We start from the raw sequence: 144,179 nt of genomic DNA, 5'->3' as shown, positions 1-144,179 counted from the left end.
AGTATAATCCAATCATACCAATTTGTAAGGGAGAGCACATGCACTTTAGCACTGGTTAGCAATGAAAAAGTGCTCAGAGTCAAAACGTCAGCCAACAAAGGTCAGAAAAATAAGGAGGCAAAAAGCAAAAAGTCTGGGGAATGACCCTGTAAAAGGGCAAGGTCCAACACCTTGCCTATCCTGGCATCTCCTGGACTCTGCCAGGTCCACTCTATGTCCCTATCATTATTATCAGAAGTGATGCTTGGAGAAGATGGTGGAATACTATGCTTCCTTTTCCTTGCTAGAGATTCGGGAGCCAATGATTCTAAAACAGGAAGTTCTTGCTTGGCAGGAAGCTCAGCCTCCTTTTCTGCCCCAACTTAATAAAGATCTACTATTGTTGGCTGTGGATGCTGTCTACTTTGCTTTGTTTCGTGAAACGATTGGGTAGTACTTTGAGAAAGGGACAAATCCGATTCAGAGTCCCTGCTCGTAGGTGTCACCAAGATTGCAGTGGCTGCATCATCGATAGACATGGTCTTTACTTTGGGTTGGGGTGGTGCTGTGGGTGAAGGAGTGCTGCTCTTAAGTTTCTCCCCAGAGGCCTGTGTGGCAGGCACACATCTTTAAAAAAAAAAGTTGCGGTTGGCACGCCCTGATGGAAGCTGTTCTTCTCACTGACCACTTTCTTGGAAGCAACTTTCTTTGGCCCATCTTAAAGCTCTCATTTGGCAGTGCCACTAAGCTGTACAAGCAGAAGAAATTGGGGGACTGACTGACTGTCACTATAGGCCTTGTGTTTGGCAGTACTACAGGTGATGTCTCTTCTTCTCTTGTGAACCTAAAAGCAAACAAGCAAGAAAAACATTTAGTGAAATGTGGCATTGTTGCAGTTTGAATTAGTACAAAGGCACTATAAGTGCAGTTGATTACTTAGGAAATAAAAAATCAACCACTTAAAAGTCAAACCACACGACCATACCATAAATGTCCATCTATTCTAAAGGAGACACCTGTGCCAGCCAGGAAAGTGCATGGGTAAATGGAGCAATATTTAACTAAATTAAAGTTAGTGTGTATCTAGGCAGGCAATGTGGTCCGGGGGAATTAGACAAATCATTTAAACATGAATGATGCTGAGGTGTCTGCAGTGCATTGCAGGCAAAGGGTCAATAAGGAAATGTAATAAAACCAACAAAAACTGAATGCTGTTGTGCGGTTGTGCACCTATAGTGGATGAATGGATGGATCAAGGCAAATGCAAAAAATACATAAATACATCAAAAAATAAAAAATTTAAATGTCTAAAACAAAAATTACAAAAATAAAATTAAAATAATGAAATAAAATAAAAAAATAAAAAAAGGATAAATAATTGTTGATGTTTGTATAGGAGAATGAAAAGAAACCTACTATGAGTCAAAGAGGTGCAAAATAAAAAATGAAAAAAAAAATCATATTCAAAATATACATGTGCTATAATAATCCTTAAGAATATTATTAAACTGATATCATATCCATCCATCCAAGCCTATGGCAAAGGCACACTATCTGGATGCACAAAGTGGCCACCAGTCACATGGTCAAAAAACAACAGCGACCAAGGAGGCATGGTGAACAAATAACACATGTAAATCTATGGCAAAAGCACACTGCCTGGATGCACAAAATGGCTGCCAGCCACATGGTCAAACAATAATAGCGAGCAAGAAGGCATAGGGAACAAAGAACACATGCAAGCATATGGCAAAGGCACACTGGCTGGATGCACAAATTGGGTGCCAGTCACATGGTCAAACAGCAGCTGTCAGGAATCCCCAAGATGCCTCCTGCGTTATCTGTCAGCCTCCCAGGGATTACGGTTAAATTACATCTCTGTTCTTGGTTAAACCTTCATGTTTCTAAGTAAACATAATGTGCTTTGTAACACAATTGGTTTTATCAATGCTTGTTTTACCAATGCTTGTTTGCTAATGTGAGCAGGTGTAGACATGTGCTTCTTAATGGGTGTGGTGTAGATATGTGCTTCTAATTCGGTGTGGTGACTCATCCACATGTGGAAACTCATCTGCTTTCCTGAATGGCTATAAATAGCAGAGTGAAGCATGCCTCCCTGCTTGCCTTTGTTTTGCTTCCTGATCTCATTATCTGATTTGGCAGTCCAGCCCCTGCTGTCATCCTCGTATTCAGGACTTTTGAGGCAATTATTTTCTTCATTCCTGTACCAGCTGACACCAGGCATTCCTCCAGCACTCCAGAAAGACTGCAGCTAAGTGACTAGTATTCTCCAGGGAGTTTGTACTTTGAGCGCCACGTTTTCCTAGAACAGATGGTGTATTTCAGACCTCGTATTTTGGCAGAGTGCTTATCTTGAAGAGACAAATGCATTTCTGAACATTCTACTTTATTATTGTAGTTACTGGCCTACATGTGCTTCAGGAAATCTGCTTGAGCTCAAGTACTACAAAAAATGACAGTGCAATTTTAAAAGAGCATTTACGTGACTTTTCTTTATCTAATAGCATAACTCTTGGATTTAAATTGTGTCATTCATGCCTGTGTTTCAGGTTAGAGGAATTTGCTTTTGAAGAGTTTTTCACACACACAATGAACCAAACCAAACTGTGCCAACATAACTATTTAAACCCAGAGTGGACACTTGTATTTCTTGGATTGTTTTTGTTCCTTTAAGTTTAACCGTATGCATGCAGGATATTTATATGTGATATAATTATTGTTTGTTTTTCTTGTGCATGATAAGTGCAACCACAGTTCTAATTGTAGTGTGCAACAGTGAATCTCTGTGAAGCCAGCCCTAGTGTTGCAGTGCTTAATTGTTATGGTACCCAGTTTGGGTTTTTGGTAATGCAGTGTTAGTAATTTTGGCAATAGTTATTATTATCCAAGAAAAGTGCTGGAGCATCCCGGTCTTCTTCTACCACTCCTGTGCCCATATCAGAAAGAGTGATTCAGTTTCAAGGCAGTTGAGTGCACTAACTCTACTATCACTCTGTCAACAACCTGCCCCCCGAAGATACAGGGTGCCTGGCTGGACTGACAAGACGTGGCAGTGTTTTGTCTCTTTCTCTTCCACTTCTCCTTTCCTTTTGGGACACCTGCTGGGGTTTCTATGTACACCAGGAAGTGCCGAGAGGTGTTCCAGGAGGTCGGGGCATACCATCGCCCCTGCAGACATTCTGCTTTTCAGGTGAGTGGCCCCGTCTCAACAGCAGCAAGCAAGGAGGCATGGGGAACAAAAACACATACAAGTCTATTGCGAAGGCACACTGGCTGGACGCAAAAAAATGGCTGCCAGCCACATGGTGAAACAAGAACGGCGAGGAAGGAGGCATAGGGAACAAAGAACACATAAAAGCCTGTGGCAAAAACACACTGGCTAGATGGACAAACCCTCTGCCAGCTACATGGTCAAACAACAACTAGGAGTAATGAGGTATGGGCTAACAGCAGCAAGCAAGGAGGCCTGGGGAACAAAAAAACACATGAAGGTCTATGGCGAGGGCCCACTTGCTGGATGCACAAAATGACTGCTGTCAACATGGTCATACAACAGCGAGCAAGGAGGCGTGGAGAACAAAGAACACATACAATCATATGGCAATGACACACTGGCTGGATGCAAAAAATGGCCACCAGCCACATGGTCGAACAGCAGCATTGAGCAAGGAGGCATGTCGAACAAAGACCACATGCAAGCCTATGACGAAAGCACACTGGCTTGATGCACAAAATGGCCGTCAGCCACATGGTCAAACAACAACAGCAAGCAAGGAAGCATGGAAAACAAAGAACACATGCAAGCCTCTCACAAAGGTACACTGGCTGGATGTATAAAATGGCCACCAGCCACATAGTCAAACAATGATCCTCAACCATATTGTTAAACTGATATCACATCAATCAATGCAAGCCTATGGCAAAAGCACACTGGCTGGCTACACAAAATGGCAACCGGTCACATAGTCAAACAACAAGCAAGGCAACATGGGCAACAAAGAAGAAGAACACATTGAGGCGTATATCTCAAAAGCACACTGGCTTGCTGCACAAAATGGCTGCTGGCCGCATGGTCAATCAACAACAGTGGAAAAGGAGGCATGGGGAACAAAGAACACATTTAGGCCTATTGATACAAACTACACAAAATGGCCAATGGCCACATGACATGGAGAACAAAGACAAATGGTGGCTGATGACACACACACATACACACACAACATACACAGTCTTAAACACACACACACACACACTGACCAGAAAAAAGAGGCATGGTGGTAACACTGAAGAAAGCACTACCATTAATTCTGCAATGCAAAATACGGATAGTAACAGAGATATAAATATTTCACATGGCATCAAATATAGCCCCACAGTTACACTTTTGCGGAAAAAAATAAACCACAAACAATAGCCAACATTTTTAATGTCGTCCAATGTAATCCAATGCCATCCCTGCCCTAAATGAAGTTTTAAAAACATATGCCACAGAAACATTTATTTTGTGCACTGACGACTAGAACTGGGACTACTGACTAGATGACCCATTTGAAGTCTAGGCCACATAGTATAATAAATGAATATTGCAAATGTGACAAATATGGAGAAAAGGTACTGAGCTGTGCACATTTTTCCTTTACAAAAGATGAAAAATGAAATGCAAAAAAGGACCAGACCACAACGAAATTTAAAAATCAAATAAAAGTATAAAGAAATAGTGGTGGATGCCCTATCGAACAAACAACACCCTTGTACAATACTTTTTTTACTTACTTGTGCGATATCACAAAAACAACGTAGCTGATTATGAGTTTGGAGGTCTGACTGCAAGACTGCTGTAGTGGCACCAGCCAAAAGACTGTCATGTTGGTGGTCATACAGACCGCCCTATTACAGGTTACCCAGCCAAGCTTGCCAAAAGCCAGCCAAAATCCCGACTTTGCCAGGACCCTAGAGGGTAGGAAAGAGGTGGTCCGATCACTGAGACCACCAGCCTACCAACCAACCACCGAACCCATAACAACTCAAAAATCTTCATTGCGGTCCTGCCATGCCAATCTTCCAATGGCAGTAATAACCGCAGCAGTCCCCAGAGTAATACAATACACCACATTAGATTGATTTAAAACCAACACAGCTGATTCACATACACACACTTGACACACCCACCAGCTACACTATAAAACACATCCCTTCACAAATCACAATCCTTTGCCTTAACAATACAGAACACAACAAAAGTATTGCAAGCAATAGGACAGGCACCACTCCACCTCACATAAGCCACACATCCCACAATCACACTGCATCCCCAAACACATATTTGTACATCATCACTCACTTCACTGCATGCGGCCCACTCATCACACAGCGCCTATAAATTATTATTTTTTTCCCATTCCCTCACTTTTTTTTACACCACCATGTCACCACAAAAACACCCACGATTTACCAATAGGAGTTAAGGGTCATGGTAGATGAAATCATTAGACTAGAGCACATATATTTGGAGTCATGTCGAGCAGACTACAATCGCTCGAAAAATAGAAATGTGGCAACGAATAGTCAATAGAGCAGATGTTGTAGGCATCTGCCCGCACACAAGGGACACATCAGGAAGAGGTGGAATGACCTCAGGGGGAAGGTCTGTTCCATGGCTGTCAGGTACCAGCTGGGGATGCACAAGACTGGCAGTGGTTCCCCACTTCCTCCCCCACAGTTCACATCATGTAAGGAGAAGGTCTTGGCCATCCTGCATCCTGAGGGCTTGACACGAATACCTGGGGGAGTGGAGTCGTTAAGTCACAACTACAAAATGTGTCCCCCACATGTATTGTCGTAAATGCCCACTGTTCACCTTTACCCACCAACAATGTCACCCCAATCAAAGTCCAGTGTCCACCTGTCCATAGACCTCTGTCTAGCCTCTAACATTTTAATGAGGCCCACCTGGGTGGATACCATACCAGTAAACCGGATGTACCTCAGGGATTGACAACACTACAACCCCGAGCAGGCACAGTGCTGCTATCACCAGTACCCTTTGAAAAAAATCCCACCTTTAACCACTCCACATTGGAGTGTACCAACCTAAGAGGCATTTAAATGGATACTGAGTGGGTAGGACAGGCCTTGTCAGCAATGCTAACGCCAGAAGGCACTGGGAATGTCACTCCGCTCAGCCACAACTGTGTACTTACCTACTATGACCCTTCTCCCTCTACTCAGATACTGAACTGTACTCATCTGAGGTAATACAATCTGTATACTGTGTGGAGAGGACAGGTAACAACAGCAATGCTAAGGCCAGAAGGCAATGGGAATGACACTCTACTCAGCCACAGCTGCATACTCATCTACCATGACCCTTCTCCCTCCACTCAGCTACTGAACTTTACTCACCTGTGGGGATCTCATCTGTATACTGTGTGGGGAGGACAGGACATGACAGCAATGCTAAGGCCAGAAGGCACCGTTTACCCAAACCAAAATACCTGTCCATTGTGCATCTGTACTAACATCCTCCCACATCCACTCACAATACAAATGTATGGACCTGAGAGGATGACTTATGTATGCTGTTTGTGGTAGCTGGTGTAACATTACTTGAAAGCCCAGAGGACCAGTTGTTGAAATTCCAATCACGAGGCCAGTGTCCACAGTGATATTGTGTTGCTGTCAGTCAATTCACTATTGAAACTTACCTACCTGGGAGAGACCAACTTACTACTTACTGGTCATGGTATACTCTGTTATGTGCTTAATCAACTAGATTAATCTTGAATAGAGAAGCCAAGAAGAAAATAGCGCGGAAAATAAGGACAGCCCAACCTGCATGCAAAATCGATGACAGACAAACAAAGGTACCAAGATGCCTCATCTAAATGCATGAGGTAGAATACAAATACACAATGCACTGACCACTTGTTGACAAGTAACATGTTCAACTACATGGTCCTGGGTCTTCAAGCATGACAGTCTACTAGGTCCCATGATGACCTAAGCCACATCATGCCCAGCCACTGATTCCACTGCACTTCTGGAATAATAGGAGTCCATGAACAGTTACCCAAGAACCAAGATACTCACACAACCTGTAGCAAGGTGACTTGAAATAGAATTTATCATTACCTCAAATGTCAGGTCCAAACAGTTGATAGCAGGTATGCCTCTCACATAAAGAGAGAAATGCAAAGCCAACGTGTATTTGCCATGAAACAAATGTCACTGTAAACTGTTGGAGGTACATGTCACAATACAACCTGTAACATCCTGTCCAGCACTTCAACAGGTCTATCTGCGGTTGAGAACATGGAGATTCCTTCAGAGACTGTCGCTCCCCCCTGGATGAATTTCTCAGTGAGGATGCAACTCCTGAACGTGTGGACATTGAGGAGGGCACAGGCCCATCTGGGGAACCTGGTCGGACGACACCAGTCAGCCTCACCATAACCACGTCCCCTCCTCCCAGCCCTGTTGCTTCAACATCCCAGGCAACCATTCACCACCAAGACTGTGTCCCTAGGACCATTCTACCATTGTATGCTCTCCAGTTCAGGTACCTGAGTCTCATCTGGACAACTCAGACAATGATGGACCTGGGCCCAGTGGTATGACGCAAACTGTGTCGGTGGTGCAGGCACTTGGGGGTAGGGTGCGTAGGAGGGATGGAGTGGGCCACTGGCATGAGGCTGCTGGGGATAGGGATGGTCAGAACACCATCACCAAAGTCTAGGAAGCATACCAACACTCCCAAGGCCTGATGGGCCAGGTACTTATCGAAGTCAGGGAGATCAGGCAGCTGCAGAGGGATTATTACCTTGAAATCTTACAAAAGTGGGAGGCAACCAATGCCACCTTGGCCTCCCTAACAGGGGTGCTGAGGAACATCAACACCACCTTGAGCAGTTATAGGGGACAACAACACACCCCTTCAACTGGCCACCTAACATCAGCCCCTTCAATGTCTGGGGCAGCCAATGGAAGGGAGGCCCTGCCAGGGGAAGAACCTACCTCAGACACCCCAAGTGTTGGAAAATGGGTTATTGGTAAGGGCAGGTAGGTACCTACACTTAGCAATAGGCCACTAACCTCCACTTAGGTCCAGTTAGGTCTCAGTAAATTAAACCCAGCTCAACCCTCGGTAGCTTGGCAATGAGCGACAAGGCTTAACTTGGGAGACAGAGTGTAAAGCATTCAAATATCACAAAACAGTAATTAAATAAAACAAAGGAAACAGTTTAAAAATCCAAAACCAATTTATAGAAATAGATTATATTTTTATCTTTAAAATGACACATAAATGAATAAAATCTGATAAGGGGAACCAGAGGTATGAATTTCTAAAACATTATTGTTTTTTTAGCGCCTAGAAATAAAAAGCGCAAATCGGGTCATCTGGTCGCACCTCGACCGGGGCAAAGTCAAAGTTTAAGGCAGACCGCGATTGAGCCCGGCTTGGCTACAGGCCGCGGGAGGCCTTGGTCAAAAGTTTACCTTCGGTCTTAGTCATTTTTCTGAAGATTTTCTGCAGCAGGACGAACCTGCCAGTCCAATCCGATCTCCTGGAACTCTTCTCTGGATACGTGTCACGGGAGCCCTCGGTGGAGACTTTTACACTCGGATGTAGTCATTTTTTCGAGGTGAAAAGTGACCGGGGCAAACCTGGATCTTGATCCGACGTCCTTGGAGCCCTCCTCGGATACGCTGGCTGGATGGCCCCGGTCAACTTTCTACGTTCGGACTTAGGCCCTCATTACAACATTGGTGGTAAAAGCTGCTCACCACCGCGTAGAAGACCGCCAACACACCGCCGCAGCTGTGGAAATCCGCCACAGCTATTATGACTCACAGCTCGGAATCTGCCAAACTTCAGACACCCACACAAGTCCGCCACACCAAAGGTCAGTGATAAACTGGCGAAAACAAAACCTCCACCGTCACGCCAACAGAAATATGCCCACACTATCACAACACACGAATCCACGCAGCGGTCTTTCAACCGCGGTATTCCATTGGCGGTACACACCGCTGTGCTCAAAATACACACACATTTACAAAACACAGCCACATTGGACAATTTGAAACACACACACCTGATACACATACACACACCACTCCCACACACCCATTACAATATAAAACACACAGCCACATCACCCACAAACCCCTACGACCACAATTACTGAGAGAAGGCCAGAGAGAGACACCACAAACAACTACCAAGCATCCACAGGCACACAATACCATCACCCACAGAACTTCCACGCACCTCACACAACACACCACTAAATATCACCCCATTTATCACTCCACACACCACTCCACACATCACTCACACCACCCAATGGCACGGCAAAGACACTGCAGGTTCTCTGAGGAGGAGCTCAGGGTCATGGTGGAGGAAATCGTCCGGGTAGAGCCACAGCTATTCGGATCACAGGTGCAGCACACCTCCATAACTAGGAAGATGGAGCTGTGGCGCAGAATAGTGGACAAGGTGAACGCAATGGGACAGCGCCCAAGAAATCGGGATGACATCAGGAAGAGGTGGAACGACCTACGGGGGAAGGTGCGTTCCGTGGTCTCAAGACACCACCTTGTGGTTCAGCGGACTGGCGGCAGACCCCCACCTCCTCCCCCACAACTAACAACATGGGAGGAGCAGGTCTTGGTGATTCTGCATCCTGAGGGCCTCGCAGGAGTAGATGGAGGAATGGACTCTGGTAAGTCAAACCCTAACTATTACATCCCCCACCCTACCTGCATGCCAACACATATCCCCACCCCCACCCTCACCCCATCACTCCAACTCCTCACAAATATCCCAACATCACAAACCACCCATCCCAACACCAAGCCCTGCATGCAACAACAAAGCATGGACACCCATCACCAAAGCATGGCCACTGCACATACCCATACACCCCCCTAAACCACCATCACACAAGGTCCCACACAGGAATGCAAACACTGGGGTACACGGTCACCCACCTATTGCACACCATGGCACACACAGATGTAATAAACATCCTTTTATACCCCTGCAGGACCCCTACCCAACGTCACCGGACAGGAGGGTCCACACATGTCCACACCACCAACAGAAGAGGCCCACAGTGATGACAGCAGCTCTGTCCAACTGGATCTAGATGATCAGCCTGGCCCATCGGGGACCTAGGGACAGTCGGTTCCCCTCACACAGTCACAGGCCACTGCAGATCTTCCACCCTCTGGAAACACCAGCACAGCACCCACCCAGCGGGCCCATACCTCTGTCCCCAGGACACGTCAATCAGCAGTGTGTCCACCACTATAGGGAACCCAGGATAACCCACCACCCCAACAAAAACAGGGACCTGGGGGCAGTGGTAGTGGGCACATGGTCCAGGGGACGGAGGCCTAGGAGCACAGGGGAACTGGGAGGGCTGCTGTGTGACAGGGGGAGGACAGGCCCAGGGAACCCACTCTCCACAAGGCCCTCTCCAACATCATGGGAGCCTACCACCACTCCTAGGAGACGATGGCAACGGTACTGGCCAAGTTTCACGATACCCAGCGCCTGCAGGAGGAACAGTATTTGGGCTTCAGGGAGGAACTCAGAGCCATCAATTCCACCCTGGGCACCATCGTAGGGGTGCTGAAGGAAGTACTCAACATCAGGAGGGACACTGTTGCACAACAAGGGGCCCCTGACACTAGCCTGGACGATGAACTGCCCAACACCTTCGCCGGCGCTGGTGGACAGGAGGCACCACCACAGGACCACCACACCAGCACCCCACCCCCTGCAGAGGGAGAACCACCCCGCAAGCGGTCCCTGAGATCCAGGACAAAGACAGAAAATGATGCCAAGATTCCCGCCAAGAAATGAGACCACCCTGAATGTCATCTGTCTGTCCCACTTTGTCACCCTGTCCATCCTCAAACTGCCCCAGCTCCACTTCCTATGCCCATTTGGGCAATGCACCTGTGAGACTAATAGACTGGTCTCTGCCATGGACATTCCTCCACCATCACCCCTCACCATTTTACAGCCCCCTCCAATATTGAGCACTTAAATAAACACCCTTGAAGCACAAAACAATCTGGAGTCAGCCTGTGATTTTGAAATAGTGTATTAGCAATTACAGTGTCAAAATGCTCTTTCATATGTAATGTCAACATACCTATGTCACACAGCTCTAGTCCATGAGGAAACAAAGCAGATGTCACACAGTGGGACCCACATCTGTGAAATCGTAAGGGAAAGTGACAACTCAGTGACCATACACTGGGTGAAAGCGACAGACAGTAGAGAGGTAGCAGTGTTAAAGTACATGTAGTAGGCAGGTTTGCATTCTTACCTGTGTCTCACTGGAAATATTGCAGGATCACCGAGTTCCTGTTGTCTATGTCCTCTTCTTCTGCTTCCTCGTCTTCAATGTCCACAGGCTCCACAGCTGCAACAACACCGCCATCTGGACCATCCTCCTGCAGAAAAGGCACCTGTCGTCGCAAAGCTAAGTTGTGAAGCATACAGCAGGCCACGATGATCTGGCACACCTTCTTTGGTGAGTAGAATAGGGATCCACCTGTCATATGGAGGCACCTGAACCTGGCCTTCAGGATGCCGAAGGTCCGCTCTATTATCTGCCGAGTTCGCCCATGGGCCTCATTGTAGCGTTCCTCTGCCCTTGTCCTGGGATTCCTCACTGGGGTCAGTAGTCATGACAGGTTGGGGTAAACAGAGTCACCTGCAAATGGCGAGGGACAACTGTTAGACATGCACTAACCTGTAGGGATATCCCCAGACCCAGACAACCATTCCCACAGACTTGCTTCCAGGTGCTCACCTAATAGCCACACACAGTGCCTCTGGAGTTGACCTATCACATAAGGGATGCTGCTATTCCGCAGGATGTAAGCGTCATGCACTGAGCCAGGAAACTTGGCATTAACATGGGAGATGTACTGGTCTGCCAAACACACCATCTGCACATTCATGAAATGATAACTCTTCCGGTTTCTGTACACCTGTTCACTCCTGCGGGGGGTACCAAAGCCACATGGGTCCCATCAATGGCACCTATGAAGTTGGGGATATGTCCCAGGGCATAGAAGTCTCCTTTCACTGTAGGCAAATCCTCCACCTGAGGGAAAACGATGTAGCTCCGCATGTGTTTCAGCATGGCAGACAACACTCTGGACAACACATTGGAAAACATAGGCTGGGACATCCCTGTTGCTATGGCCACTGTTGTTTGAAATGACCCACTTGCAAGGAAATGGAGTACTGACAGCACCTGCACTTGAGGGGGGATTCCTGTGGGATGGCGGATAGCTGACATCAGGTCTGGCTCCAGCTGGGCACACAGCTCCAGGATTGTGGCATGGTCAAGCCTGTAGGTGATGATCACATGTCTTTTCTCCATTGTCGACCGGTCCACCAGCGGTCTGTACACCGGAGGATGCTGCCATCTTCTCACATGTCCCAGCGGACGGTGCCTATGAAGGAAAACAGAGAGCATAGAGTCAACCAACTCAGAGGTACGTACCCACAGCTTACACAGAACACTAATCATAATCCGATATTTGGCCTGTATGAGTGGTGAGGCAAGGCCTAGGTATGTGTGATGCAGTTAAAAATTAAGCCATGTGGGCCCCTGAAATGGAGGCTGCCTGACCTGTAAATTGGGACAATGGGATGTGAGGTAACTGCGCTGGTGTTGGACACCGTCGCGGTAGGCGGTCGAAGACCGCGGCGCAATGCTGTATTGGTTCACATTGGACCCTATGGGTGCCAGGAGCCAATGACGATGTACGCCGGCGGTGACGGTACGCACTGCCGCGGACGTGACTGCCATTTTCTATCTGTTCAATCACTCAATACCTGATCTTCGACAGGAGAGGACCTACACTGCAAGTGCTGCTGTGACCTCGTCTGGAAGAGACAATGGCTCGTGCGTCTGGGGAAAGGGCCCTTGCCTTCACATCGGAGGAGTTGGAGAAACTCGTGGATGGGGTCCTCCCCCAGTACACGCTACTCTACGGTCCTACGGACAAATAGGTAAATACACTGGGAGCATGCTGTATGGGCTATGCCTGTGTGGAGTGGGGTGGATGAAAGATGGGGGGGGAGATTGAGGCGTGCATGAAACGACGGTGACTGCATGTGCATCATGGCAAGGGTAGGGATGGGGGCCAATGACTGTGACGGTGCATTTGGTAATAACTTTTCTTTTCCCCCTGTACAATTCATGTAGGTCAGCGCCCACCAGAAAAAAGATATTTGGCGTGCCATTGCCAAGGACGTCCAGACCCTGGGGGTCTACCACAGACGGAGCACCCACTGCCTTAAGAGATGGGAGGACATTCGCCGCTGGAGCAAGAAGATGGCGGAGGCCCAGCTGGGGATGGCCTCCCAACGTGGGAGTGGTGCCCGTCGCACCATGACTCCCCTGATGTTCAGGATCCTGGCGGTGGCGTACCCGAAGTTGGATGGGCGCTGGCGCTAGAGGGCATTACAGCAGCCACAAGGGGGTGAGTACACTCTCATTCTGCTGATTCTGCGCGCAGTGGGGGTGTCTGGGTGGGAGAGGTGGGCTTTTGTGGTTTCCCTAGGCCGGGGCGAGTGTGCTAGTTAGGTCCCCTTGTTCTGGCAGACCCTGTGGCACACCAAACCCATCTGTGTACAGTGCCGAGTACACCTAGTCAGGCTCCTGTGTCATCCATGTGTGAAGATGTCGTCCATAACCTTGTAGGCCATGTCCCAGGGATTGAACAGTGGAGGCGAAGTCTGCGGCGTAGTGCAGGGGGCTTCTGTGTCTGTCGTGTCCGCCAACGGTAGCGGTAATGCATGCACTCAACATGTCTTTCTTCTGTGTTCCCCCCCTTTTTTATGGTCTCCCTGTTCTTGTGTGCATTAGCATCATCGGGCGGAGGAGCAGTGGCACCTGAGCAGGAGGGAGCTGCATCCCACATGGCCCTGGAGGGCGACACTACGGACTCGGAGTTCACCAGTGGGACGGAGGGCAAGGGGAGCTCCACGCGGGGACAGGAGCTGACACCAGTGACACAGACTCGTGCTCTGATGGGAGCTCCCTTGTGGTGGTGGCAACATCTGTGCCCCCCCCGCATCTACAGGTACAGCCGCCACCCCCCCTACCAGCACCGCCCTCCCAGCAGCCCCTCAGCCTTTGCCCAGTGCTCGCTCACCCAGGAGGGTGGCGATCACCTTCGCCCCAGGCACCTAAGGCCCTCTCCCATCACCCCTGCTGCCCTCAGTGAGGAGGCCATTGGCCTCCTTAGGTCCCTCACTATTGGGCAGTCTACCATTTTGAATGCCATCCAGGGTGTAGAAAGGCAGTTGCAACAAACAAATGCATTCCTGGAGGGCATTCATTCTGGTCAGGCGGCCCTTCAGCGAGCTTTTCAGACTCTGGCCTCAGCACTGATGGCAGCCATTGTCACTGTCTCTAGCCTCCCCCCTCCAACTTCCTCCACCCAGACCCAATCCCCTCTACCTCAGCCTATCCCAACCACACCTTCAGACCAGCATGCACACACGTCAACACACAAGGGAAGCTCTGGCAAACATAAGCACCACACATCCCACAGTCACTCACGCAAGCATCACACACATGCAGAAACACCAACATCCACTGCCTCCACTGTGTCCCCCTCCTCCTCGTCTCCCTCCTCCCTCCCTGTCTCGTCTACACTCACACGTACATGCACTACTTCTACAGCCACTATTTCCATCACCAGCACACCCACCACCACACCCCGCTCACGTGCAGTCACCACCCCTGCTGCCATTCACACGTCCCTTGTGTCCTCTCCCAGTGTGTCTGTGATGCCCCCTCCCAAGATACCGCCGGGCCAGACAGGACCGCCAGCACCAGCCCCGCTGGGCCATGAAGGACCAACATCACCAGCCCCGCTGTGCCAGACAGGACCGCCAGCACCAGCCCCGCTGGGCCAGACAGGACCGCCAGCAGCTGAGTCACTGCAAAGGACCCCGCCGCAACAAGCACCGCTGAACAGGGCACCGCCGCCACAAGCACCGCTGAACAGGGCACCACCGCCACAAGCACTGCTGAACAGGGCACCGCCGCCACAAGCACCGCTGAACAGGGCACCGCCGCCACAAGCACCGCTGAACAGGGCACCGCCGCCACAACCACCGCTGAACAGGGCACCGCCGCCACTAGCACCGCTGAACAGGGCACCGCCGCCACTAGCACCGCTGAACAGGGCACCACCGCCACAAGCACCACTGAACAGGGCACCGCCACAATAAGCACCACTGAACAGGGCACTGCCGCCACAAGCACCGCTGAACAGGGCACCACCGCCACAAGCACCGCTGAACAGGACACCGCCGCCACTAGCACCGCTGAACAGGGCACCGCCGCCACTAGCACCGCTGGCCCATGAGCGCCAAGGGCACTGACGCTACTGAGTCCGTCACGAGCAGGATGAAGCACTCTGGGCACCAAGCCCCCTACAGAACCAGTGGATATTGCCATCTACTACCTCTGTCCTTGGCAGGATGAAGCACTCTGGGCACAAAGCCCCCACCAGAACCAGTGGAGTATCACATCCACTACCTCTGTCCTTGGCAGGATGAAGCACTCTGGGCACAAAGCCCCCTCCAGAACCAGTGGAGATTCACATCCACTACCTCGATCCTTGGCAGTATGAAGCACTCTGTGCACAAAGCCCCCTCCAGAACCAGTGGATATTGCCATCCACTACCTCTGTCCTTGGCAGGATGAAGCACTCTGGGCACCAAGCCCCGTCAAGAACCAGTGGAGTATCACATCCACTACCTCTGTCCTTGGCAGGATGAAGCACTCTGGGCACCAAGCCCCCTCCAGAACCAAAGGAGTATCACATCCACTACCTCTGTCCTTGGCAGGATGAAGCACTCTGGGCACCAAGCCCCCTCCATAACCAGTGGAGACTGTTATCCACTTGAGAGACTGTGGCATTGCACTCCCCAGGATGGAACAGTGAGCAAACCACCCACTTGTGAGTCTTGAGAGACTGTGGCTTTGCACTCACCAGGATGGAACAGTGGGCAACCCACCCACTGTAGAGACTTGAGAGACTGTGGCTTTGCACTCCCCAGGATGGAACAGTGGGCAAACCACCCACTGTAGAGACTTGAGAGACTGTGGCTTTGCACTCCCCAGGATGGAACAGTGGGCAAACCACCCACTTGTGAGACTTGAGAGACTGTGGCTTTGCACTCCCCAGGATGGAACAGTGGGCAACCCACCCACTGTAGAGACTTGAGAGACTGTGGCTTTGCATTCCCCAGGATGGAACAGTGGGTAACCCACCCACTGTAGAGACTTGAGAGACTGTGGCTTTGCACTCCCCAGGATAAAGCAGTGGGCAAACCACCCACTTGTGAGACTTGAGAGACTGTGGCTTTGCACTCCCCAGGATGGTACATTGGGCAAACCACCCACTGTAGAGACTTGAGAGACTGTGGCTTTGCACTCCCCAGGATGGAACAGTGGGCAACCCACCCACTGTAGAGACTTGAGAGACTGTGGCTTCGTACTCTCCAGGATGGAACAGTGGGCAACCCACCCACTGTAGAGACTTGAGAGACTGTGGCTTTGCACTCCCCAGGATAAAGCAGTGGGCAAACCACCCACTTGTGATACTTGAGAGACTGTGGCTTTGCACTCCCCAGGATGGAACAGTGGGCATGTGGCCCCTGCGTGGATTTGGCATCGTGCACTCAACCAGCTGAGGTGCTCCCCCTTTCCCTTCCCCCTGAGGTGCCTGTTTTATTGCTATCTGATGCTCCTGCAGTGTTCTCTCCGTCATGTTCGGGGATTGAGTGTGGGCCTCGCCCATACCGTGTGGGCCCAGTGTTCCACAGACTTCAATGGAGCACTACCTGGACTACTATTCTTGGTGTATATTTTGTTTATAGTGTATATATATATTTTTGCATCCTGGATTTTAATATATTACAATGGTTACACTCATTTCCTTTTGTCCCCCCTCCTCCTCACTGTCTATTTTTTCCTCGTTGTCCTTTTTTCCTCATTTTCCCCGCTGCTGCATCCCCTGCGGCTCCTCACAACTCCCCCTCCTCCTCACCGTGTCTTTTTTCCTCGTTGTCCTTTTTTCCTCATTTTTCCCCGCCGCTGCGTCCCCTGCGGCCCCACCCCCCCAGCCCTCTCATTCGTCAAGCTGTCCCTCCTCCCAGCTGCCACTCCCACCCTCCCCTACTCTTATGGCAGCCACGGCACGGTAGCAGGGAGCAACCTTTGACCCAGCTTCTGCAGGCAGGTCGCTCCCCGCTCCGCCATCCGCACCACCTCCACTTCCTTTTTCCTACTCCATTTTCCTGCCGCTGCGTCCCCTGCGTCCCCTCCCGCCTCCCCCCTCCTCACTGTCTCTTTTTTCCTCGTTGTCCTTTTTCCTTGTTTTCCAAGCCGCTGCGTCCCCTGCGGCCCCTCTCCCCTCCTCCTCACCGTCTCTTTTTTCCTCATTGTCCTTTTTTCCTTGTTTTCCCTGCCGCTGCGTCCCCTGCGGCCCCACCCCCCCAGCCCTCTCATTCGTCAAGCCCTCCCTCCTCCCAGCTGCCACTCCCATCCTCCCCTACTCTTATGGCACCCACGGCGCGACCGCGCCACTGGTGCTCCAAAGGCGCACCAAAGCCAAGCCCGTCTGTGCCCGTCCGCGCCAACACCGCGCAAAGCGCCAGTCCCTCTGGCCCTCTCAGACACACCTACTCCCCCCTCACCCTCCACTCTCTCAACCCAGGCCCCCGCCCCACATGCACTCCATCGAGCCCCACACACACTCATGGCCCCTTCACCTGCCACACCTGTCACTTCTCCTGCTCCTCATCCATCACACCACACACCAACCATAGCGACCCCACCTTCAACACACACAACACCCCAATGCAAGACTCACCCGCCCTGCCCCCACCTACCAAAACCACCGCACACCAGCCCACAACCAGAACACACCCCGCAACAACACCCTCACGCACCACACCAACGCCACCCACCACAACCACCTCAACTGCCTGCTCCTCAACACCCGCTCCCTTCAAAAACATGCCACAGAACTCTGGGACCTCATCACATCACACTCACCTGACATCGCCTTCCTCACGGAAACCTGGACCAAGCCCTCTTCAGAAACTGACATAGCCATTGCCACTCCCAAGGGATACAACCTCCAACGCAAAGACCGCCTCAACAAGCCAGGTGCTGGCATCACCATCCTACACAGAGACACCATCAAAGTCACCACCAGCTCCCAAGACACTATCGACAACACTGGACACATGCACTTCCTAATCCACATTAAAAGCAACTCCACCCTCACAGGTACACTTATCTACAGACCACCAGGACCACGCCCTGCCTTCTGCGACACCATTACCGACAGCATCAGCTTGCACGCCCTCACCTCCACAGACTACATCCTCCTCGGTGATTTCAACTTTCACTTAGAAAACTACAAGACCACAACACTACCTCCCTCATAGACAACCTCACCAACCTCGGACTCAAACGACTGGTCACCGCACCCACCCACTCAGCAGGACACACGCTCGACGCAATTTTCACCGCAAGCCAACACATAGCCTACACCCACACCACCAAACTCCTCTGGACTGACCACCACTGCGTCCACATCTCCTTCACCAAACCCCCCACACACTACCAACAACACACCACACCCTACCACATGTGGGACAAGATCCCCACAGAACGACTAAACTCCCAACTGGCCCCTAACCCCCCCATGCCAACGACCCCAACACAGGAGCACACAACCTCTCCAAATGGATCACTACCTGCGCAGACACACTAGCCCCCCTCAGAAAACACATCGCCACCCGCAACATCAAGAACGCCCCATGGTTCACCCCTGAACTCCAAGACTCCAAGCACAAATGCCGCCAAGCTAAGAAAATATGGCGACCAGAACCTTCCACAACCAACTTCTCCACCCTCAAAACCACCATCCACACCCATCGCCAACTCATACGCACCGTCAAAAGAGATCACTACAAGACACGCCTCGACAACAACTCTCAAAACAGCAAAGAACTCTTCTCCATCATCAATGAACTTGCCAAACCCAAAGCCAGCAACATAGACCCTGCACACACACAGCCCCTATGTGACGCCCTTTCCAACCACTTCCTCCACAAAATCCTGGACATCCACAACAGCTTCATACCACACACGCCCACCACACACACCGCTCACTCACCCAACCCAACCCCCACTCATGACCCCCCCACCACAGTCTCCACCTGGACCCCCACCACATACGAAGAAACTGAAAAAACCATGAACTCCATCCACTCCGGTTCCCCCTCCAACCCCTGCCCACATCGCATATACAACAAAGCAAGCCCAACCATCGCCCCCATACTCTACAACATAATCAACTCCTCTTTCTACTCCGCCACCTACTCAGACCCCTGGAAGCACACGGAAATCACTGCTCTCCTAAAAAAAAAAAAAAGGCGACCCGGAGATCCTCTCCAACTACCGCCCCATCTCCCTCCTCCCTTTCCCTGCCAAGGTTGCAGAGAAATTAGTCAATGCCCACCTATCCCACTTCCTCAAAGCAAACAACACTCTGGACCCCTCACAATCTGGGTTCCGAAAGAACCACAGCACGGAAACCGCCCTCATCGCATGCACTGATGACATCAGGACCAAAGTCGACAAAGGCGAGACCGTCGCACTCATCCTCCTAGACCTCTCCGCAGCCTTTGACACCGTCTGCCACCACACACTCCGCACGCGCCTCCACAACATAGGAATTTGCCACAAAGCCTTAGACTGGCTCACCTCCTTCTTCACCGACAGGACCCAAGGAGTCCGCCTTCCACCCTTCCACTCCAACACTGCCAAGATCACCTGCAGAGTCCCCCAAGTGTCCTCCCTCAGCCCCACACTCTTCAACATCTACATGACCCCCCTAGCCAACATCCTCCGAGCACACGGAATCACTATCCTCTTCTATGCAGATGACACCCAACTCATCCTCTCCCTCAACCGCAACCCCACCACCGCCAAAACCAACCTGCACGCTGCTCTCCTCAACACCGCCACCTGGATGACCACTAACCACCTCAAGCTAAACTCAAACAAAACCGAGATCATCATCTCCAGCCCCAACAAAACCACATGGGATGACTCCTGGTGGACCACCGCCATAGGCCCCGCACCCACCCCCGCAAACCACGCACGCAACCTCTGCATAATCCTAGACCCCTCCCTCTACATGACACAGCAAATCAATGCTCTAACCTCCTCCTGCTTCCACACACTTCGCACTCTAAAAAAATCCTTCAAATGGATTCCCCCAGAAACCAGGAAGACAGTCACCCATGCACTCATCAGCAGCAGACTGGACTATGGTAACGCCCTCTACGCCGGCACCACACTCAAACTCAAACGCAAACTCCAGGGAATCCAGAACACAGCTGCACGCCTCGTCCTTGGCCTCCCCTGCCACGAACAAATCTCACCACACCTCAAATCCCTTCACTGGCTCCCCATAGACAAGAGAATCACATTCAAGATCCTCATCCATGCACACAAATCCCTCCACAACACCGTCCCAACCTACCTCAACGAAAGAGTGAACTTCCACACTCCCACACGCAACCTCCGATCATCCGACCATGCCCTAGCCACAGTCTCCCGCATCCAACGCACCACCACAGGAGGCAGGTCCTTCTCCTACCTCGCCCCCAAAACCTGGAACTCCCTCCCAACCGACCTTTGCAAAACCAAAGACCTCCTGGTCTTCAGAAAGAACCTCAAGACATGGTTGTTCGATCGATGACCCTCCCTGCCTACTCCCTCTTGACTTCCCCCCCACCAGCGCCTTGATACCCTCCCAGGTGAGTAGCGCGCTCTACAATTTTTTTTGATTGATTGATTGATTGATTCTCTTTGCATTCTTCCGGAGGGGTTGGGGGGTGTAACTGTAATGTATCAATATGTATTAGTGTGTGTGTTGTTGTGGGTGAGGGTGGGCGGGGGTGTTGCGTATTGCGTGTGTGTGTCCCTGTTTTTTCCCTCCCCCCCCCCCTGTGTCGTAGGTGCAGTACTCACCGTAGTTTTCGCCACCGGCGTTCGTGCTCCTGGTAGAGGAGCAAGAAGATAAGGGCTGGCAGGATCTGGAGCTCGGGTTCCATGGCGTCCTGATTCCTCGTGGGGTGTGTAGAGGTGAGCGTTTTCCCTTCGAAGTCCTGTTTCCGCTGTGTTTTTGTTTGCGGTGAATCTGCCCCAGAAAAGGTGGCAGCTTGGTAGGTTGTGATACTGTGGGCGGTACATTGTCCTCCGTCTGTCTGTTGGTGGTGACCGCCGCGCTGTTTGTTTGTACCGCCGTGGCGGTCGGAGTGTTAAACTGGCTGTCTTTGTTGGCGGTTTCCGCCACAGTCGTGATTCCATTATTTTTTTTCGCCGGCTTGTTTGCGGTTTTACCGCCGCTTTAACACCGACCGCCAGGGTTGTAATGACCCCCTTAGTCTCTTTTTCGGAGATTTTCTTCACCATGATGAACCTGCAAATCAGGCCTGGTTGCAATTGAGGCAAGCCGGCTAGAGTTGCGACGGCGGGTCAGTCCCTCTATGGAGCTTTCTTTCAAAAGTTCTCCAAACTTCTCCAAACTTCTGGATCTTCTTCCAGATGTTCCTTTAAGGTTCTTTTGGGGTCCACAGCTCACCCCAACGTTCCTGAAGCTCTGAGATGCTCCTTGGGGGTGTGGACTACAACTCCCAGAATGCACCTGGCACAAACTCTTTTTTGGCCACTGGACAGTGGTCAGCTGGTTGGTTTCTTCAGGAGTTGGTGCAGGGAACTCTGGTTAGTAATTTTTCACCTGTAGCAAACAGGGGGTCCCTCCTTGAACCAGTTGAAGCCAGGCAAAGTCTTTCTTGTGGTGAAGCCCAAGTGTGCAGCTGGCGCAGTCCTTCAAAGTGCAGGGTCCAGGTGCAGGCAGGGCAGTCTTTCTTCTTCTGTAGTTCTTCCCGGTAGGGATCTGGTAGGGAACTGAAGGGTGGATGCAGGTCTGCCAGTTGTATCCCTGCTCCTGGGTGAAAAACAGGGGGGTCCTGGTTCTCCAATCAGGTGTAGGGTCCTTCCCCCTGTGATGACAACTTCCTGGGAAGTGTGGCAAAAATCAATCCCAGGGAGCAACATTCCTAAAAAATCTATAATGGCTGAAAGTGATTTTGGGGAGGTTACATCTGGCTGAGCCCACCCACTGGTGTGGCTAAACATCCTAAACACACCCCTCTCCTAATCTAATCAAGGGGACACCTAATTGTCTGGGTTTGCAGGATGTGGGGGTGTTGATGGGTTGCTCCAATTGTCCTTCTCTGCCTTTTAAGACCAGTTTGGCAGCCCTCCCCCTTCCTGCCTCACCATCTGAGATCTCCTCCCACAGGCACATCTCTTTGTGTGAAGCCAGGCACATCTCTTTGAGTGAAGCCAGGCCACTTCACACCTCATCAATGCAGCCTGGCCAGGCTGCCAGAGGCTGGCCAATCAGAGCACAGCAGAAAAAATACTGCAGGGCTGAAGTTGGCAACTTTTCAGGTAAAATTTAAAACTCTTTACCTGAACAAGTTATATTAAACCCCACAACTGGAAGTTGTGGGATTTATTATAACAATTAATTTGATACCAAACTTCCGGTATCTGTTACTTAAGGGGACTTTTAAAATTAAAATAAAGTCTCCCCATTCTAGCCTATGGAGGCATTTCACTACAATGAGGGAAAAACAAATGTGGCTGTTTTTACCTCACCAGGGCTTATACAACTATTTTTATAAGGTCCCTGCTTATAGGTACATGGCACCCAGCTCTAGGGGCACATAGGGCACACCTTAGGGGTGACTTATATTTAAAAATAAGGTTGTTAAAGACTTTAGAACTACTTTTAATTCCAAAGTCGAATTTGCATATAACTTTAATTTAAAAGCAGCCAGCAAGGCAGGCCTGCCTTTAAAATGACACTGGGCACCTCAGCAGTGCACCTATGGGTGCATTACCTGTGCTGGGGTCCCTAAACCTACATGCCCTTCCAAATACTAGGAACTTATAGGTAGGTTGACTTAGCCAATTATAATTAGCCTAATTTGCATACTGATTTTATATAGAGCACAGGCCCTGGGACTGTTTAGCAGTACCCAGGGCACCATTAGAGTCAGGAAAACACCAGCAAAAAGTGGAAAATGGGGGCAAAAAGTTAGGGGGCCTCTGCAATCAGCCCTGTTCTCTGACACCATGCCTCTGTAGCTGAAGAGACCCCTGCAAGCAGGGACATCCACCCAAGAATCCTGGAGGTGCCGATGCCAAGGCCTCAATCACTGCCAAGGAGCAACCTCTGTCTGATGGAACTTCATTGTGTGCCATGCATTCACTCTGTTTTCCAGGATAGTAGGACACTGAACTTTGGACTTCAAATGTTGTGGCAGCTACTCTGATAACGACATCCACCATAACTGGTCCCTTCACTGTTTGTTTTTCTCATTACTTTGCACCTTTAACTTAAGAACACCTGTAAATAAACACAATGAGCACTCTAACTATGTCCAGTAGTGTTTTTGGGAATGTTTTTGGGATGTGTAATTTGAAAAGCATGTTATGTTAATGAGGTACATGTGTGAATGTCAATGTAAAGAGGGTCAGATCACAGGCTGGGTCAGGCTGAGTATAAATACTAACACAAAAACACAAGTGGTCTGTCATCCAAAAATGATGTATTGGCACTGTACAGCCAATAGGCTTCAAATATGTCTGGACTGGCAAGAATTACTAAACATTGATTTACTTGTGCAGATCTCCCAAAGTACGGTCCACCTGACCATAGAAAAAAGGGCTATGTCAGACTCTGTATCAAAGGAAAAGCAAACAGATAGGTAAATATTGTCCCTAGCTTGACCCTTATTCCATACTAAAAACCATGTCTATCCAACTTGACAAACCCCATGAAACTGAGAGAGGACAGTATAACGATCCCTAGTCTGAGGCACATCCTATTACAATGATTAGGCATCCACCACCAGGCCACCCACCTATGTCAGAGACACCTACATGCAGCATATACACCATACCTGCAGCCTCCACCCCAACAGACACCTTCCCACCCACCACAGCATCCCCCCAGCACCTCCACCCACCTCAGACCCAAACACATAAATGCCCTCACTCACCCACCCAACACCCACCACACACAATCACACCTCCCAGAAACATGCACCCAAGACAATGGCCCTGACTGGTCATACAACCACTCCCTCAACCGCCAAATCCATTCCCCCTTCTGATGACCATTCCTGTGTGTCTAAATTTTTTTTCCCACCCCTGTACCATCCTCAAGCATTCAGTTACCCTCCCCAAGGCATCCCTTCCATCTCCAAGTTCTCCTCTGCCCCACCCACAGACACCCATGCCCCTCCCCTGCCAAATAATGACTAAACAAGCCTTGGACTTGTTTAGTCATTATTTATTGTTTCTAAAAATAAACACAACCTGTTGTTGGGGTTTGTGTTACACCTTTGTCCTGCATTTCCTTGCCTAGGTTTCTAATGATCCTGGCTGACATTGTTTGTGTGTGCAATTGTGTGTTTGTGCTGCTTGCTGCTCCATGTCATGTTTTTTGTAGTCTGTGAGTTTGTGTGCAGTGCTGTTGTCTCCCCAGGGTAGGGTGTGTGTTGTGTGATGGGTATGTGTATGTAGATTGAATGTTGGTTAATGGCATTGTGTTATGTTTGTAGTGGTATGTGTTTTTTATGTTGTGTGATGTGGGCATATATGGCGTATGACTTGTTCCCCTGATGTGGGTATTGTGTATATGTGCTGTGTGTGTGTTCTTAATTTTTGTCAGTGCAAACCTGGAGTGTGTGGAGTTGTGGTAGTTTGCTTTGTATTTGAGCACATTTAGGTGTGTATTTCTGGCAGCTGGTTGGTGTAGGGGTATGTCCCCATGGACTGTGAATTGTGTGTGCTTTGTTGCCTTGCCCCATTATAAGGGTGTACTTGGCAATTATTATTATTAGTATAAGTTGTCCCTGAGATCCAATTGTTGCCATTTCTTGGGTGCATGTTGTTTGGGAGCTTGCCCAACATGATATGTGCCCCAATGCAGTCTCCTTCCATGTATGGTCCAGTTGGTCCCATTGCAGCTGTGCAGGTGCTGTTGTGGTGGTTCGCTTTGTGTTTTTTGTGTGTTTGTCTCTAAGTGTATTGTGCATGGCATAGTTGATGCATTGTGCTATGCATGTGTGTGTCGATTGCTGTGTTCTTTAATGTTGGTGTTGTGTGTGTGCCATGGTAGATGGGTGAATATGTGTGCTGTCCCTGACCAGTGTTGTGTGTGACTGTGTGGAATGTATTTGCATATGTGCATTAGTTGTGTTGTTGTTGCTGTATGTGTGTATGTTGTGTGCCATTTGGTACCCATGATCAAGAGTAATGTAGCTGTGCGTATATGTGTATTATTGTCATGCAGTGTGTGTGTGTGTGCTGGCTGAAGTGTGCGTGTTGTGAATGTGCGGTGTCCATATTGAAGTATGTGACTGTGTGTGTGTTATGAATGATAGTTGAAGGCGGTGGCCTTTACATCCATCCCTGAGGATTTGTTTGCTAGCTGTACAAGTTTGATATGTATGAAACAAATACAGGTAGGGGTGTGTACTTACATTTGTTGTAGTCCATGTCGGCGTTGATTTTGTTGTCTTTCGGTGAGCAGGAGCAGTGGCATGATGTTGAGGTATGGCTCCATGGTGACTCCGGGCGAGTATTGCAGTGTGCAGGTGAGTGTCTCCCTTTGTACTGTCCATTTCCACCTGGTGCACCAAGGCGGTCACATTGGTGGTTTGCAACCTCGTTATAGGTCCAGTGGAAACATGGTCTCCGCCGGCCTGTTTATTGCTCCAGAAGACCGTGGTGATGTGTGCTGCCTGGTGGTGGTGGTGGACCGCTGGTGGTCTCCTATTTCCTATGCCACCAATCTCATAATGTAGCAGTCAGCTCAGCCAGACTGTTGGCGGTTGGACCGCCAACGCCAACATGGCGGTCACCGGACCACCAAACTTGTAATGAGACTCAAAGTCCCTAAATCTTAAGGTATATATACAGCAGACAAAGAGATGGATCCTTCCACCTTGAAATCCTAGTGAAAAGTGATCAGTAGATGGACAAAGCACTGGGAAGAGCTTGCCGGTCAGAAAAAATGTTTAAAAGGGCTACTTGAAATAAAAAACAACTTGAACAGTCGGTTGCAGAAGAAAATCCACTCAAAAACCCTTTTTAAGTATATGTAGCTGCTAAAGGAGTAGAAAATCGACTTTGCACTCACGAGTGGCACTATATTAGTGCAGTAGCAGCCAGAAGCTGCGGAGTGGGCACAAAATCTTATGTGAGCTCACTAGAGGTTTGAGAATATTGTGGCCTTCACAAGCATGCACCGAAAACAAATGTAACATGTTTGAACTGAAAAAAAAATCTGCTTTGTGTCCGATGGTGGAATTCAGTCTGTGCTATTTCATGTAGCACGAAGTGACCTAATTCTGAAGACTTTGCAAGCGGAGCAGAACCACTCTCAACTTCTCATGGCAAACCCATATCACATCACACCTAAAGGAGCTCCACTTGCTCCCCATACACAAACAAGCACAATTCAAACTCCTCACCCACACTTTAAAGGCACTATATAACTCTGCCCAGCATATGAAATCTGTTTTCACAACTCCGCTCATCAAGACTCCTTCTTGCACACATCCAACACATACAGAAAATCAGATCCGGCAGTCGAGCATTCTCCTACATTGCTCCTGAAGCAAGAAACTTCCTGCCGCTATACAGAAGAGCATCCACCTCACTTCTTGAATACCGCATGTTGAATTCTGGCTTTTTGAGTATTTTCACTAGGCCATAGGATTTTCTATACAGAGCAACCTGATACCCTCTGCAAATCTGCTTACTTAACAATAAGAACTGTTGGATGACAGAGGGGAGTGGCTAGAAAGTGGGAAAAACTTACTACTAAAAGGGAGGGTTAAGTGAGGAGCAAGATGGTTAAGGAAGTTTTAGGGAGAGATTTAGTGACGGACTTGCACCGATCCACAAAAGAGTAAGTCCTACTCTGTTCACAAATTGTCCTTCTAAAGCTAGTCAAAAAGGACCCAAAACAGTTGTATATGCACTCCTGCTCAGAGTTACAGTAGCTCCAATACCACACAAGGCCAACAACTAGTAATGCAAAACCCTCCCATATGAAACAGTGAAGTTATGGACTTAAAACAAAATCCCAATAGGAAATAATATTAACATGAATTAACTTATTTAAACTGTTTAAAAATGTATTTACATGTTATGTATTGTTAAAAACAATCTGAAAATTAAATAATTAATAATTGATTTTAAAAAGTGTTATGAACGTTTTAAATATAAAAATGTGTGTAATAGTAACATGTATTAAAAATAGACTATTGTAATTAATGCTTTGCATCTCTTTTAATAACTTTAATTACATAATAAAATATTATATTTTTACATTATGTGTGAAATTTTTTGATTAAAGCTTCAAAAACATACATGAATATCTCTAAGTTTAATATACAACAAATAATTTATATTTTTACTTTCAAATTACGTTACTAATATACTGTAACATAAATTAATTACCATTACTATTTAACAGAAAATATATTTTTTCTAAATTTTTAAAACCTTGATTCAAATTTTAAACTTTACATTAGTGAGCTCGTCACCCCAGTGGCTGGGATCTCAACCTATGAGTGAAAAGTTACAAAAAGTAACATTATACTCAATAATTAGACTGTACCTCCTGAATTCAGAGATTGAGAAATGTAAGTCTACACATTAGACTACGTTTGTATTCACAAACGGTGAACAGCCTACAGTAGTTGAAGGAAAGTAGTCTCTTTCTAGCATGGTTACCCCCACTTTTGGCCTGTTTGTGAGTGTATGTCAGTGTGTTTTTACTGTGTCACTGGGATCCTGCTAGCCAGGACCCCAGTTCCCATAGATAAAAACCTATATGTCAGTGTGTTTTGCCTGTCTCACTGGGATCATGCTAGCCAGGACCCCAGTGCTCATAGTCTGTGGCCTAATGTGTATGGCTGTGTAGTGCCTAACTGTGTCACTGAGGCTCTGCTAATCAGTGCTTATGCTCTTTCTGCTTGCAAATTTGTCACTGTAGACCAGTGACTTCATTTACCAATTTCAATTGGCACACTGGACCCCCCTTATAAGACCCTAGCATATGGTACCTGGGTACCCAGGGCATTGGGGTTCCAGGAGACCCATATGGGCTGCAGCATTTCTTTTGCCACCCAGAGGGAGTTCAGACAAACCCTTACACAGGACTGCCATTGCAGCCTGCGTGAAATAGTGCAAACACTATTTCACAGCCATTTTCACTGCACTTAATGAACTTATAAGTCACCTATATGTCTAACCTTCACTTGCTGAAGGTTAGGTGCAAAGTTACTAAGTGTGAGGGGACCCTTGTACTAGCAAAGGTGTCCCCACATAGTTTAGGGCCATTTCCTCGGACTTTGTGAGTGCAGGGATGCCATTTCGTGCGTGCACTACATATAGGTCAATACCTATATGTAGCTTCACAATGGTAACTCCGAATATGGCCATGTAACATGTCTAAAATCATGGAATTGTCCCCCCATTCCTAATCTGGTATTGGGGAGCCAATTCCATGCATCCAGGGGGCTCCACCATGGACCCCCAGTACTGCCAAACCAGCTCTCTGAGGCTTGCACTACAGCTACAGGTGCTACCACCTCACAGATAGGGTTCCGCCCTCCTGGGGTCTGGGAAGCTCAGTCCCAGGAAGGCAGAACAAAGCATTTCCTCTGAGAGCAGGGTGTTACACCCTCTCCCTTTAGAAATAGGTGTTACAGGCTGGGGAGGGGTAGCCTCCCCCAGCCTCTGGAAATGCTTTGAAGGGCACTGATGGTGCCCTCCTTGCATAAACCAGTCTTCACCAGTTCAGGGATCCCTTCTCCCCTGCTCTGGTGGGAAACTGGACAAAGGAAAGGGGAGTGACCACTCCCCTGTTCATCACCACCCCAGGGGTGGTGCCCAGAGCTCCTCCAGTGTGTCCCAGACTTCAGCCATCTTGCTTTGAAATGTGTGGGGGCACTCTGGAGGGCTCTGAGTGGCCAGTGCCAGCAGGTGACGTCAGGGACCCCTCCTGATAGGTCCATACCTGATAAGGTAGCCAATCCCCCTCTCAGGGCTATTTAGGGTCTCTCCTGTGGGTTCTCTTTAGATTCTGCATGCAAGTTTCCTTCAGGAATCCTCTGCAACAACTTCAGCATCCTCTGACCGTGGATCATCTGCAGCCTGCTCCAAGAAACGCTGTAACTGCAACAAAGTGTCTACAAGAGACACTTTTCTTCAGCAACCTCAGCCCCAAATCAGCAACTGCAACAGTTTCCATGGTGTGCCCGCTCTGGGGACTCCCTGTCTTCATCCTGCACCAGAAGAACCGAAGAACTCTCCCGTGGAGTGATGGAATCACCCCCCTCCTCCAAGCAGTCACCTTCCAAGGCGACAACCGGTACGCTGGTACTCCTCTCACGGCAACAAGCATGTTCCTAAGGACACCGAGGGCGGACATCATCGACATAGACTGTCCTGAGGTCCTGCTGACGCAAATTAGAGGAGGTAAGACATTGTCTTCCCCAAGAACGATGGTACCCCTGTGTTTTGTGTCTTCTTCACCTCCTGAGGCCTCTGTCCACTCTCTGCAAAATTCCTTCATGCACAGCCTTGCCCAGGTCCCCAGCACTCTACTCTGCGACGCTCAACTTGCTGAGTTGTTCTCCGGTGGTGTGGGACCTTCTTTTGTTGTGCTGCATCAACTGCATTTTGCACCTCCTTTGAACCCAGATCCTGCAGCTTCTGGGGGTGATGGCTGGCATCCTGAGGGCTCTACAAAGTGTTGAGAACCCCGTCATCCTCCTCACACAGAGTTGAGGCCCCAGGTCCCTCCTGGGTCCATCCAGCGCCATTTTGATGAAAAATGCACTTTTGCCTTCCTTCGCAGGTCTTCAGGTCCAATAATCCAGCAGTTGTTCTCTGCAGACTTGGTTGGCTTCTGAAAAATCCCAAAAACGAGGTGTAGTGTGTCCTAAGGAAACTTGCAGTACTTTACTACTGCTTTTCTGGGCTCTGGGGTGTGGTCATTTACTTACCTTTACTGTATTCTTACTCTCCCAGCGATTCTGCACACTTTACACTTGTCTAGGGGGGAATTCGTGATTCACATTCTACTTTTTTAGTATATGGTTTGTGTTGCCCTGTAGCCGGAAGTCCGTTGACGCCGGTCCAAGTACGGCTATAGGGGCCGAATTGACATACCCCCGGGGCACTCGAGAGAGCCTCGGGGACGTGACGTCAGATGTAGGGGGCGTCGCGGGAGAAAAAGAAAGGAACGACGGACTCGCCTGCGGAGAGAGTCGAGAGACGGAGGAGACTGGAGGAACGCCACGGAGAGAAAGTAGGAGCCGAGAGCCGAAGAGTGCCGGAACGAAGTCCAACGCGAAAGGAGAACCGCGATAGAAGGAAAAAAAAAACAGGGCGCCTCCCGCCCCTGCCAAAGTGAAGTCGGGAGACCACGGAACAGCCGGCCACGTCCCCGGAGGGGCGTGGCCCCTACAGGTATGTTCGTACCAAAACTGGGAATTCTTGCCAAAGTGGTTAAGGGGGACACGGGCAATAAAAGGGAATACAGGGAGGATAGAGGGAAGGTCCTGCCAGGAAGGGGAAACCCTGTGATACGAGGACAGCCACATTAACTCCCTCCCCCCCTTAACCTCACAGGAAAGCCCAAAGGAGAGAGAGAAGAGAAAGAAACTCACGAAAAGGGAGAAAACCTAGGAACCTCACTTGAAGGTGACACTCACCAATTGAATGAAGGTTATCCCACCACAACCCCACATATACCTATCCTCTCACCCCTATTAACCCTCTATAGACCTTACTTTACCTCTACATTGACCTATTTTCCTTTCTGCTTTTATTTTGGGGAATCCTCGGCTACTTCCACTCGAGAAAAGACCGGACCCCTTCCAAATCAGGACCAGACCACAGCGGGACCGCGAACAGAGCCTGAGAAAAAGAAAGGGGAACTGGATGAACGTAACAGGAAGTTACCCTGTGGAACAAAGAGAGATAAAAAGCCAACCTTAATAACAGCTAAATAAATCATTTATCCCCCTCAAAACTGCGCCTATCGAATTATTCCAATATCTTTTCCACTTGGAGATAAATAACCCGTTACAGTGGTGTCAGAAGTGGGATATTGGAATAGGCGACAGGATTGATTGAGACCATGGAGGGTACTCCCACAATAACCGACATGATGCAGCAATTAGCTGAGGGACAAAGACACCTGCAGATCGTGTGGGAGGAGCAGCAGAAAGAAGCAAAAGTGGAACGGGAGGCACTACAAAGCGCCCTCAAAAGTCAGGCCACAATCATGGCCAGCAACCAGTTGGTAGATGAGAATGCACTAAAAACCCTCACGGATACCATTGCGGCCACTTGGGTACATCCGAACGTACCCAGCTCAGTCTTACAGAGGTATCAGGAAGGCGAAGATCCGGACGCCTTTTTTACCAACTTTGAACACGTTGCCACTTCCGCCACCTGGCCTCCGGATCGATGGGGCCAGTATATCGCTCCTTTGTTGACAGGGACCCTCCAAGCCGCTTATCAAGCGGTAAACCCGGGTGGCACAACACCCTATCAGGACATTAAAAAAAGTATCCTGGAGCGGGTGGGCTTTGACACAGAACATTACCGGGTCACGTTTAGGAAAGCCAAGTGGGGACCCTCTGAGAATCCCAGGGCGTTTTACTTTCGGATTAAAGATTTGGGTCTCAAATGGCTAGGACCCATTGGGACTAATAGGGAAGATATCATTGAGGTTGTCCTCTTAGAGCAATATCTAGACGCCCTACCCACCAATACTCGCAACTGGATCAAACAACACCTGAGCCCTGATACCAACACTACCATTGAGTTAGCCTGTGCCTTCCACCGCTCCCTCAAGTTCAAGACACCCCTCCCACGTACACCGCATAACCCCATCCGACAGAACCTCAGACAAACCTCGTCCCTAGGGCGAAGACTGGTAGAGGACCTAGGAAAACCCTGAGGGGCTGAGTGACCATACATACAGCAACCTCAATGTTTTAGTTGTGGAGAGTGGGGTCATATCGCCCAGGTTTGTCCTCTGAAAACTGAAAAACCAGAACCTATGGAAATAGGAGTTACAAGGGAGAGGGTCTTCTTTACAGGGGGAAAAGAAACCCAGTACAAGAAGGAACTGTTCATCAATGGGAGATTAACAGTGGCCCTCATCGACTCAGGTTGCAGTCAGTCCGTAATTAGGGCCGATTTAATAGACAGCCATGCCTTCACTCCAGGACTTACTGTATCCATTTGTTGTATACATGGGGAAACAAGAGAATATCCCCTAATCTGGGCCAACCTTTCATGGGAAGGAAAAGAGACCCCCATAAGGATGGGTGTGGTTGAACGACTGGTTGAAGAAGCCATCATAGGAACGGATTTTAAGGACTTTTCGATACTTTTGGATAGTACAAGGAATAAAGAAGACATGAGTACCTGGTGGAGAAGCGCTCCCTTCTTTGACCTACAAATACAACCCCCGGTTGTTCGATACAAACCCATGAAAAGAGAAAAACGAGAAGCAAGGAAATCCTATGGGCAAGGGAACTCAAGCCACGATGGTGTAATTACACGGGTCCATACCCTTACCGGTCTTCCCCGCTTCCGCAGTTGTCAAAGAGAAGATCCGAGTTTGATCAATGCCTGGAAAGCTGCCAGACCCCCAACGATAAGGGTCCGTCTTTTACGATAGATAGAAATCTGTTATATCGAATCACTGGCACTAACAGGCAAGAAAAGAAACAGCTACTAGTACTCGAACCTTATAGGCTGCAGGTACTACACCTGGCCCACAGTCAACCAGGGGGTGGTCACTATGGGAGGGAAAAGACGGAAGAGTACCTGTTAAGGAGGTTCTACTGGCCTGGGGTCTTTTCTCATATCAGAAATTTCTGTCAGCAGTGCCCTAAATGTCAATTGATCGATCCCGGCCCAAAGAAAAGAGCCCCATTGCAGCCCCTTCCCATTATTGACGTACCCTTTTCAAGGATAGGAATGGACATTGTAGGTCCTCTTCTCCCTTCTTCTAAAGGCTACCGTTATATACTAGTATTGGTAGACTACGCCACCAGATACCCCGAGGCCATCATCATCACCAGTATTAACACCAAGAGTGTTGCCAATGCCATGATAGGATTCTTTTCCCGGATAGGTTTTCCCCGAGAAATTTTAACAGACCAAGGTACCCAGTTCATGTCCAATTTAATGGCACAGATTTGTCAACTTCTGGGGATTAAACAATTGAGGACTGCGGTTTATCATCCTCAAACGGATAGGTTGGTGGAGAGATATAACCGCACCCTGAAAACTCTCTTAAAGAAATCAATTTCAGAGTCAGGTAAAGACTGGGATAGGAAGCTCCCGTTAGTATTGTACGCCATCAGGACACATGAACAAGCCTCTACGGGACATAGTCCGTTTGAATTGTTATTCGGCCGACAACCTAGGACGTTATTAGACATGGCAGCAGAGCTATGGGAGGAGGAAGAGGACGGGGAAAAAGCCCTCTTAGAATATACCAGCGACTTAAAATCCCGGTTACAAACTGTATGGGAAAACGTAAGGGAACATATGGAGAGAGCCCAGGATAAACAAAAGCGATATTACGATAGGAACACGCAAATGCGAACCTTTACAGAAGGGGACAGGGTATTGGTGCTTCTCCCCAGTTCCGACAACAAACTGTTGGCAAAATGGCAGGGGCCATATAAGGTGATAGGAGTGGTAACTCCTGTTACCTACAATATCCAACTCACGACCAATCCCAAAAGATCACAGATCTTTCATGTCAATCTGCTAAAAAAATGGGAGGAACCTATAGTAGGCCAGATCACTGGATATTTAGTTAATACGGTTAAGGAACTAGAAATAGGATGGTGTCCCACTGACCGGCCTCCCGAAGACGAGGAACCCCATAGGAATACTGAAATCACTTCTCAACAGAACAGACAATTAACCCAACTCCTCAACGATCATACCCATGTGTTTTCACCGACACCGGGTAAAACCAACCTAGTACAACATCAAATTATAACTCAACCTGGTAAGATAGTTCGATTGGGGCCCTATCGCATCCCCGAAGCTAGAAAGGTTCTGGTAGAAAAGGAAATAGAGAAGATGTTAGATCTGGGTATTATCGAGCCTTCCCAAAGTCCCTGGTGTTCTCCGGTGGTGTTAGTGCCAAAACCGGATGGGTCTATACGCTTTTGTATTGATTTCAGACAAGTCAATGCCATATCTCAATTCGACACGTATCCCCTTCCAAGGGTAGACGAACTCCTAGAGAAATTAGGAAAGGCCAAATACATGTCTACCCTAGATTTTACTAAAGGGTACTGGCAGATTCCTTTAGCACAAGCAGATAAAGAAAGAACTGCCATCTCTACCTCCTCAGGCCTATATCATTTTAATGTTCTCCCTTTCGGGTTACATGGGGCACCCGCCACCTTCCAACGTCTCATAGATACCATCTTACGACCTCATACCGGATATGCAGCCGCCTATCTGGATGACATCGTCATTTATAGCGAATCTTGGGGTGACCATTTGTCGAATTTAAATAAAATACTTACAGCCCTACAGAAAGCAGGACTGACAGCCAATCCATCCAAAAGCAGGCTGGTGTTTAATGAGGTCTCCTACCTGGGATATCACATAGGGAGAGGTATCATTAAACCACAAATGAATAAAGTAGAGGCCATTTTATGCATAAATACCCCCACTACGAAAAAAGAGATCCATTCGTTTTTAGGCCTAGCGGGGTACTATCGGAGATTTATACTGCACTACTCTACCTTGGCAGCTCCCCTGACAGATCTACTGAAAAAAGGTCAGCCCAAAAATATTACGAGTCTCAACCCAGCCCAGTCCCATAGTTACCATACCTTACAAAGGTGTCTTACTACCCAGCCGGTTTTAAAGTGTCCTGAGTTTGATCTCCTGTTTCACCTGCAAACCGATGCCTCGGACGTGGGTCTGGGGGCTGTACTTTTTCAGAAAGATAAGGACGGCATAAGCCACCCGGTAGTCTTTATTAGTCGCAAGCTTTTTCCCCGGGAGCAAAAATATCCAATAATTGAACGAGAGTGTCTCGCCATCAAGTGGGCGATCGAAAGCTTACAATATTACCTCCTAGGAAGATCTTTTTTGTTGTATACGGACCACGCTCCTCTTACCTGGCTCTCGAGATATAAAGATACCAACGTCCGAATTCTGAGATGGTTTATGGAGCTTCAACCTTTCTCCTTCCAGGTTTGCCATCTCCCTGGTGATCTTATGGGTCAGGCTGATTATTTGTCCTGGTTCCCGGGTCCTCTGGGTATCGAACAGCCCCATTCGAGGGAGGGAATGTGTAGCCGGACGTGCGTCGATGCCGGTCCAAGTACGGCTACAGGGGCCGAATTGACATACCTCGGGGCACTCGAGAGAGCCTCGGGGACGTGACGTCAGACGTAGGAGGCGTCGCGGGAGAAAAAGAAAGAAACAACGGACTCGACGGCGGAGAGAGTCGAGAGACGGAGGAGACTGGAGGAACGCCACGGAGAGAAAGTAGGAGCCGAAAGCCAAAGAGCGGCGGAGCGAAGTCCAAAGCGAAAGGAGAACCGCGAGAGAAGGAAAAAAAAAACAGGGGGCCTTCCACCCCTGCCGAAGTGAAGTCGGGAGACCACGGAACAGCCGGCCACGTCCCCGGAGGGGCGTGGCCCCTACAGGTACGTTCGTACCGAAACTGGGAATTCTTGCCAAAGTGGTTAAGGGGGACACGAGCAATAAAAGGGAATACAGGGAGGATAGAGGGAAGGTCCTGCCAGGAAGGGGAAACCCTGTGATACAAGGACAGCCACATTAACTCCCCCCCCTTAACCTCACGGGAAAGCCCAAAGGAGAGAGAGAAGAGAAAGAAACTCACGAAAAGGGAGAAAACCTAGGAACCTCACGGGAAGGTGACACTCACCAATTGAATGAAGGTTATCCCACCACAACCCCACATATACCTATCCTCTCACCCCTATTAACCCTCTATAGACCTTACTTTACCTCTACATTGACCTATTTTCCATTCTGCTTTTATTTTGGGGAATCCTCTGCTACTTCCACTTGAGAAAAGACTGGACCCCTTCCAAATCAGGACCAGACCACAGCGGGACCGCGAACGGAGCCTGAGAAAAAGAAAGGGGAACTGGATGAACGTAACAGGAAGTTACCCTGTGGAACAAAGAGAGATAAAAAGCCAACCTTAATAACAGCTAATTAAATCATTTATCCCCCTCAAAACTGTACCTATCGAATTATTCCAATATCTTTTCCACTTGGAGATAAAGAACCCGTTACATGCCCCTAGACCTATTTTCTCCAATTGTGTTTTATAGGATTTCCTGCTGTTTGCATTGTTCTATGACTATTCACTTGTCTAATTTTGGTGACAAGTGTACATATTGTGTATAATACTTACCTCCAGAAGGAGTATTGTCTCTAAGATATTTCTGGTACTGTGTCACCCAAATAAATAACTTTATTTTTGGTAACACTGAGTATTGTCTTTACTTGTGTAAGTTCTGTGTAACTATAAGTGGTATTGCATGAGCTTTGTATGTCTCCTAGTTCAGCCTAAGCTGCTCTGCTATAGCTACCTCTATCAGCCTAAGCTGCTAGAACACTACTACATTCATTAACAAGGGATAACTGGACCTGTTGTAAGTACCCAGGGTACCCACTATAAGCCCGGCCATCCTCCTACAGTAGTAAAGTTACTAAAAAGTGTAAAAGTAAAACTCACGCATGTAGATTTACTGACATGGAATTTTAGCTTTGTGAATATACCTTTTAATATTTGCTCTGCTGCTGCCCAGTAAGTACTCAGGAGTCGGGTGCATACATGACTTTTACATACCTGTTGGGAAATCAATTATAAACATGTCACCGAACCTCATTATTAGGTCTGAGAGTTGTACTTTAAGACATTTTCTGCAATGCTGTGCTCCACAGATCTGCCTATGTGCCACAAAATATAGTGAATTCTGCGTGCTCTGTTAATCGATTGTACATAAACTGTATGTATTTTGCGAATTGTGTTCTCTCTAAAATGCCATGAGTGTCTCTTATTGTTAGGGCAGCATTAGACACACATCAGGAACTGAAGAGGCAGCAAGTGCAGCTGTGTCGTCTCCTATATATTCATGGCAATACCGAAGAGCTAATTGCAGCAGTACTGTGCACTGGCAAAAGAGAGCAACACAGCAATTAAAACAGGTATAAATAATGTAAAAGAGTTCCTTAAAAATACATGAGGGCTCTTAACCTTATCCTACTATTATTTCAATTTATCACAACCATTACCATTAAATTAGATCCAAACACTTAACGTGAAGATGGTTTAACTCCATCCTACCATTACTTAGAAGGGATGTACTAGTTGGATACTCAAAAAATATAACTTTTACTTGGTAGAAGTGTTCCATTTGTCTTCGGTAACACTGAACATATTTAAATTTGTAATGCTCAGCTCTGTGTAAGACCTGGAGGCAGTTAATGAGCACTCCAACACTTCTGATTGCTGTTATGTGGGCTGATGAGATGATGAATAGTGTACATATCAAGACTGAGTTCAGTTGAAAAGAGTTTGTTGCATCAGGTAAGATGGAGTTTTGTTTATCCTTGAACGGGTCTATTTATGTATATATATTTTCCTTAATGTACGCCACAATTACTCACAGTTTGACCTCACTGTAACTCATGCTGCCTTACCAAATCCTGCCAGAGTTTTCTAGTGACTCCTACTCTCACAGATTAGACCACCAATCCCACTTATGTTAACACTTCTTATACTAATAAAATAGTTGGAGAACAATGAAACCCTATAAAGGAAAGGGGCAGACTGGATTCTCATCTGCTTGGGGCTGATCTTCAGTAGCAGAATAGAGATATTTCTACAAGAAAATAGAATGGTTATCTACTCTTCCCAAACTGTGTTCTGGAATATTACACTAAAGAATCTAAATATATGTACCTGACTGGAGTACGACAATGGTCTAAAGGAAAATTGCAGCGGACTATGGCCCTCATTATGAGTTTGGTGGTCTGTTGACCTCTATGGCGGCTTTGGTGGTCCAACTGCCGTAGGGACGGTGGTTAGACTACCATATTATGAGTCATGCTGGCCAATGGACCAAAGATCACATCGGTTGCGTCAGCACCACCAGGTACCACAGACTGCCGCGGTCATGAGCCAGCACAAACAGGCCGGCGGACACGGTGTTTCTGCTGGACACATTACGAGGTTGCACACCACCAATGTGACCGTGGCGTCCAACCACAACGTCTCAGCAACAGGAAACAGAAGTATAAAGGGAGATACTCACCTGCAGGCAGCTTTACATGTCCGATGCCACCATGGAACACATCACACATGTCCTGACACTTTTGTTGATCATTGATGGAGCACAAAATCCACACCGCTGTGGCCAAAATCAACCATAAGTACACACTCCTACCAGTGTAATTTCCCGTAATCACAGATCGTAGTGCCGTTATTCACATCATACGGGGGTCACACTACGGGAACCAAATACACATCTCATTGTGTCCACAGTCAAAATCATACATAAAGACTGACCCATTCACAGTCACAGTAGGCCCCCTTTGGGCAGATCACTCACACTGCACAGCAACCTTACACATAAACACATATCCCCACATCTAAGGCACAGGGATAGTGAAGGTTATACAATATTGTCTCACACATCACTAACAACACACAAACATCACATCTACAAATACAACTCACACACTTACATTCCTCACAGGTCATGGACTGTTGTCACATACAACACACATATATATCGATGTAGTATGGAATACAATAAACACTCCCAGTAAGTACCCCTGCAATTTTCACCCACCCCACTCACATCACAGCACAATGGAAGGACAATGACATGCAAAATAGACAGGGAGACAAACAGACAAAGAGCACCATGCTAACTATACCTGTACAACAAGGATGGGGCATCAGTAACACACGGGGAAGGAGGCTGCAATGGGACACATATCACTTTGCACATGCCCCTCAAACAACATGTGCACAGGAAACGGCCCTAAATGTGTCACAGGGACAAACAGTACTAGACACAAATGACATGCCTATCTGCACAATGTGGAAGTGCAAGTCAACAAAACACATACAGCTCCAACTGCATGGGCCATAAATCTACATGAACTAGATGCGAGGCACACACAGTGAAATGGGCAAATGCACAATCAAATGCAAACAAAGCTTGCATAATTGAACACACTCAGGTACCGCCGTCAGAACACCGCCAGAATTGAGCCGGCGGAGTGGGAAGGTGCGACGGGTGCAGTTGCACCCGTCACGTATTTCAGTGTCTGCTGGGCAGACACTGAAATACTTTTTGGGGCCCTCTTACGGGGGCCCCTGCCGTGCCCATGCCATTGGCATGGGCACGGCAGGGGCCCCCAGGGGCCCGCGGCACCCCCTACCGCCATCCTGTTCATGGCGGGAGAGCCGCCATGAACAGGATGGCGGTAGGGGGTGTCAGAATCCCCATGGCGGCGGAGCGCGCTCCGCCGCCATGGAGGATTCAGACGGGCAGCGGAAAGTCGGCGGTACACCGCCGACTTTCCGTTTCTGGCCGCGGCTGAACCGCCGCGGTCAGAATGCCCAGCGGTGCACCGCCAGCCTGTTGGCGGTGCTACCGCCGACCTCCGCCATGGCGGTAATTACCGCCATGGTCAGAATGACCCCCTCAATGTCTGCACAAACAAAACTCAAGCTGCCACACATCAGATGAATACATAGGCCCTCATTCTGACCTTGGCGGTCTTTTCGCAAGACCGCCGAGTTACCGCCGCGGTAAAGACCGCCGACCGCGGCGGTATGCCGCTGCGCGTATTCCGACCGCTGGGAGCGTTCCGCCGGAATACCGCCAGCAGCCACACTGGCGGTCGGCGGGAAAGTGGAGACTGGTCAACCTCCACCGCCACGCCAGCAGAACACCGCCCACAGAATTACGACCCACATTTCTGTGTGGCGGTCTTCTGTTGGCGGTCTTCTGTTGGCGGTCACGTCCCTATGGCTCCCGTCGCCTCCCGGAGGACCAACGCACAAGGTAAGTTGATCGTCCGTGAGGGGAGGGGGTGTAGGGGGGTTGTGTGATGTGTGCGTGCATGGGGGTGTGCGTGTGAGTGTGTAGAGGGGGTGTGTGAGTGCATGCATGCGGGCGGGGAGTGCTGCTGTGCCTATGGGCAATGTGTGTAGTTCGGCGGGTGCGCATGTCGGCATGTATGTGTGCGGGTATGTGTCCCCGTTGTGTATGTGTGTGTGTAGGGGGTGTGTATATGTGCATGTTGGGGGTGTGTGCATGTCGGGGTGCATGTATGTGCATGTCGGGGTGGGGAGGGGGTTTGTACCACCTCTGGGGGGTGGAGGGTGTGGGGGGAGGACTCGGGGGGCAGTGGGGGGTGGGGGAGACCCCTATCAGTGCCAGGGAAGGAATTCCCTGGCCCCGATAGTGCCTACCGCCATGGTTCGCATGGCGGTTCCCGAACGCAAGAAACCGCGGCGGTAAGCAGGGTCATGATAGCGTTGGCGGTCTTGGGTCGACCGCCGGACCGGAGTGCGCAGACTCCAGCCCGTCGGTCATGACCGCCGTGGCTGTCGGAGTGGGAAAGTGGCGGTCGGTCACGGCGGTGACCGCCGCGGTCAGAATGCCATTTTTAATACCGCCGGTTTGTTCGCGGTCCGACCGCCGCCTCTCCGCCGACCGCCAAGGTCAGAATGAGGGCCATAATCCTTATTAGTGGGGCAAGTGTAACGCCATACATGCTCATATTGGACAACACAAGATGAAATACCACAGCAAACAGTACACAATGTCATGACACCACCATTGAATTTGCACCCACATATCCATACGCTCAACATATACATTTTTCTTGGGGGACACCAGCAATGCCCACAAATATAGATCATGAAAAGAACAACAAATGGATCAGCAATCAGGCTAAAACACACACAACTGCAGGAACACAACAGATGTCACTCAGGAAAAACATTAAGGTAGAAAAGGAATAGCAGGAAAAATGTGCACCCAAATCAAAACAACTCTGTATTTATTAAATAGTGGACCTGAAGAGACCAAGACCATTGGCCAGTCCATTTAAAATCCAACAATAGCACAGTGTTGTGCCAAAACTTGACTCCCAACTGCCAGGGAACCTCCAGAGGAAGGGGCATCAATGGGGCATGCAGGCCCCTCGGGGACCATCCGTGTGTGGTGGGGGCAGTCAGATTTGGGAGGGGGGGTTGGTCTTGGGTTTGGGAGGGGTGGTCTTATTTTTGGTAGGGGTAGGCTTCTTTTTCAGGGGAGAGGTATGGGTGCTTGCAGGGGGCCAGAGGAGGTCTTATAGGTGGAATGGAGGGTCAGGGAGGTAGCTGGGGGACTCTTGGTTTTGGGACGGGATGGAGGGAACAGGGGGAATGTCCAGGTAAAAAAACAAAAAGGTTTTAGGGACACAGGGAAGTCAGCAGAAGGGAGTGGGGATTTGGAGATTGAGGGAGTAGTTGTCTGCTGTAATGGTGTGGATGTTATGGGTGCATGCTTCTGGGAGGTATGGTGAGGCATTATAGGTGGAAAAGAGGGGCTGGGAGGTGGCTGGAGGACTCAGGTTTGGGACGGGGGTGAAGGAAACAGGGGAAAGGTCCAGGTCATAAACAAATGTTTCAGGGACACAGGGATGGTCAGCAGAAATGGGTCAGGATTTGGAGATTGAGGGAGTGGTTGTCTGCTGTGTTGGTGTGGATGTTATGGGTGAATGCTTCTGGGAGGTATGCTTGTGTTTGATGTATGTCTGTTGGCTGGGTGAGTGAGTGCGTTTGTGTGTCTTGGGGGACTGGGAGGCAGAGGAGTTAGAGGATGAAGTGGTGGATGTGTGTGTGGCTGTTGGTGTGGCAACTGTGGGTATGCTAGATGTGGTGGATGTCTGTGTGTCTGTAATTGTGGTGTTTGCAGATGTGACGCTTGTGGTAGATGTCTGGGGGTCTGCTGGGGTGGTGTCGGCAGGTATGATGGGTGTGGTGTGTGTGTCACTGACTGTTGGTGTTGTGCCTGTGGGTATGCTGGATGTAGTTTGTGTGATGTCGGGGTGGTGGGGGCGTGTTAGGAAGTTGTGACTGTTGTTGTGTCTGTGGGTGGCTATTGTTTTCTTGCATGCCAGTGTGTTTTGCAGTGTGCTCCTCTTGTGTGTTGATGTGGATGCATCCAGGTCTGTCTATGTGCTTTGAGTAGGAAGGGGGAAGGGGGATTTGGAGTGGGAAGAGGGAGGTAGAAAGTGGACGGAAGGTGGGGGGTGACTGGTTGCTGTCAGTGTGGAGGCAAGAGCCTGAAAAGATCTCTGTAGGCCAGATATTGCACCATGAGTGCCTTCCACGGATATATTGGTCTATTGTAGCAGACTTGACAATCCCTGGATGGCATTCACATTGGCTGCCTGACCCACAGAGATACTTCTTAGGAGATCAATAGCCTCTTCATTGGTTGCAGTAGGAGTAACAGTGGCTGGGGTGGAAGTGCATGCGGTAAAGTAGATGCCCATCCTCTTGGGTGAGCGTGCACGGCCAACTTTGTTGGGAGCAACAGGGAGGGCGGTGATGGGATGGGGTGGCGGACAATGGTACAGGGGGATGCCCCTATGAGTCTACCACCACTAGGGAGTGTCCACTGGACCATGCATGTGCCATCCATATGCATGCATGCCAACTGGAATTGTCAACGGTTGCCCACAGGAAAATCAGGATCTCACACAAATATAACTGCATGGCTGAAGTTCTGAAATCACAATCACTGTTCAACCATTAGGAGACACTATCACCTTCAAAGCCTTGGCCCGTGGAGCAGACCACAGCCACCTGTTCGTATACAACAGTAGGTCAATGCAAAATGCATTTCCACAGATCCCACACAAGGTCATGCACACACCTCTTTGTCACATACCTGATGATCCAACAATGAGAACTGATGATACAAAATCATGCCATGTTGATGACAATAGTACAATATCCTGGAGAAGGTGACATGCCATTATGTAAACATATCAACAATGTACACTTCACCAAGTGAGATTTGTCCCATTAGAGTCATGGAGGTAGTATTAATGTTGCCCAGATAGGCCACACTTTTGACATGGAAATGGACACTGTAGTTATCATGTGCAATATGCCAGGGAGAGATGTCCCTAAAATTCACAACACTATGAATCAGCAAGCCCTATGGAAATCACCACTTATGCCTGGCACCCTCTACTCTGACATACTCTGAGAGCATCAGCAGAAGCCATTAGTCCCTTGAATGTTGTATAGATCCTGAGATTTGCAAGTACTTGTTGAAGGCCGTCAACATGTTGCCAAATTGGAAGCTACATCAGTCTCCACATTTTGGTAATGCAAACCCAGATGTCTGTGGATGAATGTCTGTACCCAAATACATGTGATTTCTACATAACTGCAACTCACTCCATGATGCATGGCAACAGTCAGGGTACATACCTTAACCATTGCATATGTGCAGTGCACTTTTCCACCTGATGCCACATCAAGGGCATAGATAGTCACATTGTGGCTCTAAACTCTAGGCCTACCTGTCATGTCCCTCATTGATACTGCAGTTGTACATGCCAAATTACATGGTATGATGGCTGAGGGTATGTGTCAGCCAATAAACAATGGTGACACACTCCTGTATCTGGCACAACATGAAATTTACCCCCATTGTAAATGTCCTATTCCACATACAGGTTGCCATGCACATATATGTAAGGAAATACAGACATTATCTCATCAAAATAGGTAGACCATGCATGAAACTGCAGCTCACAAATGCTTTATAAAGAAGAAGCAACACATGCCAGCATGTAGGCACAAGAAATGTTGGCAACGGTGATGGAACTTAAATCATGTCAATGGACATTCCCCACTTACCAAGGGAAAAGTAGTGATACATAGCTGCATCTCAAGACCAATGCAATCCCTGTTACATGTATGTTGGAAATCTTCACATTACAGACTACAATCAGGCACCAACACCCATCATATCCTGAAGACAAATAGTTTCTGGGTGGCAAATGCCTATAGACACATTTGACCAGACACATGGCAGAGGCAGTGACCCACCACTTACTTACCTTTGGCCTGGAACATTTAGGAGTAGTGTCTGTTGCATAGAAATTACAACCACTACAACAACAAACAGACAGTACTTGATTGATTAATGTACACAGCCATTTATCATCCCTGCAGAGCAAGTGATTTGTGGATTCCACCCAGTTTTGTCCTAGGTCCCTTGGACAATAGGCAAGGCAGATGACATGTCAATACAATCACTCATCTACTGTGTGACACATAGATCACCCCTAATTGTCAGGCAGAGCTGTCAGAACCCCACTCAATCACTGACAGGTAGGAATATGCTCTGTACTCACTCCCTTGTGGCTGTTGTGCTGCCCTCAAATGCCTCTCAAGCTGCAGATAGGCCACTGCCCTAGGCGGGTCATGGTCCAAAAGGCACCCCGCCCACATTGGAAGGATAGCCCAGGCTGGGCCTCTGCAATATTGCTGGCCCAGCCACTCAGGTCCTCCAACCTTTACCTGCAATGGGCGCTCCACCGGCTGTGGACCCCCAGAGTCCTCACCTTCTTGGCAATGGTTTTCCATATTCTTTCGAGGGGCGGGGACCTGCATGGATGCAAAAGACACATCAAGAGATCATGTTCAAAAGTCTCATCACAAATGGTTGAGCCACATATGTCAGTAACATCAAGCTAGAACTATCCTATTTGTCAATACTCCCCAAGTGTGACACATACAAGCCAATACGTACAGGGACATTACTACAGACAAAAAATGCCCACTCTGCAGACCAACCCACCATCTTGGTCAGACCCTACAGTGACTAAGCAAGCTTCCTGGCATCATGTGGGACATGCTCTAGAAACCTGGCTGAGATGTGAGCCGCTATGAGACACATTACACCTCTGTGGCGTTTGAAGGGTAAACTCCTTAGGCATGAAAGGACCAACACATTCACACTCTGTGATGATGACTTCCTGCATACAGCCACTACAGGCTACTGCCAGAGTACAAACACAAACATCACACATGGGTAATAATGAAGGGACTGGCATGGTTGGTGCAGAAAGTGTTTATCCTGTCCATGTATGGACATGTGGCCTGTCAAATGCAGACTCATGGCACGTCATTAGGTTGAGTTCTGTGTTATGTACCTGTACCACAGAACACACTTTTGAACATATGTGCCCATCCTAAATATATGGCATCCAACAAACAAAGGCATGCATTTTACAGTTTCTGATACGTGACCAAGCTACTGAGTCACATATCATAGCCTCCCAGGAATCAACATACTGTCTGCACTGTAGGAATGTCAGTTACACAATAAGTCTGCATAGGACAAATATGACCTGTGTGAAGGTGACAACAGGACTGTGGGAGTAAAGGACCTGTCATGAGTCAGAGATACACATTGACAATGATGCTAAGCGCACATGTGAAATAGATCAGTAACTTACGTTTGCACCCATTCCTAATCTGATCAAAGGAATAAGGCATTCTGGGCAGGATATTACACCAGGACGTCATATTGCCCACACAACAGGATCTTCTGGGGTACAGGGGGTGGGCACAGAGCCATAGCTGCATAGCCACAGTGACTCCATCCCAGCCTAGACTAGTACCCATACTGGGAGATACATGTGACAAGCCCTTGTCTCTGCAGGCTAATCAGACAGAACCTACATGACACTACATTCCCATCACTTCCATGCATGAGAGTACATCATGTAGCTAACAGCTAATTGCCATGTGGTGTGCCAACCTGAAGGCAGAGAGAGTGATGATATTCCTTCCAAACAACAATCTAGCAAGGTCAGATGTGTGCAGAAATCTCCGTGGCAACATACACATTACTTACATCACTCACAAATGACACATACAACATGCATACTCAGTTCATGTTGTCATGTACATAAATGTTGTCTGACATATAGAACAATCGTGAGGAAAGAGATAACAGTGTAAAGGCTCTAATGTCACCTCACTTAGGCCCTCATTCTGACCCTGGCGGTCGGCGGAGAGACGGCGGTCGGACCGCGAACAGACCGGCGGTATTAAAAATGGCATTCTGACCGCGGCGGTCCCCGCCGCGACCGACCGCTACTTCTCCACTCCGACCGCCGCGGCGGTCATGACCGCGGGGCTGGAGTTTGCGCACTCCGGCCCCGCGGTCGTCCCAAGACCGCCAAGGGTATTATGACCCTGCCTACCGCCGCGGTTTCTTGCGGGCGGGAACCGCCGTGCGAACCATGGCGGTAAGCACTATCGGGGCCAGGGAATTCCTTCCCTGGCACTGATAGGGGTCTCCCCCACCCCCCACTACCCACCCGAGTCCTCCCCCCACACCCTCCACCCCCCTGCCACCCCCCAGAGGTGGTACGAACCCCCTCCCCACCCCCACCCCGACATGTACATACATGTACCCCGACATGCACACACCCCCAACATGCACATATACACACCCCCTACACACACATACACAACGGGGACACATACCCGCACACATACATGCCGACATGCGCACCTGCCGAACAGCACACATTACCCATAGACACAGCAGCACCCCTCTACACACTCACACGCACACCCCCATGCACGCCCACATCACACAACACCCCCCCACCCCCTCCCCTCACGGACGATCAACTTACCTTGTGCGTTGGTCCTCCGGGAGGCGACGGGAGCCATAGGGACGTGACCGCCAACAGAAGACCGCCAACAGAAGACCGCCACACAGAAATGTGGGTCGTAATTCTGTGGGCGGTGTTCTGCTGGCGTGGCGGTGGAGGTTGACCAGTCTCCACTTTCCCGCCGACCGCCAGTGTGGCTGCTGGCGGTTTTCCGGCGGAACGCTCCCAGCGGTCAGAATGCGCACAGCGGCACACCGCCGCGGTCGGCGGTCTTCACCGCGGCGGTAACTCGGCGGTCTTGCGAAAAGACCGCCAAGGTCAGAATGAGGGCCTTAGTTATGTGAATCCAGCACAAGGAGGATCTTAGAACACAAAAACACACATACCACAATGTGAATGAACTCAACATATGGCAGTGGCCACCAATACCTGCATGTTGATCCTCCCATTGATGCCACACAGACTGCGCCTACAGGCACATGAGCAGTTAATTTGGCACACACAGGCACTTTCTAGCCTGTGAGGAGGGAAAAGATGGTGGAGTACAGAGAAAACTGTGCACATGAGGTACTTACCTGCTCCTCTGGTTCATCAAAGAGCGGTCCATACAGGGGTGGGACCTTGTCCACTAGCCTCTCCAGCTCCTCTGAAAAGAAGGCAGGGGCCCTACCATCTGCTGGACATGGCATGATTGCTCCCAGAGGCTGTACACAGCAGCTTGGCAGTGGAGGTCTTGCTGGCAGCAGTGTCAGGAGTCTAGTGAGTGATTCTGCAGAACATGGTGGTCACATCCTCCACGTACGCAATTGTCATGGCCAGCGGACACAGCCATTGGCCCGCATCAGCAGCTGGAAACAATGTTAGCCTATGGCTGTGTCCACCGTGGATCTGATGCCAACTCTTAATAATTCAACCAGCATACCACCCATTGTACAAGTCATGTCGATATTGCACTTCTTAGCCACAGGGTCCTTCCAACATACAGTGGCCCTGTCAGCTGGCATATCCTAACCTATGATCTGGCTGGTGTTGATGAATGTCCTCTCAGTAATGTTGAAACACCTGGAAGGCTACATCCAGTTTCCCCTACGTGAGGATTTAGCCCATGTGAAGGCTGACTTTTATGGTTTTGCACACCTCCCACATGTGGTGGGGGCTATTGATGGCACACATGTTGGCTTGGTCCCACTGCATGCCTATGAACAAGTATAACACAGTATACAATAGAAAGAACTTCCATTCCATCAATGTGAAAGTTGTGTGTTTGGCAGATCAAAACATTTCACAGGTCTCTGTCTGTTTTCCGGGTTCAGTCCATGATTCATTCATTATGCAGAACAGCACTATCCCCCAGCTGATGTCACAACTGTACTTAGAAAGGGCCTGGCTGATTGGTAAGTCACATCTGTTCTGTTTGTGTGTTTGCAATGTCTGGTGCCACTATTCTGATAAGAGGGACTCATTGTTGCACATATGTCCCATTCCTTAACAAGAGACTCTTCATATCCAAACCATCCTTGGTTGTTGATGCCAGTAAGGAATCCAACTACACGAGGGGAAGTCCACTTCAATGAAGCCCATAGAAGAACAAGGCGGATAGTGAAGTGGGCTTTTGGGCTCCTGAAGGATAGATTTAAGTGTCTGGTCCGCACAGGTGGAGCCCTCCTCTACTCACCTAGAAAAGTTTGTCAGATCACTGTGGCATGCTGCATGACCCACAACATTGCCCTGCGGAGGGATATCTCGTACATCCCAGAGGAGGGGCAGTCTGCAGTGCAACTGGGTGAGCCTCTTGAAATGGCAAGTGAGGATGAGAGTGGTGAAGAGGAAGGAGCTGACTTGCAGAAGGATCTCATCAATAGCTACTTGAGTGCAAGTATGTCATGTGACGTAATTACTGTAACTGTATAAAGAACTGTAGTTGTCAGAATGTGAGGAGTAGAGTGTTTTGGCAAAAAATGGGGAGCTAATGCTCTGCAATATTCAGCCAAAGGGCACTTGAAGGGATAGCCTATGACACATCCCTCCCTTGATGTAGCTACATTGTTTGTGTCAGTCTCATTGCAAAGTAATTTCCTTTCAGGATGCTTGCCATATAAATTGTGTAATAGCATTTTTTTAAGCCTATACTCCTTGTTTTGTCTTTGTACAGGTACTTTCACCATGACATCCTCATGTGGGCATTTCACAGCTGTGACATTGGCAGGCATCTGATGCTGTTCAAACATTGGAAGTGACATGGATTGTTCCAGGTAATGTAGGTCACAGATTTGGGGTGTATGTGACCTGTGCCATGGCAGCTTGAACAGAGTTTGGGTGGAAGGTCAGAAGTGCACATTGTACTTGTTTATTGTGCTGTGTTGGTGTGATTGTATAATGTGCCAGATTATGTGTGCATGAACAATGTTGTCATCAAGTGCAAGCATGGCATTCACTCTTCACATAAGCTAAACACTCTTCTTGTATGACCTTATGTAGCTGTAGATGTGTTTCATCATTTTAGGCCACAGTGCATGTACCACAAAACTGACGTATGTTTGTGTCATATATTATATGCAAGGTCATTGGATTGTGATGGACGTCAGGGACTGTTGTACTGCCACCTGTCTGTACCTTGGTTTACGTGATGTTGGATTACTTTGGTGTGGTAGGTGATAAGACTCAAGCTGGTGACACCATTCACTTTTCTGTTAGCCTATTCTATAGGGCAATGTCTGACAAGGTCCTTCCTTCTGTGGTCTGGGGAGCTGTATCTTGGTATATGTCCCTTGTCACAATATGATTCAGGCATTCTTGGCTTTGAGAGTCCAGACATATGGACAGCCTATGGGGGTCATTCTGACCGCCGCGGTCAGAATGCCATTTTTAATACCGCCGGTTTGTTCGCAGTCCGACCGCCGCCTCTCCGCCGACCGCCAAGGTCAGAATGAGGGCCTAAGTAACCCCTTAATTTCCATAGGAAGGAAGTTCCATTCCTTTGTAGCAGACAACTGAAAACTTCTTCCGCCCTATGAGACTTTCTTTATTCTAGGGAAACAGAGGTATTTAGATGTTGCTGATCGGCATGTTCTGGACAGAGTATACCACTCTAGACATTCCTTCAGGAATGCTGGAGCAGATCCGTGTAATGTTTTAATAGTGATACACAACACTTAACAAATGATTATTTTATTAATCTGGAGCCAGTGTAGTTTCCTTAGGCCTTAGAGGCTGACTGAGATTGAGGGATCTTTAAAAGAAGGCGTGCCGCTGCATTCTGTACAACCTGTAGTTTGCTCATTAGTTTTTGCTGCAAATTGGCATACAAGCTATTACAGTAATCTAAGTTTGAGAGAACAAGGTATGTAACCACCAGACTCTAAAATTTAAAAGGAATGAAGGGAATGATTTTCATTATTGTTTTTAAAACACGGAACACAGATATCTAGCTAAATTCATCTGGTCAGTAAATTCTGGCTTGTCATCCAAGACAATCTCAACATTGTGGGCTTTCTCCACCGGCGATGGGGGTGCCCCCAGCTCTTGTGGCCACCAACTCAGGGACCAGAAAGAGGTTTGGATAACAAATAGCAGAACTTCGGTTTCCTCTGTGTTTAGTTTCAGATAGTTGCTATTCATCCAGCTTCTGACTGCTAACATGCAGTCATGAAATTTGGGTCCTATATGGGAGTCATTTTTGGTCAATGAGACGACAATTTGAGTGTTGTCTGTGTAAGAAACCAGGGAAAAACCGAACAAGCGTTTCAGGTCAGACAAAGGAGTCACATACACGTTTAGCAGATTAGGGCTCAAGGAGGATCCCTGGGACACCCCACACGGCAGCATAAAGAGGTGAGGTGCAAAATCACCCAGGGCTACCGATTGTTCACGGGCGTGCGGAAAGGATCTGAAAAGATTCAACACCATGCCTTTTATCTCTAACTCGGCAAGAGGGATGGGAAGCAGCTCATGGTTCACAGTATCTAAAGCTGCTGATGAATTGAGTAATATAAGTGCTGCCCAGTCTCCATTATCCAATGATGCTCTTATTTCTTCCATTGCTTTGATACAGGCTATTTCTGTGCTATGCCCTTGTCTAAAACCAAACTCTGTAGGATCAAGCAGGTCATACGTATCTATGTAATTTATTAGCTGTTTGTTCATAATTTTCTCCACAATTTTCTCTACAATCTTAGAGGCCAGTGGTACTCTTGAAATAGACCTATAACTATTTGGGTCTAGTGCATTTAGAATGGAATTTTTTTATGATTGGGAGGATTGATGCCCTTTTCCAAAGCGCCGGGAAATGGCCTCCTTTGAATATGAGAGAGAAGATGTCTCTAAAGCATACAGCAGTGGGATATGAAACATTATTTGCCATGTAGTGCAAAGGGAAAATCTAAGGCCTCACAGAGTGCAGAGTGTACCGGCTTAAAGGGGGTTGGGAAAGAATTACTATTGATAACAGACAACCCGCTGCCCTGTTTCATAGGTCAATCCAGCCTGTAAATGGAAAAACCCTCTGGAGTGGCATCAACAAGGTCTGGGCCAGTCATGGTGGATGAAATCATTGGAGTAGATGCCACAGAATTAGAAGTCCAAAGTCCAGTATACTCCTCTCATAGGAAATGGAAGGTGGTTGAACCAGTCAACAGAGTGAATATGTGGCACACAAAGGAGTTTCATCAGGAAGACGTGACTTGCTGGCAGTGGTGGGTGTCTTGCCATCTGTACTTCCTGGAGCCCTTGCTGGACATCCCCGCTTGCAATGGGGGGAGTGATCTGTTGCGAAAGAGGCAGGGGTGTCTTGGGGAGGTTCTTTCCCTGACAGGGCCTCCCTTCCAGTGGCTGGCACTGATGAAGGGCCAGGTGTTGTTGGACCAAAGGAAGGGGTCAATAGTTGATGTCCCTCAACACCCGTTAGGGAGTCCATGTTGGTATTGTGTGCCCCCCACTGTTTATGCATATCCCTATGGATGTCCCTCTGCAGCTGTTTGATCTGCTGGAGAGCTGGAAGTACCAGCCCATTATGCCTTGGGACTCCTGCTAGACCCCCAGGGGCATCCTAATGGACCTCACCCCGCTGGCATATCACATCCTTCCACACACCCTACCTCCATGGACCTGTACCTTTGCCACAGCATGCCCCTTACCACTAGTTCCAGGACCATCATTTCTCAAGATGCGGTGCTGTGACTCAGGTTCCTAGACTGGGGGACACAAGATGGTAGGCACTGTCCTAGGGACTCCGGTTGAGGGGCGAATGGCTGCCTGTGATGTTGAGGCAACCGGGCTAGGAGGTATTGATGTGGCCCCAGTTAGACTCACAATTGGGGTCTTACCAGGTTGTTCAGATGAGCCTGAACCATACTCCACGTTCAGACATCCAGGAGTGTCTGCTTCACTGAGGGCTTCAGCCATGGGGGTAGTGGCAGTCTCTTCTGTGGGCACTGTGCATCTAGTGGCAGCTTGACATGTTGATGTGAAAGATACAATCTGGTTGTCTAGTGACATCTACCTCCAAACGTTTACAGTAACATTTTGCAAAGCCCTTGTACATAGTTGATTTGGAGGTTATCCTGTTGTGATAGGTACCCATGCTATTGGTTGTATTGACCTGATATTTGTGAAGCATGCAAATTCCATAAAAGTCAAGCAGCTACTGAATTGTGCAGGTCATTAGCACTTGGGAGGATGGTCTGAAAAGTACATCTTGCCACCAGTCCAGGCAAAACAGTGGCTAGGCAGGATGTGGCTTTGGCTATTTTGAGGCCTAGTTGATTGTTATACAGGCAGACCCAGAGTTTGTTGTATATATGATTGGAGTCATCATGTGGTCAGTGCAGTGTGAATGTGTCTCCTGCCAATACCAATCTGCTGATACATCTTGAAGCCTTTGGAATCATTTTTGTTGCACACTGGGTAACCTACCCTTCCTCTCCTCAATAGTTTCACCCAGGGCTGGCTTTAGCGCTGGTGGCACATTGTGCGACAGTCTGTTTTGGCACACACCCCACCCTATGACCACTTCCTCAGATTCCCTCACTACCACCCGGCAAATGTGTCCCACATCTCTCTATAGCCTCCTTTTCACATGTATTCATTTGTTTTAAAGCAATTGTAAAGGCTGGCTTTACTAATCCACATAAAATGTAATTCTGTTCATTGCAGCAGGAATATTAACCCTCTATGCTACTTTATGGGGAGTCAAAGCTGCCGCTAGACAAAACTCCCATCTCTCTCCCTAGCAGGAACATTAATCACAAGAGGTATCTTGACATTTTAATTGCTTCCTGAAGGCTGGAAGCACAAGGACATTTTGAGCAGGTGCTATGAAGCCACAAGTTTTGTACATTATTGCTAAGCACAGCGCCCCCTTGAGGTCAGTGCCCCCCAATCCAGGTCAGCACCCAGTGCATCTGCACCGCTCACACTGCCCTAAAGCAGGCTCTGGTTTAATCTTGGCTTAGCAAATCAGTATGGAGTTAGGTGGCCAGACACACCTCTGAGTTGAGCATGATCTGTATCTTGGTCCCTCCCAGGTGAATGAACTTCAATTGAGAGTTAACAGGCAAGGGTTTTTGGACAAGTGACCAATGTTCTGCTATTTGGAGTCACTTGAACAGTGCATCCTTGGAGTTGCAGTCATGTTACTCTCAATACTTCCCAACACTTGACAATAGGTATCCTCCCAGGTGAGTAAACTTAATTTGAGAGTTCACTAGCAGATGCATTATGCCAAGTGGGCACTGGGGTAGTGATTGTAGTTAGCAAATCGAGGACCATTGGGCTTTACAGTCATGTCACTCCCTCTACTTCCAAACACTTGACAATAGGCATCATCCCAGGTGAGTAAACTTCATTTGAGCGTTCACTAACAGGGGCACTGTGACAAGTGCACACTGGGCTGGTGATTGGAGTTACTGGGACAGACCCTCTTGGAAGTTGCCATCATGTTAATCTCTGTATTACACACAGTATACAAATGTTATCCTCCCAGGTGAGTACACTTCCATTGCTGTTTACCAAACAAGGGTATTTGGACAAGTGAACACTGGGCTTGTGTTTGGAGGGACTGAACCTTCTGGCCTTGACAGTCATGTCACTCCCTCTAGCTCATACACATGAGAAATGTCACCCCCAGGTGAATACACTTCATGTGGGAGTTCCACAACATGCATTTTGGAGAAGAGAACCCTGGATTGGTGGTTGAAGTGACAATAAGCGAGCCTCCTGTGAGTTGAAGTCATGTACCTCTCTGTACTACACAACTGGTTTGCTCCTAGGTGAGTACATACCAATACAGAGTTGAGACACAGGAGTCTTTGGAGAAGAAAACACTGTGCTGGTAGTTGGAGTTACAGAAACTGGGCCTGCTGGGAGTTTCATTCATGTCGCTCTCTCTAGTACACTAACTAAACAAACGTTATCCTCCCAGGTGAGTATACTATGATTGGGAGTTACCAAACAAGGGTATTTCAGGGCTGACTGAGTGAGGTGATAGTAACAGTGCCTCCTGGTTTTGGCAGTCATGTCAGTCCCTGTACTACACACACTATGCGTATGCTATCCTCCCAGGTGAGTACACTACAATTGGGAGTTAACAAACAAGTAGATTTGGAGAAGGTGACTCTGTGTTGGTGGTTTGAGTAGCAGTAACAGTGCCTGCTCGGGGTTGTGGTCATGTCAGTCCCTGTACTACACACACTTGGTAAATGTTATTCCCAAATGGATACACTTCAATTGGGATTTGGGAGTATTTGGTGAAGGAAACACTGGTGTAGTGTTTGGAGTTGTAGAATAGTGCTTGCTAAGAGCTGTAGGCATGTAACTCCCTGTAATACACACACTATACACATATGTTATTCCCCCAGGTCAGTCTACTTCAATTGTACGATGCCAGACAGGGGTCATTGTACAGGTGGATACTGGGCTGGTGAGTGGAGTGACAGTGAAGGTGGCAAAATGTGAGCAATGAGCATGCCTGACATTGCATTTTGGAGACACTTTTAGTGTTGTAATTTACCAGACTCCACTCCCCCAGGTATTCCTTTGGATGCAGGACCTTCTTCTCCCAGGGAAGGAGTTATAAAAAGGGAGTGGGAGAGTCACCACCAGTCTTCTTGGCCAGCAGGTGCCAGGGAGTGGACCTTGTCCCTGAGGCCGTTCCACCTCTTCCTAATGTCCTCCTTTGTGCGCAGGGTAGTGCCAACAGCATTAACTCTGTCGACTATCTGTCCCACATTTCCATTTTCTTACTGAGAGGAGTGTTCTGGACTTGTGCTCCAACCAATTGTTGCTCTACTCTTATGATTTCATACACAATGACTCTTAACTCTTCATCTGTGAAACGGGGATTTTTGGAACATGACATGGTGGAAAAAAATATTTACTTAAAATTTATTAGAGTGACAGTGACTTAATAAAGGGGGTAGTGCAAAAGGGCGTCACTGGTCAAAAGTGTGTGCAGGATGTGAAAAGAGATGGTGAGAAAAAAGTGGTGCCTAATATCTGTTCTGTGTACAAAGATCTCTCTGGCTTCTGTATTTTGCAGTGTAAATACAAAGGATTATGGTGTGTGAAGGGGTGTGTTTTCTAGTGTCTTTTGCAGCTGTGTCCAGTGTGACAATGTGTGTCAGCTGTGCTGTTATCAAAATCATCCAATGTGCAGTTGGGTATTACTTCGGTGACTGTGAACCTCTGTGGTTCGGACCACCATTGGCTGACCGCCATGACTTTAGGCTTGTAATATGGTCAGTGGTTGGTCGCTTCGCTGTCAGTTCTGGAGGTTGTACCACCTATTTCTGGGCCTCCACACCGCTGCTGGTCTGCCTTATTTGTTTGGCAGATGGCAGTCCTGCCTATGTAACTTGTGGTCTGTAAGACTGCAAACATGCTGGTCATTTCAGGATCACCAATAAGGTGGTCTGGCGGTCCAACCTCCAAACTTGTAATAAGCCCCTATGTCAGCCACACTTTCTACTGTTACATTCAGGGAATATTCTGCACATCTAGAAAACTTACTCACAGAATAGAACAGGATGTGTCTGCTTCGAAAATAGCTCACACTGATGTCTGGACTAATGCCCAAAAATAGAAAATTATAATTTCAAGAGGCCATGCTTACTAATCTTAACTAAAAGCATTAAAGACATTATCAGCAGCAATGAAATCCTTCACTCTTTAGGATGGGAAACTCCATGGAGTCAGAGTGACCCATACCCATCCAGCAGTTTCTTTTTCCAGAAATTACCAGCATAATGCTGGAAGACCCAGTGAGCTGAAAATTAAAATTTTAGAATAACAAATACTGCACCAACATCTTTGGATGTGAATAGGCCACACAACAAAACCAGTGTTTTTCCGACAAAGACCAACAAGCCTACTCACTGTCCCATAAATTTAAGTAGGAACCAGGCATGCCCTCAAGACAGTAAATGCGATTCAATGATAATTTTTCGAAAACCAGATTATTTGTAAGCAACTTTTTCAGCAAGCGATGACAAACACACAAGTGTGATCATACTGTAAGCATTCAACCAAATTTCAATCATTTAAGTGATTCAAGCATGACTTGAAAGAAATTAAAGCAATGAGCCGATGTGATTTATGTGATGAGAGGGGTCAGGGGAAAACTTGTGCAGAAAATCCTTGTAATTTACCAGTTCTCTGGATCCAGATGTTCCAACCTGTCCGATAAACCACAGAGGATGACAAAACATTCTTAGACTTTTTGTATTTGCCCGACAGATATCGTCTCCTACATTGATATATCCACATTTTAGACAGACCATATAGTACTGCAGCATTTATAACTGTAGGTCAGACCAAATCTAATTTTATTGAGACAAGAGCACAATTCAAGAGTATCTTGCTTGATAATACAGTCACATCTAATGCGTCTTGATCAATCTTGAAATAGTTTATTTTTTCTGGACTATCCTTGATGAATGTGAGAATAAATGGACAGATTTTTCTCACTGTTATGTAGAAGATGATAACCATGTGTGAGAGCTAAGTTGTTTCACTCTTGTAGCCTGTGAGGAAAGCTGCACATGACAGGAATTCAGGTTGATGGCCTGTCAATTTACAGATTTAGCATCATGGTGAAGTCTCCAACATGGAACCACCCACAGCGAGCACAGATATTTGAAACACCATAAAAGTTGTTTAGTCCAATGATACTCAAAGCACAGGTCGGGGCTTCATGCGGCACTCCTGACCTTTAAAAATGGCCCTGTGGTAAACTGTAGCACTAGAATCTGCACAAACATTAAAATGATGTGAAATAAACAGGCAAGAATTTACGTAAAGCTTAATTTAAGTTAACTAAAAGAAGTAACTAGGGTGTCCTGGCCAGCTTGAATTAAAAAAACACCTATATTTGTAAAGACATCTTGAACCAAGAGTGCAAAAATATGATAAAGTGTGTTCAAAATCCAAAAAGGGTATCTCATTAACATGCAGAACCATTTCACCTTATTACATCAGATTATTCTGTGCATTCAGAAGTATTTCTTTTAAGTGAAATTCTTCAAAGGTGAATTTAGAAACTTTCATTCTCCACCCCCCACACTCAGGCAACAGTGCCAATAGTGAACCAAGAGGTAAGTCAGTTGTTATGTGCACTCTTTGGGTGCCTTGGGTTTATATTATACATGAGCAACATTATGGCTTATTAAACCAAACACAGTAGAAGGTTTTGTACAGCACACATTCAAAATTCATGTATTCCAAGATCCTCATATGTGATTATGAAAAAGGAGAGAAAGTGAAAAAAACAATTGCCTAGGTTCACACAATTTAGTTAAATTGTGAAGCCCGGGTTGAATCCTAGGTTTTTGGTGTCACAGTGTGCAATTCAGACACTAGATGTAAGTGATTTGCTTCCCTTAAACCCACCTTACTGCCAATCCACCCTCCCCGACCACTACCCTGCAGGCATCAATACATCCCTCTGTTACATAGCAGCCAAACTTTGTGGCTCCTGGGAACATGTTTGTGAATACCCATGATTTAAACTGTATTTCAAAGAAATGAACTAATCACAGGAGCCCTATGTTACGTTTATGGCAACAAATCTGCCTTCACTGTCTCCATGGAATTTATTGAGTCATAGATCTACCCCATTGTCTGCTAGAATGGCCACTCCTTTCTTCTGAGAAGAGTAGTTGGAAAGTTGAGTCAGAAAACTCTACATTTCAGTATGTGAGCATTGCTGAGGAGGACACAGGTCCACTGAATCAGTCATGTCTGCCCTCAAACTGACTAAACTCCATAGCATTAACTATCCCAGTAAATTAGAATTTGATGTGCAGGGTTGACGGGTGTTTAAACTTTTGAAACTATTTCAAAATTGGTATATTACTCTCATGTATAAGCTCCATTTAGATCTCTCCCCAACCCTGAAATGCCAACACTTGTCAGAGTTGGGATCCAAAGAACTAAGCAATGCAGACCATAGACAGCCACACTAGAGTGTAGTAATCACAAAACCATCCTTTTCCAAATAAATAAAACCCACATAAGGGAAGGTATATAGTAGTCCCAAAGTTAAGTATTTATGTATCCGTAGATTATGATTAATTCAGTGTTCCTTTCAAGACCCATTAAAAGACGGAATCCATAGTGTAACGTCCAAATTCCTTTATTTGAAATCTTCATACAAAACAACTCAGCCCAGCCAACACTTTTCGTCCCAGATGGGCTTCATCAGAGCTGAGATTGAACATATAAAATTACAATTAAAAACCTATATGAAAACATCTTATTGGCGTGTAGACATAGCCATCTACTATTGCATTGATCATTGTTACATTTAGCACAACAACACCACGGCTCCTTCTACCCTGTCCCATTTTTCAAACATGAGAAATTCCCCAAATGATATTAATTTTGCTCATTGCTCATAAGTCAAGATAATACAATTCTTTCTCTTTATTACTGTTCCAAAAACATCACCATCTAAATAATCTAATATTCTAGGTATCAAAAGTTTGCACTCACTTTCTATTACTTCACTGAATTCCTCTGTTCCTTTTCCACAAGCTCATCAAATATGCCCAGGCAAAGAGTCTGATACATGTAGAAAAGTGTCTCTCCCAAGTGAGTACTAAAAACAATAAAGTAACCCAATTACTAATCCCCCCACATTATGCAATTCATAGTCAAAGCACAGATGAACCAACCCCACTGCAAGAAACATTTTCTGCAATGTATCCACAGTCATACCATTGCCCCAGAACAACAAACGAAACATCCTCATTAACTAAATGTTGCTACAGTCCTTATCCCACAAGCATATCCAATCTTACAACATGAACCAACCAAACACATTTTCCGCAAACAAAGACTCAATCATATCCCAATCCACATCTTTCAAACAAAAAAAATAATCATATCCAAAACTCTGCTTGTAGCACCAATTTCGCCTCATATTTTATCAACACCAACCTGTATCTGTGACTCCATGCTACCACACCATACTCCTCCAAAATCACTTCATAGATGCAACCCCTCATTTAAGGAAACCATTGTCCAATCAAAATACTCCATGACTCAAAACCCCGAAATCAGCTTCCCTTTCTACAACAGGCAATGTTTTTTCCGCAATGTAATAGGGCAATCCAAGCTACCAATTATTTCATTCCACACATAGCCTTGATTCACTCTGTTATTACCCATTTCATAGGAGCAAACTTTTAGACAAGCCCAGTATCTATAGTCAGGTATTATCCAATCCTACAAGTTAGCCACAATCTTATCAAAGGTCAGAGTCCTCATTGTAGGAAACCATTAGCCACCCATACTACTGTATGTCAACAATACTAGCAATCTAATTTTTTTTCTGCGATCAGCAATAATACTGTAGCCCTAATCCATAAATTTCAATGTACTAGGAATAAGCAGACAGTCAATCAGTGTGACTGAAATCCGAAATAACCCAATAACACCAGACCACCATAAATCGTACTCAATGCATAGCATTTATTTTCTCCATAGGTCTCCGTGTAATTGGAGCAAACAGACCACCAATCTTTTCACACCACATGTAGCCTTGATTCACTCTAATAGTCCCCATTTGATAGGAGTAAACCTTCAGACAATCCTAGTGTCTATGATCAGGTATTGTCCGATAGAAAGAGTTTGTCACAATCTCATCCCAGGCGAGAGTCCTCATCGGAGGAAACCATTAGCCAACCAGACTAATATATGTCTTGTCAGAGTCGTAGTCAGGTTACTAATTCATGTAATGTATGCACGTATAAACATTCAGGGCTTCGAAGAGCAGCTTACTTGTGGAAGATTAGTGCCCCTGGTTTGTTCTTTCTCTCAGCTGTCCTCACTGCTCACTACCCCAACTCATTCCCAAATTCATACAGTTTCTAGCAATCATATTCATCATCATGAAAGGGTAAAAAAGACCATGGGTTCCTCTGGTTTAGCAACTCAGAAGAACGAATCACTCCAGTCCCTGATGCTCAAGCCGCTCTGTGATATGTTTAGTCAGAGTGGGAGTGCGAGCATGCAATTGAAATATTACATGTGATAGGAGAACCCGGTCACCAATGTGGGGCTCTGGCTGAATCAACTCTTGTTGAATGCCCACCATCTTGAAACATGAACCAGACTGGGCACGGGTCATTTCACATAAGGTTGCAGCTGATCAGAAAATGACTCAAAGCCACACAGCATCCCATAACAACTCTCACAAAGTGATCCTACTATTCATATGTCCAACTTTGGGTTTCTTTAGATGCTGCAATACATGGAATCAGCAAGGGACCTTGGATCTCATGGCAGGGACTTCCAGCTGATTTGTTGTAAGGCTATGCCACACAGTAGTCCCTCTCAGGCAGAGGCCAGCTCTCTTAAATTAACTGTCTCCATCTCTACAGACACCATTAGCCACCAAAGCTCTGTCAGGGGCGGAGAGGTGGGTGGGGACGGGAAAGGAGTAAATAAAATAATAATTTAAAAAAACGTACATGTACTGCTGCCGCTACCAGCCACCTCTCTCCTCTTCTCCAGTGTTTCAGCAGTCCCTGGGACACCAGCACAGGCTCCCCATGGAATCTTGGTGGTGCTCTCATGCTATAACCTAGCCTTAGAGCAGCACCAGGATTGGTCTGAGTAGCTTGGTCTGCCACTCAGACAGTGCATTAGAGTCCGTGCAGTTTCTCCAGCCCGGCTGCGCAACACAGCAGGGTTGAAGAAACCTAAGTGCGCATGTCAGTTTGGCCGGCCTAAGATGGTCGGCCAAACTGACAGGCGCACTTAGTGCACTGACTCCATTCCTCCTCCCCCCTCCCATGGCCCTGTCCCGCCCCTCACTGCACATGCTGGCTCAGAGCCTGCAGCTGAAAAATAAAATGGTAATCAAATATCACTTTATTTTTCAGCTGCTGGCTCTGAGCCAATGGGCCAATGCTCCTTTGACATTGCGGAGGAGCTACCCCTAAAAGTAGAGTATGTGTGTTTGAGACAGCTATTGGAATTGTCACAGGCTCTGCTTGCTATGTCAATAGCGGTAAACCCAAATTGTCCCTCAATTGCTCTGGATGAAAGTGTTACATAACATTGTGTTTAGGCTAAAACACAAACACACACCAAATTAATTTCTATATCATATTTTTCTTTTATCAAATGTAATAAACATTGTCATTTAATGGAGCATTTTTACCCGGTCCTGTTTGAAAATGTGTCTTCGGAGAGCGCAGAGGAATGGTATCAAGGAATGTCTGGCCCATATGCACTACATAAACAAACACTGTAGACACATTACAATGCACTTAGAAACAACACACGTCGAGTGCTACACCACCATACAGACTTTTTCAAATGTTTTTAGGCACATCGGTGGCCTAGTTTAATGCGAAGAGCTGAAAGTGACTATAAAACCCTACACCTTTAAGATTATGTGGTGCATGCCATACTGTGGTAATTCGGAGTAGGGCTAATTAGCAAATCTAATATCTATATGAATATATCGCGGCCGAGAAAATGTTCCACGTTAAATACATTGTGCACAGAGAAGGGATGCATTAACTACTTAGAGTTAATTTGCTTGTGTGATTGGCCCTACAAGTATTGAGAAAATTGCTGTCTTTGCCGGATCCGTCTTTAAGTCGTCTACATTGCTCACAGTCGTTTCGGTAAGTTTCACTGCCATCAGAACAAAAAAATATTAAAACCATCCTCTGTATGATGGGCTTCCCTCGGTGCAGAATGTAAGCATTTTGAAAAACCTTCCTGCGCTTTAGGACCATTGATTGTTCGTCAAAAAAACAGACCCTAGAATAGGGCACGGGTTTAGGAATAAACGCGTTGCTGGCTCAGCTAATCAATGATTTTTTGTCGAAACTTTTTGTCACGTCCTTTGGGATAACTTTGGCGAAATTATTCCATCCCACTAACAGTAAACTATCAATAGGCTCCCAGACCAAATAATTGGAATTTAAGTGTCCACTTTACAAGAGAGGTGCGATTTATGGGTTTCTAACATGCATATATTTAACTGGCACCATAACCTACTTATTTCCTGATGTTGTGTGTCTTGTGGAAAAGTGCCTCAGCTTGAAAGGTAAATGAAGAGTCTAGTGGTGAATGCAGGGTGTGTCCTCCAGTGTACATCAGGTGTGCATAACGGATCCAAAACCAATTATTTTATACTGGGAAGTCTAGTAAATCAATACCCCTACTATTTTCCTGCCAGTGTGATGCAAATTCTCCCTTCTAGTGGGGTTCTCTTTGGGATTAGGGTGTCAAAATTATTGCTCGTATTGGGCAAGAACGGAATGGATGTGTGGTATTCTGCGAGTCAGATTCCCACTCCATCAGCTGCCGACTGTGCTCATCAGTCCACAACTAGTTAACATTCAAATGTATAATTATTATTTTGTGAATATATTTGATGGTGAATCAATGAGCAACAAAGAACACGTGTTGCCATTTTATAGATGTTAGTCATTTATACTGGAGCATAAGAGATTTTATTTAAATCTGGTTAGTTTACAAACATGCCTCAATTTAATTAGAAATGAGATATGGTACTTTGATGATGAGGAATGGGTCCAAAGTGTATATATTATTATTTCTGAATGGAAAAAATGAAATGTATAGAAAATATTGCATGCATGCATGCTATCCAGGAGAGGGAGCGGCTCACCACCAGAGGCAAACAAGGGGGACCTGCACTTTTTTGACCGCCACATAACGCCCATAGCCTCTGCCCTATTTTTGATTTAGTAATATTCATAAAATCACAGCTTTTGTGTTGCCATGAATGCGCCCAGTGCTGCCAGGACCTGGAAGAGGATCTCTGCTGCTCTATCTGGTTTCTCCTTTAAATCATGCCATGCTGGATCCTATGTTCTGCTGCTGCAATGGAGGAGTCAAAGTAAGTTAAAAAAATCCAAAGTTGTTGTTCTGTGTCTTTGTGAGTGAGAGAGTCTGTAAGAATCAATGTGTGAGAGTGAGTGTGTGTGTGTGTGAGTATGACATCACCTTTTCTGTGAGTATGAGTTGAATGCGAGAGTGAGGGTGAGGGAGTGTGATTGTGAGGGAGTTGAGTGAATGAGTAGGACTGAGCGAATGTGAGTGAGAAAGACAGTATCTGTGTGTGTGTTACGCTTGGGAGTCTGCTACAGGCCATGGCATGTGTTAGACCTGACAGCCTTAGGGTAGTCACCCCTAACTTTTTGCCTGCCTCCCTCCACTTTGTGGATACTGTTTTTGCTGGTTTTTAGACTCTGCGCACTTTACCACTGCTAACCAGTGCTAAAGTGCATATGCTCTCTCTCTGTAAACATGGTAACTTTGGATCATACCTGATTGAACTATTTAATCTACTTATAAGTCCCCAGTAATGTGCACTCCAGGTGCCTAGGGCCTATAGATTAAATGCTACTAGTGGACCTGCAGCACGAATTGTGCCACCCACTTAAGTAGCCCCTTTTCCTTGTCTCAATCCTACCATTGCTAGGCCTGTGTGGGCAGTTTCACTGCCACCTCGACTTGGCATTTAAAAGTACCTGCCAAGCATAGAGCTCCCCTTTTTCTACATATAAGTCACCCTTAATGCGTGCCCTGGGTATCCCCTAGAGCAGGGTGCTGTGTAGGTAAAAGGCAGGACATGTACCTGTGTAGTTATATGTCCTGGTAGTGTAAAAAAACCCTCAATTTGTTTTTGCACTGCTGTGAGACCTGCTCCCTTCATAGGCTAACATTGGGGCTGCCCTCATACACTGTTGAAGTGGCAGCTGCTGATCTGAAAGGAGCAGGGAGGTCATATTTAGTATGGCCAGAATGGTAATACAAAATCCTACTGACTGGTGAAGTCGGATTTAATATTACTATTCTAGAAATGCCACTTTTAGAAAGTGAGCATTTCTTTGCACTTAAATCCTTCTGTGCCTTACAATCCACGTCTGGCTAGGTTTAGTTGACAGCTCCTTGTGCATTCACTCAGACACACCCCAAACACAGGGTACTCAGCCTCACTTGCATACATCTGCATTTTGAATGGGTCTTCCTGGGCTGGGAGGGTGGAGGGCCTACCCTCACACAAAGGACTGCCACACCCCCTACTGGGACCCTGGCAGACAGGATTGAACTGAAAGGGAACCTGGTGCACTTCTTAGCCACTCTTTGAAGTCTCCCCCACTTCAAAGGCACATTTGGGTATAAAACAGGGCCTCTGCCCTACCTCATCAGACACTTGCTGGAGAAGAAACCGGAACCAGAAACTACATCCTGCCAAGAAGAACTGCCTGGCTGCTCAAAGGACTCACCTGTCTGCTTTCTACAAAGGACTGCTGTCTTGCTGTTGCCCTGCTGCCTTGCTGAACTCTTGTCTGGCTGTGAAAGTGCTCTCCAAGGGCTTGGATAGAGCTTGCCTCCTGTTCCTTGAAGTCTCAGGACCAAAAAGACTTCTTCCTTTCACTTGGACGCTCCGTGCGCCGAAAATTTCGACGCACAGCTTGTTTCGCGGCGAGAAAAACGCCGCACACCGACGCTGATCGACGCGACGCCCTCGGGACGATCGAGACTTCGACGCACAACCTCGCAAGGACAAAGCCGCCCGACTTTCCAGGAGAAATCGACGCGACGCCTACCGTGAGTGCGAAACTTTGACGCACGGCCTCGCAAGGACAACGCCGCCCGACTTCCAAGGAGAAATCGACGCGACGCCTGCCGTGAGACCAAACTTTCGACGCACGGCCTCGCAAGGACAACGTCGCCCGACTTCCAAGGAGAAATCGACGCGACGCCTACCGTGAGATCGAAACTTCGACGCGCAGCCCCGCAGAACGACGCGCAGCCGGAAAACAAGCAGGAGAATCCACGCACAGACCCGGGACATCTGGTAATCCCCGCGATCCACAAAAAGAGACTGTCTGCGCGCCGGAAAACGACGCCCGACTTCCCCGCGTGGAAAAGAACGACGCAAGTCTTTGTGTGCTGAGGAGAAATCGACGCACACACCCTTTTTCCACGCATCCCTTTTCCTGTGGCCCTCTGAGGAGATTTTCCACCAGAAACCAGGTACTTTGTGCTTGAAAGACACTGTATTGCATTCTAAAGACTTAAGACACTTTATATCACTTTCCTGTGATAGTTCTACAATTTTCCATTGCATCTTTATTCTTTTTGACCTACAATTATCCTGATAAATATTATATATTTTTCTAAACACTGTGTGGTGTATTTTTGGGGTGTTATATGGTGGTATTGTATGACTTATTGCACAAATACTTTACACATTGCCTTCTAAGTTAAGCCTGACTGCTCGTGCCAAGCTACCAGAGGGTGGGCACAGGATAATCTTGGATAGTGTGTGACTTACCCTGACTAGAGTGAGGGCTTTTGCTTGGACAGAGGGTAACCTGACTGCCAACCAAAAACCCCATTTCTAACATTGGTGATCAGCGGTGAGGATAGGACTTGTATTTGTGCAGTGACATACAGTAGCTAAGTATTTCACTACCTACCCACAGTTGAAGGTCAACTTGGTTTTTATCTCTTTTTGAAAATCCGTTTTTTCCTGACAATTTTCAAAAACTAAATCCTCACTCAACATGTCTCTGACTGGGTCTCAGACAGGGGACTTTGACCTAGTCCAGTTGGATACATACACGGTCAAACAACTAAGAGGATTCTGCAGGGCATTAAGGGTACCCACCCAAGGGGCCTCCAGAAAGGAGGACTTTCAAGTGGCGCTGAGGGCCTGGGCAGAAGCCCATTTAGAGGATGATGAGGAAGAGGAGCCAGAAAATGGCCCCTCAGAAGGATTTTCACTATCTATGGATGGTGTTACCACTGCAATTGTGCACCCTTCCAGACCAGGAAGCAGTGTCTCCATGCAAAGCCTGACCGCAGAGGAAAGGAGAGAGGAAAGGGAGTTCCAATTGCAAATGGCAAAACTGAAAATTGAGGCACAACAGGAGGAGAGGAGGGCAGAAAGAGAAGCCAAACAAGCTGAGGCTGAAAGAGCAGCCAAACAGATTGAAGCTGAAAGGACAGCCAAACAGATTCAAGCAGAAGCTGAAAGGGCAGCCAAACAAGCAGAAGCTGAAAGAGCAGCCAAACAAGTGGAAGCTGAAAGAGCTTTGGCTGAAAAGAAACTATTGTTAGCTCATGAACTGAGTCTCAAGGAGCTGGAGATCAAGGCAAGACAGTCTGAATCCAGCAATAATGGTGGCAGCATACAGACAGGACCTGCTGGAGAAAAGAAGGTTCGTATACCCAAAAATGTGGTGCCCAGTTTTGTGGTGGGAGATGACATAGATAAATGGTTAGCTGCTTATAAAGTTGCACTAAGGGCTCATGAGGTTCCTGAAGGGCAATGGGGGGTAGCTATGTGGGGTTATGTGCCGCCATTGGGGAGGGACACACTTCTCACATTGGATCCACCGGATCAAAACACATACCCACTCCAGAAAGCCACTTTACTTGCCAAGTTTGGGCTGACCCCTGAGGGATACCGTCAGAGGTTCAGGGACAGCACCAAACAAACCACACAAACATGGGTAGATTTCTTTGATTTCTCTAGTAAGGCACTGAATGGATGGGTGCGGGGCAACAAAGTAGCAGATTATAAAGGTTTATATGACTTGATCCTGAGAGAGCATATGCTTAATGTTACTTATACAGATTTGCGCCAGCACCTAGTGGATAGTAAGCTGACTGATCCCAGGAAGCTTGCTGAGGAGGCGGACCTCTGGGTTAGCACCAGAGTGTCCAAAAAGGTACCTGGGGGGGACTCCCACAAAGGTGGTCAGGGTTCCCAACAGAAGAAAGAGGGGGGAGATAAACTTACAGATAAGGAACTCTCTAAAGGCCCCCAAAAGAATTCCCAGGGAGGGGGTGGCAACCCTTCCTTTTCCAAATTTGGGAAAAAGCCAGGGACATTTGACAGGTCAGGAAAATCTAGCCCCAAATGCATGGAGTGTTACCAATATGGTCACTACAAAGGCGATCCACAGTGCCCCAAGAGGGCACCGTCCACTACCGGACAGGCACCTGGGTTGACTAGTGTAGCACTCGGGGGGGAGATGGACCCAACTAGCTTTGGGGAGCAGGTAGAGATTTCCCTAGTGTCCCTGGGAGAAGGAGAAATGGTGCCCAAGGCCCACATGCCCAGAAATACTTCCAAGTACCGGCAGTGGGTCACCATTGATGGGCAGAGGGTGGAGGCTCTGCGTGACACAGGAGCCAGTATGACTACTATCAAGAGTCAGCTGGTGTCAGCAGAGCAGATAGTACCTAATGCATTCCACCAGGTCAGAGTCGCTGACAATCGCGAGAGTCACCTACCGGTGGCTCTGGTTCCCTTTGAGTGGGGGGGGGTCTCTGGTACTCTGAAAGTAGCTGTGAGTCCTGCCATGCCTGTAGATTGTCTGTTAGGCAATGACCTTGAGCACACTGCCTGGAAAGAAGTAGAGCTCAGGTCTCACCTGGAGATGTTAGGGTTACCTGAGTGGGTCTGCATGACCACACGGTCCATGGCTGACCGAGAGGGAAGTCAAGGGCATCTGGAGCCTGGAACGATGGCCCAGAGAGCTGCCAGGAGGAGGGACCAGGGGTGCGGGAAACCGGCCCCCGCTGTTCCCACAGTGGCTGACGGGGCTCCTGAGGAGGAGGCTTCCGAGCCAACTGGGGAAGACATCGCCGCCCTAGGTGACTTACCTGAGCTTGCTGGCTGGCAAGTTGAGGGTGGACCCACCAGGGAGGAATTCTGCAAGGCGCAGAAAGAATGTCCCACTCTAGAAGGTTTGAGGAAACAAGCCTCAAACCAGGCAGCCGGCGACGCCTCTGGCGATCACCACCTATATTGGGACAATGATCTCCTCTACAGTGAGCCTAAGGTTCCGGGCTTTGGGGCAGCACGTATGCTGGTGGTCCCCCAATGTTACCGAACCTTCCTACTGGGTCTGGCTCACGACATTCCCCTGGCAGGACATTTGGGGCAGGGCAAGACCTTTAACAGGCTTGTCACCCACTTTTATTGGCCCAAAATGAGGACACACTCAGACAAATTCTGCAGATCCTGTCCTACCTGCCAGGCCAGTGGTAAAGCAGGAAAAAGGATTAAAACCCCCCTGATTCCACTTCCTGTCGTTGGCACCCCCTTTGAAAGGGTGGGCATCGACATTGTTGGTCCCTTGGACCCCAAAACTGCCTTAGGCAACAGGTTCATCCTGGTTTTGGTGGACCATGCCACCCGTTACCCAGAGGCAATCCCTCTAAGGACAGTAACTGCACCGGTGGTGGCCAGAACCCTGATGGGGATATTTACCCGTGTGGGATTCCCCAAGGAAATAGTGTCTGACAGAGGCACTAACTTCATGTCTGCATACATGAAGTCTCTGTGGGATGCGTGTGGGGTAACTTACAAGTTCACCACACCCTATCACCCCCAGACGAACGGTCTTGTGGAGAGATTCAACAAGACCCTGAAAGGCATGATTGGTGGCCTTCCTGAGGCCATGAGGCGTAAGTGGGACGTCCTCTTACCATGCCTTCTCTTTGCTTACAGAGAGGTCCCCCAGAGAGGGGTAGGGTTCAGTCCCTTTGAACTTCTCTATGGGTACCCTGTCAGGGGACCCTTAAGCATTGTCCAGGAGGGATTGGAGAAAGCTCCAAAGACACCCCCTCAGGATGTGGTCAGCTATATGTTGGCCCTCCGCAACCAGATGACCCGCTTCTGGAAAGAAGCCCAAGATAACCTTGAGGCCAGTCAAGAGGTGATGAAACAATGGTATGACCAGAAGGCCACCCTGGTAGAGTTTCAACCTGGAGACAAAGTGTGGGTAATGGAGCCAGTAGAGCCCAGAGCTCTCCAGGACCGCTGGTCTGGCCCATTTGAAATAAAGGAGCGGAAAGGGGAGGCCACTTACCTAGTGGACCTCAAAACCCCTAGGAATCCCCTAAGGGTGCTCCATGTGAACCGACTAAAAGCTCATTGTGAGAGGTCGGAGATCAATATGCTTCTGGTCACAGATGAAGGAACGGAAGAGGAGAGTGAACCTCTCCCCGACCTCCTCTCTGCCCAAGAAGGTGATGGGTCAGTAAGCGGGGTCATTCTGTCTGACTCCCTGACTCTAAATCAGAAAGGAGACTGTTATGAGCTGTTGGAGCAGTTCTCCCCCCTGTTCTCCCTTACTCCTGGGCTGACCCACCTCTGTGTTCATGATATTGACACCGGTGACAGTCTCCCTGTGAAAAACAAAATTTACAGGTTGTCGGATAAGGTGAAGGCCAGCATCAAGGAGGAGGTCTCCAAGATGTTGACTCTAGGGGTCATTGAGAAATCCAGTAGTCCCTGGGCCAGCCCAGTGGTATTGGTCCCTAAGGCTACTACCCCAGGTGCGAAGCCAGAACTCCGGTTCTGTGTGGACTACCGGGGTCTCAACTCAGTCACACGGACTGATGCTCACCCCATCCCCCGAGCTGATGAGCTCGTGGACAGGCTAGGCGCTGCCAAGTTCCTGAGTACGTTTGATCTTACTTCAGGGTACTGGCAGATCGGCCTAACTGAGGAGGCCAAGGAAAGATCCGCATTTTCAACCCCGGATGGCCATTACCAGTTCCGGGTGATGCCGTTTGGGTTGAAAAATGCCCCCGCTACCTTCCAACGGTTGGTTAACGGGGTCCTAGCTGGCAAGGATGCTTTCTGTGCAGCCTACCTGGATGACATAGCTGTCTACAGTTCCAGCTGGGAGGAACACCTGCTTCACCTCAAGGAGGTGCTTCAGGCCCTGCAACAGGCAGGCCTGACCATCAAGGCCAGTAAGTGCCAGATTGGGCAGGGTTCCGTGGTGTACTTAGGACACCTAGTGGGTGGTGGCAAGGTGCAGCCACTCCAGGCCAAGATTGAAACTATCAAGGCCTGGCAACCACCCCGAACACAGACGGAGGTGAGAGCCTTTCTAGGCCTCACAGGATACTACCGCCGATTTGTCAAGGGCTATGGTACCATTGCAACACCCTTGACAGAACTCACTTCCAAGAAGCAACCTAGGTTGGTGAATTGGACAGAGGATTGTCAGAAAGCCTTTGACGCCCTGAAGGAAGCCATGTGCACGGCCCCCGTGCTCAAGGCCCCTGACTACTCCCAGGAATTTATCGTGCAGACAGACGCTTCAGAGCATGGCATAGGGGCAGTTCTAGCACAGCTAAATGAGGAGGGCAGAGATCAACCGGTAGTCTTTATTAGCAGAAGACTATTACCACGGGAACAGAGGTGGAGTGCTATTGAAAGAGAAGCTTTTGCTGTGGTCTGGGCACTGAAGAAGCTGAGACCCTACCTGTTTGGGACTCACTTCCTAGTTCAGACAGACCACAGGCCCCTCAGATGGCTCATGCAGATGAGGGGTGAGAATCCAAAACTCTTGAGGTGGTCCATTTCCCTACAGGGGATGGACTTTACGGTGGAACATCGCCCAGGGGTTGACCACGCCAATGCTGATGGTCTCTCCAGGTACTTCCGCCTTAGCGATGAGAGCTCCCAAGAGGTCGGGTAGCTCTCCCCACTTTCAGCTGGGGGGGACACATGTTAGACCTGACAGCCTTAGGGTAGTCACCCCTAACTTTTTGCCTGCCTCCCTCCACTTTGTGGATACTGTTTTTGCTGGTTTTTAGACTCTGCGCACTTTACCACTGCTAACCAGTGCTAAAGTGCATATGCTCTCTCTCTGTAAACATGGTAACTTTGGATCATACCTGATTGAACTATTTAATCTACTTATAAGTCCCCAGTAATGTGCACTCCAGGTGCCTAGGGCCTATAGATTAAATGCTACTAGTGGACCTGCAGCACGGATTGTGCCACCCACTTAAGTAGCCCCTTTTCCTTGTCTCAAGCCTACCATTGCTAGGCCTGTGTGGGCAGTTTCACTGCCACCTCGACTTGGCATTTAAAAGTACCTGCCAAGCATAGAGCTCCCCTTTTTCTACATATAAGTCACCCTTAATGCGTGCCCTGGGTATCCCCTAGAGCAGGGTGCTGTGTAGGTAAAAGGCAGGACATGTACCTGTGTAGTTATATGTCCTGGTAGTGTAAAAAAACCCTCAATTCGTTTTTGCACTGCTGTGAGACCTGCTCCCTTCATAGGCTAACATTGGGGCTGCCCTCATACACTGTTGAAGTGGCAGCTGCTGATCTGAAAGGAGCAGGGAGGTCATATTTAGTATGGCCAGAATGGTAATACAAAATCCTACTGACTGGTGAAGTCGGATTTAATATTACTATTCTAGAAATGCCACTTTTAGAAAGTGAGCATTTCTTTGCACTTAAATCCTTCTGTGCCTTACAATCCACGTCTGGCTAGGTTTAGTTGACAGCTCCTTGTGCATTCACTCAGACACACCCCAAACACAGGGTACTCAGCCTCACTTGCATACATCTGCATTTTGAATGGGTCTTCCTGGGCTGGGAGGGTGGAGGGCCTACCCTCACACAAAGGACTGCCACACCCCCTACTGGGACCCTGGCAGACAGGATTGAACTGAAAGGGAACCTGGTGCACTTCTTAGCCACTCTTTGAAGTCTCCCCCACTTCAAAGGCACATTTGGGTATAAAACAGGGCCTCTGCCCTACCTCATCAGACACTTGCTGGAGAAGAAACCGGAACCAGAAACTACATCCTGCCAAGAAGAACTGCCTGGCTGCTCAAAGGACTCACCTGTCTGCTTTCTACAAAGGACTGCTGTCTTGCTGTTGCCCTGCTGCCTTGCTGAACTCTTGTCTGGCTGTGAAAGTGCTCTCCAAGGGCTTGGATAGAGCTTGCCTCCTGTTCCTTGAAGTCTCAGGACCAAAAAGACTTCTTCCTTTCACTTGGACGCTCCGTGCGCCGAAAATTTCGACGCACAGCTTGTTTCGCGGCGAGAAAAACGCCGCACACCGACGCTGATCGACGCGACGCCCTCGGGACGATCGAGACTTCGACGCACAACCTCGCAAGGACAAAGCCGCCCGACTTTCCAGGAGAAATCGACGCGACGCCTACCGTGAGTGCGAAACTTTGACGCACGGCCTCGCAAGGACAACGCCGCCCGACTTCCAAGGAGAAATCGACGCGACGCCTGCCGTGAGACCAAACTTTCGACGCACGGCCTCGCAAGGACAACGTCGCCCGACTTCCAAGGAGAAATCGACGCGACGCCTACCGTGAGATCGAAACTTCGACGCGCAGCCCCGCAGAACGACGCGCAGCCGGAAAACAAGCAGGAGAATCCACGCACAGACCCGGGACATCTGGTAATCCCCGCGATCCACAAAAAGAGACTGTCTGCGCGCCGGAAAACGACGCCCGACTTCCCCGCGTGGAAAAGAACGACGCAAGTCTTTGTGTGCTGAGGAGAAATCGACGCACACACCCTTTTTCCACGCATCCCTTTTCCTGTGGCCCTCTGAGGAGATTTTCCACCAGAAACCAGGTACTTTGTGCTTGAAAGACACTGTATTGCATTCTAAAGACTTAAGACACTTTATATCACTTTCCTGTGATAGTTCTACAATTTTCCATTGCATCTTTATTCTTTTTGACCTACAATTATCCTGATAAATATTATATATTTTTCTAAACACTGTGTGGTGTATTTTTGGGGTGTTATATGGTGGTATTGTATGACTTATTGCACAAATACTTTACACATTGCCTTCTAAGTTAAGCCTGACTGCTCGTGCCAAGCTACCAGAGGGTGGGCACAGGATAATCTTGGATAGTGTGTGACTTACCCTGACTAGAGTGAGGGCTTTTGCTTGGACAGAGGGTAACCTGACTGCCAACCAAAAACCCCATTTCTAACAGCATGCCAAGGTAATTCTTGGCTTAAATAGGTGTCCATCGCCACCTACTGCCACCGATCTATTGGACGTAATTCTTGTAAGGGAAGACAATTGTGGAAACATGCATGCCCTGGCATGACAGACATAATTCTTGCACTATAGAGGAACCCATAGAAAAATGCTGGTGCTGGTATATTTGAAGTAATTGTGGCCTAAGGTGTAGTAACGGGGAGTCTGATTTATTTTCCAAATATATTTATTTCTGACCCACTGAAGCAGCTCCTTTTGATTTGCTGCTAAACTCCATTCATCTAATTTTCTTTTTAGATTTTCAAACCCTAACATTCCATGTGCCCATGACTCACATGCCACTTTCTAAGCTCTAAATGGCATCACTACATTTTCCGCCTTTCTAACAAAACACTAAATAATCATTACTTGAACAAAACAAAACACAAACAAAATGGAACAAAAGAATAAAAGAAAACAGAATAAACAATTTAACACTGTTCAATAAGTCTTTGTGGTTTCTTGAGTGTCTGTCCTGTCCTTCTGACAGCAACATTGTCATTCTCTTTATATTCTGTTGTTCTTGAATTGAAGTAATACATTATTTTATTTCCGTCCCTGGTTGTGCCTTACTAAGACAATGGGGGTCATTCTGACCCTGGCGGCCGGTGGCCGCCAGGGCCACCGACCACGGGAGCCCCGCCAACAGGCTGGCGGTGCTCCCACGAGCATTCTGACCGCGGCGGTTCAGCCGCGGTCAGAAGCGGAAAGTCGGCGGTCTCCCGCCGACTTTCCGCTGCTCGGGGGAATCCTCCATGGCTGCGGAGCGCGCTCCGCAGCCATGGGGATTCTGACACCCCCTACCGCCATCCTGTTGGAACAGGATGGTGGTAGGGGGTGCCGCGGGGCCCCCATAAGAGGGCCCCGCAAAGTATTTCAGTGTCTGCCATGCAGACACTGCCATGCAGACACTGAAATACGCAACGGGTGCAACTGCACCCGTCGCACCCCTGCAACTACGCCGGCTCAATTCTGAGCCGGCGTCCTCGTTGCAGGGGCATTTCCTCTGGGCCGGCGGGCGCTCTTTTGGAGAGCGCCCGCCGGCCCAGAGGAAATGTTACAATGGCCGCCGCGGTCTTGTGACCGCGGTGCGGTCATTTGGCGGCGGAACCTTGGCGGACGGCCTCCGCCGTCCGCCAAGGTTAGAATCAGGCCCAATATCTTCAACTTGTTCATTTCTTGCTTGAATATGTCCACTTGATCTACATATTGCTTCATTTTCCATTTCATCTCTCCTTGCAATCTATTCATGTTCATTAGGTGGTTGCGTAGGCATTTGCGGCAAACGTGTTTGCCTAGGGTATCAAAATAACAACTCCCAAGGACATTTTCCAGTCGACCCTAGAGGTGTATTTTTATAATCACACAAAACGTAACATCAAAATTGATTTATAAACAAAAAGTGACAATTTGGCATTTGAACAGATTTTCTTATAGTAACCATGAACCTTTTTCCATTAGCCTGTGGCCTAAGTGGAGTAATTTTCCTATGTATCACTCCCATTTGCTCAAGACATTTTTCCAATTTGTTTTTGAACTTTCTTAAAAATATTGTATTCAGTTTCCATAACCATCAAAGTACATATATAAGTAGCACATATGTATAATAATGTGTACATAAAACACAATTGAAAATAAAATAAAAGCTAAAAATTTTGCTAAAAAAAGAAACACATTTTTATGAGCTCTTAAGCCCTCCAATATGAAATATTTTTTAAGGGGCAAAATTGTTACAGAATCATCAATAAACATATATCATATGGAACAACTAAAAATTCAATCGACTCAACCTATCCACCAGATAAAATCAAAGGTATTTCAGATGCTATGAGCAGTAAAGTGTCACGGAACCCCACACGAGCAGAACAAACGTGTGGTAAGATTGGCACAATCAATCATCAGCAAATCTTGATATTATAACTAAAGCAACAGGTTCAGTTTCAAAATGCATTAGCGCCCGTGCCCACTCCACCCCATCAAAGCAGAGATAAAAATCTTGTATGTTTGTGCCATATGCTAGGCAAGAAGCGACTTACTGCAAACACTATGGGACCTGAAGTGTCAGCTTTCAGGATTCTCCTAGCTGCCTTCCCAGATCCAGGCAGATCTGCTGTATCCATTTGTGATGTACCCCAGAGAACTAAGGGCAGATGGACAGGGTATTTCCCTCTGTCTTAGAAGCCAAAGTACTAGCAGGACACATGTTGGAGGATTGATATTTCTTCCACTTGGAGCAAAAGCCATTAAATGGTGGACATTGTCTAACTTTAATAATTTTGGTATAACCCATGTAGAAAACATTTCACCAAGGACAGGAAGTACCACAGAGGTAGATGTACATTACACCATGTTCACAATTGGAAATCATGAGTACTCACCAAATATCACAAACAGCTATTGTCCAGAATATAATGGCCCATAAAAATCAAATGGTAGCTCAAACAAAATTTGTCAACATGTCTTTTTTTCTTGGACACTGACACAGATGACAAGCTTGGACACTTTCTTCCACATGGCTGTCAAGTCTTGGAAACCATAGTTTTTCAGGCAACAGAGTTTTTGTTGATTATATCCCTCTGTGACTTTCATGTGCCAGATTAATCACACTATTTGGAAAGCATGCATGATAACTATTCTGTTTCCTCTTAGAAGAATTCCAAAAGAAGTTATAGTCAACTCAGTCTCTTTGTTCTTGAACAGAAATATATCTCTTCTATATACTCTAGGTTTAAATTTGTTGACATTTCGTCATGACAATTACATGTTTCCTTTTGTTTAGCTTCATTATTCATTTCACTTCTGTAAGAGTGTTGTCCTTGTTAGATTTATGGATCAATCCTTGCTCTGAAATTGTCTCAGGAGCCACTGATTTAATTGTAAAGTTTACATGCTCCTCCATTTCATTAGTTTGGTTTTCATTTATGGTAACATCAACTGGATGTCTTGACAGATAATCGGCTGGATTGCGTTCAATCTTCAAATCATAGTCCATTAGTCTTAGACCCCATCTTTCAAGACAAAGAGGGTTTTTGGCCTTTGGATTTCCAAAAATGGTTGTTGGTGCATGGGGATCTGTGACTATCATGAACAGTTTTCAAAAAAATAAATCATAATAGTGCTTGCATGCCCAAACTACTGCCAAGCTTTCCTTCTCTGACTGTGAGTATTTCTTTTCAACATCTGTTAAGCTTGTACTGGCATGCAACACAATAAACCTTGGAGTATCTTTGCCAAGTTTGTGCTGCACTAAAATGGACCCTAGTCCCGCCAGACTAGCATCTACTATTAGTTCAGTGCATAGATCTGGGTCAAAACATTTCAAATTTGCTGATGGTGCTATATCATCCTTGATTTTCTTGAATGCATGTTCACACTTTGGATTCCATTTGAATGTTTTTGCTTTCTTCATTAATTATCGAAGAAGTGAGCTAACAGTGGTATAATCCTTGACATAACAAGAGTAATAACTAACCATTTCTAAAAAAGAGCATAACTCTGTTATATCTTTTGGACTGGCTGACAATTTTAGGGAAGAGACTTTGACATGATCTGGCTTTATCCCTTTGCTTGAGAATACATGACCATAAAATGTTAACTCGGGTTTGCCAATCTCACACTTATCTAGATTTAGTGTCAGTCTAGCTTTCATGAGTTCTCAACATGCTTCCCTTGAAGCTTGGTCATGTTCATTTTCTGTTTTTCCAAAAACAAGAATGTTGTCACTGTAATTTATCTAGATTTTACAGGCCTGATGACCTCTTTTATAATTCCTTGAAAGATTTCTGCAGCTGAACCTATCCAAAAGTTAAGTCACTTGTAGCGAAACAGCCCCAGGCATGTACAAAAAGTTATTATATATCTTAAAATTCATCAATCTCTAATTGATGATAACCCTTACAAAGATCGAACTTTGAAAAAACTATTGCTCCGTTTAAGATAATAATCATGTCATTCAAGTATGGTCCTGGGTGCCCTTCCCTCTCAATTGCAGTATTTGGTACTCTCATGTTTATACAAATGTGAATTTGACTTCTATTTTTCTTAGGTACCACTACTATTGGGGACACCCAAGGTGTTGGACCAGTCTCTGGCTTAATAATATCCCGCTTAGGTAACAGAGTTATTTTTGCTTCCACTTTGTCTTGCATATGAATTGGAACTCTCCTATGCATCTGAGCCACAGTTTCACCTTTTCAATTATGTGCAGACTAATCATTTTATTCTTTAGTTTTTCCAGACCCTACATCAAAGCAGGAAGCTATTTTAATATAGGATGCACTTTTGTTACTTTAAATTTCATAGCTAACTGTCCCATTAGTTGAGCAGTAACATTGCTCAGTAAGCAAGGGCCAGACATTTCTCCTTTTAGAAGATGCATTTTCTGTTTGAAAGAAATGCTTCCATATATTACATTCTCTTCAGACGTTCCTAGACAAGTGACAGGATGTTTTGCTCCCCACTGAAATATATTAACATTTGACAAAACAAGTGGTGGCTTCTGCATTTTTTCATTTTCATTTACACACATGATAGTACATGTCACTCTACTGTCAAGAACAAAATGAACTTTCTGGGATCCCACTAATTTGTCAATAGATGCAGTTTTTTATATTCTCCTTCTTTACCAAATTAATTGTTTCGTCTTTGCTTTTCTCAGTCATCATGTACAACTGTTCCTGATCACGTTCACCTGCAGAAGTGTCATCACAACTTTCCATTTGTCTGATGTGTTTAAATTTTCTCTTAACCTATTGTTTCCATATTTTTTCATTGTCTCTTTGTTTTAATCTGCATACAGTCGCAAAATGATTCAGTTTTCCACAATCTTTACATTGTTGCCCTAATGCCGGACATGTATTTGTATGTGGAAATTTTTGTCTGCATCTATAGCATGTTCTTTTGTCTTTTCTTATGAAAGTCGTTTTGTCAGGTTTGTTATCAGTTTTGTTGTCTTTCTTGAACACTTCAGCTTTATAGTCTTTTTTTTACCATTTGCCTGACTCATTCCAATGGTTTTATCCTTCCTTGTTCTATATTAGTGCCATGTTTCTTGGCTTGTGTTTCAACTTGTGCATATGAAGATTTGTGTGCAGATTCTATGTTTTTTCTAATAATTGTTTTCTGAATTGTACTGAAATACATCCCTGAATAATCCTTAATCTGATTGCTTCTTAATTTCTGAACTTGTCAAATTTTGAGAACATGACTAGCTTCCTCAATTTAGTCACAAACTCATCCATAGTGTCATTACGTTGCTGAGAAGCTACATTGAAACTGTTTCTCTCAAAATATAAATTTCTTTGTGGAGCAAACCCTTTAATTCAGACAATTCATAAGCCCTTCTTATGTGTTCTTAATTGCGGAAAGGAAAGTAATAATCATAACCTCCACTTTATCACCTACTAAATTAAGTAGTAAGTCTTTAGCTTGCTCATCAGTGTGCTTCCTACATGTGGCTTTAAACAATCTCCTTTTGTATTTTCCCATGTTTGAAAAATAGTTTAATGATCTGTCATGTCAAATGGTAAAGGTCTCCTGAATATCATACTAGAAACATTTTCTTCCTATTGAATATTTACATCATCCATATGCGTGTTTGCTGTTGTGCGTGTTAACATTCAACTTCTAACATTGTGTCCTATATTTTATTTTTATTAATTGTATTATTATTTTTGCAAAGTCTTTGTATTTTCTTTAATAGTAATTGGTAAATAATCACTTTCCAGTATTTATTTTAACATTTTCAGTATTTTGTTGTACCTATTTCCAGTTTCTTTTTATATTTTGCCTGACTTTATTATGGCTTCCAGGCCTTTTCTATTGAATGTCCCAATAACTTGCCTGATTCCAAGATGGTCGCTGAGAGTTTGAAGTCTCACATTGAAATTAGCTGCTTTCAAAATGGCCTCTGAGTGAGATAATTTTTCAAGATCTTTAAAGCGCATGATCCATTGAATTGTTACATCAGAAGCTGTGCACTCGCTGAACAATGATGAACACTTTTTCTAAATTATTAATTATGCTGATTTCTCTTGAAATACGCCGATATGCCAAAACGCTGACATTCGCAAAGGTATTGCTGCTTAACAGTTGCTGCATCATGCACATTGAAAGCCAATTTCTAATAACATGGAGCATGATTTATTGTCCAAATATATTTATTGATGACACACTGACACAGCTCCTTCTGATCTACTCCTAAGCTCTGTTCATCTAATCAGCTTCCTACATTCTCAAACCCTAACATTCCATGTGGCATATATCCCACATTTTAAACACTATATGACATCACTACATAAGGGAAGGCAAACAAGCCATATTAAGGAGAGGAATCACTGATGAGAAAAAGCTGACCCTAGCATAGTAGACACATTTTTTTAAAAAAGGAAACACCTTTGATATAAGGGCGGCATGGTACATTGGAGGTCATTCTTATGGAATGGGGAAGACCCCATAGTAAACTTAACAAACTGCATGTATCAATTTCTGCATTAGGCTTCATTGGCACACTATTAATTCGTGCCTTTTCTGAGCCTAAGGCTTTTTAGCAAATGCATGTTAAAATTATGCTTTAAAATATACTATCATGCCCATTTTTTCAAAATGTGGAATAACTCCCCTTTCCCACCTCCACCCCCATCACTCTGAACCTTTTACAAGCAAGTCTGGTTTGCTTGCTAGATTTACTTGCTGAAATTCTGGGCAAGTATTTCATCCCACCACTTCAAAGCTCACCAGTCGCCACTGATGCTTTTCAAGTTGTGGCTGAGCTCTGCGCTTCTAGTACAAACATTATCATTACATTTATGAGGCATTTGAACATTACGGAGATTTAAGTAATCTGAGGGGTTTCAAATGAAGTTACTATTTAAACACAGCCATTCAGAGTTGGCCAGATGCTGTCCACATGCTGTCACAGAGTAACAATTGAGCGTGTACGGTCTCTGTATGATATCTGACCAGTGTGTCTGTTAAGCATGAACACCCAATGCTTGTTAACCATACGTTTGCTACAGAATCAAATATGACTCATTGGAGTGATGGTGTCTGCTAAAATACCAGCCCCAGAAAGAATCACTTGCCTAATGTATATAAAAATCATTTTAAGTAGACTGCAGCATAGTACCATGTAGGAAAATGGATTATTATTTGAGGTGTGTGTTGCCCACCTCAAGGAAGAACAAAACTAACTTGCCATGGTGAATCAGAAGTTACTAAATCAGCCCGAGCTCAACTCCCAGGTAGCTATGACACAGAGCAGAAAGCCATAACTTGTGGCATTGTGTAAAATATTTATGCAGGACCAAAACAGTAATAAAGTCAAAACACCAAACAGAAATAATCCAAAACTTAAGTACAAAATTCTAATAAGGGGAACCTAAGATATGGATTTTTAAATTTTCAAGTACAAATAGTGTCAATAATCACTAAGCACAAAGCATAGCCTATAGAAGTGTGCAAGCAGGTTTGTGCAAGCAGGTTTGTCCTGGTCAAAGATTTTACTTTCTCACTTAGCCTATATATGGAGCTGAACATCTTCCAGCAGGATAAGCCTGAACATGAGTTTAGGCTGATGCAGTCAGGATACACATGGTAGGCTCGAAACCGTGATTACAGGCCCACTCTGTGGAGTAGGAAAAAGGTGCAGCAGTCCATAGGTGACATTTAACTTCCTGGTCCTGAGTGCTTTCTACACTATATATTAGGACCTTGTAGGCAACAGTTAATATGTCCCTCAGGGATAAGGCAACTTAACCATGTTTAAAGGGGAAGCATAGGCACCTAACTCCTGTTTTGCACTGGTAAAGTGCACACAGTTCCAATGCCACCAAAAATAGGTTCTAAAAAACGGTGAAAAAGATAGCGTGACTATGTAGAAAAGGCAGATTTACTGCATAAAGCCTAAATAGTTTTTACATCCCATTTATTAGTCTCAAGCGACTTCAAATATTTTAAGTTTGCAGGCAGAATGCTTTTTGTTGAAAATTCAATTTACGTTTAATTACTTACAAATTGTCTTCTTCTAATTGACTGTCTGAATCTAGACCTAATCAGCACACTTGAACCTGAAAATGCCCACTAATTTGAGGAATATTCATTTGAAGTTTCTAATTTATATCATGCATATTTGAACTAGTGAATAAACAAATGAACAAAGGAAAAGGTTTACAAGCATAATGCTAAAATTTTAATAACTTTTGTTCGCTTGAGTACACTCTGTAACAAGCAATCATTTTTGCTGGACAAAACATCATCTCTTCTCTGTCAATAATTCTAATTAGTACATATATGTAATATATTCAGGGTCACTGTAGTTCTGTGGCACAGGAGGGCCAAATTATGTGGCAGGGTTTAGTAAATTACCCGGCAAGAAAAAGCCAAATTTTACGGCGTAGTGTGGCACTCTTTTATAGTATTACTTCATTACTTTTTACACTTGTTAACAATTCCTGGGCATTGGGTGCACCTCATTAGTACCAGTTTAACACCCAAATGTAGCAATAAGTAACAGAAAGGTGAGCAGTCAACCTTTCCAAAGGACCTTCAATGTGTTGCTGCAGTTTTAGTAACTTTTAACCGTTTGAGGCAAAATATATATATTTTTTTTACAATCTGCAGATTATGCAGCAGATGATGGATTATGTGCAGCACATCTATAATTATGCAAAAGTCACCACAGCCTCACAATTACAACATTCCAAGGGCCATTTACAAGAGCATGTGTTATTATTGTCCACCATAAAGGGTCTGGCCAAGTCCTGAACAATACTAGGTAGCAATTGTTCTTCTGGTACTGCTAATACCGTCAGATGTGGCATGATTTCGGTGTGAAATTATCACAGTATTCCGAATTTTAGAGCTCATTAATAACACTTGTCTTTCCTTGTTCAGAGCTTCAAAAACGTAGAGTCTGCAGTGTTTGCCCATAAAAATGACTCTTGTTTTATAAGGCAGAAATTGAGCAGGCAAACTACTTTACCTCAGCAGTTTGAATTCTAATTTGGGAGCTAATTCCCATTTGTGCCAAATCAGAAAGTGGGCATTTCAATGAGTGAAGGTCAATAGAATAGCTCAGTGAGTGAAGGCACATCACCACAATGTGCTATGAACTGCAGATCATGAGTTTGGATTTTACAAAGGCCATCTTAGCTTTCCAATATTCTGAAGCTGGTACACTGAATGAGTAATGTAATTATGCAACATGTATATTTGCCTTTAAATGGGGTAGAACAGCACATGCCAGCAATGCTCACAGCCTCCATAGAAGCTATGTTCCAAGTGTGTCAGTTGGACACTAGGGGGGTCATTACAACATTGGCAGTATAAGGCGCTTACCGCCGTGCAGAAGACCGCCAATACACCGCCGCGGCCGCGGTAGACCGCCACAGCTATTATGACACACATCACGGAATCTGCCGAAATTCAGACACCCACACAACACCGCCACACCAAAGGTCAGCGATAAACTGGCGGAAACAAATGCTCCACCTCCACGCCAACAGAAACACGCCCAAGCTATTACGACCCACGAATCCACGCGCGGTCTTTCAACCGCGGTATTCCATTGGCGGTACACACCGCCGCGCTCAAAATACACACACATCTCCAAAACACCGCCACATTGGACAATTCCAAATACACACACCTGATACACATACACACACCACTCCCACACACCCAACACAATATAAAACACACACCCACATCACACACAAACCCCTACAACCAGAATTTCTGAGAGAAGGCCAGAGAGACAGCACAGCTATTGACAACCCCATCACAAAGAGGCACACAACACCATCACCCACACTACATCCACGCACAAAACACCACATACCACTACACTCACCACACTTATCAACACATACACCACCCCACACATCACACACAACACCCCATGTCATGCCAAAGACACCCCCGCTTCTCCGAGGAGGAGCTCAGGGTCATGGTGGAGGAAATCGTACGGGTAGAGCCACAGCTATTTGGCTCACATCAATAGTGTACAGCACACATCAATAGCCAGGAAGATGGAGCTATGGCGCAGAATAGTGGACAGGGTCAATGCCGTGGGACAGCACCCAAGAAATAGGGAGGACATCAGGAAGAGCTGGAACGACCTACAGGGGAAGGTGCGTTCAACGGTCTCCAGGCACAAAATTGCGGTGCAGCGGACTGGCGGCGGATCCCCACCTCCTCCCCCACAACTAACAACATGGGAGGAGCAAGTCCTGACCATCTTGCATCCTGAGGGCCTCGGAGGAGTCGGTGGAGGATGGGACACTGGTAAGTCAAATCTTAACTATCACATCCCCCACCCTACCTGCATGCTATCACACACCCCCACCCTCACACCCTCCCCTATCACCCCAAATCCTCACTAATCTACCCATGACACCAAGCACCCATCCCAACACCAAGCCCTGCATGACACAACTAAGCATGGGCACCCCTCACTAAAGCATGCCCACTGCACATACCCAGAACAACCCCCCAACCATCACCACACAAGCCCCCACACAGGAATGCCTGCACTGGGGATCACGCACACCCAACCATTGCACACCATTACACACACACATGCAATAATCATGTTCTTATACCCCTGCAGGAAGCCGAAGGAACGTCACCACACCAGAGGGTCCAGACAACACCACTCCACCCCCAGAAAAGGGCCCACAGTGACGACAGCAGCTCTGCACCACTAGATCCTGATGACCAGCCCGGACCATCGTGGGCCTCAGGACAGTCGGTTCCCCTTGCCCAGCCACAGCCCAACACCGAGCTGCCACCCTCTGGTAACACCAGCACAGCACCCACCCAGCGGGCCCAAACCTCCCTACCCAGGACAGGTCAATCAGCGGTGTGTCCACCACCACAGGGCACCCAGGCTAACCCACCATCCCAACAACAACAGGGACCTGGGGGCAGTGGTAGTGGGCACACGGTCCAGGGGACGGAGGCACAGGAACACCGGGGAACTGGGAGGGCTGCTGTGCGACAGAGGGAGGACAGGCCAAGGGAACCAACTCTCCACGAGGCCCTATCCTCCATCATGGGAGCATACCACCACTCCCAGGAGACGATGGCGACGGTCCTGGACAAGTTGCAGGAGACCCTGCGTCTGCAGGACGAACTGTATTTGGGGTTCAGGGAGGAGCTCAGGACCATCAGCTCCGCCCTGGGCACCATCGTAGGGGTGCTGACGGACATTCAAAAGACCTTGAGGGACACCGTGGCACTCCAAGGGGCCCCTGACACTAGCCAGGACGACGAACTGCCCACCGCCTCCGTCGGTGCTAGTGGACAGGACGCCCCGCCACAGGACCAACACAACAGCACCTCATCCCCCGCAGACGGACAACCACCACGCAAGCGGGCCCTGAGATCCAGGAACAGGACAGAGCAAGATGGCAGGACCCCCGCCAGGAAATAAGACCACCCTGATTGTCCCCCCACTGTCCCACTTTGTCACCCTGTCCAGATTGGAACTGCCCCAGCTCCACTTCCAATGCCCAGATGGGCAGTGCACCTGTGAGACTAATAGACTGAACTCTGCCATGGACATTCCTCCACCATCACCCATCCCCATTTTACAACCTTCCTTGATTTTTTTAGCACTTAAATAAACACCCTTGAAAACCAAAACAATCTGGAGTCAGTCTATGATTTGGAACTTTGTATTATCAATTACAGTGTCATAATGGGTTACCCATTGTAAGGCTAACATACCAATGTCACACATCACAAGCCCTTGAAGGATGCAAGCAGTTGACACGTAGGTTACCACACTTGTGAAACTGAAATGGAAGGGTACAACTCAATTAACAAATAGTGAGTGAAATGTAGGTACAGGATAGAGGTAGACGTGTGAAAGTTAATGTAATGTTAAACCAGAAAATGTTCTCACCTGTGTGTCACTGGAAATATTGCTGTATGACTGACTCCCTGTTGTCGTTTTCTGCATCCTCAGCTTCATCCTCATCACTGTCCACTGGCTCCACAGGCTCCACAGCTGCCACAACACCGTCATGTGGATCATCCTCCTGCAGAAAAGGCACCTGGCGTCGCAATGCCAAATTATGGAGCATGGAGCAGGCGATGATGATGTCGCACACCTTCTTCAGTGAGTAGAATAGGGATCCACCTGTCATATGGAGGCACCTGAACCTGGCCTTAAGAAGGCCGAAGGTGCGTTTGATCACCCTCCTAGTCCGCCCATGGGCATCATTGTACCGTTCCTCTGCCCTGGTCCTGGGATTCCTCACTGGGGTCAATAGCCAGGAAAGGTTGGGGTAACCAGAGTCCCCCAATAGCCATACACGGTGCCTCTGGAGTTGACCCATCATATCAGGGATGCTGCTATTCCGCAGGATGTAGGCGTCATGCACAGAGCCAGGGAACATTGCATTTACATGCAAGATGTACTGGTCTGCCAAACAGACCATCTGGACATTCATCGAATGATAATTCTTCCTGTTCCTGTACACCTGTTCACTCCTGCGGGGGGACCAGAGCTACATGGGTCCCATCAATGGCACCTATGATGTTCAGGATATGTCCAAGGGCATAGAAGTCACCTTTCACTGTAGGCAAATCCTCCACCTCAGGGAAAATGATGTATCTCCTTACGTGTTTCAGCAGGGCAGACAACACTCTGGACAGCACGTTGGAAAACATAGGCTGGGACATCCCTGATGCCATGGCCACTGTTGTCTGAAAAGACCCACTTGCAAGGAAATGGAGCACTGACAGCACCTGCACGTCAGGGGGGATTCCAGTCGGATGGCGGATTGGTGACATCAGGTCTGGCTCCAACTGGGTACATAGTTCCTGGATTGTGGCACGGTCAAACCGGTAGGTGACGATGATATGTCTTTCTTCCATTGTCAACAGGTCCACCAGCGGTCGGTACACCGGAGGATTCCGCCATCTTCTCATATGTCCCAGCTGACGGTGCCTAAGAAGGATAACTGCGAAGAACCAGTCACTATTCCTCCAGGTATGTACCCACAGTAACTCACAAGACTACACCAGACAAAAAACCCGTCCTGTATGTGTGTTGAGTACAGGCCTAGCTATGCGTGACGCAGTACTAAATGAAGCCATGTGGGCCCCTGAAATGGTGGCTGCCTGACCTCTAAACTGGGACAATGGGATTGTGGGGTAACTCCGCTGGCGTTGCACACCGTCGCGGTAGGCGGTCGTAGACCGCGGCGCAATGCTGCATTGGTTAACATTGGACCCTATGGGTCCCAGGAGCCAATGAACAGGTGCGCCGGCGGTGATGATGCGCACCGCCGCGGACGTCACCGCCATTTTCTATCTGTTCACTCACTAGATACCTGACCTTCGACAGGAGAGGACCTACACTGCTAGTGCTGCTGTGACCTCGGTCTGGAAGCGACGATGGCTGCTGCATCTGGGGAAAGGGCCCTTGTCTTCACTGCACAGGAGTTGGAGAAACTTGTGGATGGGGTCCTCCCCCAGTACACGCTACTCTACGGTCCTCCAGACCAACAGGTGAGTACACAGGGAGCACATTGTATGGGCTAGGCCTGGGTGGAGAGGGCTGGGTGGAAGAGGGAAGGGGGCAGAGTACATAGAACAGTTATGCATGGGAATGAATGGGCCACATGGCCATAGGAGGGAGGGGGCCACGCACATTGACGGTGCAGTTGGTAATGACTGTTCCTCTTTCCTTGTGCATGTCATTTAGGTCAGCGCCCACCAGAAGAGGGACATTTGGCGTGCCATCGCCAAGGAGGTCCGGACCCTGGGGGCCCATCAGAGACGGGGCACCCACTGCCGTAAGAGATGGGATGACATTCGCTGCTGCAGCAAGAAGACGGCGAACCCTCAGCTAGGGATGGCCTCCCAACGTGGGAGGGGTGCCCGTCGCACCATGATCCCCCTGATGTTCCGGATCCTGGCGGTGGCCTACCCGGAGCTGGATGGGTGCTTGAGGACATCACAGCAGACACAAGGGGGTGAGTACAACCTCATTCAGCGGACTTTGCGTGCAGTGGAGGGGTCTGGGTGGGGGAGGTGGGCTGTGGGTGTCCCTAGGCCAGGGCGAGTTAGGTAGGCAAGGCCCCTCCATAATGTAGGACATGTGGCACTCAACCCCACCTCAGCAGAGTGCCAAGTTGAGGTGTAGTTGCCCCTGTGGCATCCATGTGTGCAGATTTCCACCATTGCCATGTAGGCCATGTCCCAGAAATTGCATGTGCAGAGGTCAGGAGCACGGCGTAATGCAGGGGGCTGCTGCATCTGTCTTGTCCGCCAACGGTAGCGGCATGCCATGCACCAAAACTCTCTTTGTTCTGTCTCCCCCCCTTTTCCTGCTCTCCATGTCCTTTTGTACATCAGCATCATCAGGCGGAGGTACAGTGGCACCGGAGCACGAGGGAGCTGCATCCCACATGGCCATGGAGGGCCACACCACAGACTCTGAATGCACCAGTGGGACGGAGGGCGAGGGGAGCTTCACGTTGGCCACCGGATCACCAACCAGCGACACGGACTCATCCACCGATGGGAGCTCCCTTGTGGTGGCGGCACCACCTGTGCGCCCCACTTCTACAGGTACAGCCACCACCCCCCCTACCAGCACCGCCTTCCCAGCAGCCCCTCAGCGTTCGCCCCGTGCCCGCTGACCCAGGAGGGTGGGCATCACCTTCGCCCCAGACACCTCTGGCCCTGCCCCAGTCACCCCTGCTTCCCTCAGTGAGGAGGCCATTGACCTCCTCAGGTCACTCACTGTTGGGCAGTCAGCCATTGTGAATGCCATCCAGGGTGTAGAAAGGGAGTTGCAACACTGTAATGCATTCCTGGAGGGCATTCATTCTGGTCAGGCTGTTCTTCAGCGAACCCTGCAATCTCTGGCCTCAGCACTGATGGCAACGATTGTCCCTGTGTCTAGCCTCCCCCCTCCAACTTCCTCCACCTAGACCCAATCTCCTGTACCTCAGCCCATCCCAACCACACCTACAGACCAGCATGCACACAAGTCAACACACACAAGTAGCTCAAGCAAACATAGGCACCACACTCACCACAGGCACTCACGCAAGCCTCACCCACATACAGACACAGCAACATCCACTGTCTCCACTGTGTCCCCCTCCTCCTCTTCTCCCTTCTCCCTCCCAGTCTCGTCTACACACACACCTGCATGCACCACATCTACAGGCACTAGGACTCGCACCAGGACACCCAGCACCACAAGCCGCTCACCTGCACTCACCACCTCCACTGCCATTTACACGTCCCCTGTGTCCTCTCCCAATGTGTCTGTGACGCCCACTCCCAAAGTACACAAACGCCAGCAATCACTCGCCCAACATACATCCACCTCACGACAGCCTCCAGTACCTGCACCTGCACCCAAAACAGCTAAAGTGACACCTCCTACAACCACCTTCTCTTCCTCCACTACCAGACCCCCTCCAGCTACCCATCCCAGTGTTCGTCAGAAACTGTCCCTCTGTCAAATTGACCTTTTTGCCATCCCCCTCCAATTCATCAGTCTCGTCGTAGCGCCTCAGCCAAAAAGCCTCCAGTGCCAGTGGTGCGTGTTCCAGGTTTTTGGAGTGCACCGGCCACCAGGGCAGGCAGTAGGACCCGGAGCCAAGGCACTGGCAGCCCACCCCCTGTAAAGGCTCTGAAAATGGAGAGTGGACGACGGGACGGTCTTAAGACCCCTGGTGGGACAACAAGTGACATGGGATCGAAGGCGATTGGTGAGTCAGCTGTAACTCTAACAAAGGTGGGGAAGGTCCAGAGGAAGTCTGAACCAGCCTGTTGTAAGTGTCACGGCGGAGAAGTGCGCCATCATTTCCGGCGGTCCAGACACAACCGCCAGCACCGTCGTCACTGGTCCAGAGACCACCGCCAGAGTCACAGCCCAGGAGGGCCCAAGTGTCGTCACTGGTCCAGAGACCACCGCCGGAGTCACAGCCCAGGAGGGCCCAAGTATCGTCACTGGGCCAGAGACCACCGCCGGAGTCCCAGCCCAGGAGGGGCCAGGATGCCACAGCCCCGCTGGGCAATGATGGAATGTCATGCCACACACCAATGCCCATTGTAGAGATCGTCATGCCACACACCAATGCCCATTGTAGAGATCGTCATGCCACACACCAATGCCCAGTGTAGAGATCGTCATGCCACACACCAATGTCCGTATCAGAACCGCCATGTCAAAGCACCGCTGAACAGGGCAAAGACCGCCATGGCAAAGCACTGCTAAACAGTCCAGAACCGCCATGGCAAAGCACTGCTGAACAGGGCAAAGACCGCCATGGCAAAGCACCGCTGAACAGGGCAAAGACCGCCATGGCAAAGACCGCTAAACAGTCCAGAACCGCCATGTCAAAGCACCGCTGAACAGGCCAAAGACCGCCATGGCAAAGCACCGCTGAACAGGGCAAAGACCGCCATGGCAAACCACCGCTAAACAGTCCAGAACCGCCATGGCAAAGCACTGCTGAACAGGGCAAAGACCGCCATGGCAAAGCACCGCTAAACAGTCCAGAACCGCCATGGCAAAGCACCGCTGAACAGGGCAAAGACCTCCATGGCAAAGCACCACTGAACAGGGCAAAGACCGTCATGGCAAAGCACCGCTGAACAGGGCATGCACCGTGTAGGAATGAATACACCGCCACATCAGGCATTCTATTCCCATGTGCAGCTGGGACAGTGACAAGACAGGTACATTCACATGGAGACTCATCCAGTCTGGGCACCAGTCCCCCTCCAGAACCAGTGGAGACCTGCATCTACTTGAGAGACTGTGGCTTTGCACTCCCCAGGATGGCACTGTGGGCAACCCACCCACTGTAGAGACTTGAGAGACTGTGGCTTTGCACTCCCCAGGATGGCACAGTGGGCAACCCACCCACTGTAGAGACTTGTGAGACTGTGGCTTTGCACTCCCCAGGATGGCACAGTGGGCAAACCACCCACTGTAGTGACTTGAGAGACTGTGGCTTTGCACTCCCCAGGATACATCAATGGGCATGGAGCCCCATCGTGGATCTGGCTTCGCATTGATCTGGCTGAGGTGCCCCCCCTTCCCTTCCCTCTGAGGTGCCTGTAGTGTTTCTATCTGATTCCCCGGCAGTGTTCTCTCCGATTTTGGTCAGGTATCTATTGTGGGCCTCGCCCATGCATTTTTGGACTGTTGGTGCACGGACATTGTTGTGTACATATCTGCACTACTTCTCGGATTGTATGTGTAAATAAGAGTGATTTTGAGATATATATATCTGTATATTTTTGAATTACATATACATTGGCACATTACAATGTTTGCCCGAATTTCGCATTGTCTTTGCATTCTTCCAGGGGGATTGTGGGTTGTTACTGTGATTTTTGTGACTGCATTGGTGTGTATGTTGTGATATGCGAGGGTGGGGGTGTTTGGTGGGTGTCCCCCTAACTTTTGCCTCCCCCCTCCCCTGTGTCGTAGGTGCAGTACTCACCGGTATCTTCTGCGCCTGCATAGCTGTTGGTAGTAAAGGAGCAGAAAAACAAGGGCAGGTAGAATTTGTAATTCTGGCTCCATGGTGTCCTCCTTCCTCGTGGGATGTGTTCAGGTGAGCGTTTTCCCATAGTAAAAGCTGTTTCTGCCGTGTTTTTATCCGCGGTGCATCCGCCCCGGAAAAGGTGGCGGATTGGCGGGTTGTAATAGTGTGGGCGGTACATTGTCTCCCGCCTGTCTGTTGGCGGTAACCGCCGCGCTGCTTGTCTGTACCGCCGTGGCGGGCGGTGTGTTAAAGTGACTGTCTTTGTTGGCGGTTTCCGCCAGGGTCATGATTCCCTTTTTTTGTTCGCTGGCCTGTTTGCGGTATTACCGCACCTTTAACACCGTCCGCCAGGGTTGTAATGACCCCCTAGGAGTTGAATTAGCCAGCTGACATCGTTGGTGGAGTATGTAATTCTCAAAAAAATTTATGTGAATTTATTAGACTGGATATGATTCAAAGTTCTTTGCAATAGCAGATGATTTAAATGAAATACTATATCAAAACATAGCTATAGTAGAGCATCTGAAAGATTAATGGTTAATGGGATTGATGGTCACCCTTGATTTTCAACTGCATACTGATTTCAGGAATAGATAAACTGATATATGGGTTCAAATAATAATCTCAGCTCACGTTAGGTGGGGAATTAGATTTTGAAAGAAATGTCATAATCCAGCAAGGCTATCAAAGGTAAAAGGGTGTTATACTTCAAATTAAGAGTAGTCATTCTGGGAATAGGTCATCTGTCCCATGACCATAGAAACCAGAGGCTTTACCTGTCTGCAAAGAAATGGTCAAACCTTCACTCCAAAGCTTTTATGGAGTTATGGCCATCAAATTGAAGTGAAGCCCTCCCTGAGAGGTGAACCTGTATCACAGTTTACATGTGCGTATATAAGGGATAATGCAGCAGACCAGCATTTGGGATCATGTTGGCATCATGTTATCTTCCTTGTCTTTAATTAAGATGCAGGCTGTATTCAAAACCTTTAAATGCATGTGTTGCCACACAGTGCAGGTCTCCTCAACAAATGGGGTACCTGGGAAAGAATTACGTCCCAGAATCCACCTAAGCTCCCTACCATAGCCTCTCCCAGGCCCTACCAGGTGGGCCTACAATCCACTCCTTCAAATGAAACAGCCAGTCTAAATCAGCCTGGCTACAATACCAGGTAGACCACTGCAATGGAAGTTATGAAGAAGGACCTATAAAACAGACCCCAGATCGCCTTTGAAAAAATGTGTGCTAACTTGGTACAGAGGATATGATATAGCCTGAAATGTTTTTGAGCATGGTTGTCCATCAGAAGTATCTCTTAACAAAAGCTAGTGTTCTACAATGAACCATGAGACAAGAATCATGAAAACAAAGAATTCATTTCTGTGAGCCTATGGTAAGCCATTAGAGGGTGATACCCTGGGACCAAAGTCTGCAGAAGGTTGCTCTTTGAATTGGTGTAACTCTTTAGAGCTGGTTGGATTTTACGAAATGTTCCTAAGCATCAATGTAAGTGGATCTTAGAAGAAACTGTTTTGGAGAGAAAATTGGGTATAAGGATTTGGGTCAAGAGTTAACAAATCTACTTCTGCATTTCTATTGATTGTGCCGTTTTTCATGTTTGTAGAATCAAGATTAAGGGGGTCATTACAACATTGGCGGTAAAAGCCGCTTACCGCCGTGCAGAAGACTGCCAACACACCGCCGCGGCCGTGGAATTCCACCACGGCCATTATGACCCACAGCTCGGAATCCTCCAAAATTGAGACACCCACATAAAGTCCGCCACACCAAAGGTCAGTGATAAACTGGCGAAAACAAAACCTCCACGTCACGCCAACAGGAATACGCCCACACTATCAGGGACCCACGAATCCATGCGGCGGTCTTTCAAACGCGATATTCCATTGGCGGTACACACCGCTGCTCTCAAAATACACACACATATCCAAAACACTACCACATTGGACAATTCAAAATACACACACCTGATACACATACACATCCCACTCCCACACACCCAATACAATATAAAACACACACCCACATCACCCACAAACCCCTATGACTAAAATCCCAAAAGAAGGCCAGAGAGAGACACTACAATCTACAACCAAGCATCCACAGGCACACAACACCATCACCCACATAACATCCACGCACCCCACACAACACACCACTAAATATCACCCCACATATCACAACACACTTTCCCCACACATCACCCACACCACCCCATGGCATGGCAAAGACACCCAGGTTCTCTGAGGAGGAGCTCAGGGTCATGGTGGAGGAAATCATCTGGGTAGAGCCACAGTTATTCGGATCGGAGGTGCAGCATACCTCCATAGCTAGGAAGATGGAGCTATGGCGCAGAATAGTGGACAGGGTCAACGCAGTGGGTCAGCACCCAAGAAATAAGGATGACATCAGGAAGAAGGGGAATGACCAATGGGGGAAGGTGCGTTCCGTGGTATCCAGACACCACACCCCGGTTCAGAGGACTGGCAGCGGACCCCCACCTCCTCCCCCACAACAACATGGGAGGAGCAAGTCTTGGCAATTCTGCATCCTGAGGGCCTCGAAGGAGTAGCTGGAGGAATGGACTCTGGTAAGTCAAACCTTAACTACCTTATCCCCCACCCTACCTGCATGCTATCACATACCCCCACCCTCACCCCATCACTCCAACTTCTCACACAAGTCCCACTATCACAAACCTCACATCCCAACACCAAGCCCTGCATGCAACAACAAAGCATGGACACCAATCACCAATGCATGGCCATGGCACATACCCATACACCCCCCTAAACCATCATCACACAAGGTCCCACACAGGAATGCACGCACTGGGGAACACGGTCACCCACCCATTGAAAACCATGGTACACACAGATGCAATAATCATGCTTTTACACCCCTGCAGGACCCCTACCCAACGTCACCGCACAGGAGGTTCCACACATGTCCATACCAACAACAGACGAGGCCCACAGTGATGACAGAAGCTCTGTCCAACTGGATCTAGATGGCCAGCCCGGCCCATCTGGGACCTCGGGACAGTCGGTTCCCCTCACACAGTCACAGGCCACCACAGAGCTTCCCCCCTCCAGCACCAAACACCAAACACCAGCACAGCATCCACCTCTGTCCCCAGGACACGTCAATCAGCACTGTATCCACCACTACAGGGAACCCAGGCTAACCCACCACCCCAACAACAACAGGGACCTGGGGGAGTGGCAGTGGGCACACCATTCAGGGGACAGAGGCCCAGCAACACAGGGGAACAGGGAGGGCTGCTGTGCGACAGGGGGAGGACAGGCCCAGGGAACCCTCTCTCCACGAGGCCCTCTCCAACATCATGGGAGCATACCATCATTCCCAGGAGATGATGGCAACGGTACTGGCCAAGTTTCAGGAGACCCAGTGGCTGCAGGAGGAACAGTATTTGGGGTTCAGGTAGGAACTCAGATCCATCAATTCCACCCTGGGCACCACCGTAGGGGTGCTGAAGGAAGTCCTCAACACCAGGAGGGACACTGTGGCACAACAAGGGGCCCCTGACACTAGCCTGGATGATGAACTGCCCCACCACCTCTGCCGGCGTTAGTGGACAGGAGGCACCGCCACAGGACCACAACACCAGCACCCCACCCCCTGCTGAAGGAGAACCACCCCGCAAATGGTCCCTGAGATCCAGGACAAAGACAGAGAACGATGCCAAGAACCCGCCAAGAAATGAGACCGCCCTGAATGTCATCCTTATGTCCCACCTTGTCACCCTGTCCATCCATCAACTGCCCCAGCTCCACTTCCTATGCCCCTTTGGGCAATGCACCTGTGAGACTAATAGAATGGACTCTGCCATGGAAATTCCTCCACCATCACCCCTCCCCATTTTACAGCACCCTCCAATATTGAGCACTTAAATAAACACCCTTAAAGCACAAAACAATCTGGAGTCTGTCTGTGATTTCGAAATAGTGTATTAGCAATTACAGTGACAAAATGCTCTTTCAATTGTAATGTCAACATACCTATGTCACACAGCTCTAGTCCTTGAGGAAACAAAGCAGATGTCACACAGTGGGACCCACATCTGTGAAATCATAAGGGAAAGTAACAACTCAGTGACCATACACTGGTTGAAAAGGACAGACAGTAGAGAGGTAGTAGTGTTAAAGTACATGTAGTAGGCAGGTTTGTCTTCTTACCTGCGTCTCACTGGAAGTATTGCAGGATAACCGAGTTCCTGTTGTTGATGTCCTCTTCTTCTGCTTCCTCGTCTTCACTTTCCACAGGCTCCACAGCTGCCACAATACCTCCATCTGGATCATCCTCCTGCAGAAAAGGCACCTGTCGTCGCAAAGCTAAGTTGTGAAGCACACAGCAGGCCACGATGATCTGGCACACCTTCTTTGGTGAATAGAATAGGGAACCACCTGTCATATGGAGGCACCTGAACCTGGCCTTCAGGAGGCCGAAGGTCCTCTCTATAATCCTCCTAGTTCACCCATGGGCCTCATTGTAGCGTTCCTCTGCCCTTGTCCTGGAATTCCTCACTGGGGTCAGTAGCCATGACAGGTTGGGGTAACCAGAGTCACCTGAAAAAGGCGAGGGACAAATGTTAGACACACACTAACCTGTAGGAATATCCCCAGACCTAGACAACTATTCCCACTGACTTGCTTCCAGGTGCTCACCTAATAGCCACACACGGTGCCTCTGGAGTTGCCCCATTACATTAGGGATGCTGCTATTCCTCAGGATGTAAGCGTCATACACTGAGCCAGCGAATTTGGCATTCACATGGGAGATGTACTGGTCTGCCAAACACACCATCTGCACATTCATCAAATGATAACTCTTCTGGTTTCTGTACACCTGTTCACTCCTGCGGGGGGGACCAAGGCCCCATGTGTCCCATCAATGGCACCTATGATGTTGGGGATATGTCCCAGGGCATAGAAGTCACCTTTCACTGTAGGCAAATCCCCCAACTGAGGGAAAACGATGTAGCTCCGCATGTGTTCCAGCAGGGCAGACAACACTCTAGACAACACGTTTTTGAAACATAGGCTGGGACATCCCTGATGCTATGGCCACTGAAATGACCCACTTGCAAGGAAATGGAGTACTGACAGCACCTGCACTTGAAGGGGGATTCCTGTGGGATGGCGGATAGCTGACATCAGGTCTGGCTCCAACTGGACCCACAGTTCCTGGATTGTGGCACAATCAAGTCTGTAGGTGATGATTACATGTCTTTCCTCCATTGTCGACAGGTCCACCAGCGGTCTGTACACCGGAGGATGCCGCCACCTCCTCACATGTCCCAGCGGGCAGTGCCTATGAAGGACAACAGTGAGCACAGAGTCAACCAACTCAGAGGTACGTACATACAGCTTACACAGAACACGATTCATAATCTGAAATTTGCATGTATGAGTGTTGAGGCAAGGCCTAGGTATGTGTGACGCAGTTAAAAATAAAGCCATGTGGGCCCCTGATATGGAGGCTGCCTGACCTGTAAAGTGGGACAATGGGATGTTAGGTAACTGCGCTGGCGTTGTACACCGTCACGGTAGGCGGTCGAAGACCACGGCACAATCCTGCATTGGTTAACATTGGACCCTCTGGGTCCCAGGAGCCAATGACGATGTACGCCGGCGGTGACGGTACGCACCGCCGTGGACATGACCGCCATTTTCTATCTGTTCAATCACTCGATACCTGATCTTCGACAGGAGAGGACCTACACTGCAAGTGCTGCTGTGAACTCAGTCTGGAAGAGACAATGGCTTGTGCGTCTGGGGAAAGGGCCCCTGCCTTCACATCGGAGGAGTTGGAGAAACTCGTGGATGGGGTCCTCCCCCAGTACACGCTACTCTACGGTCCTCCAGACAAACAGGTAAGTACACTGGGAGCATGCTGTATGGGCTATGCCTGTGTGGAGTGGGGTGGATGAAAGATAGGGGGGGAGAATGAGGCGTGCATGAAACGACGGTGAGTGCATGTGCCACACTGCATGGGTAGGGATGCGGGCCAATGACTGTGACGGTGCAGTTGTTAATAACTTCTCTTTTTCTCCTGTACAATTCCTGTAGGTCAGCGCCCACCAGAAGAAGGATATTTGGCGTGCCATCGCCAAGGACGTATGGACCCTAGGGGTCTATCACAGACGGAGCACCCACTGCCAGAAGAGATGGGAGGACATTCGCCGCTGGAGCAAGAAGACGGCGGAGGCCCAGCGCGGATGGCCTCCCAACGTGGGAGGGGTGCCCGTCGCACCATGACCCCCCTGATGTTCAGGATCCTGCCGGTGGCGTACCCGGAGATGGATGGGTGCTTGAGGGCATAACAGCAGCAACAAGGGGGGAATACACTCTCATTCTGCTGATTCAGCGCGCAGTGGAGGTGTCTGGGTGGGGGAGGTGGGCTGTGGGTTTCCCTAGGCCAGGGCGAGTGTGCTAGTTAGGTCTCCACCTGTGTACAGTGCCAACTACACATAGTCAGGCTCCTGTGACATCCATGTGTGAAGATGCCGGCCATAGCCTTGTAGGCCATGTCCCAGGGATTGAATAGTGGACCCCAAGTGCGCGGCGTAGTGCAGGGGGCTTCTGTGTCTGTCGTGTCTGCCAACAGTAGCGGTAATGCATGCACTCAACATGTCTTTCTTCTGTCGTTCCCCCCCCCCTTTTTGTGGTCTCCCTGTTCTTGTGTGCATTAGCATCATCAGGCGGAGGAGCAGTGGCACCGGAGCAGGAGGGAGCTGCATCCCACATGGCCCTGGAGGGCGAAACTACGGAGTCTGATTTCACCAGTGGGACGGAGGGCGAGGGGAGCTCCACGGCAGGGACAGGAGCTGACACCAGTGATACGGACTCGTCCCCTGATGGGAGCTCCCTTGTGGTGGCGGGCCCATCTGTGCCCCCCGCATCTACAGGCACACCCGTCACCCCCCCTACCAGCACCGCCCTCCCAGCAGCACCTCAGCCTTTGCCCCGTGCCCGCTCACCCAGGAGGGCGGGCATCTCCTTCGCCCCAGGCACCTCAGGCCCTGCCCCAGTCACCCCTGCTGCCCTCAGTGAGGAGGCCATTGACCTCCTCAGGTCCCTCACTGTCGGGCAGTCTACCATCTTGAATGCCATCCAGGGTATAGAGAGGCAGTTGCAACAAACCAATGCATTCCTGGAGGGCATTCATTCTGGTCAGGCAGCCCTTCAGCAAGCTTTTCAGACTCTGGCCTCAGCACTGATGGCAACCATTGTCCCTGTCTCTAGCCTCCCCCCTCCAACTTCCTCCACCCAGACCCACACCCTTGTACCTCAGCCTACCCCAAGCACACCATCAGACCAGCATGCACACACCTCAACACACAAAGGAAGCTCAGGCAAACATAAGCACCACACATCCCACAGGCACTCATGCAAACATCACACACATGCAGACATAGCAACATCCACTGCCTCCACTGTGTCCCCCGCCTCCTCGTCTCCCTCCTCCCTCCCAGTCTCATCTCCACTCACACCTGCATGCACTACATCTACAGCCACTACTTCCAGCACCAGCACACCCCGCTCACGTGCAGTCACCACCCCCACTACCATTCACACATCCCCTGTGTCCTCTCCCAGTGTGTCTGTGGCGCCACCTCCCAAGGTACACAAACGCAGGCACACACCCACCCAACAGCCATCCACCTCACAACAGCCTCCAGCACATGCACCTTCACCCAAAGTCACCAAACGTACACCTCCTACAACCACAACCTCTTCCTCCACACCCAAACCCCCTCCAGCTACCCGTCCCAGTGTTCCCAAGAAACTTTTCTTGTCCACCATTGACCTCTTTCCCTCACCTCCCCCACCCCGTCAGTCTCCTAGGGCCCGACTCTCCAGGTCCCAACCTAGCACCTCAGCCACGACATCGGCGGGATCATTGGTGCCAGTAGTCACCGGAGTTTGGAGTGCACCAGGCAGCAGGGCAGCCAGTGTGGCAAGGAGCCACAGCACGGACAGTCCCCCACCTGTCAAGCATCAAAAGTTGGCCAGTGCCCGGCGGGAGAGGGGAACCAGCCACCAAAGCCGCTCCCAGTTGGGAGTATGGAGTCAGCTGCGACACCTTCCAAGGTGGGGAAGGGGCACAAGAAACCCGGCAAGTCTGGGAAGATCAGCATGGCGGAGAAGATGGCCATCAGCTCCGCTGCCCAGGAGGCAACCGCCATTAGCCCTGCTGCCCAGGTGGCGACCGCCATCAGCCCCGCTGCACAGGAGGCGACCGCCATCAGCCCCGCTGACCAGGAGGCGACCGCCATCAGCCCCGCTACCAAGGAGGCGACCGCCAGAACAAGCCCCGCTGGCCAGGAGGCGACCGCCAGCACCAGCCCCGCTGGCCCAGACAGAACCGCCAGCACCAGCCCCGCAGGCCCAGATAGGACCGCCAGCACCAGCCCTGCTGCCCAGGAGGCGACTGCCAGCACCAGCCCTGCTGGCCCAGATAGGACCGCCAGCACCAGCCCTGCTGCTCAGGAGGCGACCGCCAGCTCCAGCCCTGCGGCCCAGACAGGACCGCCAGCACCAGCCCCGCTACCCAGGAGGCGACCGCCAGCACCAGCCCCGCTGGCCCAGACAGGACCGCCAGCAGCAGGCCCAGACAGGACCACCAGCAGCAGCCCCGCAGGCCCAGACAGGATCACCAGCAGCTGAGTCGCTGCCAAGGACACAGCTGCAACAAGCACCGCTGAACAGGACACCGCCGCCACAGCACCGCTGAACAGGACACCACCGCCACAAGCACCGCTGAACAGGACACCGCCGCCACAAGCACCGCTGCCAAGGACACCGCCACCAAAAGCACCACTGCCAAGGACACCGCCACCACAAGCACAGCACCGCTGAACAGGACTCCGCCGCCACAAGCACCGCTGAACAGGACACTGCCGCCACAAGCACCGCTGCCAAAGACACTGCCGCCACAAGCACCGCTGCCAAGGACACCGGTGCCACAAGCACCGCTAAACAGGACACCGCCACAACAAGCACCGCTGAACAGGACACTGCCGCCACAAGCACCGCTGCCAAGGACACAGCCCCCACCAGCACCGCTAAACAGGACACCGCCGCAACAAGCACCGCTGGCCCATTAGCACCAAGAGCACTGACGCTACTGAGTCCGCCACGAGCAGGATGAAGCACTCTGGGCACAAAGCCCCCTCCAAAACCAGTGGAGAAAGGCATCCACTACTGCAGTCCTTGGCAGGATGAAGCACTCTGGGCACAAAGCCCCCTCCAGAACCAGTGGAGAAAGGCATCCACTACCTCAGTCCTTGGCAGGATGAAGCACTCTGAGCACAAAGCCCCCTCCGGAAGCAGTGGAGATTTACATCCACTACCTCAGTCCTTGGCAGGATGAAGCACTCTGGGCACAAAGCCCCCTCCAGAACCAGTGGAGACTGTTATCCAGTTGAGAGACTGTGGCTTTGCACTCCCCAGGATTGAACAGTGGGCAAACCACCTACTGTAGAGACTTGTGAGACTGTGGTTTTGCACTCCCCAGGATTGAACAGTGGGCATGTGGCCCCCTCGTGGATTTGGCGTTGTGCACTCAACCGGCTGAGGTGCCCCCCCTTTCCCTTCCCCCTGATGTGCCTGTTTTATTTCTATCTGATGCCCCTGCAGTGTTCTCTCTGTCATTTTCGGGTACCTTGTGTGGGCCTCGACCATGCAGTGTGGGCCCAGTGTTCCACGGAGTTAAATGGAGCAATACCTGGACTTCTATTCTTGGTGTGTATATTTGTTTACAGTGTATATATATTTTTGCGTACTAGATTTTAATAGATTACAATGGTTACACTCATTTCCTTTTGTCTTTGCATTCTTCCAGGGGCTTTGGGGGGTGTAACTGTAATGTATCAATATGTATTAGTGTGTGTGTTGCCGTGGGTGAGGGTAGGGGTGGGTGTGTTGCGTGTGTCCCTGTTTTTTCTCTTCCCCCTCCCCTGTGTAGTAGGTGCAGTACTCACCGTGGTCTTCGCCGCTGGCGTTCGTGCTCCTGGTAGAGGAGCAAGAAGGTAAAGGCTGGAAAAAAGTGAAGCTCTGGTTCCATGGCGTCCTGGTTCCTCGTGGGGTGTGTAGAGGTGAGCGTTTTCCCTTCGAAGTCCAGTTTCCGCCATGTTTTTGTTTGCGGTGAATCCGCCCCGGAAAAGGTGGCGGATTGGTAGGTTGTGATACTGTGGGCGGTACATTGTCCTCCGCCTGCCTGTTGGCGGTGACCGCCGCGCTGTTTGTTTGTACCGCCGTGGCGGTCGGAGTGTTAAAGTGGCTGTCTTTGTTGGCAGTTTCCGCCATTGTCGTAATTACATTTTTTTTACCGCCGGCCTGTTGGCAGTCTTACCGCCGCCTTAACACCGACTGCCAGGGTTGTAATGACCACCAAAATGGAATAACAAAATCACAAAAGAAAGTGACTAATGGACTGACAATCAATCAATCAATCAGGGATTTGTAAAGCGCAGTACTCACCCGTGAGGGTCTCAAGGCGCTGAGGAGGGGAGGGGGAAATGGCAGGGGGGTGCTGCTACTGCTCGAACAGCCAGGTCTCCAGAGGTTTCCTGAATGTAAGGAGGTCTTTGGTCTGGCACAGGTGGGTGGGAAGAGTGTTCCACGTTTTGGTGGTGAGGTGCAAGAATGATCTACCGCCAGTTGTAGTTCTGTAGACGCGTGGGATGGTTGCGAGGACGACATCGGCAGAGCGGAGATGCTGGGTCGGGGTGTAGAAGGAGAGTTGTCTGTTGAGGTATTCTGGTCTGGTGTTGTGCAGTGCCTTGTGAGCATGGGTGAGGAGTTCGAAGGTGATTCTCTTGTTGACTGGGAGCCAGTGCAGGTTTTTCAGGTGGTCTGTGATGTGGTAGTGGCGGGGATGTCCAGGATGAGGCGTGCAGAGGCGTTCTGGATGCGTTGCAGCCTCTTCTGCAGTTTGGCCGTGGTTCCTGTGTAGAGGGCATTGCCTCTGCTGCACTGCTGGCAAGACATGAGTTTATTACCATCCCTCCAACAGCTAAGGATTCCAGAGAGTCTGAGGCTAGGTCACTGAACAGGAATTGGTATGTGGCTACAATGTCAGCTCAGAACAAATGACAATATGTGTACCTGTCACACAAGGGAAATCAACAAATACAATTTGAACATGGCCCTAGCCCAATGTCACTGTCAACTGTTTAAGGTAGATGTCACAATACAATCACTAACAATGTCTCTTTACATCAACAGGTTGTGATGCCATTGCACCTGGTACAGCTACTACCACACCACAGAGGAGACTGTCACTACCCCCATGCATGAAGCACTCAGTAAAACATACACTCCTGGACCGCTGGACATTGAGGAAGGTTCAGGCCCATCCGGGCAACCTGGGCAGATGACACAGGTCAGCCTCAGCCTGACCACATTGACTTCTCCCAGCCCTGTGGTTTCAACATCGCAGGCAGCCAGTCGCCCCCAGAACTGCGTCCCTACAACAGTCTCTAACATCTTGTGGCCCCAGTCCAGGTTCCTGATTCACAACCTACCAACCCTGACCATGGTGGACTTGAAACTAGTGGAAGGGGGCAGGCTGAACCAAGGGCGTAAGCATGTGGGGGTAGGGTGTGTGGGAGGGATGGTGTGGCACACCGGCAAGAGGCTGCTGGTGAGGCATGGCCAATGAAGTAGGTCAGAGAACCTCGGAGCTCCGAGGAGCCAGCCCTCATCTAACCCATCCTGCAACTGTAAGGCCCTCCATGGGGACCCCATCTGTCCTACAAGACCTGTGGGGGTCCCAGGAGGCGGTGAGCCAGCACGGGGAGTGCCAGCACGAGACCAGGAGGAGCTGCCCAGAGCACCACGAGGGCACCAAAGATGGTGGCCCCCTTCCCTCATTGGATTGCTGGGGAGACTGTGGGCTGATAGCATGCCCTTACTGAGCCTGCAGTGGAGAGCTGAGGGCCAGTGCCTCACAGGGGGCGTGACAGCAGTAGCAGCAGAGGCCCTATCTGGAATGGTGGCAAGAAGAAAATACTGGCCTTGGATGTGGGAGTCCTTGGGAGCAGTGACACAGACTCTTGCAGGCCGGAGTGCTGACAGACCACAGGTACGGAGCGGCACCCTCTCCCTTCTTCTCTGAAAATTGTTTGCATGACGTTGCCTATTACCCCTGTGAAGAAAAATAACAGTTGCGCTTGGTGCACCAGGGGGGAACCAGATCACATTTACGACCGCCCCCCACATTGACATAATGCTGCTGGCACCCCGCTATAAGCTGTAAGGGAGAAGTGGGGCCCTAGAGGTGCATGAACTGGAGTGGGGTGCAAGCTGCAAGGGGAGCGATTCCTCCTCCCCCGCATTTGGAGAGAGGTTTGAATACTGCACTGGGAGGAGAAGAGAAGAGTGGAGAGGGGGAGGACGGTGCTGACCTACTATCTGTTGGGCCTTGCTAACCGGTAGAGAAACGGTGCATCAGATCTGGGATCCTGTTGATCAATGGGTGACCAGGGCACCACCCTAGAGCCCTTGTTGGTGATAAGAGAAAAGTGTGGGACCTCCTGCTGTAGAGGTCCTGAGCTCTTGAACTCTGGGGACACAGGCCTGGAGGCAAAGAAAGAAGGGTACATAGGACACAAGGAAATAACATTTGCTAAACGAGTGGAAGCAGTCAAATCACAGCCACTGGAACACTGATGTGAATGGGCGTTGGAACTTAGAGGGAGCAGAAGAACACTTCACATTAGCACAATACGACCAGCGGGACCCGACAACCATGGTTAAGCCTAGTAAAAAAGTGCAACACAATGGCAGGACCAGATGTGGGAATCCCAGAGCTCCGAAATGGAAAAGCAGAATGGCCACCCTGATTCGGAGAAAACGCACCCCCCCCATGCTTCAAGATGTGCTGTAGGCAATTGCGGCCTCCCTAGAAGCCTGGGAGCTGAAGATAGATGCAATGAGTACAGACCTGGATCTTTCACGAGATGACCATAGGAGCCTGGTGGAAAAAGTGAATGCGACGGAAAGGGAACTTTTGGAGACCACCGGATGGTGACTGAGACCAGTAATAGGCTAAATTACATGGAACAGCATCTGAAAGCACTGGAGGCTAGGGCAGAAGAATATGAAAATGGAGCCCGCCGCAATAACATCCGAGTAGTGGGCCTTCCAGAGAGAGTGGAGAGGAATGATCTGGTGGGATATCTCGAGACATGAATTGTTCAGGCAGTAGCCCCAGAAGGTGTTTCCCCATTTTTTGCTTTTGAACTGGCGCATCGGTTACCGGCCAGAACTCCTCCTCTGGGGGCACCACCACGCACGATAGTGGCAAAAGTACTACACTTTAGAGATCGGGATCCTATCCTCCGATGGGTCCTTCAGAAGGACAACCTAATGATTGAGAACTATAAAGTGCTAATTTTCTCAGACTTTTCCAAAGAAGTGCAGCGCCAACAGGCGGCCTTTAGCACAGTGAAAAAGAAGTTGCGAAAACTGGGAGTAGCATACTCTGTGCAGGTTCCAGCCCGACTCTGAGTGGTCACGTCTACGGGAGTGCAGTTCTTCCTCACTCCACAGGAGGCTTGGTCCTGGGCAGAATGTCAGCCTAGACCAGGCCCTAGTGGGGAACCACCCACTGGGAAAAGAAAGTGCCGAGCGTGATCCTGGAGGAGGGGGAGATCGGCAGTGATGGGCTCCTCCACAGTAGCAGAGGCACAACGAGAAAGGCTGGAAGCGGTTGAAGAGGTGGCTTCTATCAGTGGGAAGAGGTCTGGGGAGCGAACACCACCTCCGCCAAAAACTATAGCAAACTCTGACTCGTACAGTGACAGTGACTCGAATATATCAAATATATCACTCCTCTCCAGTGAGGGCTTACCACTGGTGACCCCCCCCACACTGCTGATGATCTGATATGATAAGTTCTCTATGAGAGCGTTGATGAATTGCCTATTAGGGGGAGTGAGCACTCAATAGGCATAATCCTAGGGGGCCTCAAAAGGCATAATCCTAGGGAACTGGTGAAGGTTTCTATACTATTTAACACAGATCCCTATGATGGAGAGGTCACGGTTATTGCATTCCAAATGTTGATTGAAATAGGGTGGGGGCTGGGCTCCTTGAGGGCCGGCTATTGCTTGGTGTTATCTCCCTGAACATTTTATACTGAATAAGAACTGTAGAATAATCTTAAGTGTGGATGGGTGGAATGTTTCTCCCTGTCCTGGGGTGTGGAGTTGGGTTAAAAGTCTCTCAGTCTTGGTTTGGGGAGAGTTGGGTTTCACTGCTGGGATGGGAATTGATGGCAATCTATGCTTGGATGATGTGGCGAGCACTGCGCAATCTCCTATTGAAAGAGGGGACAAACAGGCTACTACCAGATAAAATGACATCTTACTTATGGTGCGCAAACAATGTTATAAGATAATGGTGTTCATTATGACATTGGTGGTCTTCTCTGAATGCCGCCATGGTGACAGGCACCAACAGACCGCCGCTCCTCCTCCCTCACAGTCACATCAACACTCACACCTGCAAGCACTGCATCATTAGTCCCAGGTCCTGCCACCTGTACAGCCTTGCCCACAGTCACAACAACAGCACAAATGCAGACTAGCACCCCATACAACACATGTGCAGTCACCACCACCACCTTTGCAACCTCATGCAGCACACCCACCTCGCTTGCAGACACCACCACAACATACATTCACTTGTCCTGTTTGCCCTCTCCCACCCTGTCTGCCCCCTCCAAAGACACACCATCATCCACCTCACACATGCACACTGTCCATGCACCTGCAACCCAGTCCAGCACACCTACTCCTGCTACAACCACTCCCTCTACCTCCACTCCCAAACCTCCTCCCACAACCCGCCCCATTGGACTTAAGAAACTTTTCCTTCCCCGCCTTGACCTCTTCCCTCCTGCTCCTCCCCATCCTGGCCATAAGAGGAAGCTCCCTCTGCCCCCATGCCCAGTACCTCCAGCTCCCAGTCCACTCATGTCCCTCCCCCTGCAGCTACTCCTGCCACCAAGGGGCACAAGAGTAGCACTCCGGCCCCCTTTATTTTATTGAGGTCGCTGTTCCTACAGAATTACAGTGGTTGGACCAGAGGTATTTGTCCTGGCTTTCTTTGCTCCTGGCTTATGTTGTTGTTGAATTTCTATGCAGGTAGTTTTTGGTATGTGTTATGTGTGTATGGTGTGTGTTGTGCATGTCAGTGTGTCACTCTCCCCTCCCTCCCTTGTGTGCTAGGCGGCTGCACTCACCGTCGTCATCAACAGGACTTCCAATGTGGGTTCCATGGGGGCCACGGACTCCTCTGTGTCCCTGGAGGTGAGTGTCTCCTTTATATGATTCGTTTCTGCCAGTTTTTTGTGGCGGTAGTCACACCCCGTAAATCCTTGGGGTCTGCTATGTCATAATATGGTGGGCGGGGTGTGGTGTTCCGCCAGCCTGAAGATGGCAACCGCCGTGGTCAGTAGATGGACCGTACTGGAGGTTCAGTTGGAACATTGGCTGTCTGTGGGAGGGATCACCGCCATGGGCATAATTTGGAGGTCTTCACTGCCAGCCTGGTGACGGACCTACCACCATTGCCGGGATGTTAGTCAGCTGACTGCCAATGACATAATGACCACCAATTTCTTGGAACATCAGGGGCATACATACATTATCTAAGCAATGCAAGGTTTTCACATATTTGCAGAGGCGGGGAGTGGATATTGCATTTTTTCAAGAGACACTGATGACTGCCAAAGAGGCGTGGCCTTGCGGCAGCAGTGGCAGGAGCAACTATATTACACAACATTCTCTGCTTATACATGGGGAGTATTGATATGGATTAGGCGAGCCTGCCTTTATCGCTGGTGCGCACTGAGGTCGACCCAGGGAAGAGATACGTGGCAGTGATGGTTAGATTTCTTTGACCTATTGACAACACCAAGCCCGAGATGGATCACTCTCACCCCCCTTGCAGGACTCGCTTGCATACAGGGTGATGAAGGTGCTGGCAGTATGACGAGAACACTGGGGGCTCTGGGACAGTTAGCGCATTCTCCATCCTCTAGAGAGAGATTATTCTTTTTTTCTCGATCAAGCATGAGTTGCATGTCTGACTAGATTTTTTTCTGTCCTCCCCGGATGTTCATATTATGGTTGTAGGAATTGAATACCTTGCCTATACATTATCAGATCATAACCCGGTGCTGCTTCGACTAACCTGGGAGAGACCACTTGCACCCGTTCCAAGCTGGAGGCTGAGGCCGGACGTACTGGAGGACCCCTCCTTTCGGGAAACGGCATGCCAACTAATAGAGAACTATCTTGTAGACAACGAAGGCTCAGCCTTGGATTCTCGTGTGGAAAGGGAAGCGTTCGAAGTGGTGACTAGAGGGCATTGTATCACAGAGACTGTTGGGGTTCTCTCCTCTTTACTAAGAGACATTAGCGATGCTGAATCTAAGCTCCGCTCTTTGGAGTCGGATAGGCTGGGCCATACAGATTTGAAGCCATGGCTGCAGGAGGTCCAGGAAAAGGTGGCGGAGCTCACAGAGTGACTCTGCTCATTCGACTATAAGGCATATACTGCAAGGGCGGATACTGAAGGAGATCGAACAGGGAGACTGCTGGCTTGGCTCGCAAATCCAGCTCAGAGAGGCTCCTTATTAGTAAAATTGAATTCAAGCTCTGGGACACTTCTAGAGACTCAGGAAGAAATAAATGCCTACTTTGCTGCTTTTTATCGGTCTTTATAAGGTAGCAGATACGGTAGCAGACCTTTAGTTGACACCACTCAACGAACTAGATTCTTGTGAGATATCGCTGTTTCACGCTTGAGACATGAAGAGGCAGAAGCCCTGGGGGAAGGAATGACTTTGCCTCAGGTACTGGGGTTATTAAAAGAATGTCCTGTGGCAAAGTACCAGGGTAAGATTGCCTGTTGATTGAATCTTATAGCACTTATTTAACAGTGCTGGCCCCGAAACTAGTGAAGATGATTAATGAGGCATGTAAACTTGGATATCTGCCTCAAACTAGTAGAGAGTCAGTGATCATTCAGTTGCTTAATCCTGGAAAAGTGGCTACAGAAGTGGGAGCATATCGACCACTTTCTAAGCTGAATGTCGATGACAAGATTTTGAGTGACATTTTGGCCTCTCGGCTTCTTCCCTTTATGACAACGCTAATTCCTCCCTGATCACACAGGTTTTATCCCCAAACGGAGCACTGCCATTGACATTAGGCACCCTATTGCTACACTTGCTGATACTTCATATGACCGGACGACAGCTGCTATATTAGATATTGACATTGAATGGGACTACCTGTATGAGTTTATGACTCACATGGGACTTGGGCAGGTATTTCTGAACTGGACAAGACTTTTATATACTAAGCCCATGGCCAGAGTGCGGATGGGTCAGACTATCTCAGAGAGTTTTGGGGTGGAGCGAAGCATGAGACAGGGATGCCCACTATCCCCCTTGCTCTTCGCAATTGCCATTGAGCCCCTAGCGGTGTTGGACCGGTCGGGAACCTTTTTTGAGGGCCTTACAGCAAGAGAAGACATACAGCAAATTGCATCATGTGCTGATGACCTTTTACTATCCTTACAAGATACAGGGAGAGGCTTACAGGAGGCTCAATCTTTGCTGAAACATTTTGCAGAAGTTTCCGGACGTAGAGCAAATTGGTCCAAAACTAAATTTCCCGATTGAAGAAACCGGGACCCCAGTTGATTTGCCCAGGAACTAGGAGGTGGAGTCCCATTGCTTACCATATCTGGGGGTGAAAATTTACTGAATTGCTCCGTATATGTTTGAGAATAATTACAGGTTAGGCTTCCGAAACTTGAAGGCATCCATAGCCTCTTGTCAGACGCTTCCTATGGAAGTGGCGGGCAGAATTGCCCTCTTGAAAATGGTGGCTATACTGTGGTTGCTGTTTTTATTCAGAACACTCCCACTGTGGGTGTCTCAATATTACTTTAATGAACTAACCACACTTAGTACAGCATTTATATGGGGTAATGGGCGGTGGAGAGTGGCATCTGCTACGCTCCAGTGTCCAGTGCGGCGGGGAGGGCTGTCAGCCCCAGACCAGATTGTGAATTATACTACTTGGCAGCCCATTTGCAGTGGCTTGCCAGATGGTTGTCAAGTAGACGACATCGGGACGGGCCCATGGATGAGTTTAAACCAACAATACGAGCATTGCTCGGGCTGGTGCTGAGAACTGATGCCCCTACCGGAGTGCACCTGCAAACCTTTAAGACCATGCAGAAATGTTGGAGGGCAGTTATGAAAAAATCATATATTCCATTGCCATATTCCCTGGAACTGCCCCTTTATGTCTTGCCACTGCTGAGGGGGAGAATGAATTGGCATGGCTTGGCGACATGGACTGCAGCAGGCATAGCTAAACTCAGTGACTTATTTCGAGATGGGGTTCTGACCCCCTTTGATATGTTCAGTGAGAAATCTAGACTGCCGGGAGGTCAATTTTGAAACCACGAGGCAGCACATGCAATCATACGTAGACAGTGGAGAATGGGAGATGTGGAACCACGCACCCACGCATGTTGTTCCTTTGTTCTACAAGCAGCAGGGACAGTCAAAGCGATTACTTGTCTCTACCAACATTTACAGAGACACTCCGCCCAATAGATGGGGTAAAGGCCAAGTGAGAGATGGAACTGGACACTCCTATTTCAGAGACAGATTGGGAGGGCATATTGGAGAGAATCTCCAGAGGCACTAGAAATGCCAGATTTAGACTAATTAATCTCTATATCCTACACAGAGCATATTTACATCCAGAAAAGGTTAATGGATATTTCAACACTCAAGAAGTGGCATGCTATTGCTGCAGAGAGGTGGGTGTGCCCTTTATACTTATGATGTGGACATGTCCAGCTTTAACTTCATACTGGACGCAGGTTGGCAAGCGCATTGCAGAGATTATGAAAAAACTGATTCCAACTACACCCGCCAATTGTTTATTGCACTGGTACCCGCATACTACTAAGAATAAAATCTCCAGCAGATTTCAGGATCTGGGCTTATTATAAGCCAAGAGTGAAATCACAAGGCAATGGAAAAACCCCAAGGGCCATTACCTACAGTCCTCAGAAAAGGAATTGGAGAGATGGGCAGAATGTGAGGGGACCCTGCTGTGTAGGGAGGCATACAAGGGGAGAGGAACAATGGAAAACATGCAGGTCTGGGACCTGCTGGTTATAACCCTGAAAACTCCCCAGTGGATCTAAAGAGAGAGGGAACTGCTACAGGGAAGTAGTAGGGAAGATTATGGAGAATAATAGTTAAACAACAGTTACACTATTCACCCACTACAGCTCAAAGGAACATATTAGTAGAACTGTCTCACCATACCAGCAGGGGAAGAGGGATGGAAGTTAAACCCCAAAGGTAGACAAATAAGCATCGAACGGAATAAGGTGATATGTGCAATTACTGCAAATGTATATGCATAATGTCAAAATCTGGTAATGCAATGGGAATATGTGATTGAAGACTGCATTGCTCGATACAAGGGGGGAGTTATTGATTGTTTGATTGCTTGATTGCTGTTATTTAAAAAGCTAATAAAATGTGATTTTAAACAAAAATAAAAAAAGAAAGGCTGCTAGTGATGCCCTTGGCCAGGATACCATTAGCCAGGTCTTGGGTGCCTGCCTACTTTCTCAAAGCATGATGGGTCAGGTACTGCACAAACTGAGGGAAATCAAGGAGCTACAGAGGGATTTCCATTGTGAGATCTGGAAACACCGGGAGGCCCACAATTCCAACATGGCCTCCCTAACAGGGGTGCTGAGGGACATGAACAGTACCATGAGCAGGGAAAGGCAACATCACACCCCTTCCTTTGGAGCATCTAGACTAGGCCCTTCCTCTGTGTCAGCCACTGGAAGGAAAGCCCTGCCAGTCACCTCAAACACTCCTGCCTCTCTATTAACTGACACTTCTGCAAGCGGGGACCTCCAGCCACGCATCCAGGAGGTGCGGGTGGCAAGACACCAACCACTTCCAGCAAAACACCACTTACTGATGTCACTCCTTTGTGTGCCACCATGGCAGATCCCTTCACTTTAAGTATTGTTTTTTTATCCATTATCACTATTGATTTATGTTGTAATGTAAATAAACACCCCTTCATTAAAACACTGCCAACTACCTTTATTTTTATCTGTCTGGAATTTTGAATGCTGATCACATGTAATGTACATTCTTATGACATTAGAAGACAATGGATTGAGGGAGATGTCTCAGGTATTGTCATGCTAAGGATGACTAGTACCACAATTTCACAAGCGTCTGGTCACATCAAACGTTTTATTTTACTGTACTGCACATAAGGTATTAAGATTGTCTGCGCAGTCATTGCCAAGAACAGCATAGCTATATGGAGTCAGGCCAGATATGCAATCACTACTGTGCACCAGACCATAGCAGAAAGGGCCTGTAAGACCTTGGCTCATAGATTAGGCAAAGAGAGTATGGGATTCTGTCTCCAATTTGACTCATCATGTACCAAAAGCAGGCCTGCCAACTTAAAATGTGCCATGGCACAGGAAAAGGGCAGCCCCTTCCCATAGCAATGAGCAAGCACCTGGTGGAATGTCACAAACCTGTTTCATTGCTGTGGCACAGGCACACTGGCCTACAATGAGGAAACACATTGACAGCCACTAACAGGTCTTACAGGATCAACGTCAACACAATGAGAAGGTGGAATGGATTGCATGGGATGACATGTTACAAGGCCCCATGATCACACACATGAGACCATTGGACTAAAACACCATGGAAATCAGGTCTATTAAGTAGCTCAGTTTCTGTCCAGGCAGCCTTGGCACCGGACTCATACGCCCCAAATCTGTGACAAACAGTACCTGGATCAATCTATATCCACTTCAGATGTTGGACCAGCAACAGCCACTTGCCAATAACACAACTCTGAAATGCCCACATGAGGATGGCATGGTGAAGAGACCTGGAAGGAATAAGTAACATACAAGGAATTTAGGAAGGTAAAGGCATACAAATTTCATTTCAAACTTCAATTGATTTACTGACAGTGAAATGTGACTGCCTTAAACAAAGGATATCCTCAAGAGAGTCATATCTTCAAGCCTGATGTACCCTAGTAAACCTGACTAAGACTATATTATGCATTGCATGAGATGTCCTGTCTCATGGTGACAGAGATACCCTTCTCAACAAATCCTGGCACCTTCAGTACTACATGCAGTCACAGTAATCACAGTAATCACAGATCATCACATACTTACACTCAAGTGAAGTACTGATTGATGAAATCTGCCTGCATGTCTCCACCTTCATCCTCATCATTGTCATCCTCACTTGGTATGTCAGAAGGCTTAGCCGGTTGCACTGCTAGCTCCCCCTCATCAGGATGTATGGGATGATTCTCCTAAGGGCAGGATTGTGCAGCATGCAGCAGGTGACAATAATCTTACAAACATTTGCGGGTGAGTAGAGGAGGGCTCCACCTGTCTTGTCAATGGCCCGGTATCTTGCTTTCAGGAGCTCAAAAGCCTGCTCCACAACATGCATTGTCCTTCCATGTTCCTTGTTGAAGCAGACTTCCCCTGGCATAGTTGGGTTCCTCACCAGTGTCAACAACTAGGGAAGGTTTGGGTATGCAGAGTCCCCTGTAAGTGAATGGAACGTGTGTGCAAGCATGAGTCCAAAGCATTGTCCCACTAGCAGCCGAAATAGCATGCAGACATGACATATGTTACTTTCTAACCAGCCAGGCCCTCTCTGGGTACAGTTGCGTCATCAGCTGTGGAATAACTCTGTTCCACATGATGAAGGCATCATTGACTGAACCCAGGTACCGAGCACAGACTTGGGAAATGTAGAGGACTGCCAAACAAACCCTTGGACATTGATGGAATGGAAGTTCTTCCTGTTCTGATAGACCTGTTCATTGTCCTGAGGTGAAACCAAGGCTACATGGGTACCATCAGTGGGTTCCACAACATGTGGGATGTGTGCCAAACCATAGAACTCCTTCTTCACATGGGCAAGACCAGACTGAACATAGGATGGAACATCCCAGCAGTTAGGGCCACTGTATTATGGAAGGACCCCGTGGTCATGGTCCTTCCATAATACAGGCAACATTGACATGACTTGTGCAATGGGTGGTATGCTATTTGGATGACGGATGGCTGGAATCAGATCTGACTCCAACTGATGACAAATATCCCCAATTGTCTGCCTATCCAGGCGGTATATCTGGATTACATGTCTGTCGTCCATGGCCTGCAAGTCTGATAAAGGATAGTACACAGGAGGTTGTCTGATCCTTCTTCTCCCAGGGTAAGTATGTGGGGAAAAAGGAAGATATGGCTGTCCCTTGCAATTTACATAATATGTTTCATATACAAACTATGATATGTCATGTGAGTCAGTGAAACCATGATACAAAGCACTCACAGACTCTCCTTTTTTACCATAATGGGTATATTGATTAATACATAATCTCTAATTTTCAAGGACTTTTCACTGTGAGAGTGATCAAAAGCCTGTTTCATTTTCTCTAAATTCTCACCTACATGTGTGGTAACACTTTCCTTTAAGGTTGTGTCCCCATTGATCACATTGACCTGACTTGTGGTGTCAAGTTGATCCCTCAACCATTGAGGATACAAAGCTGAATGATCCCTTCTCCCTCTCAACAAGAGAAATGGTGTGACTCCAGTGGTGCAATGTAGTGCAGTATTGTAATCCCACACTTTCTGTTTTAGAAAAGATTTCAGGTCCATGCCCCCTGCTTGTGCAGTCTGGGTGCCGTCTTTAATCACTTTGTTGCCCCTTTCCACTAAGCCATTAGATGACAGTGACAAAAGGGCAACACATAAATTGTTAACATCATGTTTTGTTAGAAAGATATGCATTTGTTCAGACACAAAGTGAGAGCAATTATCTGAGACTAGGAATGTAGGTGGACCTTCTATGGAGAATGCAACCTCCGTAGATGGTGAGCTTGAAAAAGAGAAGTAAAGCCACTTAGTAAAATAATCAACAAGGAGAATGGTATATCTTATCTTTCCTGGTAAGGTCACAAAAGGTCTGGAAAAATCAATGCCTACCTTTTCCTCAGCTGCATCAGGATGGGGAACAGGAAATAATGATTTTCTGTTACTTTCCAATATTTGTCAAAAGTAAACACTCAGGCATTTGTTAATTGATTGTTTAACATGAGCATCTGAAGTTGACCACCAATAATGCTGACTGATCCGCATGCAAGACTTGGTTATGCCCAAATGTCCTTGATGAGCTTTGGAAATGATAAAATTGCGTATTTTGACAGGGGGAACTTGTAGATCTCCTCTTAAAACTAGACCATTGAAAGTTTGCTTGCAACTTGGTCATAGGTTTTTAGATCAGCTTGTAAACATCTGACCTCTTGCCAACCTTTTATTATGTACTCTCTCACTTGCCTAAGGGTTTCATCTTGGTGACAAGCATCCAACCATTCACAATTATAGTGAAGTCACATTCTTCATTGGCATCAACTACAGCAACAGATTCAATATCATCAATATCTAAAGCATTATCCTCATCTGTCAATGGCATCTGAGACGGACAATCAGGTCAGAGGTTTTTACCACCTGCCAAATGACTGATTTCAAAGGTATTTTCATGCAACTTTGTCACCAATCGAGTTAGCGTTGCAGAGAGGTTGCTGTGAATGCTTCTTTTATAGATATTACCCAAGAGTTTGTGACATTGTGTAACTCAAACCTCCAGCCCCAGACATACATCTTAAATGTCTGAGTCACCCAGGTGCACGCCAGGGCCTTGCGTTCTATAATACTATACATTTTTCAAAATGCTTGAGAGATCTGGATGCAAATGCAACAGTTTATTCTTCGCCACCTACTTTGTGACTTAAAACAGCCCCAATACCATAGAGACTGGCATTAACTGTGATCAGAGTAGTGCAGTGTTCCCTGAATGCACAAAGAGCTGGTTCTTCAACAATCAAATCCTTTACTTTGCCAAAAGCATCCTGTATTACTTTCCTTAAAAGAGGTCCTATACGTTCCAGTGCTACCACATACCCAGCTACAAATTGAGCATAGTGCTTAGCAAGGCCGCCAAAACAGGAACGTAAAGCATCATGATCACCAGGTATCCCCACTTTCTTGATGGCCTTTATCAATGAGAACTTCCGTTTGATCCCTGCCTCAGATATAGTATGGCTTAGATATTCTAATTACCTGGTGACATATTTGCATTTATCTTTTCTGACTGTCATGCCTCTATCTCTCAGAATAGATAACACATTTGCAAGTGTGAGATTGTGCTCTTCAAAGGGCTCTGCAAATACCAAAATGTCATCTTGGTAGGCTTGTACCACTTTGAGGTCAGCAAAAAGAACATCAATCAATTTCTGGAAGACGCGGTGGCTGACGCCAACCCAAACAGTAGTCTTAGATATTTGTAAGCAGTGAAAGGTGGGACAAAAGTCATCAGTTCTTGAGATTCCATATTCAACACAACCTGATGGTAGGCTAGCCTCAAATCATTGATAGAAAACCATTTTGCCTCACCTAAGTTGGCCAAGACTTCCTGTATTTTAGGCAAGTAATAACAATTAACTAGCATGTTGGCATTCAAAGTGCGCAAGTCTGCACGCAACTGGATCTCGTCAGATTTCTTAAGTGCGCTACCCATTAGGAGGACTGAATAGGTTCTATGATTTTTTTGTGCACATAAGTCCTTGACCACATTCTTGAGTTCCTCTCTGACACCCAACAGGACTTGTCTTACTTTGTAAACAAATGGATGGGCATGTTGTTTTAACTTAATATGATGGAGAAAATGTTTGACGGTCCCTACTTCATCCTTGAACACGTCCTTCTATTTGATTAGAATGGACTTGATTGGTTATTAAAGATCACAAATCAGGTTCACTGGCATTACCCCAGCGACGACAGGAGTTTGAGACCAAGGTATAAGGTACAATCCCATTCTTGCAAGATCTTACCACCCAATGATGTTCTTACTCTAAATGGCAATACAAACAATGGTGTTTGTCTCCTTTCCCAAACATTGCACTTTGGCTACAAAATATCCCAACATGTCTATGTCCTTCTCTCTGAAGAGTTTGGTGCAAATGTCAGGTAGAAAGTGATTTGTTATTACTCCATCTACCAGGGAAAGTGGCATTTCAGTGAATGGTGATCAGAGATCCAGTTTCTACCATACCCTGTAATGAAATAGTTTCAATGAAGGCTTAACAAGTGGGACCTTTTACCTTTGTACTAACCGAATTACATTCAGTGGTTACAACTATGTTATCTATTGACTAGGAACAAGAGTTGACCTCAAGATCTACATTGTTAATGCGAATAGGAGTTTTACTGCTCCTGCACACAATTTGAAAATGTCCTAACTTTTTGCAAGACAGAGTTTACCTACTGCAGGACAACCCGAAAAGTTTCTTAAATGATTCTTGGAACCACATCTAAAGCAAGTTGCTGGAGTTTTCTTTTAAGTTGCTTTTCTGTGTCTGACACTTTTCTGTTGTGTTTATTGCACATACAGAGTCAATTTCGCCTATGGATGTAGAAGCTATGACTAAATTAACTGTGGTCTCAGGATTCAGAATTTTAGATGCTGTTGGAGATCTCTCGATTAATCTAAGACCTCAGTAAGAGTGGGTTTGCGACAGCTGAGTAATTGTTCTTGAATTTTTCTAGAAATACAGTTGAAAACAAATTGATCACAAATACAAATGTCTAAGTTTGCACCAAAGTCACATGTGGCAGGCAAAATTAATTCTGAGAGCAGAAACATATTCATCTATTCCTTCCTCTGGAAGTTGTTTGAGTTCTAAAAAAATGATGGCCCTTATTTTAACACTGGTGGTACATACAGCCTACTGCCGCAGTGACAGCCGCCAACATACTGCCACCACGGCTACCATCCATCCGCCATTATATGAGCACCGCCTGACTTCCACCACAATGAGGGCAGAAATCTGGCAATGCTCATGGTGGTGGATGGTGGTAAGCTGGCCCTGCTACCACCAGCACCGCCACGCCAGTTGAACCCTGTCAGCCATATTATGAACAGTAATAACGCCTGGTGGTGATCTGCTGGCGGTAGCAGTGCCCCTTCCCGTTACCTGCTGGAAGACCTCCTCGACCAAGGTAAGTCAGACTTCCGACGGGGAGGGGGTGGGAGGGTGGGAGGTGTTTTGTGTGTGTGTCTGAGTGTGTGCATGAATGTGTGAATGTGTGTGTGAATGCGTCTGTGTGTGTTGTGTTGTTTGTGTGGGTGTATGTGTATGAGTGAATGCATATAAGAATGGAAAAGTGAGTGCGTGTCTGCATGTCAGTGTGATTGTGTCTTTGAATGTGTGTGAGTATGTCTAGAAGTATGCGCGAAGAAAAGCGTGTATGTCAGTGTGTGAATGAATGCATGTATGTCTAAGTGAATAGGTGTATGCCTGGTGCATGTTGGTGTCTGTGTACGTGTATGCGGGGGGTGCGTTGCTAACACCACAAAAACCATGGTGGTAGGCCGGCTCATAATGCCATGGGTGGTACTATGTCGGCCGCCGGGCTGGAGATAGATATCTCTGGCTCAGTGGCTCATACAGCCATTGCGGTATGAGTTGAGAATTAGTGGGTTGGCTGGAGCCAACCCACCAAACTCATGATGTGGCGGTATACACAGCCAGCCTATTGGCGGTGATACTGCCACATTAAGCCTGGTGGTCCAAGGACCACCAGGGTTAAAATGAGGGCCTACTGTATGTCTTTCAAGCATGACATTGGGTTCTTCTGCAAATTGTTTGTGTAATCTTTAGACTGCCTCCACATATATGTTCTACCGGTCATCTCCTGATTGATTACGAGGAGCTGAAACAGGTGGTGAATTGTCAAAAATGTGTTCAGCAGTTAAACCGAAACAACCAAATAAAAGATCAAACTTGTGCTCCAAGGTATGACTACCTGCATCGATAGCCACTAAGTGGTTTTCAAATAAACACGCAAGCAAGGAGGAGGCTGTGTAATTTGTTGTGCGATGGTGGCCATAAATAACAATTACATTTTCTGAATTTAAGGTGCTGACCAAGAAAGCACAATACCAGTCAAAACGTAGATTGTATTAAGCAATAAATAGATGGTCAAAAGTCTGAGTGTAGTAAATGGAATATGTTCTTAATAAACAATTTTATTTTGAATGACCTCAATCAACATGTGTGACAGAAATTGTAATGTTCAAACATAACAGTGGTGAGGGAGATAGCCCGAGCTTATACCAGTGACTTGTAAATACAAAAGGAGAAAAGATTAAATTCAGCCTGATCCAATACAGCCACTATGTGTGACATCACAAGCATGGATCAGCGTAGGGAAATACGCTCAAATTGCCCTGAATTCTGTAGAAGCGGTAGTGTATCCAAGCAACCAAATGCAGCGTAGTCACACTGAGCAGACTGAGCACACTGAGCAGACGCACTGTATCCTAACAACAATAACATGCATGCGGCATGGGGAGAGCCAGAGTCGCTGATGTAGGCATGTACAAGGAATCAAAAATGTACTTGCCAATTCATCCAAAATCCACACTAACCACTGCTGATTCACCTCCAAGCCAGAGGGAACACCAGTCGTTGATAATGCCGTCCAATCCTGTCTGCATGGCAGGATGCAGGATCAGCGAAGGACAAAGAATGAAGTGTTGAGGAGGGTGTCGGTGGGCGGTTAAAGAAAGGTCCAACTCGTCGCTAATATGAGGTAAATGATGTGAAGATGAGGTATGTAGAAGAATGGGCTTTATTGTAGACGGAGACCACCCACGACCAGCAACGACCAGCAACCGGCTGGCTCAGATTCCTCCTACAACTGACACAGTCAGTTGGAAATCTTGCCAGTCATTTTGATTCAATAGTAAATATGACACACGGAGCCACGTGTACATTCACATGTAAACATTAAAAACAGGTAAACATTACAAAAATATGCCTGGGGTCCAAGTCTCAGAGGTCTGTGGTGGTGTAGCTGCGCAAGGTGGAAGAACCAGGGTTCCTGGCACTGGGTGCAGTCCAGGCAAGGACAGGTGCACACAGGCTTGCCTTTGGCAAGCCTTTGTCACACCCGCTGTGCGTGTCTGCTGAGTGCCTGCTGTGGCCTCTATTAAGTAGGTCCTGGATGGAGGAAGGGGTGCTGGGAGGTGGCTGGGCTAAGTGGGAGGCAGGAAAACAGGTGGCAGGTGGGAGCGACAATGAGGGAAAAAAACAAGAAGAAGCATTCAAAACATGGGAAAAGCAGGAAGAAAGCAGTGAAAACAAGGGGAAAGCAAGCAGAAAGCACTCAGAAAACAGGAAAAAGGAAGGAGAAAGCAGTGAAAAACGAGTGAAAATGGGGAGAAAGCATGGAGAAAGCAATACAAAATGGGGGGGAAGCAAGAAGAAAGCACTCAGAAAATGTGGGAAAGGAAAGAGAAAGCAGTGAAGAACGAGGGAAGAGTAAAGAGGAAGCACTCACAAAACAGGGAAGAATCAAGAGCGATGCAGCACCACGAGTAGAGCTGGTCTGGGACCTAGAAGTTTAAAATTTCTAAGGCTTGTGTAGTTTAAGTTGGTTTTGTATGGAAAGAATAAATAATGTTTCCTTAGCATAGCTGAGGTTTCACATTTGTTTTTTTTTATTGCATTAATATACATATTTATTTTTGTCTTAACCAACAATAATGAAATTTAGATAACATTAATCTACAATACGATCACCTCATGCCAACCTGAAATAACATTTCAAACACAAGTACCTGTCACAAGTAACACAAAAACCTTGATAACCGAGGCAATTACTCTTTAATAAATGCAGTTCACAAGGCAGAGTTTGGTTCCCTTTGACATTAAGTTGTGCTGCAGCGTAACACTTCAGATGATTCTGTATTCTGCCTCATTGATCACTTAATGTCCACGTGCTGCATTTAAATGATTGAAATGAAGACGGCGCCATGCCCTTAAGCTTGCGCATAACCTATGGTGAGCTAAACACCATCAGGGAACCATCCCATTTTCACTGTTTAGAAATCGGAAATATCTTACAGCACTTGAACTAAAATAAAGTACTAGTCTTTAATATTTCCCAAGTGAATAGACAGGATATTAAATTGAAACTCTCCTTGGATGACAGAGCATGAATGACTGTGCTCCAGGGAACAATTAGTATTTTTCAAAGCAAGAGATATGAGTGCGTCCTTCACCAAATACAGACTGATTGCATGGATAAGAGAGCTGATGTCCTTGTGCTAAATGCAAAAAAACATTAATCCACAGACTGTGATCTGAATATCACCATTTTATAAATTTCAGCATAATAGGAAAGCATTCCATTGTCAAGCTATTATATAACCTGGAATTCAGGGAAGGCAAGTGAAAGAGCACAGTTAATCTTACTGTTTAGTAGCACTGGAGGGCTCTGGAAGCCAATAGGATGGCATCAGACTACCTCAAATGGTAATAGATTCTAGTCTATAGAAAGAATATTGGTGTCCCAAAGTAATTGGGGATATGAAAGAAAAGCAGCCAAACCAACTGTGCAACTAGGCTGCTAGTAGAAGTGAATGCATCAGAATGTATGTCGGAACGACGCCTGCCGGAACAACGAATGCCTTAACATCAATTTTTCCTTGTAAAGGCATTCCTGGTAAAGGCATTAGTGATAGGCATCCATTGTTCCTGCATGCGTCCCCCCTGGCCACCCACCCCCACCCCTAAAAATTACCGCGGCCCCCCACCTTCCCCCCTAAAACCACACCAACCCCCCCACCCTTGCCCCTAAAACTACCCCAACCCCCCACCTCCTCCCTAAAATTACCGCGACCCCCACCCTACCCCAAAACCTAAAACAACCCCAACCCCGACACCATCCCTGGAACCTAAAGCTACTCCGAGCCCCCCACCCTGCCCCTAAACCTAAACCCCCCCAACCCTTGCCCCTGAAATTACCTGAACCCCAACCCACCCCTAAAACCTAAAACCCCCGCCCCCGCCCCCGCACCTAAAACTAACCCCCACCCTACCCCCAAAACCTAAAACAACCCCAACCCCCACCCCATCTCTGAAACCTAAAGTACCCCACCCCTAAAACTACTCTGAGCCCTCCACCCTTCCCCAAACCTAAACCCCCCCAACCCACCCCTAAAACAGAAAATACCCGACCCCCCACCCTGCTCCTAAAACTAAAACCCGACCCCGCCCTTAAAACAGAAAATACCCCGACCCCACCCCACCCCTAAAACTAAAGCCCGACCCCCTGCCCCTAAAACAGAAAATACCCCGACCCCGCACCCTGACCCTAAAACTAAAGCCATATGGTAGGGCATGTAGGTTTAGGGACCCCAGTATAGGTAGTGCATCCATAGGTGCACTGCTGAGGTGCCCAGTGTCATTTTAAAGGCAGGTCTGCCTTGCTGGCTGCTTTTATGGGATTTAATATAACTTGTTCAGGTAAATAGTTTTAAACTTTACCTGAAATGTTGCCAACTTCAGCCATGCAGTGTTTTTTGCTGCTGTGCTCTGATTGGCCAGTCTCTAGCGGCCTGGCCAGGCTGCATTGATGAGGTGTGAAGTGGCCTGGCTCAGCACAAAGAGATGTGCCTGGGGGAGGAGATCTCTCCTCAGCAGATGGGGAAGCAAGAAGGGGGAGGGCTGCCAAACTGGTCTTCAAAGGCAGAGAAGGATTTTTGGAGCAATCCAGCAACACCCTCACTTCCTGCAAACCCAGACAATTAGGTGCCACCTTGATTAGATTAGAAGAAGGAAGGAGAGGGGTGTGTTTAGGATTTTTAGCCACACCAGTGGGTGGGCTCAGCCAGATGTAACCTCCAAAAATCACTTTCAGCCATGATGGATTTTTGAGGAATGTTGCTTCCTGGGATTGATTTTTGCCACACTTCCCAGGAAGTGGTCATCACAGGGGGAAGGACCCTGCCCCTGATTGGAGAACCAGGACCCCCCTTCTTTTTTACCCAGGAGCAAGGATAAAACTGGCAGACCTGCACCAACACCTCAGATCCCTATCAGATTCCAACAAGGAAGAACTACAGGAGAAGAAGGACTGCCCTGTTGGACCCCTGACCTGCACCTGGACACTGCACTCTGGAGGACTGTACCAGCTGCACACTTGGACTTTACCACTAAAAGGACTTTACCTGTCTTCTACTGCTTCAAGAAAGGACTCCCTGTTTGCTACAGGTACAAAGGAGCTGCCCAGAGTCCCCTGCATCAAGTCCTGCAAGCAGAGCCCAGCTGCCCAGCGTCCAGTGGCCATTTGAGTTTTCTGACCAGGTGCGTTCTGGGAATTGTAGTCCCAACTCCCAAGGAGCAACTCAGAGCTTCTGGAAACATCAATCAAGTTGTGGACACTTCAAGGACACAAAAAGGACCTCTGGAAGAAGATCCAGAAGTTTGGAGACATTTGGAGAAACGCAATAAGTTGAAGAGGTGCATGGTGGGAGTTGTAGTCCCAGACCCCAAGAGGCACACCAGAGCCTCAGAACCCTTGGCTGGTGCTGTGGACCACTTTCCTGAATCAAACACTTCTGAAAGTAAGTGTCACAGTGTTTCCTCGTGGGTGGCCTTAACTCTGGACTTTGTTCCTTTCCAGTGTGACCTTTTTTAACCCTTTGAGCGCTAGTTGCTTCTATGCGCTAGAAAGCATTAATTCTTTAAAAAATCATATCTCTGGTTCCCCTTATCTGATTTTATTCGTGTTGGTGTCATTTTAAAGATAACAATATAATCTATTGTTATAAATTGATTTTGGAATTTTAAACTGTTTTCTGTGTATTATTTAATTACTGTTTTGTGATATTTGAATGCTTTACGCTTTGTCTCCTAAGTTAAGCCTTGTCGCTCGTTGCCAAGCTACCAAGGATTGAGCTAGGTTTAATTTACTGAGACCTGACTGGACCTAAGTGGAGGTTAGTTCCCTATTGCTAAGTGTAGGTACTTACCTGCCCTTACCAATAACCCATTTTCCAACACCTAGTAAATGTTACCAGTGGAACACAGGGTATGGGAGTTACTGGGATCACCAAGGACCTGCAACACTGTTTGTGCCACCCTGAGGGACCCAAGTAAACCTATGACAGCAGGCCTCCCACTGCAAACTGCAGGAACAGCGCAAACTGTTCCAATTCAACTTTGCCCCCACCAAGTGTGGCAAAGTAAAAGCACTGTTTTTAATATATGCCAATCACCCCTACGTAAGCCTCCTGAACCCAGGAGGCAGGGTGCATTATATTGCAGTGTGAGCAAATAAGTGAAAGCTTATATGCCCCTATACTGGCCTTTTACATTAATTATCCCGTGAGCCATAGGCTAACATGGGCTGCCAACTGGGCATCTCGAGTGAGCCAGATCCATTATGAGTGTGCTGAAGTATGTCATGTTTGGTATCAAACAACTTGTCTCATTAATCCTGACTCGAATCTGAAGTCAGATTCAATGGGACATGCACCCAGGTGGATCCCTTAGGGGTTGCCCACTTGGTTAACCAGCATTTCCTATGCTCCGTCTGATAGCCTTGCAGGGGCTGCCACCAAGACAGGATCCTGTCCCCCTGCAAGTAAATGTGAACACTCCCAGATGTCAGAAAAAAAAGGCCTGCCTGGATGAAAGGTGTCACTTCCCTTTCTGGCACAATAGCTAGTGAAGTGGCACATCAAGGTGGTGAGCTTCAAAGGGTACATCGCCTCTGATATGCAAGTATGCTGTCCCCTAGAGGAGGACTAAGCCACCCCCTGCCCTTAGGCACATTTGCACCCACACAGGTGGAAACATTAGGTAGTCAGGAGGCGTACACCCCCAAAAGGCTAGCCACACCCCTAGGGTGAGATACCTGGTCTGAACAGCTGAGGATGGGTTCTGCCATTTTGAAAAGTGCACAAAAGAGAGTTCTGGGTAACTGGGTAGATGTGGTCACATCAAGCACTGATTAACCGCTTGGGCTAGTAGCCCATTGGCCACTTGCTCCCACAGCCCTAATGCCCCTAAATGCAGAATTAAAGGGCCACCACTGACACCAGAACCTCAGGTCTGATTCGACTTGCACTCAAGGACAAATAAGTGACCAGAGACTGCGACTTTAGGACATGATCAACAAAACTGTGTGAAACTCCGCACCTGTGACAGCCACCCTGCAACTGCATGAATGCGACTCATCCTGGACTGTAGACCAGTTCCAAAGTGAAGATAACTTCTCTGCACACCAAAGACATCTCCAGAACTCCCTATGACTAGCGGTACTAGTCCCCTGCAGCCTGCTGGAACCAGCACGCTCCCAAAACCAAAGAAACACTGACCATTAGGTCCACTGAAGGATTGCCCAAAAGTAAATGGTTTGGTACATTGTGAGAAACATAGTCCTGACCTCTAGCAAACTTGAGGCCACTACTGTTCTCCCCCAGACTCCAGAATGTTGAAGTCTCCGGGTGCTGTGCTCGCCACTGCCAAGGCTTGTTGGTGGACAGCCAGGTTATCACCACCTTTGCTTGATGCTGCACATCGAGGGACCCCCCAACACCTATAACTACCAACCTCAGTGATTCCATTGTCAAGCTTTTGCATCTGTTTCCCCTTCAGCACTCTCTAAGGGGTAAAGCCACACCAGCTTAATCTCCTGTGGGTTCCCTTGAACTCGACCTGCAAGTGACTGAGTGTCACAAGTGTGTTTTTCAACAACTGTGGCTCCAACTTTCAGCACCAAGGACTGCCAGGACAACTCTGCACCCTGGCACAGTACACCAAACAAAGAATAGCACAGACATGTTAATGGCATACACCATGCCCATGTCATGCAAGTTCCAAATAGGCACAGATCCCTCAAGTCATGCCATGCAAATAACTGCCAGACAAATATCAAACACCACACAACTTGCGCCTATATCAACTGCATCTCATCAACACATACCTGACTTACCTGTAGTGTGCAGAGACATCTGCCTGACATATTGGCTCACACACATAGGAATACAAGATCAATGCCCATCACATACCATGTGACAGATGTGTATGAAGTGGTACCACATCTACTGTAGTAGAACCTCACATGCAACACTCACTGACTCACAACATCATCATGTCTGTACCAGATACAATAAATGGCCCAACATGGGGCAGAGTCACTCTCAGACAGTGCAGATCATGGATGTCATAGTGGGACCCAGAAGGAGAAAGCAGGACATCACTGGCCTCACATGCACTGTGCCAAGGGCCACATTTGCTAAGTAGCTGAGCTCCATGCTATAGCCTGCACTATGTATGTGTCAACAGTATAAATGCACATTAATGTTTTGGAAGATAGGAGAGACACTGGTAGTTATCTTGATCATCCTGTGACAATGGGATACACATCCTTGGACACCTCACGGCTGCCTCGAATATTAGCTGCCACTCTGGAAAACCAAGGGACCTATGTAATAGCCCACAGTTCCATTGTCATGGCCTGCACTGTATGTACAACTTGGCAGATGACCATTTCATAATGACTTGAAGCCACATTGTAAATTGGCCACCCTCCATTGCTGTATGTAGTATGGAAGGGGTGTGCAATGTTTGTCGCTGCAGGTCTGTCACCACAAGATACATAGCATGATGATGCTGACTCACATGTAGCTTTCACCTACAACCTGAGTAAGTGTCAACAACAAACATCAAGGGGTGCTGTATGCAGGTTGCAATAAGGAAGTAGACTATGAACTTGAAGATGATTTTGGCACCAATGCATGCTGCATACTTCTGCAAACACAGAAAGGGCCAATTGGCCATCAAAACAGCATATGTATAGGGTGGTGTACCTTTCTGCACAGTACATCCACCTCCACAAGACAACTAGCCAAGTACCCTGGTGCAGGGTAGGTAGTGTCGGTGCATGGCTGCACATGAGCAACCGGCGCAGGGGACAACAAAGGGTTGCCAATTAACATAGGGCATCCTTGCATAGTCTAAATGTTGCAGGACAGTGCAGCCAATTTTGGACACGTGTTGTTTTCACATACTCACATACAAATTTTAAAAGCCCTAAATGTAACACATCATCTGCAATGACACATGTCAAAAGGGATGGGATGTCCAGGCTCTGTAGTGCTACCATATTGCCACCACATCTGACCCCATTGTGTTGTGAGGATGTGTCATGTCCCCTTTAGTGATAGCACACTGAGACACAGGTGCACTACACAACACATGGTACATTCAAAATGACCATCAGTGTGGAATCCAAATTATGGGGGTCATTCTTACTTTGGCGGGCGGCGGAGGCCGCCCGCCAAAGTAACCCCGTCAGAACACTGCACCGCGGTCGAAAGACCGCTGCGGTGATTCTGAGATTTGCCCTGGGCTGGCGGGCGGCCGCCAAAAGGCCGCCCGCCAACCCAGGGCAAATCAACCTTCCCACGAGGACGCCGGCTCAGAATTGAGCTGGCGTAGTGGGAAGGTGCGACGGGTGCAGTGGCACCCGTCGCGTATTTCAGTGTCTGCATAGCAGACACTGAAATACTTTGCGGGGCCCTCTTACGGGGGCCCCTGCAGTGCCCATGCCATTGGCATGGGCACTGAAGGGGCCCCCAGGGGCCCCGCGGCACCCCCTACCGCCATCCTGTTCATGGCGGGTTTCCCGCCATGAACAGGATGGCGGTAGGGGGTGTCTGAATCCCCATGGCGATTCAGAAGGGCAGCGGTAAACCGGCGGGTGACCGCCGGTTTACCCTTTCTGACCGCGGCTGAACCGCCGCGGTCAGAATGCCCTTCGGAGCACCGCCGGTCTGTCGGCGGTGCTCCCGTGGCCAGTGACCCTGGCGGTCACCGGCCGCCAGGGTCAGAATCAGGCCCAATATGTCCCAGGTCCGTAGACATTACACAAGGATAGGAACTCACACCATACCACAAATACATATGAGCCATAACCAGCTGTAAATATCAACTGTCATGCTTCATAACATACCTGTTGTAAGCCCTAGCAACAACTTACTTCTTTAATCTTTTGCAGCAGATCAGGGTTAGGCATACAGCCATGAATAATGACCCCATTTCCCAACCCAAGCACAGCAGAAGAGCGTTCATATAAAGAGGGACATCAGAGGACACAGACTATTGTGGAGAGGACATTTGGCATCCTGAACTCCAGATTCAGGTGCCTGGACATAACAGGAGGCAGCCTCCTATATGCCCCACACATCATCTGCAAGATAATCATGACATGTGCCATCCTGCACAACATATGTGTGCGGATGAACATCCCCTTATATGAGCAGGTTGATGACCTGCCTGAGGAGGAGGAGGATGGTGGAGAAGAACATGAGGGGGAACAGCACAACGCAGACTGCACATCGTTGAAAACTCTTCACTTAATAATCACGTAACTCACCTTGTACATTTTGTCAATAAACACCTCACTTATTCATGAAATCCTGCTTTGGTCTCTTCACTCTACACAACATATACCACAGGATTGTGGGGCTAACCTCAGGCAGCATGTCACAAATTCTAACCGGATGAGTACAGTAGCGACATCACATGTGATTCGTAAGATTGAACTGTACATCATTCATTTAAAAAATAGCCTCGTCACTTGAATGTGACAACTGAAGGACACAATCTATGGACCACAATATATTATTTACATCCATGTTGACAACTTGTACAACAATAGCTCATCACACACAACTACAACATGTACAAATAGGAGGTAAACAAGAGGTCCACACATGAGGCAGAGGATGTCAAATTATGATGAGACTGTATTGTTTGAACAGATCACTGACACAACTCAGTGTGAGAGTTGCAATGGCTGCATGGAGCATGTGTGAAAAGGGGGAGACATCATTGGTGACAATGGTCATCATGATTAGCCCAGGTATGACAAGCAATCGGATAAATTTGAGCCTGCGCAGTACATCCATGGAAATCAATCCTGCCACTGCCATGGGGCGCAATCCTGTCACAGGGTACACATAACCTCACACTTTGGACGGACATGTCTGTGGAATGCACATCAGAATGAATCAGAAAATATGCAGCTAGGGCTGCAGGCCCACCTCACAAAAAATATAATTGCAATGCTAAATGTAATGACTTTGATTTGACTATTGTGTTCAATACATGATATGGTTGGAATGTAGGTAGAGTGTGTCAATCACAATATGTACCAAATATGTAAACATTTCAGACATATGTGTAGTCCACACACAAGTCACCATATACTCAAGATCAACATATGGAGACAGTTGTTGGTAACATTTGCTGGATAGTATTCATCAGCCATCATCAACACAGTGCCCGACCTGTGTATGTCGTCTGAAATGTGATGCTCTGTAAGAGAACTACACACATCACATAAGTGAACACAATTCACAATCACATTCCATAACTCTTGCATACCACTGACTGCCATACACATGTGGATACACTGAACTTACATATGCATGACGTGAATACATTTGCTTGCTGTTGATTATGTAACACACACATTGGTGTAACAGACCAATCACAACCACATCACATTGTTGAATGGACTACCACATGTGGCCATACAAAAAATGCCACACTGCAGCCCAGCCAATTTAATTTGTATGTTGAGACAGGGTGCATTCATTGACAATGGACAAAATCACGCAATCAGGAATAGAGCAAAAAAAATGACACAAATGCGTTGAAAACATCCGCAAACACAAAGTATGTGACCCATGGGCCATTAGCGTGATTTCCACCTTTGCACTCAACTCAATGCTGATTTACTGTTAAATCGACGCATAAAGGTAGTGCGTCAATAACAAATGACGCATGTAAGTCATGCATCAGAAACACTCGCGAAAATATCAGATGCGTCAAATAAATACACTCATTACAGAAAACGTGACGCACAGGGACAGGAAGTGATGTAATAGGAAATACTGTTCACAGGTATGGTTCAGTGGATGTACTTTCACTTTCTCTTTATAGCCTGTGCCTCTTTTGAATGTGTGGTTGTGTCTTGGATTTGATGGTGTGTTATTGCTCTCTTTTGTATCTTGTGGTGTCCCTCCTGTTGTGTTTTCTGTAGTATTTGATTGTACTTTGTCCCAGAGTTAGTGAATTTGTATGTTTTTTGTATTTTTCCTTGTTCCTGTACTGTGGGGTGTCTGTCCGGGTTAGTTATTAAGTTGGGTTAGTTGGGATTGTTATTTTTGGGCGTTAAGTTTTCTTTACTTAATTTATTTTTACAATCATAATTTTTTGTCAACCTGTACACCAGTGATATGTCTGGTAGGGGGAGGCTGACTAGGATGGGGGAGGAGGATCTGTGAGGCTTTGTGCAGCTGGTAGCCCACTCCCTCACATTAATGTTGAAGACGGGTGGCTGTGTGAGAGAGGGCTACCGGAGGGAGGCGAGGCGGCTGCGGTTGAGCAAGGTGCTCCACCACCTGATGAGGGTGTACCGCAGCAGCTGCAGCGACCACCGGCTGAAGCATTGCTGGGTAGATCTGGTGGTCAAAGAGCAGGATCTGCTAGACCATCTTAGTGTGGTGATCGGTGGTCCTGTTGGTGAGTCTCCCATTGGCAAACTATTTACTGTTCACCACACTTAAATGACAGTAGCAGATGTGTTGGCATGCTGCATGCAATGCTTGTGAACAGGTTGCACGCAACCAGAATGAAGTGTCACTGTGTCAGTATAGACATAGGCTTCACATATCCTACAATTTTACCAATGCAAGTCAGATGTTTGGTGAGTCATGCACAACCATCACTAAGTCACACATTTCAGGGGCCATGGCAACATCTGTGCCCCAGCATTGTGTTATGTATGATAGGCCAGCATACCATATGTAAGTGGATTGTGATAACATAGTGGGGAAATCCATGTATAGCGCTACATTGCCATAATTTCACATACATAATCCCTGCCATTATGTTTTCAAAGGGGGCATACCCGCCTTAGGGGGCACTGGCAATGGGGCATTTGATACCATCAGACAACTGTGACACATCAGTCATGTATTACTCAATGCATGAACACTTCAGACTACAAATTGTGCCGCTTGTCCTTCACAAAGTGCCTCTGCGTGCCTTGCTGGACAAGCCAGAATACCTGAGTCAGTTGTCTCCCAGAACACCAGGGTAATGTCATGTATCTGTCGCCCAACTCCCCCTCCTTCCATGGTGTTCTATCTTCTACAGATTGCCCACATAGGATTGTTGCAGGGTGTAGCACTGAATGAGTCTCAGGCCTAGTGTAAGAGTGCAGATGTGTGGCACTCACTCACCTGAGTGTCAGTCTCATCGTGGGTTTGCAGTGGTGTGTCTGTTACACTGTTCTCAACCTGGATAATTAGCTCACTCCTCTAAAATTGTACACACTGTAATATGTTGTCCTCTAGTAGTGACAGTGATATGATACTAACCATGGTTTTCCATCCATATCTTTCAGGTGGACCTGCCCCCTACACCATAGGCGAAGTGACAAGATTTGAGGACCTAGATTAATCCAGTAAATGTGAATATATCTGTCCTGTGTAGTGATTAGAGCTTTTGGGTGAGTGAGTCATGTGTGTTGCACCCAATGCTAGAAGTGATGAGCTGTGAACTGATCAGATATCAAAGTAGGCTGGATGGTGACACTGTGACACAGTTAAGGGTTCCCCATGCGTGTGCATAGAGTCATATCTTGTGGGGCTTGTGGCGCTCAGTGGGCAGCATCATGTAAACAAGGTGATGACAAGTCACATGTAGGCCCATATGTGACTGAGATGTGCACTGTGTGAAAATATTGGCATTGGGACACACCGTCATTCTCACACCACAGTGATGCACCATTTTGTACACAAGTACTGTAATGTACATGTAGGACTGAGTGGTCTATTGTCCCCCAGCATGGTGCCATATATATTGTACTCCACTTATGTGACACTTATATGGAAAGTAGTGGGCGTGCATGCAGGTCAAGTCCAAAGATGTGCTGGCATGGATATGGGTGTGTAAGGAATGGTATTGATGGGTGTCTGCACCTGGACACATGAATGTAGATGTGAAAGACCTATGGATACCAGCTTCCTAGTTGTTAGCCCTCCTAAAATATGATCCACTCCCTGACTCCATGTATGAGTGAGCATGCCTTGGTGGATGACCTGGATAGTTGAAATGATGAATTGCATGGCCATCCCCCCTGAGGCCCAGGGGGTGGGAACAACAAATTTGTAGGTAGATGTGATGCTCACAGTGTAGGTGACAGTCATTTTGATCAGGCTTGCATGTGTACCTATCAACACTGACCTCTTATGGTTACCAACTGCATCCCATACTCCCAATAACAGATTCAAAGTTACTGGTGATGTATGGTTGAAATTTGACACAGATGATGAGGAAAAGTGGCCCTGACCTATGTGAAGTTGATGCTGCCTTTGCATTGTTACACATGGCACAAAATCAATGCACATCTAATTTTGTTTGTTTCCTAATCTTGTTGCAGGTGGCTATAGTGTCAATGAAATGATTCTAAGGCAGCGTTGTTGTTTCATCCATCAGGGCCATTGTATTATTCATAATGTGAGTTGGAGTGCATGTGCAATTTGATGTAGAGTGTAAACAAATAATCTGTACATACTCCACACAATGCTGACACTGATGGTTGCCTGTCTCATTTAAACAGCTGCCAACATGAACAACGAGGAACTGCGTGCCTTTCAGAAGAGGGCAGTCAGCTATCGGCACATACTGGCAGTGGAATCTGGGTTTAGGAAGTTGGCACGCCACTATCGCATGGAGTGATCCACTGGTGAGTGGCAGGCATTCACCCAAGGGGAACCCACACTGCCCACACAGGGAGGACCAAGCACCACAGCTGTGAAGGGGACCACAGCTGCCACCATCACAATAGCCCCAGCTGCTGTACCTTCAACATCCATGCCACAGCCAACCACACCTGCTGCCATGGACATGAGTGCCATCAGGGACCTAGAGAGGGATGTCACACAGGTCCTAAAAAAGTTGGACTCTCTTGAGAAGGAGGTGGAGAAGAACAGAAAAAGACTAAAATTCATAAAGAGGTAACTCAAGAAGGCAAACCTGTGAATGGCATAATGACTCTCATCCCCAGTACAGTACCTCATTTGTTTTAATGTTTTTTAGTGGGTATGAGGGGGTTAGTTGTAGGTTAGTTTAGGTTAGTGGTTTAGTTAGGATAAATAGGTTTGGGGGTGGGTTTTCTACTTTTTCCATTTTACGATGTGGGTGGGTGGGGGTTGATGTTGAGGTTTGTATGTTTTTAAAAAAATGTATAAAACTTTTTTAAAATAAATTATACCCAAAAAACATATATTTTTTAGTAATAGGTAGTATATGTGTAGTTTAGTATATGTTGTCCTGCATGTGTCTCGTGATATAAGGGGGTGGGTGCCCAATGTTTTGAGGGTGTCATTAAATGTGTTAGGTAAGTTTAGCATAGAGTAGTTAGGGTCTGTTGTTGGTTATGTATAGTTAGGATGGGTTAGGTTAGGTTAGGTTAGGTTAGGTTAGGTTAGGTTAGGTTAGGTTAGGATAGGTGTTCTTAATTCTTTTTAGTTTTGTGAAAATCTAATTATAACATTTTCGGTACTTTCTTACTTCATGCGTCTTATGCTTGGGTCTCAGGGTCTTCCCATGGATGTGTGTTTTTCTAGGGATTCCGTCCGGCCTCCGGATCACTCTCTTGACATGTTCATCACCTTCTTACAACTGAGCTGTCATATTGGCAGCTACAACACTTCTACTTGTCTGTGCATCTGCCATCCAGTGTACCCACCGCTCATGGTGACTATGTTGTCCATGTATAGGACAGGTAAGTGTGGTAATTCAGCTGTCATTGTATGGGTCCTGTGTCAGAATGTTGGGCACTGTGGGACATCCAACAACAGTCTACATTTCATTCCTATCCTGCTAAACTGACCAGTGGCAATTACAGATGAGGTTGAGTCCTTCGGTTTCACACCAATGTGTTCTACTGGTACTTCCAGCTGACGATGTTGCCCGAGAACTGTTTCACAGCCATTCCTGCTGTATGTAGTGGGTGTAGCATACATGTGTTCAAATTTTTTTACATACTCAGTGAATTGCTTGTAGGGGATGAGACCAGCATCGACGTGCATCATATAGGTACCATGTGCATAGATATGTGCCCGCATATTCATGCACTCTTGTACTGACACCCTGTGACTTAAGACCTGTTACACACGTCACAATTCCTAAGCGTATTCGATGTTTCACAACACACAAAGACATGCTGGTTGTGTGGGTAGTGTTTAATAACAAGTGATATAGTGCAATATTTACAATGTCCAGGTCTGGGACCCCATTCATGGAATCCATCGAATTGTGACACAACACAAGCCCACGGTTGAGGGGCATGTCATGGGACATGCGTGGGTAAAGTGTCTTTCAATGCAGGGGAACATAAATTGCCAACTGAAAAGTTAGAGACAATTGCAGTCCATAGCAGAAAGTTCAGCAGTGTGCCTGTGTAGAGTGCATTTCTGCAACAGTGCTAACACTGGCATGATGTCAAGCACAGGACAAAGGAAAGCACTGCCAATGTGGTATGGGCTGGTGCTACTGGGAACTCCTACAGATGGAGATGATCTGTTCCACATCTTCATCCTCTGATGTGTTTGGTGCCTCCTCTACCCTTGATGGTGGTGGTGGTGAGGTAGAGGGGGCCACACACACTTCAGTGGTTGGAGATGTGGACTCCCAGTTCCCAGCAGCTGCCATCTGTGGCACTACATATGACATCACTGAAGCAAGGAGCAGCTGCTGATTTGTAAGTATAGCAGCAACATCCCTGTGGTAGGTAGCCATGTCTGCCATGAAGGAGACCATTTCCCGGTGCATGGAGTCCATCTTGTCCTACAGCACGCTGATGCCAGTTTGGGAGGGCAGTTGCTGTGGCCTCTCCCTTATGGCAGCAGCCAGGTCCCTCAAACACTCCTGGACTCCACACATTGGGGAGTGTGTGTGTCGTTTGGCTGCAGTCTGTTCAGTAGCCATAGCCATGCACGTCCGCATCCCCTCAAGGCCGGCTGCCATAGTTTGCATCCCCACTCGCACCTCCTTGGCCAGCTCCCACTGGACTCCTACCACTGTCCTCTCAAAGCTGGTCCCTGGGTCCTCTGAGACCTCAGCTGTGCAGTGCTAAGTGGGGCCTGGGGAATGTCTGCTACATCAATACTCCTCCTTGCGATTGGAGGTGGTGTCTGGAGGTTTACATGGACTTCTTGGAGGGTCTCTTGGCTGATAGTTGCCACCTGGTCATCCAGGTCATCAGGGTACTCCAAGACAGGCAGATCTGCAGGAGAGCCATCATCCTCTGCAATGAGATGGTGTAAAATCAGTCTATCTGTGTTGTGGCAGTTGACATGTCACGTCACTGACTTGATATTTGAGGCTCATTGTCATCTTTGGGCCATATTTATGGAAATTGGTGCAGCATGGTGCTATGCAAAAAGTGGAAACGCTGCGCTGTGTCACTTTGGTAACACAAGGATGCGCCATATGTAAGTGAATACGGCACACCCCTGTGTTGTCCTCTGTGCTGGTGCAAAATTCAGCTGCCAGCGCCAACGCAGGCATCCTTGCACCATTGTGAGAGGTGTTATTGTTTATGTGCCTGAAGGTGTCCTTTCCTGCACATTAACAGTCACTAATGGCGTTTTGGCACTTCTGTATGAGCTGTAAAATGCAGCAAACACAGAAGAGCCAAAGCGTCATTTACAAATGATTGTTTATGTGCAGGAAGGGACACCTTCATGCACATAAACAATCATTTCTGGCATTTCGCTCTTCCAATGCATGCAGCAGAATGCAGCACACATTGGAAAAGCAAAAAATGAGGAGGTATAAATGTATTCCTCCTCGTTGCACCCTAGGGATGGGGTAAGATTTTGGCACTTCCTCAGGTTGATAAAATTCCATTTATCTGAGGCAGCATCAAAATGCAATGGGTGTTGCTGTGGGACTCCCACAGCAAAACCCATTGCATGCACCTTCCACGCACAGTGATGGTTGGGAAGGGGCCGTATTTACAAGGTGACGTTAAGCCACAAAAAGTGGCTTAACCCACCTTGTTAATATGGCGCAGTGCTTAGTGCCACAAGAGCGCCACTTAAAGTGATGCTTCTGTGGTGCTTCTGTGGTGCTAGGGGCCTATGATGCGCCCCTTATTTCCAAAGTATTGTTCCTGTACATCATAGCTGCAGTCTACAGCCCTATCCCCCACCTGCATGTCACATGAAGGGAAGCCCAGTTGGCACAATTAGCTGCGTCATATCTTCTAAGTGTGTTGTCTATCCTTTTTGTGGCTTGACATCATCTTTTCATGTTCTACCCTCCCTTTGCATCCATTTGTATGGTGAAGCCTTGCAATGTGTGTTGCTGTGATCATGCAAAAGCCCCACACATGGCAATTTCCACCTGACACATTCTTACATGTTATACGTACACCCATGTTGTGCTGAGACCTTGCACCGCCCCAGGGATGGCAATGCCAGGACACTATGCTCTTGTTGCCATTGATGGCTCCTCATGTTGTTTACATTTGTGTGCTACATTGCATGGCACCCATTGACCTGGCAGATTTCAATTTAATTTAATCTGTGTAGGTCTGTTTGACTTTCTAAACACATATGTCCTCCCCCTCAATGCAGCCCTCCTTGCACTATGATACATGAGTGCAGCATGATGACAGTACAGCTCATTTGACACAAGCACAGGGTTGAATCCAGGCGTGGGCAGTATGGTTATTAAATTTCTGCTGTGTATATCATTCTGTATGTGACAGTGCCTGATGGAAAATGAGTCAATGGACATAGCCATTTAACAGGAGTTTTCTGCAGGAAGTCATACTGGTCCCTCAATTCAAGTGCATCAGTCCAATGGACATCTGACTACCATTGTTAATTTGAACGCCCCCAACAGCACAGGTGGTAGTGGCAACTGTTACCAAAGTAGAATGCCCCAAGGGCCAATGACCAGGACGTGGCAGGTTTCCAGCAGCTTACAGACTGGCTATGCCATCTGTCCTGTGACATCAGACCTTTGTTATGTACAACACTACACACCAAGTCTGTGTCTGCATTTCCACCAGCCTTTTCATGGTGGTGTAACACCCATGAAATGGTTGTTGGTGATGTGGCCCTGGGTGCCCCTGCACAGCCCATGCACTTGGCATGGGCAGTGCACAGGGTCCAATGCCCTGCCCTTTGCCCTTTCCGCTACCTAATTTACAGGGCTGAATGCACTGTGTCCTGTTACACCCAATGCTGCTTAAAACTGGCACTGAGTCTATTTGATCTATCAAGAATGTTGTGCTAAGTGGCCCATAGAGCAGTCAGATATCCAGCGCCATCTCAACGTGTTACTCCAACTGCCAAGCCCAAAGGGTACACTGCACTAGCAGTCTTACCAACACCGGACTTGCCCATGCACCAACCCCCGTCGGTCGATGTGGAATTATCCACCATTATGTTCACAGTCATACCCCATGTGTTTTATGTGTGTGTTTATTTCCCCATTCCCATGTGTCTGACATGGTTGTGTCAGAGTAGTTGTGGGCTCAGCCTGTGACTGTTGTGACCTACTGTTTGCGATCTGTCATACATACTTTCTGTAGTAGCTCATTTCAGTTCAGCATCAAGATATGTGGTTTAATACTACTTCTGTTTTTTTTGGTCTAGGTAGTGGCATGTTACCAATGATACAGGTCCAGCCTGCTATTCCACCAGCGCCTGTTCAGTTCATTGTTCCATGCACCCAGGAGACACCCTGACTGCATGATGTAGGGATGGCTGCTTCATGTGGATGTGTTGTCTACGTATGGTGGGGTGGTGCTACCTGCACATGCCCGGGTGCTGTTGGGACAGTTGCAATGACTTGTGTGCTGTGATATATAGCACACATGCATTTGGGCAATAAGGCAAGGCAGTTGCAAGGTGTTACTGCAAGGGACACCATTATGACATAACCACAGGAATGGTGTTGACTGACTACCTGGTCTCTGAGGTCTTGGTGGTGTTGGTGGTGTTGATATGACTACATGCAAGGGATATTGTAATGTCATAACCAATGGCACAGTGAGTACACATGCCATCCATCCCATGTGCTGCATATGTACATTTAGGCATTTAGGCCTGGTGTTCAAAATATGTCCAGGTTGTGTATGTGTCATGGTCTATGGCACTACCAAGGCACAAGTACATGTGAAGATTACATCGCATTGGTGCAACTTGCTTAATGGGCATTGTGTCCCTCTGCACTCCTTTGACATGCATTGTGTGAGTCCTATGTGCCTCCCTCTTCTTGCACTTGACATTTTAGCATAAATGTCCTCCATGCAACTTACCCTGCATTTGTGGTGTTTCCTGGTAGTCTGCGCTGTCCTGTCCAGCAATTCCTGTGATGATTTCCTTCAGGATGACCGCTGCAACCATCTTGTCCAAGTCCTCTTGTGGTGGTGGACTCCCACCTCCAGTTTGCAGTGCTGCGCTCCTGTTCCGTGCCATTTTTTCCTTTGTCCTTCACTTGCAGTCATGCCAGCATTTCTTGCACTCAATTACAGTTCTTTTGACTTCTGCCACACTGTTGATCTAATCCACAATCTGCTACCAGATTGCCTCTCTCCTTCCAATTGGCACTATAGAGGTGACAAAGAGTTGATGTTGATGCTCCATCACCTCTCTCACCAATATTTCATGCTCCTCTGCACTTAAACAACACTTTCTCTTTTTCTTCCCCCTCTCCGGGGTCTTGTCTGTGTCATCCTGGCTGGACCCTGGTTGAATGGGGTCTCCCTGGGGTCTATTCTGGCTTCCTCGTTCCATTGTGGCTCTCCTTTGCACTGTTTTCTCCGTTAGTGTCTGTTTTTGACGTTATTGTGGGCAAAAATGGTGCATTTCTGTTTTGCGATGTGTTTACATTTCGTAAATCGGATTAGAGTCATTTTTCCTCCATTAATGTCATTTTGCCTTACAACAAGACGCAATGGTTACTATTGGGAAAAATGACTCTAACTGATTTTTAGAGCCACCCAGCATCATAGTATAAATATGGTGCCCCAGGTGGCGTTAAAAAATGGCACTAGTCAGCATTGACGTAAAACTGCATTAGTGCACTTTTGCGTCAAAAAGTATAAATCTGGCCCTTAATATTGTGAATCCAAAGGACCAAGCTTGGGGTACTGTGTGAGTATTGCATAATGAGAACTAACCAGCCTCACTACATAATACTCCACTTTCATACAAAATCCTAAACCATTTTTGGTGTTGTAGTCTCATTTGGCTTCTATTAAACTAACTAGATTAACACACATGAAATCAATAATTTGCAAGTGACTAGTTCAGGACTTGAGAAGGTACCCATAATAACCAGTAGTGAGGTGGGTACACTATAAGTCACTCATTTGCATCTTTCGTGAATTAACTAGTCATCACATGTTGACATAATTCTTCAAAGACAGTCACCACCACACTCACATGTACAATCACTGGTGATGAGTGACCGTCATTTTGTGCAAGCAGTGTGTTTTCAAATATTTTTTCCTGTTATAAAAGCCATTTTCTACTAACATTGATAGAAGTTGCACATGTCCATTGATCATTTTTTTCCCTGGAAATAATAATTTGTGCTTGTTGTTGATTGTAGCAGTCTGTACTACTTAGTTGCTGTTTTTTATTAATGTATCTGATTTTTGCCTGCTTCCCATGTGCCCCGGAAGGAATGGATACTTTGAATGCATTATCTATTTTTGCTACCTCCCTCTGAATCTGTTATGGTCCCCAAGGGCCTTTGGTGGGACACCAAATTTGATGTCTGTTTTCCTCCTAAAGGAATGCTATGGACCCTAGAAGGAAACTAGCAAATATGCGAAAAGGGGCAGATTTATCAATGAGCTGCATTGCCCTAGTGCCATGCACATGGCGCAAGGGCAATGCAACTGCTAAGTCAGATTTATCAAGCCATGCAAGGTCACCGAGAGTGGCTCTGTGTGGCATGATAAATCCAGAGTAATGCAAAACATTGCGAATCAATGTGTAGCGGTACTCTGCCCCAGGAAGACGTTCCATGAGTGGAGGGGGGATGTTTCCAGGCATCTACCCAAGGATTTTGGCGCATTCCCAGATTTACTATGACTAGTGGACCACCTGGGAATGTGGCAAAATACTACACCTCCCCAGGTGAGGCATAACAAGGAGAAACATCTTTATTTATCTTCCTTTTCTCCTTCTTTAATTGTGTGCTGCATATTTCAGTACACATAGAAAGAGGAAAATGCCTCAGTGGATTATTTTTGTGCAGGCAGATTCCCCTTCTTGCACAAAACTGTCCTGTTATCAAAGCAGGAGCCCTTGCACCAGGGCACAAAGGTGCCTGCATTGGGGGAATACACTACAATGTGAACCACACAAGGAAAGGACAACAACGCACTGTATAATGTTAAATATGGTGCATTCCTGCCCCTTCCTATTCATGCAGCTCAGCAAGGTGGCTTACTGCGCTATGATGCATCTGTGTGAAAGCTTGATAAATATGCCACTTAGTTTATGCAATTTTGTCAGCCATCCCTCACCTCCAGTTCGGTCCTTCTGGGCCCTGAAAGGACACTAGCTATTACTCAATTAATTTATTTAATTTATGCCCTTCCCCCCACCTTCCAAAGGGGGCCCATGAGACCTGTAGGGACACCAGCTATTATTTAATTAACTTGTTTGATTGTTGCCTGCCTCCTCTACCTTCCAGAGGATCTCCATGGGCCCTGGAGGGACACCAGCAATTATTTATTTTTATTTTGCCTGCTTTCCCTGGGCTCCCTAAGGGGTCCCATGGGCCCTAGAGGGCACAAATCTAACTTTTCCTGTGTAATATCCAGCAAAACATAAAGTAGGTTTAGGCATTGGTGCACTATTGCTGGAAAATGGGTTATTGGTAAGGGCAGGTAGGTACCTACACTTAGCAATAGGCCACTAACCTCCACTAAGGTCCAGTTAGGTCTCAGTAAATTAAACCCAGCTCAACCCTTGGTAGCTTGGCAACGAGCGTCAAGGCTTAACTTAGGAGACAAAGTGTAAAGCATTCAAATATCACAAAACAGTAATTAAATAAAACACAGAAAACAGTTTAAAAATCCAAAACCAATTTATAAAAATAGATGATATTTTTATCTTTAAAATGACACCAAAATGAATAAAATCGGATAAGGGGAACCGGAGATATGAATTTTGAAAGATTTTTTTTTTTTTTAGCGCCTAGAAACAAAAAACGCCACTCGGGTCATCTGGTTGCACCTCGACCGGGGCAAAGTCAAAGTTTAAGGCCGACCGCGATGGAGCCCTGCTCGGCTACAGGCCCCAGGAGACCTCGGTTAAATGTTTACCTTCACACTTGTGCCCTCATTACAACATTGGCGGTAAAAGGCGCTTACCGCCGTGCAGAAGACCGCCAATTCCGCCACAGCTATTATGACACACATCTCGGAATCCGCCGAAATTCAGACACCCACATAAGACCGCCACACCAAAGGTCAGTGATAAACTGGCGAAAACAAAACCTCCACCGTCACGCCAACAGAAACACGCCCATGCTATCATGAACCACGAATCCACGCGGCGGTCTTTCAACCGCGGTATTCCATTGCCGGTACACACCGCCGCGCTCAATATACACACACATCTCCAAAACACCGCCACATTGGACAATTCAAAATACACACACCTGATACACATACAAACACCACTCCCACACACCAAACACAAAATAAAACACACCCACATCACCCACAAACCCCTACGACCAGAATTCACGAACGAAGGCCAGATAGACAGAGAGCACAGCAACTGAGAACCCCACCGCACAGAGGCACACAACACCATCACCAATACAACATTACACGCACAAAACACCACACACCACTACACATCACCCCACACATCAACACTTACACCACCCCACACATCACCCACACCACCTCATGTCACGCCAAAGACACCCCAGGTTTTCCGAAGAGGAGCTCAGGGTCATGGTGGAGGAAATCCTACGGGTAGAGCCACAGCTATTTGGCTCACAGGTGCAGCACACACCCATAGCCAGGAAGATGGAGCTATGGCAAAGAATAGTGGACAGGGTCAACGCTGTGGGACAGCATCCAAGAAATCGGGGAGACATCAGGAAGAGGTGGAACGACCTACGGGGAAAGGTGCGTTCTGTGGTTTCTAGGCACAACATCGCAGTACAGCGGACTGGCGGCGGACCCCCACCTCCTCCCCCACAACTAACAACATGGGAGGAGCAAGTCTTGACCATCATGCATCCAGAGGGCCTCGGAGGAGTCAGTGGAGGAATGGACACTGGTAAGTTAAATCTCAACTATCACATCCCCCACCCTACCTGCATTCCATCACACACCCCCACCCTCACCCCCTCCCCTATCACTCCAACTCCTCACTAATGTACTCATAACACAAACCACACATCCCAACACCAAGCCCCGCATGCACAAACGAAGCATGGTCACCCCTCACCAAAGCATGCTCACTGCACATACCCATAAAAAAACCCTAACCATCATCACACAAACCCACACACAGGAATGCTTGCACTGGGGTACACAAACACCCACCCATTGCGCACCATTACACACACATGCACTAATCATGCTCTTATATCCCTGCAGGACCACTACAGAACGTCACCACACCAGAGGGTCCAGACAACTCCACTCCACCCACAGAAGAGGCCCACAGTGACAACAGCAGCTCTACCCTACTGGATCCTGATGACCAGCCCGGACCATTGTGGGCCTCGGGACAGTCGGTTCCCCTTGCACAGGCACAGCCCAACACTGACCTTCCACCCTCTGGTAACACCAGCACAGCACCCACCCAGCGGGCCCATACCTCAGTACCCAGGACACGTCAATCAGCGGTGTGTCCACCAATACAGGGAACTCAGGATAACCCACCACCCCAACAACAACAGGGACCTGGGGGCAGTGGTAGTGGGCACACGGTCCAGGGGACGGAGGCACAGGAACACAGGGGAACTGGGAGGGCTGCTGTGCGACAGGGGGCGGACAGGCCAAGGGAACCCACCCTCCACGAGGCCCTCTCCTCCATCATGGGAGCCTACCACCACTCCCAGAAGACGATGGCGATGGTCCTGGTCAAGTTTCAGGAGACCCAGCACCTGCAGGAGGAGCAGTATTTGGGGTTCAGGGAGGAGCTCAGAACCATCAGCTCTGCCCTGGGCACCATCGTAGGGGTGCTGAAGGACATACAAAAAACCATGAGGGACACCGTGGCACTCCAAGGGGCCCCTGACACTAGCATGGACGATGAACTGCCCACCACCTCCGCGGGCGCTAGTGGACAGGACGCCCCACCACAGGACCACCACACCAGCACCCCACCCCCTGCAGACGGACAACCACCCCGCAAGCGGTCCCTGAGATCCAGGAACAGGACAGAGCAAGATGGCAAGACCCCCGCCAGGAAATGAGACCACCCTGATTGTCTTCCCACTGTCTCACTTTGTTACCCTGTCCAGATTGGAACTGCCCCAGCTCCACTTCCTATGCCCATATGGGCAGTGCACCTGTGTGACTAATGGACTGGACTCTGCCATGGACATTCCTCCACCATCACCCATCAACATATTACTACCCCCCTCCATTTTTGAGCACTAAAATAAACACCCTTGAACCACAAAACAATCTGGAGTCAGTCTGTGATTTGGTAAATATGCATAATCAATGACAGCGTCAACATGCGTTTCCAATTGTAAAGCCAACATACCTATGTCACACATCACTAGTCCTTGAAGGATGCAAGCAGATGACACACGTGGCTAACCACACCTGTGAAACCGTAATGGAAAGGTACAACTCAGTGACCAAATACTGCTATGAACTGACAGACAGGATAGAGGTAGAAGTGTGAAAGTGAATGTAATAGTAAAAAGAAAACTGTTCTCACCTGTGTGTCACTGGAAATATTGCTGTATGACTGACTCCCTGTTGTCTATGTCTTCTTCCTCAGCTTCCTCCTCATCACTGTCCACAGGCTCCACAGGCTCCACAGCTGCCACAACACCGCCATCTGGACCATCCTCCTGCAGAAAAGGCACCTGGTGTGGCAAAGCAAGATTGTGAAGCATTGAGCAGGCGATGATGATCTGGCACACCTTCTTCAGTGAGTAGAATAGGGAACCACCTGTCATATGCAGACACCTGAACCTGCCCTTCAGGAGGCCGAAGGTACGTTCGATCACCCTCCTAGTCCGCCCATGGGCCTCATTGTAGTGTTCCTCTGCCCTGGTCCTGGGATTCCTCACTGGGGTCAGTAGCCATGACAGGTTGGGGTAACCAGAGTCCCCCAATAGTCACACCCGGTGCCTCTGGAGTTGACCCATCATATAAGGGATGCTGCTATTGCGCAGGATGTAGGCTTTATGCACTGAGCCAGGGAACATAGCATTTACCTGGGAGATGTACTGGTCTGCCAAACACACCATCTGAACATTCATGGAATGATAACTCTTCCGGTTCCTGTACACCTGTTCACTCCTGTGGGGGGGGACCAGAGCTACATGGGTCCCATGAATAGCACCTATGATGTTGGGGATATGTCCAAGGGCATAGAAGTCACCTTTTACTGTAGCCAAATCCTAAACCTGAGGGAAAATGATGTAGCTCCTTATGTGTTTCAGCAGGGCAGACAACACTCTGGACAACACGTTGGAAAACATAGGCTGGGACATCCCTGATGCCATGGCCACTGTTGTCTGAAACGATCCACTTGCCAGGAAATGGAGCACTGACAGCACCTGCACTTGAGGGGGGATTCCTGAGGGATGGTGGATTGGTGACATCAGGTCTGGCTCCAACTGGGTACATGGTTCCTGGATAGTGGCACGGTCAAACCTGTAGGTGATGAGTAAATGTCGCTCCTCCATTGTCAACAGGCCCACCAGCGGTTGGTACACCAGAGGATTCCGCCATCTTCTCAAATGTCCCAGCTGACGGTGCCTAGGAAGGACAACAGCGACCACAGAGTCAACAAAATCCCAGGTATGTACCCACAGCTACACAGAACACGACAGCAAAGACAAAAATCTTCCTGTATGTGTGTCGAGTGTAGGCCTAGGTATGTGTGATGCAGTTGCAAA

This window comes from Pleurodeles waltl, chromosome 8 (assembly GCF_031143425.1).
Source record: "Pleurodeles waltl isolate 20211129_DDA chromosome 8, aPleWal1.hap1.20221129, whole genome shotgun sequence".
NCBI classification, from domain to species: domain Eukaryota; kingdom Metazoa; phylum Chordata; class Amphibia; order Caudata; family Salamandridae; genus Pleurodeles; species Pleurodeles waltl.
Note: the sequence above shows the minus strand (reverse complement) of the source record.